Here is a 144179-nt window from a genome sequence, read left to right on the forward strand (position 1 = left end):
CCACGTACGGGCACGTCCTAGCTTATATATAGTACGGGCATGCCCTAGTACATTATAATCTTGTTAGTTGAAGTGCGTTTAGACTACAAACAGTTTCTTTAATGTCATTGGGACAAACTTAGTCGGTGTCACAATCGTCCACATCACTATCATTCAGCTCTATTTGTTGTCCCCCGTCGCACAGCGGAGCGAAAGGGGGACTATGGCTTTCCCCTCCGTCCGTGTGTCCGTCCGTGCGTGCGGGCGTGCGTGTGTGCGTGCGGGTGTGCGTGCGTGCGTAAGCGAAGGACCGCATTCGAATTTGGTGTGTGGGTGCAACCCACGTCAAAATCCAAGATGGCCGCCGCCATGTATGTCTGATGCCATGTATGTCTGAACTTTGTAACCTGCATATCTTGAAAAATAAGCGAAGTACCAACTTCTAATCTGGTGTGTGGGTGTATCTCCGCATAAGGAAGAACGCTATTGAAAATTGGGTCGCCACCTCAAAATCCAAGATGGCCGCCGCCATGTATGTCTGAACCTTGTGAGATGAATATCTTGAAAAATAAGCGAAGTACCAACGTCTAATCTGGTGTGTCGGTGTATCTCGGCACAAGCAAGAACGCTGTTTAAAATTGGGTCGCCACGTCAAAATCCAAGATGGCCGCCGCCATGTATGTCTGATGCCATGTATGTCTGAACCTTGTAACCTACATATCTTCAAAAATAAGAGAAGTACCAACTTCTAATCTGGTGTGTGGGTGTATCTAGGCATAAGGATGAACGCTATTGAAAATTGGGGCGCCACGTCAAAATCCAAGATGGCCGCCACCATATATATGTCTGAACCTTGTGAGCGAAATATCTCGAAAAATAAGCGAAGTACCAACTTCTAATCTGATGTGTGGGTGTATCTAGGCACACGGAAGAACGCTGTTTAAAATTGGGTCGCCACGTCAAAATCCAAGATGGCCGCCGCCATGTATGTCTGAATCTTGTGAGATGAATATCTTGAAAGATAAGCGAAGTACCAACTTCTAATTTGGTGTGTCGGTGTATCTCGGCATAAGGAAGACCGTTATTGTAAATTGGGTCGCTACGTCAAAATCCAAGATGGCCGCCACCATACATATGTCTGAACCTTGTGAGCGAAATATCTTGAAAAATAAGCGAAGTACCTTCTGGTGTGTGGGTGTCTCTAGGCATAAGGAAGAACGCTATTGAAAATTGGGTCGCCACGTCAAAATCCAAGATGGCTGCCTCCATGTATGTCTGAACCTTGTGAGTGAAATATCATATCATAGCATGTTTTCTGCGTGTTCCACTTTGTCAATTCACATCACTTCCCCGACGGGGGACCTAGGCGTAATTCTAGTTCATTTGCTTGGTTGCTGCAGGTTTGCAGCTTACACGTGTCTGTGCATTTCAGACCATTTCCAAGGCATGTGCAGATTGGTAATTTGCTTGATCGTACACATGAGCAGGATAGCAGGTCCAACACAGCCTCTGGTGCAGGTGTACCTCGCATCCACTCAATGGCCAGATCCCCATCATGAATCTTCCATCCATGAGCCATTGGATAGGGTACGCTAGGATTGCACTCCAAACACCTCTGCCAGATTGGAGCCTGATAGTTTGATCGTAAGGCATGCATGAAGAGACAATCTTCACAACGGGGAAGCTGACTGGAGTCAACTTCTCCACGCCTTGCACAAAACAGCTGGTAGCAAAGCTTGTTGACTTGAGTTGTGTTTGTGGAAGGGAAATACATCCGACATGTTACTTCCTGAAGCTTTCCAAATAGTTCATCAGAGACCTCCCAGGACCTTCCGAACTCTCTGAATGTGTCTTGACAGGTCTTGTTAGTCTTCAGTTGTTTGAACATGGCCGACTTTCCATGCCCAGTGAAAGCACTGACTGTATCACAGCCCGTAAATGAGTGCATTCCAATCAGAGCATCACAGACATTATCTCCTAGTGCATGACTTAGCTTGCTGATGTCAGTGAACCTTGTGCGGTTCTTGGTGCCACATTTCTGGAACATGGGACATGGAATTCTCTTGCTGACTCCAATGCTTATAATCATTACATCTGTGTCCTCTGCTGTGACTACTATACCCTTGTAGCCTGATTCAACTGCATGTAGAGCATGGAGTAGAAGACGGGTGTCTGCTTCTTCCTGGGTACTTGATAGCTCTGGAACCTCCTCCCATCGTTCCCTTGTGAGCTTGAAACAGACATCCTCACAGGTAACATACAGATCTTTGTCCTTGATCTTCTCAAGTTGACCTTTCCATTCTTCCACAAAGAACCTGATGAGGTGTGTTTTGTTTTTAGAGCTACACAAAAGCTTCCTCCACTGGTGTATATTGTGGCCAGGCGCAATGCTCCATAGCAAAATACCTGAATCTGCGCCTCTCTTTGCTCTCTCCAAATCTTTGATGGACATCTCTCTATATACATCAAAGATAACATCAATGCACTTGCTCTGACCACCTTCATGGATAACTTGAGCCAATACTGATTCTGCCAGTTGGGAGAACGTTTTGTCTTTCCCCTTCATCTTTTGGACCAGGCTCATTCCATCTATCAGAGTGGCTGAAGGTTGAGGGATTATTTCTGCTGGTGAGTCATGCTTCTCCAACACCCTGGCAAGAACAGCCTTGTTACCTTCGCAAAAGCGGAAGGTTATGTTTTGATCGCTGTGTATTTATTTGTATGTCTGTGTGTGTGTGTGTGTATGTTATTCGCATAACTCAAAAAGTATTCAACCGAATTGCATGAAATTTGGTGGGATGATTGGTTATTATACGGGACACATTTGATTAGATTTTGGGAGCAATCGGGTCAAAGGTCAAGGTCAAGGTCACGAAAAGGTCAAAATCGTACTTTTACCATAGCGCGGTCAATTTTTATCCAATTGGCATGCAACTAATGCCAAAATGTTCAGAATTCAATGCCCGATCTTGTGATATACGACATGACCCAGTGAAGACATTACCCTTGTTAGCGGTTGGGGGTGAAAGGTCAGGGGGGTCACGACCTTGCAAAATGTGCGTTTTTTGTCATAACTCGGTCAATTCTTATCCGATTTGCATGAAATCAGCACCAAACTGTTCACTGTTCTGTTCCCTACACTCCCATGCCAAGTACAGAACAGTAGCTGCGGCGAAGGTATGCGCTCTACCGAGTGCCCGTTCTAGTTGGTCTTACGAAGAGACCCATCAATGTTGGCTAGGGCCCAAGGCAAAGGTCCAAGCGGGTGGGCTTAAACTTCACCCATGCGCAGCTGCCTGCTTTCTGCAACAAGAATCATCTGCCCAAACAGCTTCCTATCAGCCTTGAGGATAACTTCCTTTCTGTTGCCAAGGGTACGTGATTTCTTGCCAATGTCTGAGAATGTTTTCGGCTTTTTCTTTGTAATCCTGTCATGAAACTTTATGGCTGGACTGTCTGACTCCATCCTCGCTTGTTTGAAATCTTCATAAGCATCTTTACCTATTTGGTGGGCTTCAATGAGGTTTTCAGCAACATCTGGATGTGCAGCAATGCCAGTCGACAAACTGACAATGTCTTCATGGTCAGGATCGAAAGGACTGATCCAGCTGGACTCCATCATTTCAACAAGTGACTGAATATAAGCTTCATCCTTCCTGATTCTTGGTAATTGTAGATCAGGATGACTAAAGTTGGAGTCATTCTCACCAATCATGTCCTGATCCTGCAAGATCCTGCAAGATCCTGCAAGGAAAGCAAGGCATAAGACATATTTCATTTAGCATTTACTAGTCACAATATTCTTTTAGTATCATAATGCTCTATTTAAAGCAGGTTTCACATTTGTACAGACAATGACAAAAATTTTCGGAAATCGAAGAAATAATGCTTGCATAAAAAGGGTTAACATAGGGTTAATTGTTGAAGTTTTGTGAATGATATGTTATTTTAAATCATCTACAATGTCTTATCTATACAGTATGAAATAATTTCAGCATCTACATATCACGAAATCGTAATCAGATCAGTTGAAAATAAATACACTCTTAATTTTCGATTTTGCAATTGAAACGTTACCTTTTGACCTCTGAGAAAGTCACCTGATAACTAAAGATGAAAATATAATACAGTTGTGTAGATATATGATGTAGCTTCACCATGAATTATGATTTGTTAAAGTATGTTCAGTGGAACTGAAGTTATTCAACAAAAATGCTACCCCTCTCTCCTAAAATTCAACTTCCAGATTATATGGGGGTGGGTTTGTTTACAGAGTGAAAACTATCATTAAGCTACTAGGTAGGCAGGGTTATCATACCAAAATATAAACTAGAGACATGTAGGAAGACAAAAATACCAAAATTGATTGCTGACCTTGGGAGATACCAAAATCTGTATTGCCCCCTGGACTCCAGATCTCCCGATGTCCCTGTCGCCTCCTCACCCCCAATGTTGCGATTGTGTGCTTCCCTTTCTCTCCCCATCTTGTCTACCACTCCCCTTATTATATGTTTTGTGTGTCTGTTTGATTTTTTGTGTGATAAATGTTTGCTCTTTCACGAGCCTCGATCTTGTACCCACGGAGGTATATAATATGGAGAGCCAATGACGGCTGTCGGCTGAAGCTAGCGGAAGTTGCTTGGCGGCCATATTGGGAAGCCGATTGTGTCTGCTGATCTCACAATTTCTGATTCATTTTGGATGCTTACCGACTGTAAGGAGTCTTATTTGTGAACGCGCTGTTTCAAAATGCCACAGTGTGTTGCATTTGACTGCACAAATACCTCAGGGAAGGCCTCCACATGCACATTTCACAAGTAAGTGACAAACCGCGATCGCGGGTGTCTGATGTCTGATGTCTGATTGACTCATTCATTGATTCAGATTGAAGTATCGAGATTGACTCGTCAGCTCGTGATCATTGTCAAGTGATTTAATTTGTGATGAGCTTAACTTAATTGTCCAGTCTACTACTGTCAGGGTTTCCATGCCCTCCTGTGTCACTCGTGAGCAGAAAGAGCAAATGGGGGTTACTTGTGGAAGGTACGAAAGTCCGACACATGGCAAACATTAGCAGATGAAGTTGTATTTAACTATACATATGAAACTCAAAATATTATTTTGATATGGAGTCGTTTTGACTCGGATGTTTTGACTGCCCTCTGAGGTTTTGACCCGCAACCACATTTTGTGACCACAATGTATTTTGTTTCAAGGTTTCCAAAGGATAAGGACTTGTGCTCTCGATGGACGTCTGCCCTGAGAAGGGAGTCCGTCTACCCCACCCCAGGCACCACAGTTCTGTGCAGTGATCACTTCAATGAGAGTGACTTCGACAGGACTGGTCAAACCGTCCGACTGAAGCCGAAGTCCGTCCCCAGCTGTTTCAACTTCCCAGCACATTTAAAGAAGGTAAACTATGTTATATTGGTATTCTACCTGTGTAATGTTAGTAATCCACCTATGCTATGTTGGTATTCCACCTATGTTAGGTTGGTATTCCCCATACAGTGGTGCCCACTTAAAGTCATACCGCTTATTGGAATATCCCGTCTATAGTGGAAGTGGGAATAACCCAACGGCCCGGCAGTTTTAATTTTCCTTCCTTTAATTTTCCATGGTTAATGGATAGTTGCCCTTTGTCTGATATGGCGAGTTCACCAACACTTCATGTAAATATTTAAACTGTAAAAGATGTGTTGCATGAGATGTCTATATCTCCGCTCCATTATTCATGTAACAATTACCATGTCCTGCTGAACGTTCCATTGCAACATGTAAGTCTTGTATGTTATGAATAGCAAAAACTTCCGAAACCCAAGAATTGTGTGGGTTAACTACATGACAGCGTTTCATGTCATTTATGTGACTGACTCACTGTTGATGTGTTGCTGACCCATGTCAGTGTAGAATAAACTCTGGTTATCATTATATCTGCGTGGTTTCTAACATCTCGGTAATAGAAACATACACATCTTAGTTACAATATAATGACTGAATTAAGTAACATCATATAACATGACAACACATCAGATCTTTATATTGAGGAATATTATAGAACAAGCCAAAGAATGGCAAACAACGATGTACCTCAATTTTATAGATTTCTAGAAAGCTTTCGACTCCTTGCCCAGAGAAAGTCTGGGTCATAATGAAGAAATACAGCATACCTGGAAAATTAGTGAACCTTGTAAAAGCCCTTTACCAAGACTTTCAATGTGCGGTCGTCGACCAAGGTGAAACAACAGAATGGTTCAAGGTGAAGACAGGAGTTAAACAGGGGTGTAACATGTCAGGATTCTTATTCCTACTAGTGGGTGATTGGGTCATGAGAAGAACGATAAAGAATCGTTCGATAAATAATTCCTGTTCAGGCTGGAGTTCCCCAAGGCAGTGTTCTGGGCCCTGTGCTTTTTCTGGTCTTCATCAATGATCTCTCTGACTCTCTCGAAAATCCTCTCTATCTCTTTGCTGATGACTCCACTCTCTGCCGCTCCATTCCTCTTCCCTCAGATCGGCAGTCTGCTGCCTCCTCACTCTCTGAAGACCTGGACAAAATCACAGACTGGTCAAACAAGTGGAACATGTCTTTCAATCCTGACAAATCTCACACTCTTACTATGTCTCTCCGAAAAGATCGACTGGACAACCCTCCCATCTACTTTCTCAACAATCCTCTCCAAGAAGTTCTGTCGCTCAAGATTTTGGGTCTCACTATCTGCCATGATCTTTCTTGGGAAAACCACATTTCCAAGCTGGCCTCCAAAGCCAGTCGCCGACTGGGCATCCTCCGTCGTGCGAAGTCCTTCCTCGGCACACCTGAGCTCCTCACCACATACAAGGCTTTCATCCGCAGCTCAATGGAATACTGTTCTCCCCTATGGGCCGGTGCTCCTGCCTCACACCTAGCTCGGCTTCACGCTGTTGAAACCAAAGCTTTCAGAATTATTGGAATCTCCCGCGATGAAGCTATCTCTGAGGGCCTTTCACTCACTCACCGCAGGCAGGTAGGTGGTCTTTCTGTCTTCTACCGACTCCTCTCCGGCCTTGCACCCCCAGCTCTCTCTGTGCTCTGTCCCCCAAATATTCCTACAGGTCGCACAAGATCTGCCAGCAACCCTCTGATGGTTAAACTGCCGAAATCTCGGCTCTCTGCTCACCTTCACTCTTTCATTCCTCTTTTCTCCCGCCTCTGGAACAAACTCCCTCACTCCCTTCAATCCCACTCCTCCCTCCAGGTCTTTAAAACAGCTGTTCACCACCATCTCTTATCTTCCCCCATCCAAAACCTTGATCTTTTCTACCCCCGCTAATTCACCCCAGATCCACCTTGTTTGAAATTCCAACTTCTTTCCTGGAAGTCCTGGCAGTGTCCATATGTTTTATACCTCTCCCACCCCCGCCCCCCTTCCCATGCCTCCCCCCCAAAGCCCTCTCCCTCCCACAGTTCTCTCGATGTCTCCATGTCTCTCGGTCCCTGCTCTCAAATGTTGTGTTTGTGTCCTTCCCCCTCTCTCCCCATCTTGTCTACCGCTCCCGATGTTATATGTTTTATGTGTCGGTTTGTCTTTCTGTGTGATTAATGTTCGCTCTTTCACGAGCCTCGATATTGTATACAAAAAAACCAAAAAAAAAAAAAAAGAACACCGAGCGGTAATTTTGGGCACTTTTTTTTCAAACAAGCTCTAAACCATTGGATTCCCCAGGAAAAATGCGTCTAGGATCAACTTCAAACTTAATGAACACCATTTCCTTAAAGAACGGGATTCTGAGCCCGAATATCAGTTCAAATATTAGTATTCTATATTAATTAAATAGTCGGCGGTCCTAAAATTCGCTCCAGCTGCATCATCAGTGCGCCACGCCTTTGCTTTGACAGGCTTTGTTTACAAAACGATCGGCTTCCCAATATGGCCGCCAGACTACTTCCGGTTGCTTCACGGCGGCTAATGCTGCGAGGTGGCCAATTGGCTCTCCATATTATATACCTCCGTGCTTGTACCGGTATACAAAAAAAAAAAAGAAGCTATTTGGGCGGTGTATAAGCTAACAGATCTCTGTCTCCATCGATCTTGCCAAGGCCGTAACACCTATCGGCTCAAAATCTTTTTAACTGTTGACTTGGTAGCTTTTACAATGAAGTAAACACGTATCGGGAGTACATACAACATAGTGATTGTGAATGTGACAGCTCTGAGGCGTCTTTCGCTTCGCATCGCAGTGACGTGACGGCGAGCACCAACATGGCGGCTGTAAGATTAAAATCTGGCTTCAAGCCCCCTCACCACCCAAAGCCTTCAACCAGACATATTAACATGCTCCTCCCCCTTCATTCCCGTTCTTGAAAGCAAAGCGGTAAAAATTGTTGTATCGCCATTATATATTACTAGCAACGGTACCCGCCCTAAGGGCAGGGCTTCAATTGGGGGGGCGGGGCTTCAATTGGGGGGCGGGGCTTCAATTGGGAGGTGCAAATGATTGGGTGACCATCGTTTTGGGTGACCTTAAGCTTGACCTTGGGCCTAGAGAGTTAAAAATTGGGCACAGTCTATTCCAGGGCAAGGCAAATATGTGTGTAAAGTATGGCGATGCTATGTGCAATGATGTAGACGTAGTACTGTGCACAAACAGAAAAACAGACAGACAAATCAACCAACCAACATCCTTGCAGGAATCTTTTCCGGCAAGTAACAAACAGACAAACAGACAAACGGACTCAAATGCAATACCCTCTCCTCAGGCGAGGGTAATAATAACACTCTTAAACAAAGTACAATGAAAATATCACTTGCATCAAATGAACACTACATATGGTACTACATCATCATCATCATCATAATGATGGTACCATCATTCCCCAATGCTCTCAAGGCAATAAACTCACAATACGCCAAATGTGAATGGAATGTAACATTCCCAAAGTCCGTGCACGAATCCCCACGCGGGGTGAAGGTGGAAGTCGTGCAGAACGACAAGAACATGCAGTTATCAACATGGCTGTGAACAAGGAGTTACGAGGCGTGAGGTTGATATGGGAATTGAGCCGACATGAACCAATGGCGCTCCACACAATGAGGTCGATATGGAAATCCCAACGACAAACACGATGCACCAGGCGGACGGTCACCTCGAGGAAAAATGGTGGATCGGCCTGTAATGGAGGTGCTTGCTTTCCCTCCAACAATAGCTCACACCTGGTGATAAAACCTGAGACGCAGGTTTAATTGCAATCACCATATGTGACAATGTCAAGGGCAATCCCTTTCCCGGGAAGCCTCAACTCATTCACGACCAATATCAACAAAGTCCGCTTGCAGCTTCGACGACTCACAGCTGTCTCCTCCTCATGGCCATCACCTCCTCTCCCCCCATCTCCTCCTCTCTCCTCTTCTGGTTTCTTTGCCACGTTTTCCTTTTCCCTTCACAAACATTTATTTTTACCTTTTACTAAAGTCATCTCCATTTCACACAGAAATCTTAACAACAATATTACCTGAAACTAAAAAAAATCCTACAAGTATATAATAACAACAAAGGCGGAAGTGACGGATCCGTAGCAATACACATGCACACACCCACACACAAACACATATATACACACACACACACACACACACACGCATACACACACATACACATACATGTCCACACACACACACACACACACACACACACACACACACATGCATACACACATAAATACACATACACATGCACATACTGTTACGCTTGTGGGGGTAGACAATACCTTAGTCCAGGTAGAATTGCATAGGTAGTGTGCTCCAACTGTCGTGAAGAAGAAGAAACCCCATGTAATAAGTGGGAAATTTGTGTAGACCGTATGTCCTGGAAGAGCGTGTCTTTGTTCCCATCACGAGGGGTGGGGTATGTTAATTAGCGAGGGATTTGGTGTAATTAATCCCCTGTATGTAATGGATTGGTGGAGACGTCGTAGGATGACGTCAGAGCCTTGACTATAAAGGAGCACTCTGGCCAACATTTTATTCCTCTTGAGCAAAGGACATTCCTTGAGACACCATGATTTTCTCTTCCCCTTGATTTCCTCGCATGTTCTGGGTTCGGTGGCAAGCGGTCGTCTCCCCGAAATTTTGCGCTCTTGGCATAATTCTTTCCTCTTGATTTTTGCTCTCCTCTTCTTCGTCCTCTCAAGTCCTGGCTTTGACGACGAGTGGTCGTGTCCCGACATCGCTCCTCTTCATCTTCTCATGGCTGGCTCGCATCGCTGGCTTTGGTGTTGGTGTTGGTGTTGGTGGGTAAGATCATGAGGACAAGTGCAGCTGGAAGAGCGAGCTGCACGCCAAGGCCTTTTCACTTCGCACGCGAGGCCAGGGGTGAGCGGACCGTGCGGCGAGGCCCAGTTCCCGCCCACCGGAGTGCATCCTGCGGTTTTCGCGTGCAAAGACGCAGGGCCCGGGACGATTCCTGACTAGGTTGAAGAGCCGATTAGAGCTAAGTGCCACAAATCACACATATTTATTTTCCAGTTATTTTTCCCATTGTTTGTATTTGAGTCTCTATGGGGGCGCTCCAGTTAGGACTTTATTTTATCGTGCATTCTTTGTTACCGGCATTTTCTTCAACTAGGGCATGCCCGTACTATATATATATCTAAAATTATATCCCCCCCCTCTATTTACATGAAATGGTTTGGTCCAAAGCGAACGGCCTGCGAGTACGGTGACAATCCCCCCCCTCTATTTACATGAAATGGTTTGGTCCAAAGCGAACGGCTTGCGAGTACGGTGACAATCCCCCCCTCTATTTACATGAAATGGTTTGGTCCAAAGCGAACGGCTTGCGAGTACGGTGACAATCCCCCCCCTCTATTTACATGCAATGGTTTGGTCCAAAGCGAACGGCTTGCGGAGTTTGGTAAAGAAATCGCCATAGCTCGGTAACTACTTGTCCGATTAATATGAAACCTTGAAAAGGCACATCCTCGGGTCCCCAGCAATATACCTGGCAAGTTTCAAGTATATCGGACCCGTGGTTGTCGAGAAACAGCGGTCACAGACAAACACACAGACACACACACAGACACACAGACACACAGAGATTACTGGAATTATAGATAGATAAAGCTGGTATTTTTGTACATTTTAAACCTGTGTCGGCTTGGAATTAATTTATCCAGGTGTGAAGAAGTCGGGTGGAAGCCGTCCAGGTAAGTTCATCATCCTCCTTTCCCTCGCGTGTAAAGAATACTGTCATTTTTGGATTGAACGCTTGGAGTAAAGCTCGTTTGGTCATCCGTGTCGCCCTGCGGTGTTCACTACAGGGTAGCCACACGACAATACACACACACAAACACAAACACACACCTCTCATATTTATTTTATGTGCTCTTTAACATGTAATAAAAATAAATGACAAGCATAAATTCGGCTTTGTTTTACAATTACAATGCTTTTGTGATAAGGAAATCACGAAACCAGAAACAAAATTACAGATATACGTATAACTGCACCAGTCCAATGAAACCCAACTTCTGGTGCTTATACGTAATAAGTCGATCTTATTTTATTGTCACTCCAAATAAATACCTAAAAACAGACTTATAAAATAAGATGAACATTTGTAAGAAATACAAATAAAATCTGGCAACTATTTGGAGGAGGAAAAGATGGAGACTACCTAAAGTCAGAGTCTCCTTAAGAGTAGGTCAGTAGACTTTGATATAATAAGAATGTACAACCTAAAGAGGAAGAGTAGGTCAGTAGACTATGATATAATAATAATAATGTACTAAAAAGCGATTGAGAAACTAAATCAGAGATGACGAACCATTTATATTATAAAATCTCATATGGTTGAGGGTGGAGTGACGTCACTTCCGCTTAGTAACAGCGTCATGTGCCCGAGAGCGATAAAAACAAACACGCCGCGCGCTTGCAGTGTGTGTGCTTTGTGTTTGCAGACTTGCGCAGGAAAGCGCTAGATTTTGTGTTGTTGCAACGGTTTAACTTACGACTTTCGTCACATACTACTGGCCACTTATATCAGCATGTCTTACAACTATTTTGACAATCTTCCAAGCGAAGCTAAAGAGAGATACAAGACCAAATTATCGGCAATTGGCCTTGCAATTTGTCCATACCGGTTACCGGCAAGTGCGTGGATCAACGACCCGGCGGCCTGGCCGGATGTTCAGTTCGCGGATGTGTACATGTACCTCACGAGCACACCAGGTATGAAAGTACATCCGGGTACTTTCACCCTCTGACACCTGACAACCGAACGGCCGATGAAAGCAAACACGCGTAGCAATGCGTGCGTACATGTGTATACATGCGCGATACACACAACAGTTACTGACTTATATTTTCAGTAGCTGTGATGTAATGAAAATACGAACTGAAGTTAAAAGTAATAGTTTTATATTTTAACTTACCCAGCCATGCAAGTGCAGTGGGCAGCTTGCACTACTCCTTCACTGTTTGTGGCTAGCCATGGGCGATGTAAAGGGTCATTAGCCCGCTGTGATGGACGTACATCAGCTTTCAAGATAATCAACCCTGTTGCAGACTTGACATGATGTACTGTCTGCACGAAGCCAGCAGTGAAGTACCGATGGGCCTCCAGTGACTTACAAGTCTATTGCGGTAAGCTATAAGTTGTTGCTGTATAGAAGTTGTATAGCTGTTGCTATAAGCTGCCCGCCCACTGCACTTGCATGGCTGGGTAAGTTTAAATATAAACTATAACTTTTAACTTCAGTTAGTATTGTCATTACATCACAGCTACTGAAAATATAAGTAAGTAACTGTTGTGTGTATCGCGCATGTATAAACATGTACGTGTGGCGGACACAAGCAAGAGGACACGAATTCAACGCACCAGCAGGTGGCGCGAACATCCAGGCGGGGAACTGGAAGGCATGCCCCGCCTATCGACCGATCGGCCACGCCCGGGGACTAGGCGTGCCCCGGCACATATATGCGGGCTCCAAGCTCGAGCCCGCCCAGTGCTACAGTTTGAGCTTTCCTAATAAAGACTCTCTTGGTTATCCAACGCGTTGTGGCCTACCTTTTTGGCAGGGCAAGTTGTGTGCGTAGCACCGCACTTCACTGGTGACCCCGATTGGTTCAGCCGTTGCTGTCCACCGAACGCGCCATGGCCAACAACGCCGTCACGGTAAAACTCCCGGAGTTTTGGGAAGCACAGGCCGATGTGTGGTTCGTGCAGGCCGAGGCACAATTTCAGCTTCGAGGCATAACGGCGTATGAGACCCGTTACTACCACGTGGTCGCCTCCCTCGGGCCCGGCACTGCCGCCCGAGTCATGTCCATCCTGCAGCACCCGCCGGTCGACCACAAGTACGGGGCGCTCAAACGTCTCCTCATCGCCACGTTCGGCCTCACGGAGATCGAACGGGCCGACCGCCTCCTGGACCTTCCCGAACTCGGCGACACACGACCATCCGTGCGGATGGATCATATGCTGTCGTTGCTGGGTGACCAAGCCCCGGATTTCTTATTTCGGGCGCTCTTCCTATGCCAGCTACCTGCACAGGTATGCCTCGCGCTGGATGGTTCCAAAATAAAAGAACCCTGCGCCCTGGCTACAGAGGCCGACAAGTTCTTTGCGGCTTGCGACACGCGGTCGGGTTACGGTGCGGCCGTCGTGGATCCCGAGGCTGATGCTGCTGCGTCCCTCGTGGCCACTGCCGCGCCCCACCCACCACCACCACCGCCGAGAAAACCGCGGCCGCCGAAGCCCCCGCCGCCGCAAGCCTGGTGCTCTTACCACGCCAGGTTCGGCCACAAGGCTAGGAAGTGTTGCCCGCCGTGCTCGTTTGACAAGTCGGGAAACTACCAAGCCGGCGATCGGTAGCGGCCGTGAGCGTCGGCCATTCCGGCAGCCTCCTCTTTATCACGGACACCTTGTCCGGGCGCCGTTTCCTCTGCGATACAGGAGCGCAGGTAAGCGTCATCCCAGCGTACACGTCCGACAAGCGAACCGCGGGCCGGGGCCCCGCATTGCTTGCCGCCAACGGTACACCCATCCGCACATTCGGGAAGCGCTGCCTCTCTCTGCGGTTCGGAGGGCAATGCTTTCAATGGTTGTTCGTGACTGCAGCGTGCCGATGGCATTGCTCGGTGCGGACTTCCTATGTGAGAATGGGTTGTTGGTCGACGTAAAGCACAAACGGCTCGTCCAGGCAGAAACCTTTAGCTCGCTCGCTTGTTCGCTGAGCAGCTCGTTGAGCGGCTCACCGAGCGGCTTGCCAAGCGGCTTGCTGGAGGGTTCCGTCCCGGCGAGTTTAGTTTGCACGCTTCCGGCAGCGGACGACATTACTCGCCTCCTCGCTAGTTTCCCGGCCCTCACGCGGCCCACCTTTTCAGCGGTGGCCATGAAACACGGGGTGGAGCATCACATCCCCACGGTCGGGCCGCCGGTCTATGCCCGGGCACGCCGACTTGAGCCCACGAAGCTCGCCGTGGCGAAAACGGAGTTCGCCATGCTGGAGCGGCTGGGGATCGTACGGCGCTCCAACAGCGCTTGGGCTTCCCCGCTGCACATCGTGCCGAAGCCCGGCGGGGGATGGCGGCCGTGCGGGGACTACCGCCAGCTCAACGATGCCACCACCCCCGACCGTTACCCGGTCCCGCACATTCAGGACTTTTCCGCCCGGTTGGCCAACACGACCGTGTTTTCGAAGGTGGACCTCATCCGGGGCTACCATCAGGTCCCCGTCCAACCGGTCGACGTCCCGAAGACGGCCGTCATCACTCCTTTCGGCCTCTTCAAATTTCTGAGGATGCCCTTCGGGTTGAAGAATGCGGCTCAGGCGTTCCAGCGGCTTATGGATAGCGTCTTGCGCGACTTACCTTTCCTGTTCGTCTACTTGGACGACATCCTAGTCGCGAGCGCGTCCCGGGAAGACCACCTGCTCCACCTCCGCATGCTGTTCGAATGCCTGGGCCAGCATGGCCTAATCATCAACCCTGCCAAGTGCCGTTTCGGTGTCACCACCATCGACTTCTTGGGGCACCGCATCACCAAGCACGGGGCCGTCCCGCTACCGGCCAAGGTGGAGGAGGTCAGGGATTTCCCGCGGCCCCGCACGGTCAAGGGGCTCCAGGAGTTCCTGGGCATGGTGAACTTTTACCACCGCTTCGTGCCCCACGTTGCCCAGCTCCTCCGCCCCTTGCACGAGGCCCTCCGGGGAAAGCCGGGCAAAGGTGACATCGCATGGTCGGAGCCGATGGCCGCGGCATTCGTCGGCGCAAAGCTGGCTCTGGCCGACGCCACCATGCTGGCGCACTCGGCGCCCGATGCACCGACCGCCCTCACCACCGACGCGTCGGATTACGCGGTGGGCGCGGTGCACGAGCAATGGGTGCGTGGTGCTTGGCAACCGCTGGCGTTTTTCAGCCGGCAGTTTCGCCCGCACGAACGCCGGTACAGCACCTTTGACCGTGAGTTGCTCGGACTCCACCTGGCGGTCCGACACTTCCGCCATCTGCTGGAGGGCCGCCCATTCACGGCCTTCGTTGACCACAAGCCCCTTGTGTTCGCGATGGCCAAGGTCGCCGAGCCATGGTTGGCACGGCAGCAGCGCCACCTCTCTGCCGTGTCCGAGTACACGACGGACATCCGTCACGTGGCGGGTAAGGACAACCCGGTGGCGGATTGCCTTTCCCGGTCCGCCGTGCACGCGGTCCACCTCGGGGTCGACTATGCCCGGATGGCGGAGGCCCAGACCGCCGACCCCGGCGTCCAGGCCTTGCGGACCGCCATCACGGGCCTCCGCGTCACCGAGGTGCCGTTCGACGTTGCGGGCACGGCCCTCCTATGCGACGTCTGCCTCGGCCGGCCTCGCCCCATCATGCCAGCTGGCTGGCAGCACCCGGTGTTCGACGCCATCCACGGCCTGTCCCACCCTGGCGCGAGGGCATCCCAGAAACTCGTCGGGGCAAATTTCGTCTGGCATGGCCTCCGGAAGGACATACGCGACTGGGCCAGGACGTGCCTCGCGTGCCAGCGCGCAAAGGTCCACCGCCACACCCAGGCACCGTTGGCCCTGTTCACGGTGCCCGAGCGGCGGTTCGACCACGTGCACGTCGACTTGGTGGGACCTCTGCCCCCCTCGCGAGGGTTCACCCACCTCCTCACCATGGTCGACCGCACCACACGGTGGCCGGAGGCTGTCCCATTGGCGGCGACGTCTGTGGCTGAGGTGGCGCAAGCCTTTATCGCCACTTGGGTTGCCCGGTTCGGTGCCCCCTCGGACATCTCGTCCGTCCGCGGCCCCCAGTTCACTTCGGAGCTCTGGGCCGCGGTGGCGCAAGGGCTCGGGGTGAAACTACACCGCACCACGGCCTACCACCCCCAGGCCAATGGCCTGTGCGAGCGCTTTCATCGCTCCATGAAGGCCGCGCTCCGGGCCAGCCTCTGCGACGGCGGCTGGGTCGACAGACTCCCCTGGGTCCTGCTGGGCCTCAGGACGGCGCCCAAGGACGACCTGCGCGCATCCTCGGCGGAGCTTGTCTTCGGGCAACCACTGCGGGTACCGGGTGAATTTATCCCCGACTCCACGGCTCCTTGGTCCGCGGCACAACAGCGCTCCGCCCTTCAGGAGACCGCCCGGAGGTTCGCCCAGGTGCCAACGGCACACCACGGTTGCCCGCCTTCCCACGTCGCCCCGGAGCTTCGCACGGCCAAGTATGTGTTCATCCGGCATGACGCCCACCGGGCACCGCTACGGCCCCCGTACGACGGGCCCTTCCGCGTGTTGGAGACCGGGGATAAATTTTTCACGGTCGACATCGGCGGTGCCCCGGATCGCATTTCCGTGGACCGCCTCAAGCCGGCCCACCTCGATCCGGACCACCCCCCGTCAGCGGCTCTGCCTCCGCGTTGAGGCCGCCCCCCGGCGGTCGGACCCCCGGCACCCCCGCCAGCAGCTCTTCCTTCGCGTCGAGGCCGCCCCCCGGCGGTCGGGCCCCCGGCACCCCCCAGCCCCGCCACCCCCCAGACCGGCACCCATCGCCAGGGGGCGTTTCGGCCGGGTCATCCGGCTTCCCCGCAAACTCACCCTTCAGGTGCGCGGGAATTCTGGGGGGGCGCGTGTGGCGGACACAAGCAAGAGGACACGAATTCAACGCACCAGCAGGTGGCGCGAACGTCCAGGCGGGGAACTGGAAGGCATGACCCGCCTATCGACCGATCGGCCACGCCCGGGGATTTGGTGTGGCCCCGGCACATATATGCGGGCTCCAAGCTCGAGCCCGCCCAGTGCTGCAGTTTGAGCTTACCTAATAAAGACTCTCTTGGTTATCCAACGCGTTGTGGCCTACCTTTTTGGCAAGCAAGTTGTGTGCGTAGCACCGCACTTCATACGCACGCATTGCTACGCGTGTTTGCTTTCATCGGCCGTTCGGTTGTCAGGTGTCAGAGGGTGAAAGTACCCGGATGTACTTTCATACCTGGTGTGCTCATGAGGTACATGTACACATCCGCGAACTGAACATCCGGCCAGGCCGTCGGGTCGTTGATCCACGCACTTGCCGCTAACCGGTATGGACAAATTGCAAGACCAATTACCGATAATTTGGTCTCGTATCTCTCTTTAGCTTCGCTTGGAAGATTGTCAAAATAGTTGTAAGACATGCTGATATAAGTGGCCAGTAGTATGTGACGAAAGTCGTAAGTTAAACCGTTGCAACAACACAAAATCTAGGACTTTCCTGCGCAAGTCTGTAAGCACAAAGCACACACACTGCAAGCGCGCGGCGTGATTGTTTTCATCGCTCTAGGGCACGTGACGCCGTTACTAAGCGGAAGTGACGTCAGTCCGCCCTCACCCATAAAGAACCAGCAAGAGAGAGGAGCTTTAGTAAAAGTAGTTGTGCAGGTCTGAAGAGGAAGAAGATATTTAATGCTAATTATTAATAATAATAATTTCTCGAATGGGTCGCGAGTGTTTGAGAGATGGGAAGCGACAGCTTGAGCCTAATGAATTATTGCAGTGGGAGAGAAGGAGGAGCTTTGACAGGGGTAGAAGGGCGGGGCGTTGTGAAAGAAGGAGGAGCTATGACATGAGTAGAAGGGCGGGGCGTTGTGAAAGAGAAGGAGCTTTGACATGAGTAGAGGGGCGGGGCGTTGTGAAAGAAGGAGGAGCTTTGACATGAGTAGAAGGGTGGAGCGTTGTGAGGGAGGAGGACGAGGGCCGAGGGGGCGGTCTCGGCGCTGCTGCTGCTGCTGCTGCTGCTAGACCAGGCCGCGGATCGGTTTGTTGAGTTCGAGGGCAGTGAGGAAGTGCAAGAGGGAAGTGCCAGCCAACGGGGTCGAGCGAAACGGCGACAACAGAGGGTGAGAGGCGATAAGCCCAAGGTAAGCCATATGGAATCCTTTTAGAATAGATCATCATCATCATCATCACCACCCGCTGTTTGGGTAAGAACGAGAGACAATGACAGATGGACAAACCGAACGGTTCTGTATGAAGTAGGACTGTTTGTTGTTTTGAGTTTCGACCCAAGAGTTATTTCTCTAAAGAACGTGGGACAGTCAGTGCTGGTTGTCGCCTTCATCGCAGGTCCAGTCGTTTCTCCATTGTAGATGAAGCATGTCCACCTTGTCTGGGTTTTCTGGCACCGTTACACCTTGGTTTGAGATCAATGGGTGCCTGATCTAACTATTGTGTTTACATGCTTGATGTTCCTGCTACTACGACTTGTACAATTGAAGTCATTTTTTAACTTCTTCGGACGAGTTTGGTGAGATATGAGATGGCTGGATCATGTTGTATTTGTTCAAGCCTCACTCTATTCTCTGAGTTTGTTGACTGCACATGATACCACCCTTCTTCTTCTTCAATTGGTCCTTGATCACCTGGATATCTATATATGATGGAGGGAATGTATGTGTGTATTTTTGTGTTTTTGTATACACAGTCGAGGCTCATGGAAGAGCTAGTACACAGAACGGATCAGGACATAACAGCCCGAAACATGCACGCACAGGAAACTCTAAGGAGGAAAAACTGGACATGTGGAAGGAAGAGGGATTTGAGTGCGGTTAATGAGGGTAGAAAAGATCATGGTTTTGGTTTGAGGACGATCTGAGATGTTGGTGAAAAGCTAGCTGTCTTGAAGACTTGGAGTGAAGAATGAGATTGAAGAAGAAGTGGAATTTAATTCTACAGGTGGGGGAAACAGGAACAAGTGAGTGGAGGTGAGCAGTGGTCCTGGATTTAGGTAGTTTCACCATAACGGAGTTGATGGTGAACTGTGTGAGCCTTGCAGAAACATGTGGAGGGGGAGGGACAATGCATGGAAATAGCAGAGGGTGCAAGACCAGAAAGGAGGCGGTAGAAGACAGAGAGACCACCGACCTTCTACAATGGAAAAATGATAAGGCCCATAGACTCCAACGATCCTGAAGGCCTCTACAGCGGCAAGCTGAGCAAGATGTGAGGTGGGGCAGCCAGCCCAGAGGAGAGACAGCAGTACTCCATCAAGCTGCGGATGAAGGCTCTGCAGGTGGTCAGGAGCCCAGGTTCGCCAAGGAAGGACCCTGCTTAACGGAGGATGTCCAGTCGGTAGCTGGCATTGGAGGTCAATGTTGAAATGGGGTTTGCCCAAGAAAGATCATGGCTGATAGTGAAACCCAGGAATGACTGAACCTCCTCAAGAGGATAAAATGGTTGTATGTTTCATCTACTCCTCCGAGAGGATTTGATCTCAGAAGCTTAAACATTCAGGGGTTATTCAGGACACCTCGAAAATGTGTTTCCTGAAGTTTCATTTGATTCCTTCAAGTTTTGAAAAAGAAAATTCCCCCCATTTTGGCATTTTCTTCCTTTGAAGTGAGAGAGGCGTGAAATTGGAATTTTTCGAGCGATATAACCACAATGTGCTATACCTGTATGTAACCTGGGTTATTGCTTTATTTTCGCGAGTCATCGACGCAGCAGTCTGTTGCCCATACACTGCCCAAACAAAGGGATGTGCCAGAAGAATATGTCGCACACTTGCAAAAAGATCGCCCGTAGAGCGGGTACTCCGTTAATATTAATAATCATAAAGATAGTAACATGACCCCCCTCCCACCATCCCTTCCTGCCCCGTCACCCTGAACTCTAAGGAAATAAAGTAATTCTAAGGTAATGCTGTATAATGAGATATAATGAGAACTGCTTTTGAAATACGTGTCATTAAAAAAGAAATGCATTCATACGTTTGCATTGGCCTAGATAAATCTGAAAATACTTCCTCTTGAAAACCATTAAAATACTTTCTGCTGAATTGCAGTCGAATGTTGTGACATTGCTGTTTAGCACCTATAGCTCCAAGTGCCTACTGTAATCCAGAATCTTGGCCTGGTATTTGTCCTGAATTATCTTTCCATGTATTGCATGCTGCATATGTCGGAAGATTGCCTGCGTTGGGAAAACATGACACTTGCATCAAAGAGCCATGGATTTGATGAAATGGTTGTTGAATGCTTTTATTTGTGTAATCATAGGAAGTTTGCAACTGTACCACCACAAATATTTATACTACTACTAATACTCGTACTATTTTCTTTTCACAGCCACAATTATTCACACCTTCTTATGGGGTCAGCTGGGGAATGTTTTTTTGGCACAATTCTTTCACGAACCAGCTGGCCAGGCCTGACGTTCAACTGAAGGGGGATCTCGGCAGCAATCTGTCGTTTGTTCAGGGTTCAGACAATAGCTCGCTTGCTCTTCGCGGAAGACATTGTGGGATATTTAACGTCCACCGACTAATAGTAGCATATGTGACGTCCGAGGGATGGCCAGTTTGTTGTCCGACACCCTGCCTACAAAGCACCAATCGGACGTTTTATAATCGGGTCAGGAGCCGAACCTGAAACTAGATGGCTCAAACGCAAGTACGCTGTCTTTGCACCATCCTTTCGGACAAAGCAGGGCTGCTACCAAAATGTATTCCACATTTGATTACTGCATTTCTGTTGGTTGGTTACTGAATCGTTCATTTGCATTGGACCTCACGTATTGAGAATTAGCAACGGGATTGGATTACTCTTGCAAAGCTTGAATTTGCATGATGGATATCATATATGTGTACTATGGTAATAAAATTGACGAATGCTGTATTTTGTACACCATGACAGTGTTAGCTTCCCTACACACAAAACTGTCAATGGCTAAACATATTCCACTACATATCCATGGCGTTGTGTATTTGAAACGGTGAAAATGCGCAGATAGTGGTCTAATAACATAACGTAACTTGATACTTCGAAGACAAAACTGGAGAAGCTTATTACGGTTGCGTTATTGTTGTTTGAGCACGACGTGGTACTAATTATGGCACACCCCAAACAAACCTGTGAACCCGAGACTTGATTCGCAACTGGCAGTGTAGCACAAGGTGCCTGTTTAGTGAATTATTCAAAGGTGTATCCTGATCGACCTTGATTTTAGATTTGGTGCAGGCAGAATACGAAGAGGACTTTCCTTGAATGTGCACATATGACATGTTCGCCGTCTCGTGTTGCAGGGCGTGCTAGATGCAAATTCGATGAGGAGCATATATATATACATTTCACTTTTGCAATGAGGGCCTATTTGTTTGTTGGTGTACACGTGTTGATTGAGAGACAAGAGGCCGAGATTTAATCATGTTGTTTTCTTTTTACAGAAGACGAGATAATCTTCATCCTCTGTTCGAGTGAGTATCCGTTTCTGTGCCTTGTATTCTCCTGCTCTTACCCTTTTGCCCTTGCTACATTATTCTTCCCCCCACTCCCTGCTCCAATGTATATTTTATCAACCGACTCTTCTCACTCTTTCATTTATCTCCCCACGCCTCCTCTTTACTTCATCCCTTCTTTTTAAAATCTTTATTGCCTTCCCTTGTCATCATTCTCTTCCACTTTGAGCATTCACCTCTCTGTGAGTCCTTTTTACAATGACTGAGGTGTGTGGGCTGCATTAGCTGTGTGAAAATGTGCAATGGTTTGAGGCTGAGGTGTTAAATGATCATTTATATTCAGTGTAGCTCGTGGGGGCTCATTATATCAGTTAACATTGATCAAAATGCTGTGTATGTGGGTGCAGGAACCATGGCGGCAGGAACAGTGCCAAGTGACAACTTGCCCACGTACAAGCTGGTAGTAGTGGGTGATGGTGGTGTGGGTAAAAGCGCGCTTACAATTCAGTTCTTCCAGAAGATCTTTGTGGCTGACTATGACCCCACCATTGAGGATTCTTATCTGAAGCACACTGAGATTGATGGACAATGGGCCATGCTTGATGGTGAGGCTTTTACGGAAGTCTAGACTCGTGGATGAGCTAAAATGCAGAGGGCAGTAGTTTATGGACCAGCACAGGGGAGCAAGCAGATAAAGCATATACACACGTGCACACACCACAGTATAAGAAGACATGCGGGGGTGGTAGCAATAGAATAGATTGAAAGTGGGTAGAGATGAAACTAGAACAGCACTCAGTAAAGCCCATACTCCCGCCAGGCTGAACAGTTTATGTTTTGTATCCCACTGATGGGCCGGATCTGGATCCGGACCTGAATCAAAATCTAATCGGCTTGTTCTTGTCGCCTAACCAACTCATCCACCAAGTTTCATCCGAATCTGTGCACAACTTTTTGAAATATCATGCGATATACAGTCACGTGAAATTATCTTCTCACTCTTTCATTTATCTCCCCACGCCTCCTCTTTACTTCATCCCTTCTTTTTTTAATCTTTATTGCCTTCCCTTGTCATCATTCTCTTCCACTTTGAGCATTCACCTCTCTGTGAGTCCTTTTTACAACCAGAACCCAGGAGAACCCAGGAGACCCAGGAACCAGGACCCAGACCCAGGAGGAACCCAGGAGACCCAGGAGAACCCAGGACATGGGGAGACCCAGGAGATAAAGAACCCAGGAGATTCGAACCCAGGATCCTAGGATCCTAAGCCGGCACCCTAGCCGCTAGCCCAACACCAGGGATGGGTTTTTATACAGTCACGTGAAAAAGTAAGTACACCCCATGTAAAGTTTTGACTTTTTCAACATATTTCAACATACAGCTATTTGATCTTCATTTCAACAATATTGAAAGATAAAGGTGATATAATATAACAAATATCATGAAACATTTACATTTTGTAGTCAATTGTATAATTTAAATAAACATAAATGCAAATTTCGCATGTGGACAAAGTAAGTACACCCTGACATTTATCACTACTTCAAATACCTAAAATTAGAATCAGGTGAACCAGCTCAGGTGCAAATGAATAGAACATCGTCAGAGAGGATCTTGGAGGAACCCATCTTATTTAAACCTCAGACATTTAGTTTGGTTTGCTCTTTGTTGTTGGAAGTGTGCGGCGTCACCATGCCTAGATCAAAAGAGCTCTCTGAGGCCTTCAGAAAGAAGGTTATAGATGCCTACGAGTCTGGGGAAGGGATTTAAAAAGATCTCCAAACAATTTGAAATCAATCATTCGACTGTCCGGAAGATCATCTACAACTGGAGAAGATTCCAAACAACTGCCAACTTGTTCAGGCCAGGACACCCGAGCAAGTTCAGCCCGAGAGCAGACCGCAAGATGCTGAAAGAAGTCTCTAAGAACCCCAGAATGTCATCACGGGACCTACAGGTAGCTTTTGCCACTATTGATGTCAAAGTGCACGAGTCTACCATTAGAATGAGGCTGCACAAATTTGATCTACATGGGACGTGTGCCAGGAGGAAACCTTTGCTGTCCAGAAAGAACATCAGGGCAAGACTAAAGTTTGCCAATGAACACCGAGGCAAAGACCAGCACTTCTGAAACAATGTGCTCTGGACAGATGAGTCAAAGGTAGAGCTATTTGGCCACAGTACCAGAAGACATGTTTGGCGAAAACCAAAGAAAGCATTTGACCACAAGAACCTGATACCAACTGTAAAGCATGGTGGTGGAAATATTATGGTTTGGGGCAGCTTTGCTGTCTCAGGGCCTGGGCAGCTCACCATCATAGAATCCACTATGAATTCTTCATTGTACCAGAGGGTGCTTGAGGATAATGTGAGGCCATCTGTCGGAAAGTTGAAGCTCAACCGAAGGTGGACCTTGCAACATGACAATGACCCTAAACATACCAGTAAATCTACCAAGGAATGGCTGAAAAGAAAGAAATGGAGGGTTCTGGAATGGCCAAGTCAAAGCCCGGATCTAAATCCAATCGAGATGTTGTGGGGGGATTTGAAACGAGCTGTGCATGCAAGAAACCCCTCAAACATCGCACAGCTGAAATAATTCTGCATGGAGGAGTGGGCAAAAATTTCTCCCAGTCGATGTCAGAGACTGGTAGACAGTTATAAGAAACGCCTACTTGAGGTTGTTTCTGCCAAAGGGGCCAATACCACCTATTAGAGCCAAGGGTGTACTTACTTTTTCCACATGCAAAATTTGCATTTATGTTTATTTAAATTATACAATGGACTACAAAATGTAAATGTTTCATGATATTTGTTATATTATATCACCTTTATCTATCAATATTGTTGAAATGAAGATCAAATAGCTGTATGTTGAAATATGTTGAAAAAGTCAAAACTTTACATGGGGTGTACTTACTTTTTCATGTGACTGTATCGTTTATGGCCCCAACTCTCAGTGGTGAAGAATCACTTTAAAAATTCTCATATCAGGATCCGGACTCGGATCTTCACTAAAATCGAATCGGTTTGTCCTTGTTGCACATCCAACCTGTCCACAAGGTTTTGCTCAAATCCATCCACCGCTTTTTGAAATATCCTACTCACAACTAAACAAACAAACAGACAGACAGGGATGAAAACATAACCTCCACCCACTTTTGGTGGTGGTGACTAGAAAGCATCTCAAAATGTAAAGCCTGTCTGAGTCTGCTTGGTACTCTCACTACACTTGACAAAAACAATAGCTAAAATATTGTTACAGACACGACTTTGGTGTTAAAGTGGGCCGAGCGGAATGGCCGTCGTGTCCGCACAAATTACCCGACTATACTCGACGTTGACGAAGTCGCGCGATGCTGGCTCAATAAGAAAAAGAAGACACCCGGCTGGATCACAATCACACAATACGACACCAACGTTTCGATTCTCAAGTATATTCGTACGGAAAAAGGTTAGATTACAGGGGCTAGAGGTATATTACAGGAAGACAGGCACTTAGACACACTCTTATATTAACCCCGGACAGACGACAGACACACGGGACAAAATGCTGACTCACACGGGGGTTGATGAAAAGGAAAGGCAGGTCGCGATGGCTCAAGGTGCACTCTTGGCTCAAAGCAGGGTACACGGTTCGGTCCAGAGATGCGGGGAGGTCTCGTCGCAGCGCTCAGAGGTGACGTTCTTTCTCAGGCCTCTCCAAACTCAGGCGCATCTGTTTCAGTGCTCGCAGGTCCGTCTTTCTCCAGCTGGGGGCGAATCTGACGTCACGTCCGGCAAGCGGCTGCGTATCTCCGGCGGGGAGTGACACGCCCTCGGCTCGTTAGCTCCGCCTCGTGGAATCGGCACGCTGCTTCTCATTGGGTGCGTGCGGGGGGGTTACTGGCTCCGCCCCCGACGAGGAGCTGACAGCCAGCCCCTTCGGGGTAACCCCGTGGAGCGCATGGTCTGGAGCTAATCGAGCCGGTGTGAGGACGCATCCTCCCCCGCTCCGCCGCCATCCCCTCTGTTGTTGTTTGGGGAAGAAGATGGGAGGAGGTATGGGAAAGGTCCTAAACTCACTACTGATGCCATATAATCACATTCTGGTGCAACGAAGAGTCATAATTAATGGAGACGAGGCCTTAACTGACATAGAATAAGAATAACTAGGAAGATGTCCGAAAGTTGTCTACCTGTGGTGCGGTGGACCTGGGCACGACATTTAATGGGGGAATAAGGGGAAGGTCGGCTCTACTGATTGTTATTTACATGCAATGGGACTAGGGAATGGGGGACTGGGGAAAGTTGGGGAGTATTAGAGAAAATAGGGGAATATTTACAAGCGGATATGGAGGCCAAATTCCATATTCGCAACATTGCACCCTTCTCTACCCTCGGGGCGTCCCGACCCGATAAATTTTTACCTACTTTAGTGTGGCACGCAATGTAGTTCCCTCTACTATTAACTCTACCCTGAGTGCGACAGTTTTACAGATATTCACAAATGAGTAAATATGTCCCCCTGCGACGTTGCACCCTTCTCCTCACAGAAACACACCCACAGGATAACCGAATCCGGAAAGAATTCTCAAACTAAACATACAGCCGGTAGGGAGCATTATTTACAAGACTACGCTGCTATTTACACTACGATCCAGGACCTGTTTTTGGAGGGACACATGCAGATGTTATGCATAGAGAGAGAGCGCGCTTGCCAACATCGATACACCAACCCACGAGTGCTCTGTGGCCGACGGCCTTTAATAACGTGCAGAGCACCCTTCCCGAGCATCAACAGCACCACCCCACCACCAATCGGTGCAGTCACCATTGTTCATTGGAATAAAAATAAATTCGACAACCCCTAACCCTGCAGGTGTCTCTTGCTCTTCTTGTGGTGCACTTGGTGGTGTTAACTATTAGTGGTTCACCTGTATGGCATAGGTGCCACGTTGATCCATAGGTCCATCCCCGGGTGGTGCTTGGCCGCAAACGAACTGCGGTCCATTGTGGGTGGCCACAAACATTGCGGTCCATATGGTGTATCGATCCCGGCAGCAAACAGCGAAAGTGCAGGCCCACAACTGCGCAGCCAGCACCTCTCTCTCCTCTCTCTCTACCCCAAAGCCAGATCCTCGGAGGTGGGAGACAAAAGAAGAAACAAGTGAGTAAGGTGGTAAGGGCGCAAAAGTGCACGCAATACAAGATGATGCACACTGGGGGCACATGGGAACCAGGTGAGACAGGTACGTTCCTATCGTATGCCCCCCCCCACCAGGTAACCTACATGGCCCCTCCCTTACCCCTTACTGTATCCACAAAACACAACACTACCCATAAACATCTACTTTACAAATCGACAAACATCCCTACTGTCTTCCCCGTTCCTCCCATAAACCAAATTCGTCTTCTCTCCCTCCTAACCAATCAAATTTGCCATTTTCAACTCTCATCAAAATTTGCCATTTTCAACTCAACATCAAAATTTGCCATTACCAATTCATCATCAGTCCCTCCTAGGGAGGGAGAGATGGAATCACCCCAATGTCTCATCCACGTCGTGATGCGTCTCACAAATCCTCACAGCAATTCTCATTTCTGCAACACAACCAAAGAAAACACAGGTGTGGAGTCATCATCATCACCACAGGTAAGTGGCTGCGTATGGTGCGACAGGTTCATCAATCCTAACTATTTCCTAAATGACTTTAACAACTTTACACTACCCGGGGTCTTTCTCCGGCCAAACCATTCGCCCTCTTACACTATGGGTTCTAAAAACCAATTCCCATTGGCCAAACTGTGGTGCTTTTCAATTTGGGGTCTCACTCCCCCGATTCATCTCCCGGTGCCCTCGTACAATTTCTGGGCTGTGGCGTGTACCTCTCCCAGTGGGTCTACCCACCTGCACACCTCCACCACTGCAGTTGCCTCCGAGCTTACCTGCTCCTTGCCCTAACCTAACTACCTGGGGAAGGCCCTCTGGCACTCTCCCCACTCGGTGCCCTCTCTGGCACTGGGCTACCCGGGTCCATCCTCCGGATCCTCGGGCCCCATCCACAACTCTACCGGCTCCCAGAGCCCACCTGCGGCCTCACCTGGCCGACATCCTCACAGTGGTGGAGTGCCCAACCAACTACACACACTAACAGGCTACACGCCCAGCCATTTCCACAACACTAATGCACCCATCCACAACACCATTCTGCAACCCCACCACAAATGCCAATATCCAACCACAATTTACCTGCACCCTCTACCTAACACTTACACTACCCGCCCCGGGTATCCGTGATGGGGGTCCACTCTTCCCCCATCCACACCTTCGCACCATGCACACCACTCCGTACCACTCACTCCAACTCTCTCCACACACCTGTACTTGCACACCTGTGCTCTCACACCTGGTGCCACCTGCACCCTTCTCTCCCCAAGCGCATTCGCGCTGATCCACACACTCACTACTCATACACTGCTCCACACACCTGTCCAGTTGCACACCTGTGCAATCACACCTGTTCAATTCTCACACACACAGCATCATCTCAGCTAACTACTCCCTTCTGAAACTTGCGCTTCCCAGTCGTCCCTTTAAACTATTGCGCTACCACGTCATTATCATCCACACTAATCTACCTGCGTCCCCACTACAGGTATCAGTCACTAACTAACCTTAACGTCACCTAATGTCAATCCTCGCTAGATCCCTACACACCATATCCTAACCCACCCGGGCTAGTTTTCACTGCCATACACCCCATAAGCTATTGCTCCTTTGCCCCCCCCCATGGGAAGGATGGTGGATTTGCCATCCCACCACATCGGGGGTCTCTCACTATCAATTTTGCACGTCAAATTTCAACAAATTAAAAATTTGCCAATCACTGCCCATCATCTGCCAATCACTACTGCCAATCCCTTGCCAATCATCAAATTTTGTTTTTCTCTAATTTTGGGTCCAAAACACTAACCTCATCACCCAGTCGACTCACTAATACCTCTCGGTGCGCCAATCCCTGTCCAAAGCCCGGCTTCGTAAAGCCAAGCAATGGGTGCTGGTTGTTTTGTGCCAGCGGCTGGATGCGTCCGGCACTCGGTGCAGGGACGGGGGCTTACCCGTGCCGAGATCCCACACACCACCTCGGCGTGGAGCCATCCAATGCCCCGATCTAGACCTGCCGGCACGTCTCACCAAAAAGTGGTCGCCATGACGACCCTTCCTATCCAGCTGCCCGCTCCACCTAGTGGAGCCTGGACGCGGCCGTTCAAAGCGAGGCCCGGCACGCACCGAGGGCCCGCTTCGGCTAAAAGTCGCTCTAACCTCTAACCCGTCTAACGTCGATGCTTCACCTGCATGCTTACACCCCGCAGCCCGTTCCTTGCTCACACACCCAGCCGTGCCCATGCTCCTCGTACCTTTCCTTACACACCCAGGTACACCCATTCCACTCACAGCCTTGGTCACACACCTGACCACCGAACACTTTGGCACACATTCGTTGCTCGCACACCTCACCAATACACCGCTTCGCGCCCCCTCCGCGGTCACCTCCTCTGTGACAATCACAGGTGTGCCCTCATTCGCACACCCAATCACGTGCCTCGCCACCAACTCCAGCGTGCATTCCCACTCACGCTCTACCATTCCAGGTGTGCATCCTTCCATCCCAGGTGTACATCCTCGCTCACCTGTCACAACTAACTCACTCTCCTTGTCACTCTCAATCCTCTCACCACCACTCTTGACAACGCACTCACCCTTACTCTTGACAGCACACTCTTTCCCCATGCACCTGTCCGTCACACACCTTTCTCGCGCACACTCTCCCGTTACACCCTCTGTAACACTCACCACAGGTGGACACTCTTCCTTACTTCTGACAGCGCACTCTTTCCTCATGCACCTGTCCGTCACACACCTTTCTCGCGCACACTCTCCCGTTACACCCTCTGTAACACTCACCACAGGTGGACACTCTTCCTTACTTCTGACAGCGCACTCTTTCCTCATGCACCTGTCCGTCACACACCTTTCTCGCGCACACTCTTGCGCACACTCTCCCGTCACACCCTCTGTAACACTCACCACAGGTGGACACTCTTCCTTACTTCTGACAGCGCACTCTTTCCTCATGCACCTGTCCGTCACACACCTTTCTCGCGCACACTCTTGCGCACACTCTCCCGTCACACCCTCTGCAACACTCACCACAGGCGTGCATTCTTCCTTGCCTTTGACAGCGCACTCTTTCCCCATGTACCTGTCCGTCACACACCTTCCTCGCGCACACTCTCCCGTCACACCCTCTGCAACACTCACCACACCGCGCTTCCATGTGCCCCCTCGCACACGCGCTACGACCGACTCATTCTCGCCAGCACCCTCACTACTCCTTGGCACGCACTTTTTCCTCACACACCCCAGAGTCGGACTTTCTCGCACACCTCCTCTTTCGCACACCAGACCTGTCGCACACTTCACCAACGGCCTCTCACGAACACCCGGGTCTATCTCGACCCCCAAGCCTCTTAAATCACCTGGCGCATCATACGCACGACCATATTGGTCACCACTTACACCGGGTCCTCTTCCTCTTCGCTTCTCCTCCATCACCTGCGAATCCCTCATCCGGTTAATGAGCACATCATCACGATCCAAACACAGACTTTGGACCAATTCTTTTATCTCCTCTTTTATCTCTTTCTTATCCCCTCTCCGTCGCTTCTTAATTTCGCTCATCCCTTCTTCCACTTCTTCTAATTTGTGCTTCACCTCTTTTATTCCCCGGTACGTCTCCTCAAGCTCATCCTCTAAGGCTACCTTGACCGTTTCCAGGTGCGTCCTCACCTGCCGGTCCTTCGTCTCCATTACCTCTATCACCTCGTCCAACCTCGTTGTCAGTCCCTCACGTACCATCTGACATTCCCTCTTTGTCGCTATCAAGTCGTTTTTTATGTCGTTTTGTGTCGCTTTCAACCCTCCTAATACCGCAGTGTTCCTTTGAACCTGCTCCACTAACTCCGTCTGTCCCACCGTCAGCTGCTCCACCTCCTGCGTCAGGTCCTCTATGCCCCCTTGTAACTTTACAGTCCCCTTTCTCACCTCCTTCTCCATGTGCTCCTTACAGTGCCTCACCTCCTCGCGCACTCCTCCGACCTCCTCACTCACTCCTCTTCTGATCTCCTCTCCCATCACTTGCATCTCCTGCCCAGATGCCACCCTCATCTGCTCCATTTCCTCCCTGTGAGCATCCAGTTTGGTTTCTACCCCCATTCTGACCCCCTCTATCTGCTGCTCCATTTGTTTAACTTCCCTTTCCGCTTGGTCCCTCATGTCCCTCAATTTGCCTTCCATACTGTTTTCTAACCCCTCTAACCCCTTTTGCATCCCTTCCATTTGATTCTCTTGAGCGGCCATTCTGTTTTCTACCCCCGTTAACCCATTTTTCACTTCTTTTATCCCGTTGTCTAACCCCTCAAAATTATTGTCTAACTTCCCAATTTTCTTGTCTAACTCCTCAAAATTATTGTCTAACTTCCCAATTTTCTTGTCTAACTCCTCAAAATTATTGTCTAACTTCTCACCGGTACCCCTCGCTTCGTCCCTCATTACCCCCATTTGGTTTCCCATTACCCCCATTTGGCCCTCTAATCGCTCACCCTGAGCCCTCATTCCCACAATTTGGTCTCCCATTCGTTCCATAAGGGCCCTCATTTGCAACATAAAAAGGTTCGGATCCACCAGGGGCGCTGCCACGGTCGCGGGCGCGGTGACCAGCGAGGCGCCATTTTGCGCGTCTGCTACCCTCGCTGCTTCGCTCTCCTCACGTCCCTCAATTTGGTCCTGGACCGACCCTGCCTCACTCTCCCCTACCGGACCCCAGCCGTCTTGATCCGCCATAGCGCGACTTGCAAAATTCGAGTTTCGTAAAACAAAACAAATTTCGGCCGCTCCAAATTTTGACCAAATTTTTTTTTTTTTCTATTCGTTTTTTTTTTTCTTCAAAATTTGGTCGGGCCTCGAATCTCACTCCCGACACCAATTGTTACAGACACGACTTTGGTGTTAAAGTGGGCCGAGCGGAATGGCCGTCGTGTCCGCACAAATTACCCGACTATACTCGACGTTGACGAAGTCGCGCGATGCTGGCTCAATAAGAAAAAGAAGACACCCGGCTGGATCACAATCACACAATACGACACCAACGTTTCGATTCTCAAGTATATTCGTACGGAAAAAGGTTAGATTACAGGGGCTAGAGGTATATTACAGGAAGACAGGCACTTAGACACACTCTTATATTAACCCCGGACAGACGACAGACACACGGGACAAAATGCTGACTCACACGGGGGTTGATGAAAAGGAAAGGCAGGTCGCGATGGCTCAAGGTGCACTCTTGGCTCAAAGCAGGGTACACGGTTCGGTCCAGAGATGCGGGGAGGTCTCGTCGCAGCGCTCAGAGGTGACGTTCTTTCTCAGGCCTCTCCAAACTCAGGCGCATCTGTTTCAGTGCTCGCAGGTCCGTCTTTCTCCAGCTGGGGGCGAATCTGACGTCACGTCCGGCAAGCGGCTGCGTATCTCCGGCGGGGAGTGACACGCCCTCGGCTCGTTAGCTCCGCCTCGTGGAATCGGCACGCTGCTTCTCATTGGGTGCGTGCGGGGGGGTTACTGGCTCCGCCCCCGACGAGGAGCTGACAGCCAGCCCCTTCGGGGTAACCCCGTGGAGCGCATGGTCTGGAGCTAATCGAGCCGGTGTGAGGACGCATCCTCCCCCGCTCCGCCGCCATCCCCTCTGTTGTTGTTTGGGGAAGAAGATGGGAGGAGGTATGGGAAAGGTCCTAAACTCACTACTGATGCCATATAATCACATTCTGGTGCAACGAAGAGTCATAATTAATGGAGACGAGGCCTTAACTGACATAGAATAAGAATAACTAGGAAGATGTCCGAAAGTTGTCTACCTGTGGTGCGGTGGACCTGGGCACGACATTTAATGGGGGAATAAGGGGAAGGTCGGCTCTACTGATTGTTATTTACATGCAATGGGACTAGGGAATGGGGGACTGGGGAAAGTTGGGGAGTATTAGAGAAAATAGGGGAATATTTACAAGCGGATATGGAGGCCAAATTCCATATTCGCAACAATATTTTTATTGCAATTTTTATTAACTAGTCTTCTCTCTAACCCAATATAATAATGGTGTGAGTCGTCGTTTCCGACGAATCTCTTCCATTTGTTGGCGTGCTCACTAAGCATGGTGCGTTGTGCGACGGCTGCATCGTCCAATGCGGGACCCACAGTATTTACAGCAAACATCACAGGTTTAGACTGGTCCTTGCGGAGATGGACATTGGCAGGTCTTCCTTTCTTGTCTCCACTGTCTCTCGATTTCTTGTCTCCACAAGTCTCCCACATTCAAAGTGTTCCAGGCCTTTGCAGCAAATGTTCCATCAAGCTGACCTGTCTGTGGCCTGATGTTGCCAGGTGACAACTGGAATGGCACAAGACGTGATTGTAGACTTAAGGACGTCCTTAGAGAGCTTTCTTTGTCCACCACGTGACCGTTTACCAAATTTAAGTTGTCCATGGAAAAGCGCTCTTGGGATTATATGGTCTTCCATGCGTGAGAGGTGTCATGACCAGCAAAGCTGAACTTGCATCAGGAATTACTCAATTCCTTGCATACGACAGCAGTCTAGGATTGAGGTGTTAGGTATTGCCAAAAACTAGAACACAGAGCAACATTTCTGTGATTCTGGACTAGGCCTTCAAACACTGCAAATTATAGACACTACCGTCAGTGCGAAGCTGGATCATCACTCCCCGGGTGCAATCTTCGAAGGCATCATGAAGCATAGAGGAAAACACAATGCTAAATAATAGGGGAGCTAGGACAGTCTTGCGTTGTGCCGTTGGTAACAGGAAATGACTCAGAAGTGCAACCACTGTCCCTCACACGAGAAAACATGCCATCATGGAAGGATCTGATGATGTTCATCAACTTAGTAGGATAGCCGACTTTGTACATTAGCTTCCACAGGCCTTCTCTACTGATCAGATCAAACACTTTCACAAGGCCAAGAAGACCATGTATATATCTTCGTGTTGGTCTCTGCTCTTTTCCTGAAGTTGATGAGCAGAGAACATCATATCGGTCGTGCCACATCCAACATGAAAGCTGCATTGGCTTTCTGTAGTGATGCTGTTGACAATTGTTGGTGACATGCGATTAAAAATGATGCAGGCAAGTGTTGTCGCAGCAATAGATAGGGCCACACCACAGTAGTTGTCGACACACGACCTATCACCTTTGCATTTGTACAGCGGAACAACCGTGACATCTTTGAAGACTTGGGTACTGACTTCTCATTCCAGATGGTATTGTAGGGTAACTTGAAAACTTCAGAGGGGATGCCATCGTCACCAGGGGCCTTTCCAGATGACATCGCTTTGATAACTGTGGTGGTTTCCATTAGTCGGTGGGTGTGCAAGTTCTTCTAATATAATCTACTCTAGGCCGCTGGGGAAGACAGTCAATAGCTGCATTCGAAATGGAGGAGGGGCAATTGAGGACACCCTTAAAGTGTTCAGCGTAGCACTCCAGGATCTTGTTTGGATCTGTGATAAGGTGCTGGCCATCTGAGCTACGGAGTACGGCGATATCGCGAGAAGGCAGTCCATAGACTGCCTGTAGACCAGCATAGAAGTGCTTGAAATTATTTGTATCAGCTTCCTCCTGAATTTCTTCCACTCTTGCTGCCTACCAGCTGTCTTTCATGGAACGTAGACTTGACTTTGCGAGTCTCCTAAGTTGCAGGTAAGATAGGTGTTTGGCAGCCTCTTTCATCAATCCAGCAAAGATGAGCTGCGTGCATGGAGTTAAGTAAACTGTTTATCTGGGAGGCGTTTTCGTCAAACCAGTCTTTGTGACTATGCTCAACGAAACCGAGACCGTCAGAAGCTGCCCGGAAGGTGATGTCTTTTAAAATGGCCAATCCCGCTTCAGTATTGCTAGTAAGATAGATCCAATTGTTGCAAGGTGGCATTGAGACAATGCTGAAACTGTGATTGCACATCACTGCATTTAAGCTGTTGATTGTTGAGTCCATGATGTACCGCTGACCTACAGGAGCGGTTTGATATCTGAGTGTTCTTCTCATAGACTTAGCTAAAAGAGGCTTCCCCCTTAAGGCAGTGGGGATCCATTACCTGGGCAAGGGGCCCATACCAGGTACTGTCAGCCAGAGCCAGCTGAGCCCAGGACTCGCATGGGGCAGAGACGTCACTCACTGAGGTAGCTGAAAAACAACTACCCTGCTATGTGTATGTATATATATATATATATATATATGTATGTATATATGTATATATATATATATATATATATATGTATGTATATATGTATGTATATATGTATGTATGTATATATATATATATGTATATATATGTATGTATGTATATATATGTATGTATATATATATATGTATGTATGTATATATATATGTATGTATATATATGTATGTATGTATGTATATATATATATATATATGTATGTATATATATATATATATATATATATATATGTATGTATATATATATATATATATATATATATATATATATATATATATATATATATATATATATATATATATATATATATATATATATATATATATGAAAAAGTAAGTACACCCCATGTAAAGTTTTGACTTTTTCAACATACAGCTATTTGATCTTCATTTCAACAATATTGATAGATAAAGGTGATATAATATAACAAATATCATGATATTTACATTTTGTAGTCCATTGTATGAACTTGCCTGAACAAGTTGGCGGTTATTTGGAATCTTCTCCACTTGTAGATGATCTTCCGGACAGTCAAATGATTGATTTCAAATTGTTTGGAGATCTTTTTAAATCCCTTCCCAGACTCGTAAGCATCTATAACCTTCTTTCTGAAGGCCTCAAAGAGCTCTTTTGATCTAGGAATGGTGACGCTGCACACTTCAACAACAAAGAGCAAACCAAATGAAATGTCTGATGTTTAAATAAGACAGGTTCCTCCAAGATCTTCTCTAACGATGTTCTAATCATTTGCACCTGAGCTGGTGCACCTGATTCTAATTTTAGGTATTTGAAGTAGTGATAAATGTAGGGGTGTACTTACTTTTTCCACATGCGAAATTTGCATTTATGTTTATTTAAATTATACAATGGACTACAAAATGTAAATGTTTCATGATATTTGTTATATTATATATCACCTTTATCTATCAATATTGCTGAAATGAAGGTCAAATAGCTGTATGTTGAAATATGTTGAAAAAGTCAAAACTTTACATGGGGTGTACTTACTTTTTCACGTGACTGTATATATATTGTTGCGGATCTCGGAGTACGGCACTCCCGTTAGCAAGGGGGGGGGTTAATCCCCTTGTCTTGTTAAGCTGGCCGTCTCTGGTCCTGGAACTATCCCGCTCCTTTGCGGGATGAGATTGGCCAGGTGATTGGTCAAAGGTTTCCAAAATACCTTCACCAATCTCTCCGCAAAGCAGGGAGATGAGTCCCTGCTCAAACCGCGGATGTGATGGTAATTGCCGAGCGGATTAGCAATCCACGATCCGAGCCGTTAGCAAAAAGACTAACCCGATTCTGAGCGGTTCCTATATCGTGCCACCGATATTCAATGGGGAAAAGACAAAGACGATCGGACGAGAGGAAACGAAAGAATAAGAAGGGTGAAGGAAGAACAAATATGGTTTATTGACTATCTAAAAGAGGAAATGAAAGAAGGGAATATACAAGAAGAAAGGAAATAAAAGGACATAGGGCAACCTTATACACTCTTATATAACACGCCCAGGACAAACAGACAGACTCACACGAAAGGTAGCTGGTAGGGGAGGAAGGTCCAGGCAGATGGTTCGACGATGGGATGGTCCAGGCTCCGGGTCCGCGGCGAAGAATGGCAGGCAGCTGGCGTCGTTGGCGCGCGACCGCACCTTACAAATGCGAGGGGTTGGAATGCGCGTACGTATAGCGTGCCGAACGCTCTCAAAACCACGGCAGTTCGTATCGAAAACGATCGTCCCAAACGATCCTCTGCGCAATGTTCTTATATTCGCCGCCTCTGCGCTGTTCTCTCGCATCTGCCGATCTCCCCCGCATCTGCTCTTCGCGTGAAAGGGCTTTGCGCTCGCGCTTTTATGACAAGCCTCGCATATCAAGCCGCGTCCGCTTTGCTCCGCCTACCGGTGAACACGCCTCGGCCCGGATTGGCCGTGAGGGTTCATTCGTACCTCCCCTCGTGACGCGTTGATGGGGCCACGCCTATGTTCCGGGCTGCTCCTCCCTTGTTCTCCCACTCTGACTGTGCATAATGGCGGCGGGCAGGAACAAACCAAAAGGCAACGAACACTGCTGGCAATGGCGGCTTGTGGCGAGCTTTAGCTCAACGGCAGCGAATGCTGCTGGCAAAAGCGCGCCATACAATTTGGAGAGGGTAAAGCCGCAAAATGAATAGGAATGGGAATTTGAGAAGGGGGCTAGGTTATTTGATGAATACAACGCAGAGTCAAACTATTGGAAACAGATCCTTAACTGAAACATAGACTAATGAAATAACTAAAGAAGATCCTATGGTGTCCTACGTGTTGTACATTGCCTAACTAGGGTGTGACCTTTGACCTTTACACCAAAAATGGGAATATTTACAGGGGATTATTTATAAGGGAACATTTACAAAAATTTACTAGTGAAGGTTTCTCAAAACCACAACAATATATATATATATATTTATATATATATATATATATATATATATATATATATATTGTCCTGTGTCCTGTCCGTAGCTAGTTAAGACTAACGTTGGATGAATAGCCGAACTGCTTTAACTCCTGAGGCGAGCAGCCGAATATATGGCGGTCATTTTACACATACGGGATGAAAGGATGTGAGACGTTTATCTTGTTGAAAAGACACGAGTTTTTTACCGAACCAAATACCGTGCAAACAAGACTGAAAATCCAACAATAAGGATTTAATAAAAAATAAAGCAAGGAATGAAAATGTTGAAATAAAAGGTTATGGTAAAAACTAATTCCTACAGAGGTACCTCATACAGACGGACTCAAAGACGGACACACAGGGGAAAGATAAAATAAAATGTCCTTTTTTTTTTCTTTTCTTTTTTAGTGCCGACTCGTAGCTCGTCCGTTGAGTTATTTTGGTGAAGGTTGAGTTATTTTGGTGAAGTCGGCAGTACAAGGTGACGACGACCGACGAAAGGCTCTCCCATCGAAGCTCCCCAAAATGGTGGTGGCACCGTGCATCAAACACCCAGGCGTGAGGCAAGGAGTCAAGACAGCCTCCTTTTGATTCCTTTGTTGCAATTGTTGCACCAGCTCTCCTCAAAAGCACACCAACACAACCAAAATAGCCAGTGTCTTGTCCTATCTCAGAGTTCGTGACCACCCATGCGCACTCTTCTTATTTTCTCTGGTCACCCAATCGGGCCGTTTCACTCCCAGTTCGCCCCGCCCACATCCTTGGTCCAATCACGTCCCTCAGGGCGTGGCCTGCTGGCTTTCTTGACAGCCCCCCTTATTCTCCGCCTCCCGTGGGCGGGGCTTTCGCTGACTTTGGTCCATTAGGGTTGGGGTGTAGTGTCCGGGAACCTGTTTTTTTGCATTGGACAGTTGTTATAGTTTAACGGCCTGCCTTGTTAGCAAAGACATAAAGGGAAAGATAACAGAGGGAAAGCATGCACTGGGGAAAATTATCCTTAATCCCTACCACTAATTAGCATGCCTACATCCCCCATTGTGAAGAACATATAAACAACCTTGAGCTACAGTTTCCCAACTCACTGTACATCGAGATTTCTCCTTTCGCGTCCGCGGTCCATGCTACAATTATACAGTGCCAGTTTCCTACGGTGTTCTTTCACCTACCCCCCACAAACATAACAATATATATATATATATATATATATACATATATATATATATATATATATATATATATATATATATATATATAAATATATATATAACAATATATATATATATATATAACAATATATATATATATATATATATATATATATATATATATAGATATATATATATATTATAATAGCCGTAGATGATTCTGTCCATCTGTTGGGTGTCTGTCCGGGGTGTGGCTTACTCGGTTTGCAGAGTAGCTCCACCCATTCTGGGAGAGGCTTCATATAATTATAAACAAATATCCACCATTTTATTAACTCGCAGAGCTGTGAGGCCTGTTTTGTAGGCCCGTGGTGTCTTGCTCTCTCTCTCCCAGTTTTATTTCAAATCAAATTCGATATATCATTTCATTTTTCACAGTCGCTAACATAGTTTTAGACTCAGTTGAAAAAAAACGGGAAGAAAATCCGATGAAAGTTGCCCTTTATAGAACGAAATGAATTCTCAAATGCCTGTAACTTCAAGGCCATTGAGTCTCTCTCACGCATTTATCTCCAATCTAACTCACCATATGATTTCATTTTTATCGATGGTTTTAGACTCGGTGTCAGCAATAATTGAGAACATTCCACACACGCGGGAAAATGCAGAGATATATTTTTAAAAATCGCGTCATGGTGTATCATACACCGCCCAACATGACACCGACGGCAACGTGTCGATATATATTAAAAATTCGCTTTTGCTTTTCCATTAAGATATATTACTTTTTCGTTTGATGACAGTCGTCACAAAAACGTCAACAATGTGACATATATTTCTTCGTTTTTATTTCATTCAACATTATTAGCCGGAAGTAAAATATGTTTCAGGAAATTACCGAGAGATATTTCTTCGTTTTTTAAAATTAGTTATGTGCGCATACACTTTAAATAGGTTTATTTGAAATCTTTAATTTTCCACAATATAATTTACTTGCCATTTATCATTTGATGATTACGAGACACTTCCTCTTGAGGATCGTGACAATTCATGCGCTGCGTGGAAACTTCTATTTCCAAAATGAATGAGACGATCGATGAAGAACGCAGACTTGAACAGGATGTAGCAAGAAAACGAATGAGACGGGCGAACGAGTCCATCGACGAACGTCAATGCAAACTTGCGGGGTCACCCGTGGGAATCCCACGGGCATGGATGTGTGTGACATTTCGACATATTGAGTTAGATGCTGCACATTCATTTTTACAAAATGGTTACTGGCAAGTCATCAGATCCAGAAATGGTGTAATGAACACAATTTATTTACGCGCAAGCAAGAAAGCAAGACGGCCCGATTTCTGATGCCGACGGGCGAGACGGGCCGATTTAGAGCAAGAAAAAGGACGAGACGGGAGAAAAACGAGAGAAACGAGACGGGGAAAGCCGATTGGAGAGGCGAGTGAGGAGCGATTGGAGAGGCGAGTGAGGAGCGATTGGAGAGGCGAGTGAGGAGCGATTGGAGAGGCGAGTGAGGAGCGATTGGAGAGGCGAGTGAGGAGCGATTGGAGAGGCGAGTGAGGAGCGATTGGAGAGGCGAGTGAGGGGCGATTGGAGAGGCGAGTGAGGAGCGATTGGAGGGGAGGGTGAGGCGCGATTGGAGAGTGTGAGGTGCGATTGGAGAGGAGTGTGAGGAGTGATTGGAGAGGAGTGTGAGGAGTGATTGGAGGGGAGTGTGAGGCGCGATTGGAGGGGAGTGTGAGGCGCGATTGGAGAGGAGTGAGGCGCGATTGGAGAGGAGTGTGAGGCGCGATTGGAGAGGAGTGTGAGGCGTGATTGGAGAGGCGTGTGAGGGATTGGAGAGGTGAGGGATTTGAAAGGAGAGGAATGTGAGGGATTGGTGGAGAGAGGAGTGCTACGTGGAGAGAGAGGAGAGTGTCAGGTGGAGAGAGGAGAGTGTCAGGTGGAGAGGAGTGAGGGGTCACATATTATGTGAAATAAATAAATTGTGTTCATTACACCATTTCTGGATCTGATGACTTGCCAGTAACCATTTTGTAAAAATGAATGTGCAGCATCTAACGCAATATGTCGAAATGTCACACACATCCATGCCCGTGGGATTCCCACGGGTGACCCCGCTATATATATATATATATATATATATATATATACAGTGGAACCTTGACTTACGAGTTTAATTCGTTCTGTGACCGAGCTCGTAACTCAATTTGCTCGTTTCTCAAATCAAATTTCCCCATTAAAATGCATTGAAATGCTATTAATCCGTTCCAGCCCGCCAAAAACCACACCAATTTTTTTTTAAATATGCAGTATATATAAAAATATCTCGCGCTTTATATTTCACCTGTATGCAGCATACAAGTTGGCAGGATGGCCTGGACTGGAGGTACGCACACTTGACTCTAAACTGTCCAGCCTGGGTTTGAATCCCGACCCAGCTATAACCTGTCATGTCGGTGTTTCACAGGCAGGGTGATTCATCAATGTGTGTACCGCTAAACTGGGCGCCCCGTTTGCGTCCCATTAGTTGTTGGATGTTAAGGATCTCACCGTGTCTTCCACAAAGAGAAGGCGAGCTATCGCCGGCACTCTGAACAAGTTGTGGCCTGGCATGCTCTTCTCCTCTGCCGTTATATACGTCCTCCTCGGCATCTTTTTCCAGAAGAGCCCTGTCTCGTCACAGTTGAAGATTTGCTGGGGGATGTATCGTTCGGCTTCTATCAGTTCGGCAAAAGTTATAATAAAATCTTCAGCTGCCTTCACATCTGCCTCACCAAGTCGACAACACGCACACCTCGCTCATGTTTTTCGACGATTGCGTGTTTTATATCCAAGCACATCATCCTCTTCTTCTTCTCAGTACTGCCCTTGGCACTCAATTACTTAGGACCCATGGTTAAAACTAAGAAATTTTCCAAAATAACCAACATGCGAAAACAAAACAGCAGCGATATACGGCAGATATGCTTGCACGGCAAGATAACCACGTGACCGGAACCCACCTGGTGGCGGGTGGCGTAAGCTCGTAACTCAGATCTCGGCTCGCATCTCAAAGCAATAAACCGCCCGAGCGACGGCTCGTATCTCGGAAAACTCGTAAGTTGGTGCACTCGTAAGTCAAGGTTCCACTGTATGTATGTATATATATATATATATATATATATATATATATATATATATATATATATATATATATATATATATATATATATATATATATATATAAATGTATATATATATAAATAAATGTATATATATATAAATATATTCATGTTCAGTTTATTTTATTTTATTTTTTTTGTATACTGATTCGAGGCTCGTGAAAGAGCTAACATTTATTTCACAAACAAATCAACCAGACAAACAAAATATACAAAAAGAGGGAGCGGAAGACAAGATGGGGAGAGAAGGGGAAGCACACAACCACAACATTTGAGAGCAGGGAGAAGTGTGGGAGGGAGAGGGCTTGGGGGCAGGAGGCGTGGGAAGGGGAGGGGGGAGGGGGGAGAGGTATAAAACACAAGGGGACCGAAATTAGCAGGGGTAGAAAAGATCAAGGTTTTGGATGGGGGAGGATAAGAGATGGTGGTGAACAGCTGTTTTAAAAACCTGGAGGGTGGAGTGGGATTGAAGAGAGTGAGGGAGTTTGTTCTAGAGTTGGGAGAAAAGAGGAATGAAGGAGTGAAGGTGAGCAGAAAGTCTTGATTTTGGCAGTTTAACCATAAGAGGGTTGCTGGCAGATCTTGTGCGACCTGTAGGAATATTTGGGGGACAGAGCCCAGAGAGGGCTGGGGGGGCAAGGCCAGAGAGGAGTCGGTAGAAGACGGAAAGACCACCAACCTGCCTGCGGTGAGTGAGTGAAAGGCCCTTGGAGTTAGCTTCATCGCGGGAGATTCCAATGATTCTGAACGCTTTGGTTTCAACAGCGTGAAGACGGGCTAGGTGTGAGGCAGGAGCACCAGACCAGAGGGGAGAGCAGTATTCCAAAGAGATGCGGATGAAACCCTTGTATGTGGTGAGGAGCTCAGGTGTGCCAAGGAAGGACTTCGCACGACGGAGGATGCCCAGTCGGCGACTGGCTTTGGAGGCCAGATTTGAAATGTGGTTTTCCCAGGAAAGATCATGGCAAATAGTGAGACCCAAAAGCTTGAGTGACAGAACTTCTTGGAGAGGATTATTCAGAAAGTGGATGGGAGGGTTTTCCAGTCGGTCTTTTCGGAGAGACATCGTAAGAGTGTGAGATTTATCAGGATTGAAAGACATGTTCCATTTGTTTGCCCAGTCTGTGATTTTGTCCAGGTCTGCAGAGAGTGAGGAGGCTGCAGACTGCCGATCTGAGGGATGAGGAATGGAGCGACAGAGAGTAGAGTCGTCAGCAAAGAGATAGAGAGGATTTTCAAGAGAGTCAGAGAGATCATTGATGAAGACCAGAAAAAGCACAGGGCCTAGAACACTACCTTGGGGAACTCCAGCCTGAACAGGAAGAGGAGATGAGAGAAACCCATTCAGGGCCACACGTTGACTACGACCAGAGAGGAAGTCCGCCAGCCATGCGTGGAGATTTCCATGGATACCAAAGGAGGAGAGTTTGGTGAGCAGAGCAGGGTGCCAGACCGTATCGAAGGCACGTGAAATGTCAAGGGAGACAGCTCTAATTTCCTGTTTGGCGTTGAGGACCTCCATCCATTGTTGAGAAAGCAGAAGCAGCAAGTCCAGAGTCGAGTGACCAGGTCTGAAACCAAATTGATGATCAGAGATCAAGCCATTGGAGAAGAGGAAAGATTTCATATCTGAAGCAATGATGGATTCCATGACTTTGCTGATAATTGGGAGAAGGCTGATTGGTCTGTAGTTGCTGGGATCTGTTTTTGCACCTTTTTTGTGCAAAGCGGTGATGTTGGCTGATTTCCAAGCAGATGGCAGATGACCTTGAGCAAAAGAGAGGGTGAAGAGAACAGAAAGAGGGAGTGAAAGAGCGGAAGAACATGATTTTAGGACCCGTGGGCTGATGCCGTCAGGACCAGTTGCAGAATCAGAGTCGAGGGTTGACAGAAACTTTTCCACCTTGTCAGGAGGAAAGGACACAGAGTCCAGGAGCAGCTGGGTACGACTGGGTACGGTGGGTACAGAGAGGGATGGGTTTGGGACACAAGATTTAGAGGCAAACACAGAGTTGAGGCATTCAGCTTTTTCACGTGCGGAGTCAGCCGTTAAGCCGTTTGAGGTGAGGGCGGGGATGGAGGGGGAACAAACACCAGAAACAGATTTGTCCAGACGCCACCAGGATTTGGAAGAGGGAGACAGATAAGAGAGTTCGGTCTTGAGTTCGGTCTTGAGAACGGTGAGATATTGTTTCCTGGCTCTCCTGAGGGTGGACACACACTTGTTTCGGGCTTTGTGAAAGGAAATGAGATTTCCTTCCGTTGGATTTGCTTTCCAGGAGACGAAAGCAAGTTGTTTCAGGGCAACAGCCTCACCACAAGAATCCGTGTACCATGGACGGGAGGAAGGGTATGACAACCGAAGACGAGATGGGATAAATCTGTGCATGAGAGAGAGAGCAATTTACTTTGAAATAATACCCAGGATGAGTTGATGTCAGAGGCGGTAGAGATGGGAGACCAGTCCAGGTGATTGATGGCTGCTTGAAGACCGTGCCAGTTGGCCTGAGTGAAATGCCAGACTCGTCGACGCTGAGGAGGCTCTCTGAGAATGGTCAGAGAGATGTCCACTTTGACAAGCACATGATCAGATGAGCCGATTGGAGCAGAAGAAGAGCAGCAGACATTTTCAGGGAAGTTTGTCATAACCAAATCCAGAAGAGAAGATGCTCCGTTGACTGAGATCCAGGTCGGGAAATTGACAGATTGTGTCAGTCCCAGTGAGTCGCAGAAGTCCTTTACTAAAGAGCCATGGCTGGTGAGAGGGGTACCCACACCCAGCCAACTGGCATGGTGACAATTGAAATCACCACATATGAGGAAGAGAGAGTTGGGATGGGTAGATAGAAGTTGGTCCATATTATCAGACAGCGAGATGTAGATGGAGTCATCGCTGTTTGGTGGACGGTACAACACACATCTATCTATAATTCCAGTAATCTCTGTCTGTCTGTACGTTTGTTTGTCTGTGACCGCTGTTTCTCGACAACCACGGGTCCGATATACTTTTAACTTGCCAGGTATATTGCTGGGGACCCGAGGATGTGCCTTTTCAAGGTTTCATATTAATCGGACAATTACTTACCGAGCTATGTCCAAAAAACGATTCAACCAATCAGAGAGCAGCGAACGATCGCGTGTGCCGAACGTGGCGGGCACACTCTGCCTCGGATGGCACATTTGAGAGCGTATTCATTTATTTCACGTTTGCAAACTATGTTGGCGTTAAACTATGTTTTACAACTAATAAAAACGAATTTGCGTTTCATTCGCTTTCCTGCGCGTTTGTGCACGCGATGGCGATTTCTTTACCAAACTCCGGAAGCCGTTCGCTTTGGACCAAACCATTGCATGTAAATAGAGGGGGGGGGATTGTCACCACTCGCAAGCCGTTCGCTTTGGACCAAACCATTTCATGTAAATAGAGGGGGCGGGGGGGGATATAATTTTAGATATAGATATAGTACGGGCATGCCCTAGTATGAACAAAAGGTGGGAGCGAAGGGGAAGCCGTAGCCAAAGGTATTCCTGGGGGTGAGGTGGAGAGAGGGCAGTGGAGGGCGAGTGAGGAAGAGAGTTTTTTATAAAGATAGCAACCCCACCTCCAGGACGAGGCTCAGGTCTATCATACCGGAGGAGGGAGTAACCTGGGAGAGATACCAAGGCATCAGAGACATCATGAAGGAGGAAAGTTTCTGTTAAGCAGATCACATCTGGTTTGTCAGAAGCAACCTGTATGGAGAGATCAGTCAAGTTTGAGCGAAGGCCCCGGATGTTTGAGGTCCATACCGTTAATGAAGAGGAAGGGGGAGCATCGGGTCCAGAACAGGGGGGGGAGGGGTAGGGTAAGATGTGGAAGAGGAGGAAGAGGTAGGGAGAGCTGTTGAAGGTGTATCAGAGATTTCAGACATTTCAGAATAGCTTGGAGAAAGGGAAGAATGGGGTGGACAAAAGGTTTGATAGAGATTGGGTGAGGCACAGTGAGGTGTTATTTGAGGAGGGGGCAGAGCGAGGCAGAAGGTTGGGGGAGATGAAGGTGAAAGTTGGAAGGGGGACGGAGGCAGGGAGGATGCTTTGAGGAGGAGGGGTGAGAGGGGAGTCTAGGAGGGGAGGAGCGAGGGAGAGTCTCAGAGGGGAGGGGTGTGGGGGGAGTTTAGGAGGGAGGGGATGGAAGGGGCAAGGGGGGAGATTTGAAAGGGATGGGTGATGGGGAGGATATGGAGGGGAGGGGTGAGATTGGATTTTGAAAAGTGTACGATTCATGGGAAACGAACATTTTTTGCAAAATGAGTTTGAGACCTTCGAGTCAAAAATACGTTTGAGGACACTGAAGGAGGGGTGGAGTTCTGGATAGTTTCGGGAATGTAGAAAGGAGGAACTGTAAGAGATGGTATTATATATATTTTTTGGAATGAATAGATTTGGTGAGCAAGACGAAAGCATCCTTTTGTAGGAAAAGAAGAAAAGGGTGTTATAATATATGAGAGAAAATAGTTGTTCAGGGGAGAGATTATACATTTCTAACCACGTGATCACATGATCGCGAACGAAGAACGAACGAACAAAAAAGAACAACAAATAAACGAATAAGACCTGGGAAGGAAAAAATTTTGGGTTTTTTTTTTTTTTTTTTTTTGAGTAGAGATATTAAACAAGGAGGTATGGGGTGAACGATTGGGACGATATATATATATATATATATATATATATATATATATATATATATATATATATATATATTTATATATATCAGTATATAGTATATATATATATATCAGTATATAGTATATATATATATATCAGTATATAGTATATATATATATATATCAGTATATATATATATATATATATATATATATCAGTATATATATATATATATATATATCAGTATATATATATACATATATATATATATATATATCAGTATATATATATATATATATATATATCAGTATATATATATATATATATATATATATCAGTATATATATACGTATATATATATATATATCAGTATATATATATATATATATATATATCAGTATATATATATATATATATATATATATATATATATATATATATATATATATATATATTGGTATATATATATATATATCAGTATATATATATATATCAGTGCGATCAACACCGCTGCTGAACGGATGGATTGAACTGGCTTTATTTCCTTCAGACTCTGTTCAATTTATGGCAGCCTGATGCTCTCGTGGAACTGAGGAGAAACACAAGAACCTTAAAGCTTTTCTAAAACCGAGAGTTTATTTCCAAACGAATAACAACCAGGGAAGATTGACCTGACAGGAATTCGACGGCAGGATGGGGGAAGGGAAAATGGGGAAACATGTAACATGTGATCAATATGTAACTATTTACAAAGATATATATCTTACTATAATTCACCAAATGTCCGTCCGTCCGTTCGAAGGTACCGCCAAAACAGCTGAACCGATCGCAACAATATTTTGGATGGGTAATCCTGGGACGCCCTGGAGTAAAATAGACTGTTGTTTTTCCAATGTTACGTGTTCCTCCCCGACCTCCTGGTCTTGGTATACCTCCGAACCCCGAGAGGAGCCACGGCAGAAAAATATGTTATTCCGTGTCAAAATCAATATTGAAACCACACCAATGGTTATCAACAAACCAATAATATATTAAAAATCACACAGGAATAACAATACAACAATGATAGCAATCAACAATACAATCAATATTTTAAGATGGTACCATCTGTTTAGGTAACGTAACTCACTGCACTCCCAGTGAATGGACCAGAACACTCCTCAATGTCTCTATAACTCAAAGGCGATCCCGGCGAAGAGGCGATGAGGCGAGTAATGAGGTGAAGGCAGAGCAAACCCACAGCAAACTGGCGGCGAAAAGGGAAATCCCTGAAGGCGCGAACCAGACGTGCACATTCACAGTTCAATCAGCGAACTGCAGCGTAATCTTCGAACGCCGCTTTGTGCACACACATCCCCGGCGAACGGCCGGAGGGTGAGACAAGCTGACGCGGCAAAACCTTTGACAGTGAACGACTCGCGAGGTTCAAAATGGCCGACGGCTCTTACGCGAGTCGAAGCGACCTGGCGGGGAATTCTTCGAAACCTCAATGCCTATACCTGGCTAAGCAGGTTTTTAATCCTACAGCGATAACATCGATCGCAGGAAATCCCTTTCAAGGACTCAAAGTTCACTCGCGACGTTCGCTCGACCACGCTCGCTACGGAGCTTCATGCCACGCGTCTCCCTCCACCTTTTTTGTCACGCCCTCTTCTTCCTCTTCTCTCCTCGTCTTCCGGTTCTCGATCCGGTTTCCTGTTTCATTTAATATATTAACCCTTTTCGCCTTTTAACAACAATAACCTTACCTTTTAACAACAATAATCGCCGTTACCTTCAAACCCCAATAATAATAATAATAATAATACATAACCAGAAATGTTTCAAGTAGATGAAAACCACAACCACGGAAGTGTCAAATCCGTAACACTTCCCCCCCTCAAGAAAGAAAGTTTGAACACCGCAAAAACTTTCTTTACAGGCCAACTCCTTGAACAAACAAAAGTAAACTCAACCCAAATCATCAATTCCCGTGAGCAACAATAATCGATCTCCCAAAATAAAGCGACAAAATTTCACACAACCCCCAGAGATTTCCAAAGTTAATGCACTCTGGACAAAGCATCAGCAACGACAGTGTCCCTGCCCTTTACATGTTCAATTTCCCAGTTAAACCCCTGCAAAGCCAAACTCCATCTCAGCACCCTCTGATTTTTTTTACTTTTAGTTTCTTTTGAATGAAGGTTAAGGGGAGGTGATCAAAAATCCAAAGTCAAGCAAATCTACAGCACTTTTCCCGGGAGGCCGAGCTGAGAGCCAGGTTCCATGGTGGTTGGGTGGTGAGGCCTGGAAGTATTCACTACATAGACGCCTTTAGGAACGTGGAGTTCACGGTTAATCCGTGTAGGAAAGTTCACTACATGGACGCCTTTAGGAACGTGGAGTTCACGGTTAATCCGTGAAGGAAAGTTCACTACATGGACGCCTTTAGGAACGTGAAGTTCATGGTTAATCCGTGTAGGAATCTTGGCTCGGCTGCTCCGCAGCATTCAGTGCTTCAACTCCTCCGAAGTTTCCTAACAATCACGGTTGGACCGCTTGTCACTGTAGTCACATGAATAGCGGCCTCCTTCTTGGCCACTACTCTGATAATCCTTCCTTCGGGAGCTGCCGTAACTCTGGGAGCCTCCATAATAATATCGATTGCGGCCACCACCAAAACTACTACTCCGTTGTCCTCCTCTGTGGCCCCCTCGACACCTATGAAATGCCTTCCCTAGCGTTATGGTCCGATCCTCCAACTCCTTGCTATTCAGATCCTTTTCTGCATCTCTGGCGTCCTTTGAGTTTTCAAACGTGACAAAGCCAAACCCTCTTGACTTTTGTGTCTCCCGGTCTTTTATCAGCAGCACTTCCAAAAGCGGTCCATATTTGCTGAAGGCAGACTCCAGAACATCTTCCTTTGTTTTGAAGTTCAGTCCCCCTACAAAGAGCTTGCCAATATTGCCTCCATCCCTGACTTGCGTGTGCTAACACTTAGTTTCAGGGTACTTCCTCTTCTCTTCAGGGCGCTTCCTACTAGGCTTTTCAACAAACATCGGGTTACCAGAAACTTGACCACCGGCCAAATCATTCCCGATAAAAAAAGACACTCCCTCTACAGGAAGAGTGGCTTGTAAACCTACGGTGACCGGTCCTGACACCAAATCAGACTCCAAATGGATGACATGAAGTGGAGCTCTAACACAGCCACCAATCCCCTGTAACCGAACACTATCACCAGTTGCCGTCTCCTCTGACAATGGCAAAATGCCTTCAAGCATTAAAGATTGATGTGCTCCTGTGTCCCTCAATACCCTAACAGGTCTCGGGTTAGTCGAGTCTCCATCCAGTGACACAAACCCCTCTGAAATAAATGGTTGGTAACCCTTTTGAGGGCGATTTCTCACATTTGCCATTGCATTCGGAGTGGTACTAGTCTGACTCCGCTCCTGATTTTGCCTTCCCATAGCATAACATCAGGACATCAAGTGTCCAGGTTTATTGCAAAAAGCGCAAGTAGGCCCGGAGGAGAAAGTCGTGGTTTGTCTCGTGCCCCCCGGAGGATACGTCTGCCTTGGAACTGTTGTCTTCTGATTTCTAGAAGTCGTGGTATCAGAGTGTTCCTCTCGAGGCCGCCCCCATGAATTTTCGTTCTCCGCCCCTGATGTACCATAGCTCCCCTGGCTAAGTCTAGGCGAAAAGTTAGGTTTGTGGAACCGCATCCTGTGTGTTAAGGCATAGTCATCTGCCATGGTTGCTGCCTCATACAACTTTGGTACTTTCCTTTCCTCCAGATGTACTTTAATGTCCTCATGAATTCCTCCACCAGGATCAATTGTCGCAATAGTTCGAAGTCTTTCCCAACCCCTTTTGAATCACACCACCGATCAAACATGGTTTCTTTCATTCTGGCAAACTCCACATGGGTCTCACTCTCCCTCTTCCTGGCATTCCGGAATTTTTGCCGGTAAGCTTCAGGGACCAATTCATAGGCTTTGAGAATGTTTTTCTTCACTATCTCATAATGTGCACATTGGTCAATCGGTAAAGCCGAATAAATATCTTGAGCTTTACCCACCAGAACACTTTGCACTAACATGGTCCACTGGTCCAGGACTCCTCAGGCCATTTTAGCAGTTGAGCCACTTTCTCAAAGTGTGAAAAAAATTTGGCTACCTCCTTTTCATTGAAGGGTGGAACCAGCCTCACATGTCTGCCAACATCCCAGGTGTTCCGACTAGGTGTCGAACCAGTCGGCATGGATGGTACCTCTCCCCGTTCTTTCATTAAATCCAGCTCCTTGAGTTTAATTTCCTGCTGAAGCGCCATTTCACGTTGCTTTAACTCCCTTTCGGCTTTTCTCTCCTCTGCTTTTTTCTCTTCTAACCTTTCCTGGAGTTCTCGTTCCTGTGCTGCTCTTCTTTCTTCGAGTTCTCTTGCAACTCTCCTTTCCTCTGCTTTTCTTTCCTCGAGTTGTCGTTCCTGTGCTGCTCTGCTTTTTTCGAGTTCTCTTGCAACTCTCCTTTGCTTTTTTCTCTTCTTCGCTCGGACCTCCAAGCTAAAATGTCTGGCCAATACCATGAGTTCCGATTTTAATAACGCTCGGAACTGTGCCTCACTAGGGGTCACTGCAAACTTCTCTGCATCAAACTCCATGGTTACTATCCGTTAGCACCTGTTAACCTTCACACAAGAAATTTCCCCAAAAAAAAAATATTTTTTTTGGGGGTTTTTTTGAAAAATTTGGGAATGTTGGAAAATATTCCAAAATTGAAAAATTTGGGAATGCAAGGGAATTCTTTCCCGGACGAAATTTAGGGATTTTTTTATTTATCCCGGACGAGCCCCCAATTTCTGTTACATGTTCCTCCCCGACCTGGTCTCGGTATACCTCCGAACCCCGAGAGGAGCCACGGCAGAAAAATATGTTATTCCGTGTCAAAATAAATATTGAAACCACACCAATGGTTATCAACAAACCAATAATATATTAAAAATCACACAGGAATAACCTTACAACAATGATAGCAATCAACAATACAATTGATATCTTAAGATGGTACCATCTGTTAAGGTAACGTAACTCACTGCACTCCCAGTGAATGGAACAGAACACTCCTCAATGTCTCTATAACTCAAAGGTGATCCCGGCGAAGAGGCGATGAGGTGAAGAGGCGATGAGGCGAGTAATGAGGTGAAGGCAGAGCAAATCCACAGCAAACTGGTGGCGAAAAGGGAAATCCCCGAAGGCGCGAACCAGACGTGCACATTCACAGTTCAATCAGCGAACTGCAGCGTAATCTTCGAATTGCCGCTTTGTGCACACACATCCCTGACGAACGACCGGAGGGTGAGACAAGCTGACGCCGCAAAACCTTTGTCAGTGAACGACGCGCGAGGTTTAAAATGGCCGACGGCTCTTACGTGAGTCGAAGCGACCTGGCGGGGAATTTTTCGAAACCTCAACGCCTATACCTGGCTACGCAGGTTTTTAATCCTACAGCGATAACACCGATCGCAGGAAATCCCTTTCAAGGACTCAAAGTTCACTCGCGACGTTCGCTCGACCATGCTCGCTACGGAGCTTCAAGCCACGTGTCTCCCTCCACCTTTTTTGTCACGCCCTCTTCTTCCTCTTCTCTCCTCATCTTCCGGTTCTCGATCCGGTTTCCTGTTTCATTTAATATATTAACCCTTTTCGCCTTTTAACAACAATAACCTTACCTTTTAACAACAATAATCGCTGTTTCCTTCAAACCCCAATAATAATAATAATACATAACCAGAAATGTTTCAAGTGGATGAAAACCACAACCACGGAAGTGCCGAATCCGTAACACCAAACACGATGGAATAATATTTACTGATTATGAACAGTGATGTGGCTTTTGTTGAAATTATACGTACCAGGAAAGAGTAGATCAAATCCTGACAAACTCTTCCTATATAAACGTGCGGCTCCGAAGGAACACGGCAACATGTGCAAAGCGACTGAGAAACAGGTGTATTGGCCGCTTCCGTGTTACAGATTTGGCGCGCACTCTTCACACATAAACGTGCGCCTGAGAGAGACGTGTAGCGGCCGCTTCCGTTTTGCAGAATTCAATCTTTTTTCAAAATGGGTGCCATGTACTGTTTAGATTTTGATGATTTGCATGTGATATGATTTAACGGATGTTTATATGAATTGTTTAAAATAAAAGTCTTCAATTTCTGATATTTTGCATTTTCATTTGGGCCTCCCAATTGAAGCCTCGCCCATAGGGCGGGTACCGTTGCTAGTAAAAAATAAATCTAAAGGAATCTAAGGCACTTCACTCCAGACACAATGACAGATGGGGAAAGGGACTAAATACCGGGTGACTTATTTGGGTGGTGGGGACGTTGATTTTAAATGAGGGGTTGGTGGTGCTGAAGCTGCCACAAACAGGTGGGATGAGTAGTCGATGTGGAGGTGATAAGGAGGATGAGGCAGGACAAGGAACAGATAAACAGATGACTAAAATAGGCACAGGGTGAAGGCAGGCAGGCAGGACGACCTCCATAAAGCTTAGAGTGCGCTCCAGAAAACCACCACTCCTCAGGCTCGACTACAGCACACTTGACTCTCCTCAGAGTGCGCTGCAATTTCCTCAGATCCCCTAGTTCTTTTCACAATGCCCTCTGGTACACTGCCGATTCTCCTCAGAATAGTGATCTCCTTGCTAACCTCTCCCCTCCAAAAGCCTCTCCTCACACCACCCTCCCATTTGCAGGGTGTTTCCAAAAGATTGATACAACTTTGACTTCCTGCCGTTTCTTTGTTTTTTGACCTTTACCGTTTTCCTTTTCACGGTTTTTTGTTTTTTTGTATACAGAATCGAGGCTCGTGTAAGAGCTAACACATTGAACATGAAAACATGCACAGACACATAAAACATACAATGAAGGGAGCGGGAGACAAGAGGGGGGAGAGAGAGGGAAGCACACAAGCACAACAACAGAAGAGAACAAGGATGTCGGTAGATCTGTGGAAGGTGGAGGGATGGGGGAGGAGGGAGGGGTACACGGTATAAAGCAAATGAACACTTCTAGGAATTTCATGAAAGAAGTTGGGGATTGAAAGAGGCGGATTTGGGGTGTTTTAGCGGGGGTAGAAAATATCAAGGTTTTGGATGGGGGAAGATAAGAAATGTTGGTGAACAGCTGTTTTAAAGACCTGGAGGGAGGAGAGGGATTGAAGAGAGTGTGGGAGTTTGTTACAGAGGAGGGAGAAAAGAGGAATGAAGGAGTGAAGGTGAGCAGAGAGTCTTGATTTTGGCCGTTTCACCAGAAGAGGGTTGCTGGCAGATCTTGTGTGTCCTGCAGGAATATTTGGGGGACAGAGCACAGACAGAGCAAGGGGAGCAAGGCCGGAGAGGAGTGGGTAGAAGACAGAAAGACCACCTACCTGCCTGCGGTGAGAGAGAGAAAGGCCTTCAGAATCGGCTTCATCGCGGGAGATTCCAATGATTCTGGATGCTTTGGTTTCAACCACGTGATGCCGAGCTTGGTGTGAGGCAGGAGCACCAGCCCAGAGAGGAGAGCAGTATTCCATTTAGCTAAGGATGAAAGCTTTGTATGTGGTGAGGAGCTCAGAAGTGCCAAGAAAGGACTTCACACGACAGAGGATGCCCAGTCGGCGACTGGCTTTGGAGGCCTGCTTGGAAATGTGGTTTTCCCAGGAAAGATCATGGCAGATAGTGAGAACCAAAAGCTTGAGTGGCAGAACCTCTTCAAGAGGATTGTTCAGAAAGTAGATGGGAGGGTTGTCCAGACGGCCTTTTTGGAGAGACAAAGTGAGAGTGTGAGATTAGTCAGGATTGAAAGACTTGTTCCATTTGTTTGACCAGTTTGTGATATTGTCCAGGTCTGCAGAGAGTGAAGAGGCTGCTGCCTGCCGATCTGAGGGTTGAGATATGGAGCGGCAGAGAGTGGAGTCATCAGCAAAGAGATAGAGAGGATTTTCCAGAGAGTCGGAGAGATCAGTAATGAAGACCAGAAAAAGCACAGGGCCCAGAACACTGCCTTGAGGAACTCCAGCCTGAACAGGAAGCGGAGATGAGAGAATTCCATTCAGGGCCACACGTTGACTGCGAGCAGAAAGAAAGTCTGCAAGCCATGCCAGGAGGTTTCCATGGATACCATACGAGGAGAGTTTGGTGAGCAGGGCGGGGTGCCAGACCGTATCGAATGCATGAGATATGGGAGCAGGCTGACTGGTCTGTAGTTGCAAGGATCTGTTTTGGCACCTTTCTTGTGTAAAGCTGGAATGTTGGCTGATTTCCAAGCAGATGGCAGATGACCTTGAGCAAAAGAGAGGGTGACGAGTATTGAGAGAGGGTGTGAAGGAGCGGCAGAGCAGGATTTTAGGACCCGTGGGCTGATGCCGTCTGGTCCAGTTGCACAATCAGAGTCGAGTTTTGACAGAAACTTCTCCTGCTTGTCAGAAGAAAAGGACACAGAGTCCAGGAGCAGCTGGGTTCGACTGGGTAAGTTGGGTACAGAGAGAGATGGGTTTGGGACCCAAGATTTTGAGGCAAACACAGAGTTGAGGCATTCGGCTTTGTCACGTGCGGTGTCAGCTGTGTAGCCATTTGAGGTAAGGGAGGGGATGGAGGGGGGAACAAACACCAGAAACAGATTTGAAGAGACGCCACCAGGATTTGAAGGAAGGAGACAGGTTTGAGAGTTCAGTCTTGAGAGTAGAGAGATAGCGTTTCCTGGCTCTCCTGAGGGTAGACTAGACACGCACTTGTTCCGAGCTTTGTGAAAGGAACTGAGATTTCATTCAGTTGGATTAGCCTTCCAAGAGGCAAAGCAAGTTGTTTCAGGCCAACTGCCTCACCACAAGATTCATTGTACCATGGACGGGAGGAAGGGTATGACAACTGAAGACAAGATGGGATAAATCTGTGTATGAGAGAGAGATGTTTACTTTGGTAGAATTCCCAGGAAGAGTTGATGTCAGAGGCAGTAGAGATGGGAAACCAGTCGAGATGATTGATGGCTGCTTGAAGACCATGCCAGTCGGCCTGATTGAAATGCGAGACTCATCGCTGATGAGGAGGCTCTTTGAGAATGGCCAGAGAGATGTCCACTTCAACAAGCAAATGATCAGAATAACCGATTGGAGCAGAAGAAGAGCAGCAGACATTTGCAGGGAAGTTTGTCATAAGCAAGTCTAGAAGAGAAGATGCTCCGTTGACTGAGATCCGGGTCGGGAAATTCACAGATTGTGTCAGTCCCAATGAGTTGCAGAAGTCCTTTGCTGAGGTGCCATGGCTGGTGAGAGAGGTACCCACAACCAGCCAGCTGGCATGATGACAGTTGAAGTCACCACCGATGAGGAAGAGAGAGTTGGGATGAGTGGATATAAGTTGGTCCATGTTGTCAGACAGCGATATGTAAATGGAGTCATCACTGTTTGGAGGACGGTACAGAACACATATGAACAAAAGGTGGGAGCGGAGAGGAAGCCATAGCCAGAGGTACTCCTGGGGGTGGGGGAAGAGAGGGCAGTGCAAGGAGAGTGAGAAAGAGTTTTTGATAAAGATCACAACCGCACCTCCAGGACAAGGCTCAGGTCTATCATACCGGAGGAGGGAGTAACCAGGAAGAGATATTAAGGAATCGGAGACATCTTGAAGGAGAAAGTTTCTGTGAAGCAGATTACATCTGGTTTGTCAGAAGCAACCTGTTTGGAGAGATCAAACAGGTTTGAGTGAAGTCCCCAGATGTTTAAGGTCCATACCGTTAAGGAAGAGGGAGGGGAGCATTGGGTGCAGGACATGGGAGGGGAGGTGTAGAGTAAGATGAGGGGTGAGAGAGGGAGGTAGGGAGAGCTGTTGATGGTGTGTCAGAGATTGCAGAAGAGCTTGGAGAAAGGGAAAGATGAGGAGGACAAAAGGTTTGATGGTGTTGAGACGAGGCACAGTGAGGGGTTGTTTGAGGGGGGAGGGGGCTGAGCAAAGTATAAGGTTGCAGGAGGTGGGGATATGAGATGGAAGGGAGAGGAAGTGGGGAGGAGGCAGCTTTGAGGAGGAGGGGGGAGAATTGGAGAAAGATGGTAAGGGGGGGGAGATTTAAAGGGGAGGAGCGGGGGGTAGTTTTGAAGGGGAGGGGTGAGGGGGGAGTTTTGAAGGGGAGGCGGGAGATTTGAAGGAGAGGGGCAAGGCTGGAGTGTTGAACAGGAGGGGCAAGGTGGGAGGAGTGATGGGGGAGTTTTGGGGGGGAGAGGTGAAGGGGGAGTTTAGGAGGGGAGGTGTGAATGGAAGTTTAGGAGAGGAGGGGTGAGGGGGGAGTTTAGAAAGTGGACAATTTATGACAAACGAACATTTATTACAAACTGGGTTTGTTGTGATTTTTCAAGTTAGAGATCCGTTTGAAAATGATAGAGGAGGGGTGGAATGAAGGTGAGTTTGAGAGAATGTCGAGAGAAAGAACTAAGAGATTGAATTTTTTTTTGAAGGAGAATGAATTGAAGAGGAAATTGAAAAAAGCCTTTTAAGGGGCCAAGTGGGATAAAATGCAGGGTTTTACACGCCATCAAACAAATGCACAAATCTACACTCACAGACAAGGTACCCCCTACAAACCATATATCACTGGAAAGCTGACATTCTGGAGAATACAAAAATTGAAGAATTGAGACAATACACCTTCAAATAAGGAAATTACATTTATTTTCCTCAACACAATTGAAAATTTACATTTTTGCATTTTGTCAGCAAAATTGTAACCCTATACAACTAACTCAGGCAATCTACTTTTTTTTCCCTCAGTTTTACATATTATAGGGATGTCCTAATATTTCAATGATGGCTTTTCTTCAAATCAGTTTATTTCAGCTGCACATTGATTATTTTTTGTAGAAACAGAAAAAGGTGACATTTTACTTCATAAATTTTTTTAAAGTAGGGGTATCTCTAAAAGCTATCATTAATTCACTCAACACCTCAAACCTGACATTCTGACCAAATTTGAAGAAATTCTGATTAGTTTTTGAGTTATAGCAAGTTTATGAATATTCATGAGAGCACAGATGTTTCTGAAAGAACATACATCATAGAGTATTTTGACATGAAAAAATGAAAAAAATATTTTACTCAAATTTTACCACACTCGGCCCCTTAAGTGGGAAGAAAAACAGCGTGTTGTAATATACCACTGAATAAAACACTGCAGGGGAAAGTTTAAACATATTTAAATAATATTTAAACAAAACCATGAAAAACCATCTGGGAAAAGTCCCTGAAGTGAGGGCATGCGTGGATCTGAGAAAGAAGGAGAAAGGGTTGAATGATTATGGGGGAAACTAGAGTTGGAAAGGTGAGTGTCAGCTGGAGAGGTAGAAGAAAAAGGAGATAAAGGGGGCGGGGCGAGACAACAAGCACGTGGGTGGGGACCACGGACCGTGAGAAGAGGAGATAATAAAGTAATTTTTTTTTTTTTTTGTATTTAAAAGGTTAGACAAAGGGTAAGATGTTCGGGGGAGGTAGGGGGAGAAAGGAAAATCAAAGAAAACAGCAATAAAGGAAAGAAATTAAATTTACAAAATACCGACGGGGGGAGGGAAGCCTCAAGGTACCAGGCCGCGTACACGGTACGAACACAAAACGACTACACACATGTTTGTGCGAATTACAAACCAAAACTAACTAGAAACACACAGTAACACATACACAGTAAATTAACAAGTGGAAATTTGACAGACACGAATGGGAAAATACTTAAACTTTGATGACGTGGAGAGCTTGGAGGACGCTTCCTCGCTGGAGGAATCGGAAGAGGAAGTCCCGGTTTGGTGGTGTTATTGTGGTATTTGTTCCCTTGGATTGCTAGCTCCATAGCTCAACTATGCCATTGACAGTGGAGCAGAAGACAAAAGTGGTGGCTCTGTGGTATGAGACTAAATCATATGTAGACACCCGCAAGAGGTTCTACCTGAGGAGATCACTGAGAGGTACCTGAAAGGGCCTAAGGTCACATGCTTCTGCACCTTCAATGTCAGATGGAGAATGCTAGGACCTTACTGGTTTGAGAATGACAACAGCAGGATGGTGACAATAAACGGTGAGCGCTACTGGGCCGTGCTCCCGAAGTTCCATAATGATCTAGCCCAAAATGTCACCCCAGACCAGCTCAGCATGACCTGGTTTATGCAGAATGGTGCACCCCCGCATACAGCTGGTGACACCATCACTTTCCTGCAGGAGCTTTTCAGAAACTGCCTCGTTGCCCTGGGTACCGTTCAAGACTGGGCACCCCATAGCCCAGATTTGAACCCTCTGGACTACTGGTTCTGGGGGGCTGCCAAGGGCTCTGTCTACGTCAACCACCCTGTCACACGATGATCTGAAGCGGGTGGTGTCAGACTACCTCCAGGCAGTGCCACATGAGACATACAGGAAAGTTGGACAGAAATTTGGAGTCAGGATAAATGCCTGTCTGAACGATGGAGGGGCACACATCGAGAACGTCAATTACAAGGATTTTGCGTAAATGACAATTTCAGACCTTGGGCTCTCACTCACTCCAGCAGTGACTTACTGCAATAGCAATCAGTGATAGAAAATACCATGTCATAAGCTTTCAAGAAATGTTTGGTTCACGTTCCTGAAGTTTCTGTTTCTTTTTAAATAAATGTTTAAAGTTGTATCGCTCTTTTTGAAACACCCTGTGTGTATCCTCAGAGAGAGAACATTCACGGAAATCCCGTCCCCTGCAAACTGCTTGTACTTGCGAGAGAGTTTTATAGCCAGTAGTAACCGGGAAATCTCTCAAACTCTGGCGTTCTTTCTACATAGGTTAACGGCTAATTCCGACATAAAATGTTACCCTTTTATACAAATCAACGTTAATAATAAATATTTCACCATAACAAAAATTACATGGTCATGTATAACAAGCAATACATTAGTATCAAATGTGAGGCATACAAGCATTAACCTTCAAGGGCTGTATAAATACTCCACCTAATCCAGACACAAGTAAGGCATTTTTGATGTACAGTGCTGTATATATTGTCGTGTCAAGAGGTCCGTTGACGGACCGCTTTCAGCCGAAGGTCTAGGATCTGCGGTCTTACTACTTACGATTGATTCCCTAAGGATCACCCAAATGACAACCAAAATGTTTATTCACAAATTGACTGACACTGGGATAACGAGACAACAGTACTCAGACGGATCTGGTGCACAAAGACAGACAATTAGGGAAAGTAAGACATGAAAAACTGAACTTACACACAAAAATAAAGAAATAAATATCCTACTAATAGTGCCAAATTATTTGAACATAGAAGTACAAAGGGGAACACAGAGTCGAGTCGGGCTTGAGACAGGGTTAGTAAAAGACCACTGTGCTAGTTGGTGGCATGCGGGTCTTCATGGTGTGATGAGCGATGACAGGATACGAGGGGATGGCGATGAGAGGTGATGTTGTGCAAAACTCTCCACAAGGTCCTTCTAATCAGGGTGACAAAAACAGAGGGGAGAGAGATGTTGTCTCTCCAAAGGTCCAACTCTGTACTGCCTTGCAGACATGTCCTTTCTCACAGGGGGAGCCTTTCCAGCATGCGACTGGTCCTATCATTGATGGCCCGCTGATGTGGGCAGCGCTTTCGTAGTTCGGGTCATCCCTTACTGTGGGACGGACCCTCAAAAAAGTGTTCTACCCCTCTCCAGGACTCCACAGCCAACTATGCCACCATGCCCTGCGATCTGCAGTCCAAAGAGTTTGTGATGGTTTCTTTTTGAAGTGCCGGGTGCCACAAATCCTCCACCTGGCTTCGCCTGTTACAGGAGGTTTTACATAACAATCTTGCGCTAATCTGCTTTGTGGTTTACCTCGTTACACGTTTAACCTTACGACTTACCTCTACAGATATCTAATACAATCTGAGTAATTCTACCCTATTTGATCACACGGTCCTTACTATTCTTAACACTATATATCTATGGAACCCCCCCCCCCTTACCCCATCCCCCCTTCCATGTAAGAATATATATGGAAAATAAATAGGTTGCCATGTCTTCGACGATGCTGTGTACCCTAAATCAACACTTTATTCTATGGAACATTTTGTACAGCCCTCGTATTAATGAGTTGGTCTTTTCAAGAGTTAACATTCTTATTTATAGGAAGCAAGCTCTTGTGTAAACACAAGTTTGACCTGAACAGTGTTTTCCAAATTAGGCTGTAGTGTTTGAAGCTAAACTGTTTGCTATGAAAGGAAACTTTTGTGATCTTGTGAGCAAACGTTTGTGAAAACAAACTGCCTATTTGGTCTAGAATTTAACACAGGCAAGCTTTCTTAAAAACATGTTTTTTTTGGTCATAGTGGCAGCTCATAGGCTATTGAATCCAATGTATAATTTGCAGCTATTTTTTGGGGGTGGGTGGGATTGTGGACCATATTAATGGTACAGACTAGTATTGTGTTGCTCTGCTTCGTAATTGTGATGTGAATAATTATGAGCATGACAGTTGGGGGAGCTTTGGGAGGGGAAGAGGGGGTGGGTGAGAAATCTTGTTGATTTGTTTCATTATCATCAACATGGACAAAACATTCTCATTCTGGAGAGGAACGACAATTTGTATGAGACTATCCTAACTAAGCCAATGGTATCCATTATCAATGAAACCAACAGGTTGAATATGTAGTAGGATTTGATGTGAACCGAGTTTTCAATTTGAAAAACCACAAATTATCCTTGAATACAGATTGACTTTAAAACGTCAACAACCTGGAACAAGGCTATATTTTACGTAGCATATCATTGCTCCAACATGGCTCTGCTCAGTGGTCTTTAAATTTTGCTCATCTATGCATAAAAATAGGACCATGGGTCCTGAAGCTCACCTGGATCAGGAGCAACAGCCACTCAAACCTCCCACAAGACCCCCTCAGACCCTGATATTTTAATGCCGTGAACAAACTTTGGTACATCATGGGCGATGAAAGTTGTGATCAAGTTTCATCAATACCTATTTTTTTTGAGGGGGATGGAGGGGGGGGGGGTAAAACCCCATCCCCACCAACCCCCTTCTGTAGACCCCCTCAATTAGCACATATTTTGATACGGTCAATACACCTTTGTTAGGCATCAGATATGCAGCTTGTAGCCAAGCTTCATTGAAACCGTGTGTGTAGTTTCGGAGAAGAGAGCAAATACCTATTTTGAAGGGGGTCATCCCTCCCCGCCCCCCCCCCCCCCCCTCGACGTAGACCCCCTCAATGAGCACAGATTTTTATGCAGTTAATACACCTGCGTTAGGCATCAGATATGAAGCTTGTGGCCAAGTTTCATCAAAATTATGTATTTGGTTCAAGCGATAATGACTGAAGTGTTTACAGACTCACTCACTCACTAACTTACCTACGGACACTGCTTGATCGCACACGTTCACTGGACTAAAGTCCAGTTGAGCTAAACACCGAATAACACGGTCCGTCCACAAAGCTGTCCTTGAAGCCTTCAGTGCAGCCATGTGATTATTGTACACCACACCTTTCCTTTGCCATCTCCAGGCGCTGCATAACGTCATTGCCGGGCACCGAACGGGGCTCGGCAATGACGCACGCTGAAAGGGAGTACTCAGTTTTTTGTTTGTTTCCTTTCTTGTTTTCTTTCTTGTTTGTTTGTCTGGGCGATATCTCAGCCATCCTTTGAGCTGGGAAGCTGAAATTTCGGCACAATAGTGAGCAAGTACTTTGTCAAAAAACGGTATTTTTTGTTTTTTGATTAATCAATTAATTGATGAGTTATTTAATTATTAGCGATTATTTAAGTACTTAAACATTTCCTTTCTCTTTTAGCCATTATCTCAGGCACCTTTTGAGTTAGGAAAATGATACTTAGACATGCCAATGACCAAGTGATTTGGCTGTAAAATATATTTTTGATTTATTGATTAATCAATTAATTGATTCGTTATTTAATTATTAGCAATTAATTAAGTGCTTATATATTTCCTTTCTCTTCTGGGCATTATTTCAGGCACCTTTTGAGCTAGGAAGCTGATATTTGGCCATGACAATGACGAAGTGATTTGGCTGTCAAGGCTATTTTTGATTTATTGATTAATCGATTAATTATTTGATTAATGACGAAAAAAAATTTTTTAAAGTTACAGATTCGGATGTAATGGTGGTGGTTTATGTGTTCTGTTAGGCAATTGATTAATTATTTAATTTTTTATGATTATTATTTATTTATTTATTTCCATTATTAATCATTTATTTATTTTCTTTCTCATCTGGCCAATATCTCAGGCACCTTTTGAGCTAGGAAGCTGATATTTGGACATGACAATGACCAAGTGATTTGGCTGTAAAGGGTATTTTTGATTTATTGATTAATTCATTAATCGATTAATTATTTAATTATTCGATGAATGACTTCATTAATTTAAAAAATTTAAGTTACAGATTCGGATGAAATGGTGGTGGTTTATGTATTATATTAGCCAATTGATTCACTATTTAATTTTTTTATGATTATTATTTATTTATTTTCATTAATAATCATTTATTTATTTTCTTTCTCATCTGGGCAATATCTCAGGCACCTTTTGAGCTAGGAAGCTAATATTTGGACATGGCAGTGACCAAGTGATGTGGCTATAAAGGATATTTTAGATTTATTGATTAATCATTTAATCGATTAATTATTTATTGATTAATTATGTATTGATTAATGAATTAATTATTTAATTTTTTATTAATGACTTTTTTAAATTACATTTCTAAAAGATACATCTTCGGATGAAGCACTAGTGGTTTAGTTATGCTATCAGCCAATTGATTAAGAAAATATTTTATGACAATCTTTTATTGATTTTAATTTTGCAATTAATAAATCAATTATTGTACACCTTTCCCTCCCAATGCAGTCTCTTTGAGCTGCACCACTGTATTGCTGGGCGCCAAAGGCACCCCGGCAATGCCGCGCTGTAGGATATTTAATTATTTGGCATGGGGGCGGTGTACTTTGAATGTATGTGTACTTGTATTTCTTTTAATCATGTACTGCTTGAAAGTCAGTTGCATCCTGTTTATTAATGACGTACATCTATTAATTACGTACTTCTAATAATTACTGTTTGAACATCGGTTGCATCCTGTCTATTAATTGCATGCGTCTATTAATTATGTACTGTTGGACTATACCTTTTGACCCTTTAGAATGCTGAGACCTCTTCGACCTTTGGAGAGCCTTTAAGTCCCCCAAGACCCTTAAGACCACGAAGACCTAAAAGATCCCAAAGACCCTGAAGACCCAAAATACCCTGAAGACCCCAAATATCCAAAAGACCCAAAAATCCTTAGTTAAGACCCCAAAGGCCCATAAACCTTTTCGACCTATTCGACCAACCTGGACCCGAGACCATTTAGAGCTTTAGACCACTGGGACCTTTTTAGATTACAAATAAGTTACAAATAAATATCACTAATATTACAAATAAATCTGTACAAAAGAAATGTTTGTATTATGATTGGTGTAAATCATGACAACACAGCTACTCAAATTCAGTCAGGCCATTATCCTTTGGGCGACGTGTGGTGTGGTGAGGTGAGCGTAGCGAGCTGATCCATCCAAGTGCAACTTAAACAATGAGCTTGTGTGCATACTAGCAAAGCCGAAAATGCACTTGTGCAGAAAAACACCAGAAAATGCATTTATGAGAAAATAGGTCAAGAACCTCATGTTGCTGCTCATTGAACATGCAGTTGCTTGTTGATTATGGGCTTAAAGTTTGATTGTGTTACCAGGTGGCACGCTTGACTCTAACTACATTCCTGCCTGTGTGTTTTCATGGTAGTACTGGATACAGCTGGTCAAGAGGAGTTCAGCGCCATGCGTGAGCAGTACATGCGCACCGGTGATGGGTTTCTCATCGTCTTCTCAGTCACAGACAAGACGAGCTTTGAACACGTGGACAAATTCCACCAACTCATCCTGCGTGTTAAAGACAAGTGTGTTCTTTGCCAATGACACGGCGTATTTTGGACAGCAATCAAATACGTTCCAGTTTTCCATGTATTTAGTGGTTAAAACCTGAATTGCAATTGACCTAGACTGTCATTTCCTCCAAAGTGCATCTTTAGCCATTGTACTGCAGTTGGAATACACATGGACAACTCACACCACAGTGATGCATTTAACCAAAGCATACCTATTGAGGGGTGATTTTATTATTGCACCCTAATTCTGATCCATGCTCTTTATTACCCCCAGTAACATTTCTTCACCCAATGATCTTACCTGCTCGGTTCAGTGTTTCCTCCTCTCCTCACTCTCCTCTTTTCCCATACGTTAATTCCATGGATGTTTTCCCACTAAAAATTCTATCTTGCTCTTCCATGAGCCTCACTTCTGTAAAGAACAAAAATGGGGAGACGTTTGAATTGTTAAACGGAGAGGGAAAGGTGTGCACATTTGTGGAATAAGGAAGTGGGCAGTTCTCACCATGCTGTGCATCCTAAAATAATTGCAACTTCGTGAAATGTGAGTAACCATTTCCAATTGTGTGTCATGAGGCAGAGTTGTAAACAAAGTTGAAAAAACATTGTTCTTGGTTTAATATTACGTGTGGAATGACTCATTTGCAGTTTGGTTTATATTGCGGTTTTGGTGAAGGGCATGAAATTCCTTTTTCAACTCCCTTTTAATTTTTGAAGAGCCAATTACTAAGACGGGTGGCTTCGAGGATTTGCACACATTTGACGGAAATATTCATAGCAAACAAGTCAAATTACCTTGTGTTTGAAAAAATGCAATACAATTTAGTACAAATAATTTGTTTCTTTTTCTGTACCTCATGACTCCAGACTTTGAGGCAGAATCTATATTATAATAGGCGAAGGTGATTCTGTCTGTCTGTCTGTCCGGGGGTGTGGCTTACTCCGTTTACAGAGTAGCTCCACCCATTCTTGGAGAGGCTTCGTGTAAACAAATATCCACCATTTTATTAACTCGAATAGCTTTGAGGCCTGTTTAGTTAGGCCCATGCTGTCTTTCTCTCTCACACAGGTTTATTTCAATTCAAATTCGATATATCATTTCATTTTTAACAGTCGCTAACATCGTTTTAGACAGTTGAAAAAAAACGGGAAGAAAATCCGATGAAAGTTTCCGTTTATAGAACGAAATGATTTCTCAAAGGCCTGTAAAATAAAGCCCATTCATTGAGTCACCCTCACGATTTTATATCGAATTCACCATCTGATTTAATTTTTATCGATGGTTTTAGACTCGGTGTCAGAAATAATTGAGAACATTCACACACACACGGGAAAATGCAGAGATATATATTTAAAAATCGCGCCACGATGATACACGAAAATACACCGCCTAAAATAACAGTCGGGGAAAATGTCGACATATATTAAAAATTCGCTTTTTCTTTTCCGTTAAGATATATTACTTTTCCGTTTGATGACAGTCGTCACAAAAACGTCAACAATGATGCCGACATATATTTCTTCGTTCTTATTTCATTCAACATTATTATCCGGAAGTAAAGGTTCACGTGTTCATTTCACGTGTGAAAAAACAAACTCCATTTCACGTGTGCATGGACGTGTCATTCACATTTGTAAAATATATAAATTAACAGACGGGAAATTGCTGAGAGATATTTCTTCGTTTTTATTTTATTAGTTATGAGCAGAAGTACCCGGCGGGGGAGGGAGGAGGGAGGGGCACGTACACTTTATACATGTGGGATATATACATGTGCTGTAGGACGTGTGTGTGTGTGTGTGTGTGTGTGTGTGTGTGTGTGTGTGTGTGTGTGTGTGTGTGTGTGTGTGTGTGTGTGTGTGTGTGTGTGTGTGTATATATGTGTGTGTGTGTGTGTATATATGTATGTGTGTGTGTGTGTGTATATATGTGTGTGTGTGTGTGTGTGTATATATATATGTGTGTGTGTGTGTGTGTGTGTGTGTGTGTGTGTGTGTGTGTGTGTATATATATATGTGTGTGTGTGTGTGTGTGTGTGTGTGTGTGTGTATATATATATGTGTGTGTGTGTATGTGTGTGTGTGTGTGTGTGTGTGTGTGTGTGTGTGTGTGTGTGTGTGTGTGTGTGTGTGTATATGTGTGTGTGTGTATATATATGTGTGTGTGTGTGTGTGTGTGTGTGTGTGTGAATAAGAGAGAGACAAAATTGTGAGGAACAGAAATGAAAAAAACGAGATGTGTTTGTGTGTACATGTGTGTGTATGCGTGTGTATATATGTGTGTGGGTGTATGTGTGTTTGTGTGTGCATATGTGGGTGTGCACGCACATGCATTCACATGTTATCAGAAGTAAATACATTGTGTAGATTACATCATTTGTGCATCTGATAAATTGCCAGTAACCATTTTGTGAAACTGCATGTGCAGGTGCAGCATCTAACTCAATATGTCGAAATGTCACACACGTCCATGCCCGTGGGATTCCCACGGGTGACCCCACTAGTACAAAATAATAGGGTTATTTGGGTTTTAAATAGGTATTCTATTCTATCACGTTACCTTCCTTATAACTGCATGTTTGCACTGTTCCACCAAATAACATGGATGGAAGGATGGCTCAATTGGGAACATGCTCACCACTGATCTGTCTCCTCTGGATTTGATCCCCCTGAGATCAAAGTTCAATAAAACTACAGTTCTGATGCACTGCTGACAGGTGGTGGTATATCTAGATTCTAGAAGCATGATATCCTCGAAATGGGAACAAAAAAGCTGGCTGTCTTATTGAGGCCCTTTCTCTTTTCTCATCTCTCTTCTCCAACCCTTATTTTCTCCCCACTTTGTTTCACGCTCCCAAACCCTTCTTCCCCCACCCCCCCATCATTCTCTTGTTTTAGTTTGTAGAAAATGAAATCCTCCCTATGATCTATCTTGGTAATTAATCACACCTTATAAAGTTCAGACTACCAATGTAGCCCATTCGTGCTGGGCTTTTCTTTTTCCTTTCCTTCTTTGAACAAGTTTGCACGACCTCAAGTGCACACTGCATAATTACTTCATGTCGTTGCAATGTCGGGGAGATAATACTTTGGACTTGCTGAAAGTAATACGTTACTTCGTAAGTGAAGTTCCATGGCACGACTGGCACGTGTCACTGTGTGGAAGACTTCTTCACTTCGCTGCACTTTTTGATTGCAGAGACTCGTTTCCAATGGTGCTGGTGGCAAACAAGGTGGACCTTCTCCATCAGCGCAAGATCTCTGCAGAGCAGGGACGGGAGATGGCCACCAAGCACAAGGTACGTTTGCAATTCTCATACCTAAACGTGTTGTGTAATATTTTCTGGCTGGCTTGGTGACCAGTGCGTCATTCGTTACGGTTCATGCGGTCTGACATGAGCCTGGATTTGTACACTCCAACCTGAATAGATGACTGTGATAGTAGCTGAGAGGCAGGTAAAGGGATGCATCACTCACCTTTGAGCTAGTTTGGATTTTATTCTCGACCCAACCACAATCGGTGCTTTTCAGGTTGGGCATTGCATCATTGGGTGTGCTGTCCTTTGGAGGAAGGTCACATCTAGCTAGCTTTGGTTAGTTGACATTAAAAAATAATCCACGAGGCCTTTGGAAAAGTAGACCAATGTGTGCCTGTACCCTGGCCAAATTCCAAATTCCTACCTTATCTTGCAGCAAGAGTGACAACCTTTCTTGGATTGGTTCTTGGCCATGCACACCTTTAGATTAGTGCTGGGCGATAATCGTGCTTTACATTTACCACCGCGATGACGATCATCCATATTTGTAATCACGATATGTGCTGCGCGGTTTTACGCACCTTGAACCCGGATATTGATGGTGTATTGACTGCTTTGAATGGTTAGGTTGTTTAGTTTCTCTCAAAAGATATTCCCGTATTAAATGCAGCTCTATAAAATAAAGCAGATGATATGATATGCAATGTATATTCTCCAAGATGTAATTTAAACGGTACATCATTAAACAATAAACATTTAAACCAACAACCAATTAATGAATGCGCCGAAAGTGCCGCCGATGTTGAAATGGTCGATCCGTTCGAGTTCGCTTTGTCTGTGTAATCAGGTCAAAATACAGTTTAACCCCCAAAAAATTGCTACAAAAGGTTTCTCAACTGATTCTGGTAGGGTTTAGCGTACGTTATAACATACTAAAAGTTTACCAAAGTAGGACCCCCGGAAAAGTGTTTTTTTCAAGATGGCGTCCAAGATGGCCGCCGAAACCTCTTAATGATCATAACTATGTAACTATCAACTCAAATTTGATGATCTTGGTGTCTATTCCTTTGGGGGCAAGGAACACATTAAGACCATTAAAAATGAAAGTGGGCCATTATATGTAACACAAAAATCCAATATGGCGTCAATAATGGCCGCCAACACCTCCAAATGACCGCAAGTCCATAACTATTGACTCAAATTTAATGATCTTGATGTCTATCCCCAGGTTTTTGGGGGCAAGGAACACATTAAGACAACTTTGGATATTACTGAGCTGTTGAATCATTATGAAATTGAACTCATGACCTTCAGCTGTCACCTAATGCACAAACACCTTTGTCCATAGAATAAGTTTCAGAGCGTTCAGTTTTGAGTGTCATCCTCCTGCTCAGTATCGACCTCTTGAGTGTTGTTTGGATTGTCACAGTTTTCAGTTTGGCAAGGGCCACATGCAGCAGTGCAGCGGAGTCCATAGCGTCTGCAGCTGCATCGAGAGGATTTGCATCCCCCCAAACAGTTGCAATGGATAATTTTCAAGAGTTCGTCAGGCACAGCATTGTTTTGGGTCATAATTGGAATTAACTGATCATTTTCCTGTTTCCATCCCCATTCAGTTGGGTTCATTTCATTTGCCATCCCCATCCATACCATAATTTGAAAGTACACACGTTGGCTATGGAATATTGTTGCAGGTGATGTTGGGGGGAGCCGTTCAGAAGTGACAAATGCTTGAGCAGTTGCCACTTTTTTGGTGAAAATGATATGGCGCAGTGATGATAGCGTATCATTAGACTTGCCACCAAAGAGATCAACCATCAGGTCTTTGCCAAGATCTGATATGTCCTCTTGAGATTTGTTTTGAAGGATGAATGCACTAGCACAGGACTTCATGACAGGATCAGATTTCACTAATTTCCGGAAGGCTGACTTTTTTCCGATGCCGAAAATCCTTGAAGTAGAATCACATCCTGAGTAGGCATGTACAAAGAGCAACTCATTGCACACATCATCTCCTGAAGTTTCTTTCAACAGGGTAATGTTATACACTCTGTGTTCTTTTGACTGCTTGTTTGCATCAGAACGGAAGTAGATGATCTCATTGTCTGTTCTGGAGTAATGAAGGAGCAAGATCAGCAAATCTGTATCCTCACCGACCAACGTTGTGGTGCAATGACGGGATCGTTCAACAGTTGCCTTAACGATATCAACGTCTGCATCCCCTGGTGACTGAATGACATGGCATCCCCTTTTAGTTAGTGCTGTGCTGATGAGAGCAATCATGTCTGCTTTGTTTTTGTCACGAGACAAAAAGTCGTCCTTTTTGCCTGCAAACTCTGTTTCTGCAGTGAAACTAACAATAGGGTGCAGGTTTTTTCCTCGTCTCTGATGTGTGTTGTCTTTTATGGAGGGACCTTCACCATAGCCATCGAACACCACTGTCGCTTGTCCGTAATGTCTCACAGTGAAGTCTGCATAAGACTCAGCTATTGCATTATATGAGTCGCCTTTGTTCCACGGTAAACGATGGAGCAAAGAGCCACCATCAAGCACGTAACAATCTGTTTTGGGAATAGAGTTCATCACAGCCTCACTTGATAAGTCCGCAGCATGGTCTCGAATTGCCTGAGCAAGCTGAGGTTTGTCTGCTGTTCGAAGAATGTTCCTGGTCTCAAAGAGGGCTGGAGGGTAGGGGCTTAGTTCATACGTCAAAACCTCTTCAAGGGAAAGATCTCCTGACCTTGACACCAGAAGGAAACGCTGGAACAGAAGGGCAGGATCAATGGTACGATCAGGAGCAATCTTCACAGCAGAGATATTCCCAAGGGTTTTGGCTCTGTCTTTCCGCTTGAATTTGTAAGTAAATGCCGACTTTCCGATTATATCTTCAATGATCTTGTTTCCAACCGATTCAAAGTCATGTACATTCACATCTGGCCCAGCCACTATCCCGTTGACAATGTTTCTCAGAGTAGGATCAGATGTGAAGGGTGAGCAGGCTGCAAGCTTTATCCGAATTTTCTCGAGATCAGATGCATCTCTTTTGATGCGCGCCTCAGTTGAGTCTTTGTGTTGCGGACTTGTAGTATAGGTTAAGTTTGTGAAATCCTGCATCGCAATGTTGTACTCGGATGTTACAGGTGCAGATAAGGTCCAAAGGTTTCGCATGTCCTCGGTCATCCCACTGCCGCGAGTTAGACCACCAGTGCTCTTCAGAGACCTCATCAACGTTTGTTCGATGACAAGATCACTACTATGACAGCTCGTGGGCAATGACAGCTCGTGGGCGAACTTCCTTGAATTATGGCATGACCAACTACCGCAACCTTGCGTCTTGTGTCTTTCCCAACGAACAATGTTTCCAGTGCTGTCCGCAGACTAGTCGGAATGAATGATAGGGCTGAATCAAGTTTTAAATCATCACTACTTGGATACTGATTCGTCACGGTAGAAACCTGAGATTTTATATCACTTCTGATTAACCTAGCAGCAGTTTCAATAATAGCGCGTTTTTGGGACTCTTCATCGCCTTCCTGACACGTTTGCTTGTAGTATGATCTCAGAATCTGCGACGTTTGTTCTCTCATCGTAACAATATCGTCCAAGCCTTCTCTTTCACCAAAAAAAATTGAGTCCTTAAAGCGTTCTTTAAGACGCTTTTTCAAACTGTAATTGTCATACGGTTCCGAATCAGGATTACAAAGATACCCTTTCATTATGAGGCTCAAAGATGTAACAGTTAGTTGTTCCTCACTGTTCAGTTCTAGGTAAGCACACATTTTCTGAAATGCTTCATACTTATCTTCATCTTTAGGACGACCACACTTTCTGCGCTTGGCTTCGGGGGCTTTCTGGAACTCTAAAGGCACAGACTTGAAGGACCGGAAATTTCCACTACACGAATGATGATAAAGTCCGTCTGCTGCATGTAAATCTCGTAAATAGTATTCAATCCGACCCTTTACAGTATGTCCCCAATCATCTGAACGGGATTCACAGACCTCCACAATTGTCTCCACAAATTTGTCAGTCCGTACCCAGCCAAAGTGTCCCTTGTCCAAATCAATTGTACATCCACAGAATACGTAATCCTTTTCACTGTCAAAACCTCCACTTGATTGTCTTGTGGTTATCTTTGGTGGCACAGAACCACTACTTTTCTTTGCAACATGGCTTTTAATGTTTTTATCATTTATGTACTGTTGACGACAGCTTTTATGCACTTTAGTACTGGCTTCAACTACAAGATCGTCCTTCTGCTTTACACTGGCTTCATTTATTCCCTTCGCCCCCTTCCACTGAATTGCAACCCAGTTATCACTGGAATCCTCGATCTCCTCCTTGCAGATTGGACAAAAAGCTTGACTGGCTGTGCTTGCACTCATTGTTGAATCATGTCTGAAAAAGAGAAAGATGAGAATTAGTTATTCAGTTAGATCCAATTCGACACATTCTTCAGGTCAATATATGGAAAATGCCCCCTCAACCTGTTAGATAATGGCCCACTTTCATTTTTAATGGTCTTAATGTGTTCCTTGCCCCCAAAAACCTAGGGATATACACCAAGATCATCAAATTTGAGTTGATAGTTACATAGTTATGATCATTAAGAGGTTTCGGCGGCCATCTTGGACGCCATCTTGAAAAAAACACTTTTCCGGGGGTCCTACTTTGGTAAACTTTTAGTATGTTATAAAGTACACTAAACCCTATAGTGGGGCGGCTTAGCCCAAATATTCAAAAGAATTGTGCATTTTGTGATACAAGCACCAAATTTGGCACAAATGTACAGTAATATGTTGCGAACATTTTCAGATATTGGGCCACTTGAAATTCTCTCTTTATGTCCGCCATATTGGATTTCAAAATGGCCGCCACTTGAAATCTACATTTGCTATTATCTCTGGACGTAATGCAGCTATTGACTTGATTCTGGTATCTAAATGTATGTTTTTGGGGGCAAGGAATCCAATGGTACCAATTTCAACTTAATATTATCTATCACAGTCTGTTATATAATTTTATTTGGAAATTATCTAGGCAAATATTGGATTCAACACAATACTTTGAAAAGAATGTCTTAGTTCTGTACTTCACTTCCCACTTCCACTTCCCCACTTCCAATATACATAGGGATGATGCTGCATGCTCATACACGCAAGAAGGAATTGGTCGACAGACTGTCACACCTTGGCCTGAGCATCTCCTATGATAGAGTGCTCCAGCTCTCAGCACAGATGGGCAACAGTGTCTGCCAACAGTTTCACAGAGAACGAGTGGTCTGCCCTCCGAAGATGCATGGCAAAGTGTTTACAACTGCCGCTGTAGACAACATAGATCACAACCCCAGTGCAACAACATCAAAGGACTCCTTCCATGGTACCGCTATCTCCCTCATACAACATCCTTCTTGCACTGGTGAAGGAGTGGATCGGAGTATCGTCATTGTTGGAGGATCTGGGGATGCACGGTCCAAGACAATCGCCCCCTTGCCGCACTACTACACTGATGTACCCCCTGTCACTAGCAGCATCAAGAAGTCGCCTGTCCCAGCTGCTAAAGTGGCGTCATTGACCAGAGGAGACTTCAAACAGCAGACTGATGAAGAATACCAATGGCTAGGCAATGCAAAGCGAGTCCTGGAAGACAACACTGGTACAGTGGACAATGACAACACATCTTGGGCTGCATTTCATGCCAGCCGACAGCCACCAGATGCTCGAGTCATCTGCCCCACGTCGCTGCTTCCACTCTTCCTGGAGAGTGCCCACACAGTGGCCATGATCCGGCACTCAATGGACGTCGTGAAGAATGCTGTGGAACACCTGAATCCTGGACAGACACCAGTGGTCACCGTTGATCAGCCACTGTTTGCTTTGGCCAAGCAGATACAGTGGAAGTGGCCAGAGAGCTATGGTGAAGACCAGATAGTGGTGATGTTTGGTGGCCTCCACATAGAGATGGCGGCACTGAGGACACTGGGGGACTGGCTGAAAGGGAGTGGTTGGGTGCAAGCACTTGTGCAAGCCGAGATTGCGACAGCAGGGACAGCAGACTCATTCCTGCGAGCATCCCATGTCTTGCGCACAAGAAGAGCACATCAAGTGACTGCAGCAGCACTGTACATCCTGCAACACCGTGCCTACAACCACTACTGTCTGGGAGAAACCAGGGATGCAGAGGACCTTCCGGAGTTTGAAGACTGGTGTTGCCAGAGAGGAGAAGACATCCCCCAGTTTCACTACTGGGCAACCGTGCTGGAACTAGAACTGTTGGTTCTAGTGTATGTGCGTTCTCTCAGGCAGGGATCGTTAATGATGTACCTCGATGCTCTGACAGAGCTGGTCCCCTGGTTCCATGCACTGGATCACACCCACTATGCTAGGTGGATACCAGTGCACCTGAAGGACATGGCCGAACTCACCATCAAACACCCAGATGTAGCCAGGAAATTCAGGGAAAGCCACTTCACCGTTCAGAAAACACAGAGGGTGTTCTCTTCAATCCCGATTGACCAGGCACATGAGCAGAATAATGCCTGCATCAAAGGAGACGGTGGAGCAGTTGGGCTCACTGACAACCCTAGTGCCCTACGTCGCTGGATGGTTGCGGGACCAGAAGTTTCCAGGGTGATCGAAGAATTCCAGGATGGGAACCAACACTGGAGACGGCAAACAGCAGACACACGTCATCATGATCAGACGCCAAGTGTACAGGCCTCATTTGTGAAAGATGTTCGCTCTCTCGTCGGTGTCATAGAGGAGATGGGCAACCCATTCGAGGAGGAGAGTCAGGATGTAGTCAAACTGGACACAAAGGAGATCGCAGATCCTGCTGCTGTGGAGACTGTGATGAATGCCAAGAGGATTGGCCAAGAGCAGTTCGAGGCTTTCACCAGAGAGTGTCTGTTGGACAGAACAAAGGCAGTGGACGCACCCATTCCTCGTAACAAGCTGAAGGTGTTCAGCACTTCCACTCCAAGAAGCCAGAGCAAAGGTCAGCAACAGCTCGCCTCCATCAAGAATGACCGTGAACTCTTCGCACGCCTGTACATTGGCTGCCAGACGAGGGATGGAAACCTTGAGGAGTTCTTTTGTCACGAGAATCAGGCATGTCCTCCTGCATTGTCTGATGGTGGAAGCCTCTGCACTGGTACCAAGAGTGATCTCCTCACATGCTTGGAAGAAGTCTCCGACGCAAAGACAGAGACTCCTGTCACGACCTGTATTGTGCTTGATGGAGCAGCCATCGTCCAGATGCTGAAGCCGGCTGCATCAAAGACCTTTGAAGAGTATGCACAACAGATCTTCATCCCATATATGTCCACGAAGCTGCAAACAGTGTCACGCCTGGATCTGGTCTGGGATACTTACCTTGCTGATTCACTGAAAGGTAGTACACGTGCAAAGCGGGGACAAGGTGTGCGGAGACGTGTGGTGGCTGCCGCAGCCATACCAGGAAACTGGCAGAACTTCCTATGAGTGGACAGCAATAAGACCGAGCTGTTCAGGTTCCTCTCAGCAGCTCTCATGGAATGGTTTGACCAGGAGGACAAGCAACTCGTCATTACTGATGGAGAGGCAGTGCTCAGCAAGCCACTACTGCCAGATCTGACCTCACTCGCCCCATGTAACCATGAAGAGGCTGACAGTCGGATGTTGCTGCATGCATCTCACGCAGTCCAGCATGGACACCATGCAATACTCATCCGGACTGTAGACACCGATGTTGTGGTGCTGGCAGTGTCCCTGGCACAGGAGTTGCAACCAGAAGACAAACTGTGGCTGGCATTCGGAACAGGCCAGAGTTTCCGATACCTAGCAGCACACGAAATAGCAGCTGGATTGGGACGAGAGAAGGCTCGTGCACTGCCAATGTTCCACGCTCTAACTGGATGCGACACTGTGTCTAGTTTTCATAGACATGGCAAGAACTCTGCGTGGGCAGTCTGGACGGTACTGCCAGAACTCACTGAGGCGCTGCTGCTGCTGTCCTCTGCACCTCGTGACATACCAGACGATGCAATGCGCATCATCGAGAGGTTCGTGATCCTGTTGTATGATCGAACCAGCAAATGCACAGACATTGACAAGGCCAGGAGGAAACTCTTCGCAAGGAAGAACAATGTGCAGCTCATCCCTCCAACGAAGGCAGCTCTGGAGGAACATGTCAAGAGGGCAGTGTATCAAGGTGGACATGTGTGGGGTCAGATACTGCTGCCAGCACCAGAGCTCCCTCCACCAACCAACTGGGGTTGGTCAAGGACTGGAGAAGGACAGTACACACCTTACTGGACCAGGCTAACTGAGGCAGCTCACAGCTGCATTGAGCTGGTTTCTTGCAAGTGCAAGAAAGGGTGTGTGAGGCGCTGCAAGTGCAAAAAGGCTGCCCTTCAGTGCACAGCCCTCTGTGTGTGTGAAGGGGACTGCACATGACGATGAGTCAACAACATACATGTACTTGTGGCAATGCTGAACTTGTTAACATGACACTGTTTATGTACACGTATCTTCAGTACCAGTATATACCTAGCCTCAGATACCAGTACACCTAGCCTCAAATACTAGACCATGTAGCATGTCAGTATTATACCTAAGACATTTACAGAACTAAGACATTCTTTTCAAAGTATTGTGTTGAATCCAATATTTGCCTAGATAATTTCCAAATAAAATTATATAACAGACTGTGATAGATAATATTAAGTTGAAATTGGTACCATTGGATTCCTTGCCCCCAAAAACATACATTTAGATACCAGAATCAAGTCAATAGCTGCATTACGTCCAGAGATAATAGCAAATGTAGATTTCAAGTGGCGGCCATTTTGAAATCCAATATGGCGGACATAAAGAGAGAATTTCAAGTGGCCCAATATCTGAAAATGTTCGCAACATATTAATGTACATTTGTGCCAAATTTGGTGCTTGTATCACAAAATGCACAACAGGTTTGCTATGCTGCTACACTACTACCAGAATCGGTTGAGAAACCTTTTGTAGCAATTTTTTGGGGGTTGAGGGGGTATTTTCCATATATCGACCTTACTAGTGCGTGAATTTGAGCACTAAAGGCAACATCTTGTTAACGATCGAGAAGCTAAGCGTACTCGGTGTGTGGAGTTTTGGCTTTGAAGACGACGAGCTCTCACCGTTTGCGATGGACCAAACGAGCGGTAAACATGGCGACGTTGTTTCGTTCATTACCCTGCCTGAGGAGAGGGTATTGCATTTGAGTTTGTCTGTCTGTATGTCTGTTTGTCTGTCTGTCTGTCTGTCTGTTTGTCTGTCTCTGTATGTCTGTTTGTCTGTCTGTTTGTTTGTCTGTTTGTCTTTGTTTGTTTGTCTGTTTGTTTGTTTGTTTGTCTGTTTATCTGTTTGTTTGTCTGTTTAACTGTTTGTTTCTCTGTTTGTCTGTTTGTTTGTCTGTTTGTCTGTTTGTCTGTTTGTTTGTCTGTTTATCTGTTTGTTTGTCTGTTTATTTGTTTGTTTATCTGTTTATCTGTTTGTTTGTCTGTTTATCTGTTTGTTTGTCTGTTTATCTGTTTGTTTGTCTGTTTATCTGTTTGTTTGTCTGTTTATCTGTGTTTGTCTGTTTATCTGTTTGTTTGTCTGTTTATCTGTTTGTTTGTCAGTTTATCTGTTTGTTTGTCTGTTTATCTGTTTGTTTGTCTGTTTATCTGTTTGTTTGTCTGTTTATCTGTTTGTTTGTCTGTTTATCTGTTTGTTTGTCTGTTTATCTGTTTGTCTGTTTATCTGTTTGTTTGTCTGTTTATCTGTTTGTTTGTCTGTTTATCTGTTTGTTTGTCTGTTTATCTGTGTTTGTCTGTTTATCTGTTTGTTTGTCTGTTTATCTGTTTGTTTGTCTGTTTATCTGTTTGTTTGTCTGTTTATCTGTTTGTTTGTCTGTTTATCTGTTTGTTTGTCTGTTTGTCTGTTTATCTGTTTGTTTGTCTGTTTATCTGTTTATCTGTTTGTTTGTGTCTGTTTATCCGCACAGACTAAATATGATTTTCTGCAACCGTTGGTCCGATTGACAGGAAATTTTCACCATCGGTGCAACTCCACCTGTAGAATTTTTTAAAATGATGATTATGACGTCATAGGTCACGTGGTTTGGCCGCCATCTTGGAAAAACTGCAAAACTTTGTACCTCTATGTCTCCGACAGCGCTGAATAGAAAAAATTGAGACATGGCTCATTGTAAAGAACTCTCCATGGGGAATAAAATGTTAATGATGATGTCATCGGTGCCTCCATTATGATGTCATAATTTGGCAAGTACAAAACGTCATCTGATCAAGATTAAATTTCTTGAGCATAATCTAGGAATAAATTAGTGTAGGAAAAAAAAATGATGACGTCATTGGTCACGTGGTTCGGCCGCCATATTTGTTTCAACACAAAAGCCTTAAAAACCACTGAAAATACATCCTGGCGAGGGTTTGCAATCTCTGATTGCTCTTTTTTTTCTTTTTCTTTTTTCTTTTTTTTTTTTTTACATTTTTGCACACCATGGGATTGCTTGGCAATTATTATTTGTGAAGTTCAACATCAAAGTTGGTCTTTAATGGCCACTATTATCCCACCTTGTGGGGTCGGCCGCGAGAAGCTTAGCCCAAGTCATTCAAGGGCCGGCTGGCGAGGCCTGACATTCACCTAGTTAGTTCGCCTCACCATGGTACTGCCATACTCGCCTATTCTTTGCGAAGGACACCATAGGATCTTTAACGTTCACCAACCCATGCTGGCAGACAGGACCCCCAGTTTAACGTCCATCCGAGGAACGGCACATACATTGATGAATCACCCTGCCTGAAACACCAGGATGACCGTTTATAGCTGGGTCGGTATTCGAACCCAGGCTGGACAGCTTAGAGGCGAGTGTGTGTACCTCTAGACCATCTTGTCAGCCCGTGAAGTTCAACATCAAAGGAGTAATTTTAAATGCACAAAGAGTGAAGATCGTCATATATGACTTTCATTCACAAATGGTGTGTTCCGTTAGCGAGCAGCTTGTTTAGTGTGTTCCGTTAGCAATCAGCTTGCTATCGCTTGCCAAGCCAGACGTTCCGTATCAACTGCTTTGCAAACTGCTCATCCAGTTACTCGGCAAAGGAGCAAAGTGATTTCGTCCAGGTAAAATAAGGTTTGACTTCAAACAACTTGCAACAGAATTATGAAATAAAGAGTACGAACACACGTGTAACTCTATGGCTATTCCGTTTGTTTTTATGTGGATTGTTATTGCATGCTACTTGGTTCTCAAGGCACAAATTACATTAGTTACCCCCATTATTAACCCCTTGCAACTACAGACGAATCAGCCTGCTCCCAATAATCAGCAAGGTCATGAAATCGATCATCGCTTCTGACATCAAATCCTTCCTCTTCTCCAATGGCTTGATCTCGGATCATCAATTTGTATTCAGACCAGGTCATTCTACTCTGGAAATGCTGCTTCTGCTGTCTCAACAAAGGTTGGAGGTCCTCAATGCCAAACAGGAAATCAGAGCTGTCTCCCTTGACATATCTTGTGTATTCGATACGGTCTGGCACCCTGCCCTGCTCACCAAACTCTCCTCGTATGGTATCCATGGAAACCTCCACGCAGACTTCCTTTCTGGTCGTAGTCAACTTGTGGACCTTAATGGAATTCTCTCATCTCCCTTTCCTGTTTAGGCTGGAGTTCCCCAAGGTAGTGTTCTGGGCCCTGTGCTTTTTCTGATCTTCATAAATGATCTCTCCGACTTTCTGGAAAATCCTCTATCTCTTTGCTGATGACTCCACTCTCTGCCGCTCCATATCTCAACCCTAAAATTGGCAGGAAGCTGCCTCTTCACTCTCTGCAGACCTGGACAATATCACAAACTGGTCAAACAAGTGGAACATGTCTTTCAATCCTGACAAATCTCACACTCACTTTTTCTCTCAGAAAAGATCATATGGACAACCCTCCCATCTACTTTCTGAACAATCCTCTTGAAGAAGTTCTGTCACTCAAGCTTTTAGGTCTCTATCTGCCATGATCTTTCTTGGGAAAACCACATTTCCAAGCTTGCCTCCAAAGCCAGTCGCCGACTGGGCATCCTCCGTTGTGCGAAGTCCTTTCTGGGCACTTCTGAGCTCCTCACCACATACAAAGCTTTCACCCACAACTCAATGGAGTACTGCTCTGGGCTGGTGCCCTGCCTCACACCTAGCTCGGCTTCACGCGGTTGAAACCAAAGCATTTGGAATCTCCAGCGAAGAAGCTGATTCTGATGGCCTTTCTCTTTCTCACAGCAGGCAGGTAGGTGGTCTTTCTGTCTTCTACCGACTCCTCTCTGGCCTTGCCCTCCCTGCTCTGTCTGTGCACTGTCCCTCAAATATTCCTGCAGGACGCACACGATCTGCCAGTAACCTTCTTCTGGTGAAACTGTCAAAATCAAGACACTCTGCTCACCTTCACTCCTTCATTCCTCTTTTCTCCCGCCTCCGGAACAAACTCCCACACTCTCTTCAATCCCTCTCCTCCTTCCAAGTCTTTAAAACAGCTGTTCACCACCATCTCTTATCTTCCCCCATCCAAAACCTTGATCTTTTCTACCCCCGTTAAAACACCCCAAATCCACCTCTTTCAATCCCCAACTTCTTTCGTGAAATTCCTAGAAGTGTTCATTTGCTTTATACCGTGTACCCCTCCCTCCTCCCCCATCCCTCCCCCTTCCACAGATCTACCGACGTCCCTGTTCCCTTCTGTTGTTGTGCTTGTGTGCTTCCCTCTCTCTCGCCCTCTTGTCTCCCGCTCCCTTCATTGCATGTTTTGTGTGTCTGTGCATGTTTTCATGTTCAATGTGTTAGCTCTTACACGAACGAGCCTTGATTCTGTATACAAAAAAAAAAAAATTGTACTTGGTCCGAAACGGGGCTTATGGATTTTGTCTCATGCATCCGTGTGTCCTCAACCATATCTCGGAGATCATGTATGGCCAATTTTGTTCATACTTGGCACGCAGACAATACATGACGGTATACATATGCACATCATTTTGTTTCGCGATGTGATCAAAGATGGCCGACTGGTGGCCATTTTAGTTGTAAAAAAAACCCCGATGTTAAACACATCCTCAACCATTTCTCAGACATGCATTTACCGATGTTGTTCAAACTTGACACACAGATAAAATGAATTATGTGTTACATATGCTGTATGCAAGATGGTCATTTTTATCGAGATCAGATCCAGGATGGCTGACTGGCAGCCATTTTGTTGCTTAAATGTGTGTCCAACAATTTATCGGTCATGCATGATCCGATTTTCTTCAAACCTGGCAAAAAACACAATACATGAGTAATACATATGCAGAAGATTTTGTTTTGCAATTCGACCAAATACGGCTGAATGATGGCCTTTAACTCCATACAGCAAAATTACTAAAACCATGGCGGGGGCTATGACATTTTATGTCTTTTTCCTCTTTTTTTATATTATCATGATATCGTGATAATCGTGATAATAAGGTCCATTATCGTGATATAGGTTTTTCCATTATCGCCCAGGCCTACTTTAGACACAACCAGTTCTCTGAAAACTATATGATCATGGATGATGAAAAAACCTAAATGACCGGCCAGAGTTCAATATGTCACTGCATCATGCTTTCAATCTGTTTTGCAGATTCTCTACATTGAGACCAGTGCCAAAGACCCCCCTCTCAATGTTGATAAAGCCTTTCATGATTTGGTGCGTGTCATCAGGTATGGATGTTGGCAGCTGATCTTCACTATGCTTAGATCCTTAGAGTTCTCCTTTTCCTCTTCGATTATTTCGTATTTTCTTTATTGGTTCTCACTTGCTTTTAAGCTGTATGAAATTGGCATTGTGACCGAAATAATTTTTCCAAAGCACCCTTCTTTGAGCAAAATTGCTGTGGCATTGTCAAGAGAAAAGCAATATTCACTGAACAAAACCCTTAAAACAAACTATCATCTCACCCAACTCTGCCATGCTGTTCAGCTTTTTAATGATCGTAGAGATGGTGGAATTTGTGCTGAGCTCTCTCATGGCCACTAGGTGGTAACTATGTATCAACTGTTGGTGGCAGGTGGTGAGGGAGGGTGGACACAAAATTGAGAGTATTGATAAAAAGTGGGATGACAGAGAGAGGAGGTTGGGGGAAGTGTGTGAGGAATGAGGAAATGAGATTTGCAGAAGATGGGAATAAAGGGAAAGAATGAAGGGACATAAGTGGTACATTATGGGTAGTGGGACAGTCGGAAGTATGCCATATTTGCAAATGTAATAAATGGAGGATGTTTCATCAAGAGTGTCGTTTTGTGTTTGAAAGTGGTCCATGCAGTGGAATGTTGACGAGCCCCTTTCACTGTATATTATAGAATGCCTGTCAACATCAAATCATGTGACTTACGATTGTTTTATATAAGATGTGGTCAAAAGGTTATTTGCTGGTGAGGAAGGGGGATGGATGACAGGGATGGAATGATGACAAGGTTGAAGGGATGGGATGGGCGAGGGGGCGCAGTGGGTTGAAATGGCCTAAACTAGAGGATATGTAAAAAAAATAAATAATTGCGTCTTGTATTTACCTCAAAATTATTCTATTTTTAAAAAAACGATTTTTCTACTCGAGGGTAATTGAAAGAATGTCTCAAAACCTGATTTGGTGATAGATTTCAACATAGTCCGAAGAAATCATAAAATATCGTAGGCTTGTGGATAATCTGGAATTTTGAACTTGCTGCTCGGCAATCCTGTTCTTGATCAACTTGTGATGTCAGGTTAGGTAAACATCTCTCACGAGGTTAATGTATTTCTCCTTAGTTTTTGTTTTTGTGGAACACCTTACCATTGGTAATGATTACATCCTACATTCAGTTGTACATTTGGCTGTAGAAATGCTGAAGGGTATTGTTGGTCAACTATATTTGAAAGTTGTCCAACTACATTTTAAAGCACCTATTTGATCTCTCACCTCCACCTTTCAAGTTTTTTTTTTAATTGAAATACTTTTTGCATAATATCTCACGAAAAAGAAATTCTGCTTGAGGATCACATTGAAACACCAATTGAACTGATAACCAAAGTATTATGGTTCAGTCTACTGTGGGATCTGAAACTGTGAACATGAAAACAACAACTTCCCATAGTCAGTGGAACTATTCGGTTTTCATTTTAACTTAGTTTTTTGGGAACAACTCGCAGTCCATTTAAATTGTGGCATACAGAACCAGCTTTCAGGAAATGTGCAGTTCCAGCAGTTCCTGGTTCTGGCATACAACGGTGAACCAGCAAAGCATTTGGTGCACAGCAGCACACAATGTACTCCATTTACTAACCTTGGATGATGTAATATTGCTGCATGATGTCATGGCATTGTTGTTGTTCTGTGGCCCTACCACCCGCTCATATCCCACATTATCCTATCACCTGTCCTCGATTGGTATATCAGCTAGATGAGTGGCTCTTCCAGCACCATTCTATCATGAGATTATTGATATATGACCCTCCCAGCTCCCATCCTGTCAAATGATATCCCTCGTCCTTGATGGGTACATCTGCTAGTTCTACATCAAATTGTCTTTACAGCTTGTGCTGGGGTACTGAATATGGCCATTTTATTGTATACAGTCAAAGGTCCTGGAAGAGTTAGAATACAAAAACAGAACATAGTTAACACAGTTGAAGGGGAGCACATCAACACAGGGTATAGTGACACAGCAGAGGGTAACTTGGAGGAAGAATGGGTGGGTGAGGGGAATTATGACGGCAAGGGGAGGGGATAGAAGACACTGGGTGAAAAAACTAGATACAAGTTCAACCATAGCAAAAAAAGGCAACTTAAAGAAGAAGAAGAAGAAGAAGAAGAAGAAGGAACGACTGGGGATTAAATGGCAATACAACAAATAACGAAAAATTGGGTGGTGGAAAAAAGGAGAAACCGATATGCAGAATGAGTGTGTGAGATTTGTTGGGGTTGAAAGATATTTGAAGTGTTGGACCAGCTTCTGATACTACCAAGATCTGTAGAGAGGGAAGAGACTGCTGCTTAATCTATCGGAAAGATGAGATGCAACAGCAGAGGGTGGAGTATTTTGCAAAAAGATAAGGAGGGTTGTCCAGAGATTCAGAAAGATTGTTGATGAAGAACAGGACTGGGCCTCTTATGCAGAGATGGGGCGAGGGAATGTGGGTATGTGTTAAAGGGGAACGTGAGGTGGGGGTGGGGAGGAGGTATTTGGGGACCCCGGGCATGCAGGAAATTGTGGTGAGGGGCAATGGCATCAAGCCAGTTACCACTATAACCCCACTTGCACTCATTACAAAACGGGTTTGTTTTGAGAATTCCAAAGTCAGAAAGAGGAAGACTGACATCAGACATGGTGAAAAGGATGATTGAGGGCACAAAGAAAGACAGAATGTGTATTTGTATGAACACAATTTGTATGAAAGACAGTGTATGAACATGATGGGAGTCGGGGTGTGCATTTGCAAGGGATCCAAGGATGAAACAAAGGAAGGGATGAAGAGGAAACAGTATGGGAGAAAGGAAATGGGACTCTAGGAAGATTAAGCATAAAAGTTCAATATAAAATATTTGAATTGACATACTGATGGGAGGAGGAAGAACAAAATAAATAGTTTCGAGACTGAATGACATTGGGGTTAAGCTCTTAATGAGTGAGCCTGAATAACAATTAAAAGTGAAGTGTGAAAAAAGTGACATAACGAGTGAAATTGGTAAGCAAGGAGTCTGAGGAAGCAGACGTGCCAAATACATGGACAACCAAGAATGAAACGGACAAACTGTTGTAGAGGGTATAAGGAAGGAGTGAGAGTAAAGGTAGGAATAGAGATGAGAGAGAGACGAATTGGTTTGTGAGTCAGGGGAAAAATATTGTTGCGTTGCCCAGCGATTAAGACCACTGGGTGACGAATGACCGGTCGTTTTTACTCCTGAGGCGGCAGCCCAAAAATTGGTGGTACTTTTTGGTGCACGCAGGACGGAAGGCAGCGAGGTGCTTGCCTGAACAGAACACACGGGTTTATTCCCGAACCCACAAAACATGCAAACATGACCAGGAAATTCAACAAATAAGATTTAATGACAATAAATCAAGAAAGGAAAAGATCGAAGTAAATGTTGGGATAAAACCTATAATTCCTACTGTGAGACGTCTCCACTCAATCACAAATTCAGCACACGGGGGAAAGATAATGAAAATAAAGTAAAATCCCTTTAGCTGGCCGGCACCCAGCTTTGGTCCAAAATGCCTTTAGGGGCTTGATGGTCGCAGCAGCCGGTGTAGCCACTGGCACGGGAAGCGCTCCAACAATGGCGCCGGCGCCATGCATCGAAGATGCCCAGGCGTGAGCCAGCAGTCAAAACGGCCCTTACTCGCTTCCATCACCAAGCGCAACGCGGTTCCCAGCTCCCCCGAAGAGCACCACAGTCCAACAACACCTCCTCCTCCGACTTCACAAAAGCTCCGAAAGCTTTCCTCACAAGCGCACACGAGCCAGAAGCAGCCGAGCCACCCGAGAGAGACAAAAGACGTGCTGTTCTTCTTCCCTCCCTTACCTCCAAAGCACACAACTCCATGACCCAGCCAAACAAACAATGGCTAACATCCTGTTCAAGCACACAAGCAAAATCGGACCAGCACGAACAAAGAAAAATGGCGCAGCTTTGTTGTTCGTACCAAGAGACAAAAGCGACCAATAGAGTGACTCTTCTTCTTCCTGCTCGAAGCTTCGTGATGACGTCATACAGTCAAATGGTCGAGCTCTGTCGAATCACCCCACGGTCTTGCTTGACCAATGACAAACTTTGAGGCGTGGCCTGCGGGTTTTGCTCTTCCACGCCCCCCCCCCCCCCCCGTACCACTCTGGGGGCTTGGCCTTTTTCCTCACTCGATTAGTGGGGGGAGGGGGGAGGGAGGGGTTGCCGAAACGCTCTGCCTGCCTGCAGGGTATGATTGTTGTTTAATGGATGGTTTTATGGCTGGCCTTGTTGTAATTGTAATAACACAGGGAAAAACCACCGGAGGCAATCAAATACTGGGGGGAAACGAATCTTAACCCCTATCTAATTACCATAGCTTCACCCCTCGTATGAGCACATGTAAACAACTTAAGCTCCAGTTTCCCTGTTTCATACAATTGAGATGTCTCCTACTCGTCCACAGTCCATGATATACCTATACAATCCTATCTGTACTATGGTATTTCATCATCTACTCCCACAAACGTAACAATATGTAGGCGTAACCTGCCGAGGCAGACACATAAGATCAAAGTAACTAAACAGGCATGCAAAAGACACGATCATTAGCACACGTTACAAACAACAATTAATGGCAACAGAGACAAATCTGGAATGGTTTACTTTGCTTTGGAAGCAGGTCACTCTGAGAAGAGAACAAAAGTTACCACCACCAGAAACTGGAAGTCATGAGATTCGTACATTGTTAAATGTCTCGTGTCTATTTCTGTCCATTTGTTTGTTCTTGGTTTATTTATGTGTTGCAACATGGAGTCTGTAGAGTGTAGATGCTTCTGATAATTTCCTCGCATTATGTGATCTCAGGAACCCAAATTAATATCCCTGAAATATGACTTTATATTTATCACCAATGAAGATTTGTAATTCTCTTCAGATGAAGGCTTTGACTTATTTTGAGTAAAAATGAAATACTGTATGTAAACCTATAGGGTTCTCCTCTCCATGTTTATTTTTCATTGCATCATACGATGCTCCACCCAGCGGCAGCTCCACCTTGGAATTTTCTATTCATTCCAGATCAAGTGGCTAACATTTCTCACTATGTGTACATTGCTAAACATAATAACATTATAAAACATATATAAATGTTGTAATAAGATGAACTTGAAGAAGATTGAGGTAATATGGGTCAGACATCAAAGGAACTGAACATCAGTTTAGAGAGGAAGAATATCTGACCAGAAAGAAGATTTTTGTAGGTAGAACGAAATCAGGATGGTAGTTGAGAGGCTGATGGTAGTTGGAGGATACAGGAAGGTGCATCTGTATGGAGGAAAGTGGAGGGGACTTGTGCATGGTAGACAGGAAAATATTGAGGAAATTGAAAGGAAAAGTTCTGGGGTCTTGTGTAATAGAGTCTTATACAGTTCATACTTCTGGGAAAAGTTCTGTGGCCAGCCTTCCTATATGGTCTGGAGACAGTGGCACTGACAGAGAAACAACAGAGGCTGCAGGTCTGTAAGAACAACTGGGTCAGGAGGATTGCAGGAGTGAAGATGGTGGATAGAAGGATGGACGAACTGAGGGAGATAATCAATGTGAGGATGAGCTTGAAAGGGAGATTGATATAGGCTGAGGTGAGCTGGCTGGCTGAGGTGGGCTAGGTACCGGGTGCTGATGGAGGAAGAGAGATTGCCAAAGAAAGCAAAGTGGTTGAGGGAGCAAGGTGGAAGGAAAAGAGGTAAACCTTGACAGAGATGGGAAGATTGTGTGAGGAGGGATGTCGGTGAGGTGGGTGAAGCAGGTTGGTACCATTCGCCCTCACCCCATTTGGTGGAGAAGGAGGAGGACATCATATAGAAATGAGATTTTTGAGGACAGACAGACAGATATGGTGAGGCAGTTTTGTGTCTGTCCGTCACGCTACGTCATTACGTCTATGATGTCATTACGGGGTACGACGCTTGAACAGCTGGTTCAGTCAATGACGTAATTCGATCATGAAGACATACCAGAGCAAGATGACCAGGAAACATTGATAGGTTACGAGATGTGTTCACAAGGAGCCCAAATAAGTCGATCAGACAAGCAGTAAGGGAGTGGAATCGGTTGTCGTGCAATTCAGGCAATTTTGAAGAAGGACTTGGTATGGAAAGCACACAATCCTCATTGTGTTCAGCAGATGTTTTCAGATCATTGTGACAATAGAATGGGGTTTTGTGAACATTTCCTTCAGTGTATCCAGGTGTGTTCTGTCCAGGTGTGTTCCATAACAATGTCTGATGTGGCTGTTTTCCATATTGGTGATTTTGTCAACAGGCAAGGCTGCCATTACTGGTCAGGGCATGCTCCAAAAACGAGAGTTGAATGCAGCTAAAGTCAGCCAAAATGGCTTGTAGTCAGGGCCCTTTTGGTTCAAATTCTTCCAAAAGCATCAAATTTGGCGCAGATGTTGCCCATGCCATACTCTTTCGATTTTTGACGGGCGCCAAGGGCGGTATGATCCGGGGACCATACCGGTCCATCCCGCCATGTCACCTGACCTATGACGTCATAATTAGGATATGCATCCAATCACATGGCGTACTATAAGTGGTCAAAGTTCAAAATGAATCGATCGAAAAATGAAGGCAGGGATCCATTTTTAAGGTTTTCATAAAATCCAATATGGCCGCCAGGTCACATGACCTATGACGTCATATTTATGACATGTATACAATCGTGTATACATGAACCCGGATCATGATCGCACAAAAATTAAACACAAGGATATGGCATACAGTTCATAAAACATCAAAATCCGTACCTTTGTAATTAGACTGATGAACTGCATATGCCTGAAAATTTGGAAATAGACATGTAAATATTTCCTCTAATTGTCAAAAATAAGGTCAGAGTTCGATTCCCCAACCCAGAAACATAAAATGGTGAACCTCGCGTAAATCTTGACAAAAAACTCAAAAACCGACATGTTTGACTCAAAAATGACCTTTAAGATGACCTTGAGGGTTGACCTTGACCTCGAATCATCAAAATAACATCATAATTGGATTCCTCGACCTCGAAAACCCCTGAAAAGTGGTATCATACATGATTCCAACCCTTTTGGTTATTTAACTGATTTTCCTTTAATCCGGGTGGCGGCCATTTAGTATTTCGCCAATATGGGGCCCCCGGGGGGGGGGGGGGCGCCGGTCTTGGCGCCCGTCAAAAATCGAAAGAGTATGGCATGGGCAACATCTGGGCCAAATTTGGTGCTTTTGGAAGAATTTGAACCAAACGGCCCCAAAATATCCCTAAGGGCCCTGACTATTGTTTGATGTGGTATGACTTCAACCCACCTCATTGGACCTCACATCCTCTGTGATTCAATTAACAGACAGAGATACTTTGAAATGCTTCAAATCTTTCCTCTTCCAAAAATCCAGCAATGGGACAACACAGATGAAACGATTTTTTTTTTCGAAATTTAAGATGGTGCCCCTCTGCACGTTCTGATTTAAGTTCACAATTGATTGGTTACCCACTTTCCACACAGATGATGTTTGGCAATGAGGACAGGTGGAGTGACCATCTGGGAGTGCAAATTTAACCCTGTGTGATTCTATACAGTGCCTTCAGAAAGTATTCACACCCCTTGACTTTTTTCACATTTTGTGGTGTTACAGTCCGAATTTAAAATGGATTAAATTGAGATTTTTTTGTCACTGGTCTACACGTAATACTCCATAATGACAAAGTGGAAATTTCTTTTTAGAATTTATTACAAAATAATTTAAAATGAAATACAGAAATATCTAATTTACATAAATATTCAACCCCCTGGGTCAATACTTCGTAGAGGCGCCTTTGGCAGTGCTTACAGCTTCGAGTCTTCTTGGGTATGTCTGTATCAGCTTTGCACATTTGGATTTGGGGAGCTTCTCTCATTCTTCCTTGCAGATTTGCTCAAGCACTGTCAAGTTGGATGGAGAGTGTTGGTAAACATCTTGGTCTTTCCACAGATTCTCAAGTCTGGGCTCTGGCTGGGCCACTCAAGGGCTTTGGCATTCTTGGTCTGAAACCATTCCAGTGTTGCTTTGGCTGTATGTTCGGGGTCATTGTCCTGTTGGAACATAAATCTTTGCTGCAGTCGAAGGACGTTTGCACTCTGAAGCAGGTTCTCCTCAAGGATTTGCCTGTATTTGGCTCCATTCATTGTTCCCTCTATCCTCACAAGTCTCCCAGTCCCTGCCACTGAAAAGCATCCCCATAACATGATGCTTTCATCACCATGCTTCATGATAGGGATGGTGTTAGATGGGTGCTGAGTTGTGCTCGGTTTCTGCCAGAAGTAGCGCTTTGCATTCAGGCCAAAGAGTTCAGTTTTTATCTCATCAGACCACAGAATATTTTGCCTCATGCTCTTTTGCCTTTTGCCTCAGAGTCTTTCACATGCCTTTTTCTCAGAAGTGGCTTCCGTCTGGCCACTCTCCCTTAAAGCCTAGAATTGTGAAGTGCTGCAGAGACTATTGGCTTTCCGGTAGGTTCTCCCATTTCAGCCAAGGAATTCTGTAGTTCTGTCAGAGTGGTCATTGAGTTATTAGTCACCTCCCTGACCAAGGTCTTTCTTGCAAGGTTGCTCATTTTGATTGGATGGCTAGCTCTAGGAAGAGTCTGGGTAGTTCCATATTCTTTCCATTTCATAATGATAGAGCTTACTGTGCTCTTTGGAACTTTGGAACATTCGAGAAATCTTTGGAAGGAACACTCTATAAATGGTTTTATACCATTCCCAGATCGATGACTCCTCACAATTATATCTCGTAGTTCTACATACAGTTCCTTGGACTTCATGGTGGAGTTTCTACTCTGACATGCACTGTTAACTGTGGGACCTTATATAGAAAGGTGTTTTTCTTTTTAAATCATGTCCAATCAGTTGAATTGGCCACAGGTGGACTCCAATCAAGTTGTAGAGACATCTCAAGGATGATCAAATAAAATTGCATGCACCTCAACTCAATTTGGAGTGTCAGAGCAAAGGGGTTGAATACTTATTGACTCGATACATTTCAGCTTTTAATTTGCAATTATTTTGTAAGTTATTCTAAAAAAAAAAATCCACTTTGACATTATGGGCTATTATGTGTAGATCAGTAACAATAATGGTATAAAACAAATGGACTTTCAGGAAAGAAAAGCGAAATTTGAAAAGGTGGATTTGGAGTTTTTTTTAACGGGGGTAGAAAAGATCAAGGTTTTGGATGGGGGAAGATAAGAGATGGTGGTGAACAGCTGTTTTGAAGACCTGGAGGGAGGAGTGTGATTGAAGAGAATGTGGGAGTTTGTTCCAGAGGCAGGAAAAAAGAGGAATGAAAGAGTGAAGGTGAGCAGAGAGTCTTGATTTTGGCAGTTTAACCAGAAGAGGGTTGCTCGCAGATCTTGTGCGTCGTGATGCAATATCTGGGGGACAGAGCAGAGACAGAGCTTAGGGAGCTAGGCCAGAGAGGAGTCGGTAGAAGACAGAAAGACCACCAATTTGCCTGCAATTTTGTTTTGTAGAAGTGGAAACTCAAAATCATAATTGTATTGAGGAATTTATGAAACCTCCCACCCACCTTAGGATAACAACTGGGACCCCAAAATGTTCCACAGAAGATGGCAGCGCTAGCCCTTAAACTGAGGGAGTAGCTCGGGGATGGACGGATACTCCTGCTTTGATATATATATATATATATATATATATATATATATATATATATATATATATATATATATATATATATATATATATATATATATATATACTGTATATATTGTTGCGGACGCGGTTAAGATGTTATTTTGACCGAGCGGTGGTGTATTACCGCGACCGAACAGTTATTCCCCGATGAGAACCCGATTCCACCCAAACGTTGGCCGGATCGCACCGCGGCTGCTCAATGAGGGAAAAGACTAAAACGACGAATGCAAAGAGGAAGACGAAGGCAAAGGAAGGTTTGGAAATACTACTAAATTTATTTACTATTTACACACATAAGCAAAAAGAAAGCAGTCACGTTTATTTACAAGCACATAAGACGCAGGTGACACAGTGAAAATACTAGCTTACCTACAGTCTTAATTAACCCAGGACAGAACAAACAAAAGACAGACTCACGCGGGGAATGACAGGAATGGCAGGAGGTGGATGGCTGGAGGTGAACGCTTGGTGGAGCCAACGCGGAGCTTGGTGGAGCCTTGGTGGAGGTGAATGCTTGGTGGAGCCAACGCGGAGCTTGGTGGAGCCTTGGTGGAGGTGAACGCTTGGTGGAGCCAACGCGGAGCTTGGTGGAGCCTTGGTGGAGGTGAACGCTTGGTGGAGCCAACGTGGAGCTTGGAGGAGCCTTGGTGGAGGTGAACGCTTGGTGGAGCCAACGCGGCTGGTGGGGGGGTGGTGTGACGGGTTCTCTCTCCTTCCCTCACAAGCTTCAGGACTCTTTCTCTCGCTTTCTTAGTCCCACCCAGTCCAACAACTTCCTCTCTTGCCTAGTCCAACTCAAGGCCTTTCTGTCTTCTGATCTCCTCCCTCCTCTACTCTCTCCGGGGGCCTCTGCCTCGGGTTATATAAGCCCCACCCTTGACCCTTTGCGAACCTCCCCAAAACGTTCTCTCTCCGCCCTCTAAATCCAACCCCTCGTTCTGGGTTGGTCGGCAAGGGCTGGTTCACTCCTCCCCTCTATGACGAGGTGGGGACCCGCCTTTCTTCCCCAACCCTGCCTCGTGGTCAATGGCGGATGAAGGGAAAACCGCCCAAAATGCAGTTGGCAATTGGAAGGGAGGTAATTGGCAATGGCACTCGAGGCCTGGCAAAGACGAAAGGGGAAATGGAAGTTTTGGGAGTGGGAATGAAGGGAATCTATCTCTTTCACTGGTGCAATGGAGTACTTCAATTAATGGGAGACACAGCCTTACCCTAAAACACAGAATAAGATATAACTATCGAACAGGGGTATTTTATGATTGGCTGACGTGTATGCTTGTGGACTAATTATGGGACGCCCTTTTGACCTTTACACAGCTCCGGAGGCAGGAGGCGCAGAATAACAATAATAATAATAATAAAGCACACAATCAAAAAAAAATACAGTCCTCATATCCGCAACACTGCACCCTCCTCCTCTTAGGCACGTCCCGGGCCGACAACTTTTTATTTAGTGTGACACGTAGGTGTAGTTCCCTCTACTTTTAACCTGACCCTGAGTGCGACAGTTTTTAAAACATAAATAAATGTGTCCCGCTGCTCCATTGCACCCTGCCTAACAGACACGCCCACAGTTAACCGAATTGCGGAATGGTCTTCAAACTACACACTGACGGTGGGGAGCATTATTTACAATGACTCTGCTTTTATTTACAAGACTAACCCAGGACCTGTAATTGTTCTTTCTGGGGGGGAGACAGTCTGCTCTGCATCGACGCACCATGAAAGCACCCAAAAACGCACCAATACACACCCAAGCACCAATCGGTGCAGTCACCATTGTTCAAGAAAATAAAACCAACAACCCCTAACCCTGCAGGTGATCTCTTGCTCTTCGGCTCCCTCTGCTGGCTATTATTATGTCTTCCAGTTGTTGTCATTCTCTCTCATTTTCTTACTGGCGGCCTATTTGCAATAAAGTGTGCCTAACGTGTCCATTTTATTTTCTTTATTTATGGCCCACAGGGCCGACTACGTGTGGTTCACCTGTGGGGCATCGGTGCCCTGTGGCCAAGGTCCGCCAGCAAGATTTCGGGCCCTCATGGCCAGTTCCAGCAGAGGGGCCATGCCCCAACCCATGGGCTCCATAAGTGGTGCTCGGACACAGACATGTGGTCCATAATGTGGTGCATCAATGCAGACAGCTGGTTCTGAGAGTGCCGGGCGCACAATGGCCGCCTCACGCACGCTCCCCTTGGCGCCCAATGGCGCACAGGTCATGTGGGAGACAAAAGAGACAAATGAGCGAGGGGTAAGGTCACAAGGGTACACATCAATAAGGCAATGCAAGGCGAAATGCGTACGGAGAGCGAAGTGAGAAAGCTCGTCCCTACCGTACGTCACCCCCCTGTCACCCACACTACCCTTGCCCTTACCCCATATGTACAAAATCTACACATTACCAATCCGTCGCTACTGTCACGTCTCCCCATATTTCCTCTATACCAAATTCGTCACCACACTCCCTCTAACCAGAATTTGCCATCACCCAATTCATCATCAATCCTCATAAGGAGGAAGAGATGGAACATCAAGCACAATGTCACACTCACGTCATGATGCGTCTCACATTCCAAACATTTGCACAGTAAAAAATAATCAAAACATGGCATGGTGTGGAGTACCTGTCACCTCAGGTGAGTGGATGCAGATGGTGCGAGGAGATCCTTCTTCCTAACTATCCTCTAAATGATTTTAACACACTTTACACTACCCGGGGTCTTTCCCTGCCAATCCATTGGCCAACTTACACTATGGGTTCTAAAAACCAATTCCCATTGACCAAACTGTGGTGCTTCTCAATTTGGGGTCTCACTCCCCCGATTAATCTCCCGGTGCCCTTGCACAATTTCTGGGCTGCGACGTGTAGCTCTCCCAGCAGGTCTACCCACCTGCACACCTCCACCACTGCAGTTGCCACCCGAGCTTACCTAGCTCCTCACCCTAACCTATCTAACTGGGGAAGGCCCCTCCTGGCTCTGTCACCCCTTGGTGCCCTCTGGCACTGGGCTACCCGGGTCCGTCCTCCGGATCCTCAGGCCCCATCCACAACAACTACCGGCTCCCAGAGCCCACCTGCGGCCTCACCTGGCCGACATCCTCACAGTGGTGGAGTGCTCAAACCAACTACACACACTAACAGGCTACACGCCCAGCCATTTCCACAACACTAATGCACCCATCCAAATACCATTCTTCCACCCGCACCACAGATGCCAATATCCAACCACAATTTACCTATACCCTCTACCTAACACTTACACTACCCGCCCCGGGTATTCGTGATGGGGGTCCACTCTTCCCCCATTCACACCTTCGCACCATCCACTCCACTCCATAGTTTCCACCATACTCACTCCATGACCATCCATTCCAATCCTCCATATACTCCACACTCCATGTATTGCATACACCTGTTCCTCATACCTGTTGTTGCACACCTGTGCACTCACACCTGGTGCCACCTGCACCCTCCTCCTCTTCCTGGACCATTGGGTCAGCACAATACACAATCACCTTCACTCACTCATACACTGCTCCACACACCTGTTCAGTTGCACACCTGTGCAATCCTCACCTGTTCAATCACACCTGTTCCTCACACACTTTCAATCCTCACACGGCATCATCTAACTACCTGTTGCCCTGCTAACTTAGTGCTCCCCGTCTTCCCTTTAAACTAAGCACATACCACGTCATTATAATCCACTCTAACCTACCTGCGTCCCCACTACAGGTATCCTTGTCACTAACTAATCTTAACGTCACCTAATGTCATCTTCGCTAGATCCCTACACACGATATCCTAACCCACCCGGGGCTAGTTTTCACTGCCATCAACCCCATAAGCTAGTGCTCCTTTGCCCCCCCCCCCCCCTGTGAGGGATGACAGAGTTGCCATCCCACCACATCGGGGAGGTCCCACTATCAATTTTGCTCACCAAATTTCAGCCAATCAAAAATTTGCCAATCATCTGCCAATCACCGTACCAATCATCAAATTTTGCCTTTTTCTAATTTTGGGTCCAAAACACCAACCTCATCACCCGTCTACTTATTAGATCCTCTCGGTGCGCCAATTCACGTCTACAGCCCGGCTTCGTACAGCCGAGCAATGAACGCGGGTTCTTTGGTGCCGGCGGCTGGATGCGTCCGGCACTCGGTGCAGGGACGGGGGCTTACCCGTGCCGAGATCCCATGCACCACCTCGGCGCGGAGCCATCCAATCGCCCGATCTCGACCTGCCGGCACGTCTCAACAAAAAGTGGTCGCCATGACGACCCTTCCTATCGGGCTGCCCGTTCCGCCTAGCGGAGCACGGACGCGGCCGTTCGAAACGCGGCCCAGCGTGGATCACGTACGGCGGTCCTTTCGAACCCGCCGTGGCTCGGATCCCCGCTGGTTCTCGCGGCACGCGAAGCTGCCCGACGCGCACCGAGGGCCCGATTCGGCTATAAGTCGCTCTAACCGCTAACCCGGTTACCGTCGATGCCTCACCTGCATGCTTACACGCATACGCTACCCCTTTCTTGCTCATACATCCAGCCGTCTCCCTGCTCTTGGTCGTACCTTCTCTAACACACCCAGGTACACTCATTCCACTCACAGACTTGGTCACACACCTGACCACCGAACACCTTTGCACACACTCGTCGCTCGCACACCTCACCAACACACCTCTTCGCGCCCCCTCCTCGGTCACCTCCTCTGTGACAATCACAGGTGTGCTCTCACTCGCACACCCAACCACGTGCCTCACGACCAACTCAAGTGTGCATTCCCACACACGCTCTACCATTCCAGGTGTGCATCCTTCCATTCCAGGTGTACATCCTCGCTCACCTGTCACAACCAACTCACGCTCCGTGTCACTCTCACTACTTTCACCTCCACTCTTGACAACGCACTCACCCTTACTCTCGACAGCGCACTCTTTTCTCATGCACCTGTCCATTACACACCTTTCTCGCGCATCCTCTTGCGCACACTCTCCCGTTACCTCCGCCGTAACACTCACCACAGGCGTACACTCTTTCGTTACATCCTCTGTAACACTCCTCACTACGCGCTTCCATGTGCTCCCTCGCACACGCGATACAACCAACTCACTCTCGACAGCGCACTCACTCCTTGGCGCGCACTTTTTCCTCACACACCCCATGGTCGGACATTCTCGCACGCCTCGTTTTTCGCACACCAGTCCTGTCGCACACTTCACCAACGGCCTTTCACGAACACCCGGATCCAAACCAATCCCCAAGCCGACTGAAGCTTTCCTCACATCATATACATTGCCGAATATTTCGCCACTCACCTTGGCACCTCGTCTCCGCACCTCTTTCAAAAAAAACCACCTTTAGAGGCCATTTTTCCCCGCAAGCGGGGGTTGGCCTTTTTCGGGAACTGTGGTTGTTGTTGTTTTTCGGTCCCCTTTTTGAAGCAATGTTTTACGGCCGGATGCCCTTCCTGACGCCAACCCTTTTTGCCGCCTTTAACGACAAACAGGGAATTACCAGTGAACTGGTACTCAATGAACTACCAGTGAACTGGTCTCCGCACCTCTTTCGCCACCTGCAAACTCTTTATTTGGTTAGTGAGCATCACATTATGAGTTGAGCACCGACCTTGTACCAATTCCATCACCTCCTCCTGGATTTCTCTTTTAGTTTCTGTCCGTCTTTTCTTAATTTCACTCACCTCTTCTTCCACTTCCTCTAATTTTTGCTTCACCTCTTTTATTTCCCGGTGCGTCTCCTCAAGTTCGTCCTCTAAGGCTACCGTGACCGTCTCTATGTGCATCCTCACCTGCCGGTCCTTCGTCTCCATTACCTCTGTCACCTCGTCCAACCTCATTGTCAGTCCCTCACGTACCATCTGACATTGCCTCTGTGTCGCTATTAAGTCATTTTTAATTTCTTTTTGTGTCGCTTTTAACCCCCCGATTATTGCCGTGTTCTTTTCCACTTGGTCCACTAATTCCTTTTGTCCCACTGTCAGCTGTTCTACTCCCCTCGTCAGACCCTCTATTCCCCCTTGTAACCTCGCCGTATTATTCCTCACCTCTTTCTCTATACGCTTTTCGCCTCGCTTTACCTCCTCGCGTACCCCCGAGACCTCCTCACTTACACCTCGTCGTATCTCCTCTTTCATCTCCTCCCTCTCTTTTGTAGATGCTACCCTCATCTGTCCCAATTCATCCCTCTGAGCATCCAATTTACTTTCTAACCCGATTTTCACCTCCTCTATCTGGTTCCCCATCTGTTCGATTTCCCGGGCGGATTGCTCCCCTATTTCCCGCAATTTGTCTTCCATCCTATTTTCTAACCCCATTAACCCATTTTTCACCCCCTCTAACTGATTCTCCTGGGCAGCCATTCTATTTTCCACCCCCGTTAACCCATTCTTTACCTCTTTTATCCCGTTGTCTAACCCCTCAAATTTAGCTTCTAGCCGTTCCCCCATTTCTCCCATTTTGCCCCCCATTTCGCCCATTTTGCCCCCCATTTTGCCCCCCAATCGCTCACTATCAGCCCTCGCTTCGTCCCTCATTGCCCCCATTTGCCCCATAAGGGCCCCCATCATTCTGCTTTCCATTTTCTCACTATCGTTTTTTTTCTGCATTTCCACCATGAATTGGGTCATGAAGGCTTGCATTTGGGCCGCGCTCATTGGTTCCGCGGCCGTGGCCCCCTCAACCACGTGCGCGAGAGCGCCATTTTGTGCGTCTGATACCCCCTCAGCCTCATTGCCAATGTTCTCCTCCTCTCTTTCATCCACATACATTTCCCCTAGGTCCTGGGTCGATTCCACCCCGTCTATCTCTCCCACCGGCATCCGATCGCCTTGACCAGCCATGGCGCGATTTCAAAATTCGGGTTTTTCTTTTAAAACACAATTCTTTAGCAGCTCGTAATTTTGAGCGCGTTAAGCGCGCTTCGGGTCCGTATCCCACTCCTCGACACCAATTGTTGTGGTAATAACACAATTGGTGTCCACAATTTGGGCTAAATAAATTTAGTCCCAGGTTCGAATCCCAACTCCTGACTACCAATTGTTGCGGACGCGGTTAAGATGTTATTTTGACCGAGCGGTGGTGTTTTACCGCGACCGAACAGTTATTCCCCGATGAGAACCCGATTCCACCCAAACGTTGGCCGGATCGCACCGCGGCTGCTCAATGAGGGAAAAGACTAAAACGACGAATGCAAAGAGGAAGACGAAGGCAAAGGAAGGTTTGGAAATACTACTAAATTTATTTACTATTTACACACATAAGCAAAAAGAAAGCAGTCACGTTTATTTACAAGCACATAAGACGCAGGTGACACAGTGAAAATACTAGCTTACCTACAGTCTTAATTAACCCAGGACAGAACAAACAAAAGACAGACTCACGCGGGGAATGACAGGAATGGCAGGAGGTGGATGGCTGGAGGTGAACGCTTGGTGGAGCCAACGCGGAGCTTGGTGGAGCCTTGGTGGAGGTGAACGCTTGGTGGAGCCAACGCGGAGCTTGGTGGAGCCTTGGTGGAGGTGAACGCTTGGTGGAGCCTTGGTGGAGGTGAACGCTTGGTGGAGCCAACGCGGCTGGTGGGGGGGTGGTGTGACGGGTTCTCTCTCCTTCCCTCACAAGCTTCAGGACTCTTTCTCTCTCTTTCTTAGTCCCACCCAGTCCAACAACTTCCTCTCTTGCCTAGTCCAACTCAAGGCCTTTCTGTCTTCTGATCTCCTCCCTCCTCTACTCTCTCCGGGGGCCTCTGCCTCGGGTTATATAAGCCCCACCCTTGACCCTTTGCGAACCTCCCCAAAACGTTCTCTCTCTGCCCTCTAAAGCCAACCCCTCGTTCTGGGTTGGTCGGCAAGGGCTGGTTCACTCCTCCCCTCTATGACGAGGTGGGGACCCGCCTTTCTTCCCCAACCCTGCCTCGTGGTCAATGGCGGATGAAGGGAAAACCGCCCAAAATGCAGTTGGCAATTGGAAGGGAGGTAATTGGCAATGGCACTCGAGGCCTGGCAAAGACGAAAGGGGAAATGGAAGTTTTGGGAGTGGGAATGAAGGGAATCTATCTCTTTCACTGGTGCAATGGAGTATTTCTATTAATGGGAGACACAGCCTTACCCTAAAACACAGAATAAAATATAACTATCGAACAGGGGTATTCTATGATTGGCTGACGTGTATGCTTGTGGACTAATTAATGGGACGCCCTTTTGACCTTTACACAGCTCCGGAGGCAGGAGGCGCAGAATAACAATAATAATAATAATAAAGCACACAATCAAAAAAAAATACAGTCCTCATATCCGCAACAATATATATATATATATTTTTTTGTTGAGAATTGGCCAATGAAAAGGTGTATGCCAGCAAATCTACTAATTTGGACTAATTAGAAAGTTATATCTGCAATGTTTTTGCTGATGTTTTTTGCCAATGTTTTGCCAATGTTTTTTTAACCAGAGGAGTGTATTTGGCATTGAGTGAAAAATGTTGAAGGAATGAAAGAATGTGCTGAGAACTCAGAAGCTTATGTTGAAATTTCATTTTCACAAATGAAAACGGCAATAAATGGACTTTCAGAAAAAGAAAAAAAAACATTTTCATGTTTTATTTACACTAACAACGTGGTATTTTTTTCTGCCTTCACATTTCTTGCTGCACCATCGTTGAACTGCAATTACAGACTACCAAACATCATACTGTGCAACAATTAATGCTCTTTGAGCAACTGTTAATCTCAGCCATAATGGATCTATCTGAAAGCAAAGAAAAAAAATATATTAATGGGAATGAACAAGCTTGCAAAAGAAATGAATGGTCTATCTAAATTCTAAAACAACAGGGTATTTCTGTATTTAAAATAAGCAAATAATAATTATAGATCACCCATAATGATTGATTTGCACTTCGTGTCCCATCCACTGCACAAACACACACGTTGCTACAATAATAGTCTTCGTCTTGATGAATTGGGAAAACATTGCTACTTTACAATTGGTAACACCTCAACCTTTGCAAGTGAAATGGTGGTTTAATCCAATGCATTGTTTCGACTGAATCTCTGTTCCTTCATCAGGGAGCAGGTACCCGAGAAGAGCAAGAAGAGACGGAAAGAGAAATGGCGAAGCGACCGGCATCAGAGCGTGCAGTGTCGTTGCACTCTAATGTAGCTCCGCACCTGAGAACAAACCCCCAGATAAGAAGATTTCATCTATCATCTGCCTCAAAATTCTCATTTTTTAAAAACCCCTTTGTCCTTCTGCTTCATCATATTTTAGTTTTTGTGTGTCCACCTGAATGCTTTTGTTTTGTTTTGTTCTTTTACTATTTCTGTATATATGTAGAAGCAATTGTTGAACACCTCTTCCATCCTGCAATTTTGCCGTTTTAGTTTTCCTTTTCCCATCCTTCCTTTGCAGCATCAAAATTTTGTTTATACCACTTTCGATTATTATTGCTTTTTTGCATCTTCCTTTGCTATTCATCCTTGGATGAGTCGGTTTCCAAAGTCGAGTTGCTCCCTGGAAGCCCAAAAGCACCAGGATGAGAGAGAAATGGCTGATATTCCTGCACTTTGTGTTTTATTATTATTTTTTATTTTATTCACGACAGCTGTCATGACATGCCAAGGTTGAGGCTGACATGGCAATAACACAGATGTGTGTTTACCATTGGCATCGACACAGTGTAAGCAATTTGTAGATTTGAAATATCTTGATTAATTATAAGGCGCCGCACATGGCCGAGCCCATGATTTGTCAGTTTAAAGACTGTTGTCGTAGTGAGAGCGATGTGGGACCTGTATTTTTTTTTTTTATACACTACAAGTAATTTTGTAACTATCTAAAAATATAATCTCAGTAAGGGAAAATGTGTGCATCGAATGGGTCGTTCATTGTTGAACTTTGTTTGTTTTGAAGGCCTGCCGGTGGGATTTGTAAAGACAGGTCTCATTTTTGAAACCTGCAGCAATGGTTTGTTGCTTATTTTTCTTTTTTTAAATTGTAATATGAATGAGCATACCAACCAAGAATTTCCAAGCATGACGATATAAATATATATTTAAGCAGAATGAAGATCCTTTCTGGTAACTGTACGTGAGCGCAAAAAGCTTGCGGCGAGTGGGAACAGAACGACAGAGAAAGTGTAAAATGTAACAAGGGGAAAATATTGGCAATTTCCTTTGCCGAGTGTGAGTTTGCTCGGTTCAAGGTTCAAGGACTTGTGCAATAGTTGTGGAAACCGGTGGTGCACAAAGTTATGCACCACATGACGCAGAGTATGCCCGCGCACTCGCGTGGCACTCGCTGCGTTCATTGGCGGCACCTTTTATTCGGCCATTGCGAGCCCAATTGGGTTCGAAGCTTCAGCAAAGTATTTTATCCTTGCTTCGACTTGGTTAGTAGGAATCGTTTCCACAAGTTTCATAAAAAGCTCTTCCGTTAGTGGTTTTGTGTACAAAAATAATTTTCACGTAATTCGTCCCCCTTCCTTACCCCTCCCCACCTTTCTTTCCTTTATACCTTGTCCTGTTTGCAATGATAATGTCTTTGATTGAAAGTTTCATAAGATATAGACTATTTACTTTGATCGTCTCTTTGTGCAAGTTTATTCTAGATGGCAGAAAAGAACCCTATTTTGGTAATAAAATGTGATGCCTCAACTTTTCTGCAGGTTTGCGCAGGCCGTGCTAAATTAGCGATTTATTGTACAACTTGTGCCTATTTGTAAGGGGGGGAAAAGTATCTCATGGCCTTTGCTACTTCTTACGAGTAATAACCCAGGTGACATGTTTCCTGTGATCTAAACACTTTAATTGTTAAAAAAAAGCCTTTTGACTCCATTTTGAAGTGAATGTCATCTCTGGTTTTATTGCTCCTTGCTCACACCATGTGCCTGCTTTATTATACTTTTTGCATGGCTGTTGTGAAATAACTTTGAAATTCAAAACGGTTTACGTTCTACGCCTGTGGCTCATTCCTTGTGCTAAATGTGTTAAAGTGGCGTGTTTTGCTTTGCTCCGTGGCATTGTGCAAGAGTCGCCCGTGGCCAGTTTCACATTGCTGCTGCGCCCCAACATTTTGTGCAGATAGAAGTTTGAATCAAATGGTGGTCGACTATTGACGGTTGGTTTGAAGGGAGGGACGGGGAGTTTGATGCCTCGGTTTTTGAAGAATGGGTGGGCCAGTTGTTGTTTTATTACTTTTTTAACGCTTTGTTAGGTTGTGTCATTCTTCCAGACGTGATTACGTTTAACGCGGTTTTAATAAATGCGTGATGAAGAGGAGCCGGTCCTGTGTGGAATCGCTTTATTTGGACAGCGGTCATGTTAGGATAAAGCATGGGTGGTCGTGGAGCAGAAATGAAGCCTTTGGTATACCACGAATGTTCCCCTGTATTTGTGGGGTCGGTTTTGGAGTAGTGTGACCACAATGTAGTAACTGAAGTTCAGGATAGTGGTGTAAGAATGGATTTTAGGAAGGCAAACTTTGAGTGTATGAGAGGTTATTTTGGGAGCTTTAGATTAGGTAAAACGAATTGCATGAATGTGCAGTTTGCATGGGAGAAATTGGTAACCTTCAAGGAGCAAATGTGTAGGGTGCAGTGTCGGCATATTCCAGTAAGGTGTATAAAGATAGATGCAGAGATACTAGCAATGTAACTGAGCAGGGAGATACACAGTGTAATAAGCAGATGGCATACATTCAATAAAAAAGAACAGGACTGGAGTGTGACTCATCAGTATAGGAGTAAACAGAGGCAAGTTAAGAAAATAACACGGCAGGCCAAAAGGTAATATGAAAAGGACATAGCCAAAAATATTAAACATAACAGCAAGACATTCTTTAAGGATATTAGGGGTAAGGAAAGGGTTGCGAAATAGCAAAAGAGAATTGGTGGAGGATGAGGGTGAGATGGCAGGGTTAGTAAATGTGTTTTTTGCTTCTACATTTACACGGGAGCTTTCAATAGAGGAAAGTATCTGTCACGGGGGTGAGCAACAGCTTTTGGAAGAGATCCATGTAGGAGAGGAGGAAGTGAAGAAACAGATAGAAAAATTAAGGAATGACAAATCTCCAGGGCCAGATAATATACATCCTAGAGACCTAGACCAAGAGTATTGATGGAGGTGGCAGAGCAGATAAGCATGGTGTTAGTGGATATCTTTAGAGGTTCGTTGGAATTGGGACAGGTAACAGAGGATTTGGAAAGAAGAAATAAAATACAGCTATTTAATAAAGGATCCAGACTTGAATTGGGGAACTATAGACTTGTTTTTGTCCATGAGCCAGACCAGATATTGGTACCACCTGGGGTGGCAAAATCTCACTGTGTTTTCTTGAAAGGCATATACCCATAGATGAAAAAAAAACTTTGAAGCCAAGCTTGGAATGGTAGCTTAGTGCTAGTAATCACCGCTTAAAGATGGAGGACTGGGCCCGATCCGGGACCCGAAATTATGGGGTAGGGGAAATATAAATTGCGATATCGTTTGAACCAATGGTCCAATCGCTACAAATAACCACTCAAAATGTTGGAAATTTTATGTTTTACATAAATACCGTGAAATGGGGTGAATAGGGACAGCAGGTGACTCGGGACACAAACTGAAAAAAGTACGGAAACTTTTTTCGCTGAAAATTGATAACCATACTGATTTGTTGATATTTGGGTTGAAAGTGTTCCCTTGTTTTTTTAAAAAGCAAATTATAGTCCCTATTAACCCCATATATGAGTTAAATAGGAATAAATAGGATTTTTATGGCTGTCCCTATTCACCCCGTTTTACGGGTGAATAAGGACAGTCACTAATACAAAAAAAGAATAATCAAGAAATAGGGACAGTTTGGAGAAACTTTTTATCCCATATTTTTTTTCATTGGCACCGTGGTTTATATTATGGGTGCATATTATGTGCATCCATCTGAGCTATCAATTTAGCAATAAGTTGGAAACTCAGGATTGTTTCTTGATTATTTTTTTTTTTGTATTAGTGACTGTCCCTATTGATGATTTGGATACCGTGACTGTGGGGTTCAGGCAGATTTCTAAATTTTCAGATGGCACAAAGCCTGGAGTTAAGGTAGATCATAGAGATGGTGGTGATCAGATTCAGGAAAGTTTAGATACTTTAATAGATTGGCAAATACAGTTCAACATAAAGAAATATTAAGTGCTGGAGATTGATAAGAATAATGAAAATAAGGATTATATGATGCAAAGTGCAGTCACACAGGAGAAGGATCTGGGGTTGGTAATAGATAAGCCTACAGGGGTAAGCAGACGCCGCAGTGCCAGGCAACTGTGGGTAAAGTAAACAGGGTTTTAGGTTGTATTTGGATGGGGATAAATTATAAATCAAAACAGTTAGTGTTAACACTATAGTGTAAAGGAATTCAGTGAGGCCTAAAATAGAATATATAATGTTCAGTTTTGGTCACCACATCCGAAGGAGGTTGGACATACGGTTTACCTGCCATAGAGCGGGTCCAACATTGGTCTGTTGGATTGATTCTGGAGCTAGCTAGACTAAACTTAGGAATGTTTGAAGGAGACAGGACTTTATACATGAGAAAAGAGGTGATGACAAGAGGATCTGACAGAGATGCTTAAAATAATGAAGGGTGTGGACAAGATAGATGAAGTGGAATTTTTCAGTTGAGTGGACTTGGCTACAGTGTTAGGACCAGGGGCCATAGCTTGAGGGTAAATATGATGAGAGTTAGGACAGTTGCTTTAATGCAGGAGTGTTTCAGTGAGAGTGGTTAATGCATGGACTGGTCTCTCTGGAAGGTGGTGGCAGTAGAGGGGGTAGATGGGTTTAAATTAGAATTAGATATGTACCAGAGAGGTACAGGGATATTGGCAGTAGGTATGTAGATTGTATGGATACTGGGGTAGGTGCAGTGCAGGCATGATGGGTCGAATGGCCTCCTCCTGCACCAAAGTTCCTTGTGTGTGAAGTGAACCTGTTTGGTGAAAAGACCCGTTTACGCCAACGTCTCTCTTGCGTGCCATGGTTGCCTGGAGCACCTGGTATCTATGCACGAGAAAGCATCCCACGAACACACTGACTTCATTCCATTTCCTAGCAACTTGGCTTCCCACGTGCACCCACTTCTCATTATTTATGCGGCAAGCTGCACCCTCTCTGGCCCACGCTCGGGAGCTCATTGTTCAACTTACAAATGTCCTCTTCCACAAACACAGTCTGAGTAATGGCAGTGTCAGCAGGTAAACGCCTCGCTCTACGATTCTCAACTTTTGCCACTACCGTATACAGAGAGATCAACACAATGTCGGCATAATGTGATACACTTGGTGACCAAATACCTAACGAAGCACCAGGCAGAGTAATGCGACCCGCATGGTGTACTCGATGATCTGCCCAATAAATGGTGTTCAACCCACCACCTACCCCCGCTTCCTGAAAATTCATCAGCATTTACTTTTCCAAAAGTTTCTTTCCTCTTTAGCGAGCAAGTTCTCTGAACAAACTTGCGCAACACCTGGTCGTGCTGTTCCCATATTATTCTCGGTGTCGTCGACGATTGGTAATGTTTTTTTACTTTCAACCAATGATCATTTAACTTTCCGTGATCAATCAAATGAAATAAGACTTGAAACTGTGTGGAGTTTATTCATTGACCTTGTGGGAATTTTACATGACCATGTCTCATAAGACTAGTCTGTGTGTTTATTAATATTTTATGTTGTGGGTTCCACAAAACTGCAGAGAAGGCACACCTAACTTTGTTGTCTAATCTGGGTTCGATTCACGACCCAACTATAAACTGTCAGATTAGGTTTCTCAGGCAGATGCATGCTCTATCACAAATTAGTGTGCCGTTTCTGAGATAGACTTTAACCTGGGTGTCTATAGTCTGCTAGCATTAGGTGGTGGATGTTAAGTCCTGTATCTTTCGCGGAGATTATGCATGCTATTGCTGACACCCTCAACAAATGAAAAATTCCTTCCACCTCCAGTCATACGTCGTGCCCGGCCAACAGGCCATGAACGTTTGCCGGCCAACTCAGGTGGGAGTAATTGGGGCCAACAAAGTAGTAAGTAATCTTATCTTCACATCTGTCTCTAAAGTACATACGAAGCAGCACGGTTTGTTATTGCTTACAATGTGTAAGCATACCCCCACTAGTATGTATATATATTGTGATGGATGTCAGCTCTGTATAACCCAAAGAGGACGGCGTGTATTTAAGAGACCACGATCGTCATTCGCCCCAGAACTTCCTGCGGGATCTCACGCCCAGAGTCGTGTTACCATAGGCAAAAGCCCGAGTGCGAGCAGGTACCGTGCCAGCGATCACACAACAGACCTTCGTCGTCCTTGGTAGTGGGGCATACTTCCAGACTGCAAGGAGATACCTATGTATAGACATATAAAATATAAGCTTTATATATTTGATGACGTTAAGCTACATAAATCTAGTAAATCAGGAACAAATGACCAGAATGAGCTCTTTATTTACAGTAACAGTTCAAAGGTTATTGTATATTTGAAAGATCAAAAGTTATAAAATAACAATGTAAAAAGGTCAAAAGTTATAAAATAACAAAAATGACTGCACTGTGGTCACAACCTGCAACAAAATGTGGGAACGGGCAGATTTGGAAACGCGCATTTAAAGCAGACTTAAAAGATGAACAGCACAATTGGGGAACTCTTTTAATGCGCTGCTAAATAATTTGCGGAACGTAACATTTGATTAATACTGCGTGTTCTGACGGGTTTGAATAAACCTTACTATTATTCGACATGATTCTCTGTTTCGGGGTCCTTCAGCGACATAATTTTGCCTTTCATGTTATAACATGTAAATATGCTTGAGCCCTGATTGATCAAGGGTTTCCCGGTACAGGGTGCAAACGGAAGTGAGACAAGCAGATTTGGATGGTCGCGGTTGGAATAAAGGATCGACTCGGAATCACCGAACGCCTCAGACATCTTTTCCTTCCATGCTAAGGACCCTCATCATCAATAACACTCTGAACTTAGATAATAGAGATAATAGTTAGATGTCTCCCTTGACATATCACGTGCGTTTGGTACGGTCTGGCACCCCGCTCTGCTCACCAAACTCTCCTCCTATGGTATCCAGAGAAATCTCCACGCATGGCTTGTGGTCTTCCTCTCTAGTCATAGTCAACATGTGGCCCTGAATGGGTTTCTCTAATCTCCCCTTCCTGTTCAGGCTGGAGTTCCCCAAGGCAGTGTTCTGGGACCTGTGCTTTTTCTGGTCTTCATCAATGATCTCTCTGACTCTCTTGAAAATCCTCTCTATCTCTTTGCTGATGACTCCACTCTCTGCCGCTCCATTCCTCATCCCTCAGATCAGTAATCTGCAGCCTCCTCACTCTCTGCAGACATGGACAAAATCACAGACTGGTCAAACAAGTGGAACATGTCTTTCAATCCTGACAAATCCCACACTCTTACTATGTCTCTCTGAAAAGACCGACTGGACAACCCTCCCATCTACTTTCTGAACAATCCTCTCCAATAAGTTCTGTCACTCAAGCTTTTGGGTCTCACTATCTGCCATGATCTTTCCTGGGAAAACCAGATTTCCAATATGGCCTCCAAAGCCAGTCGCCGACTGGGCATCCTCCGTCGTACAAAGTCCTTCCTTGGCACACCTGAGCTCCTCACCACATACAAGGCTTTCATCCGCAGCTCAATGGAATACTGTTCTCCCCTCTGGGCCGGTGCTCCTGCCTCACACCTAGCTCGGCTTCACACTGTTGAAACCAAAGCTTTCAGAATCATTGGAATCTCCCGTGATGAAGCTAACTCCGAGGGCCTTTCACTTACTCACCACAGGCAGGTTAGTGGTCTTTCTGTCTTTCACTGACTCCTCTCCGGCCTTGCTCCCACAGCTCTCTCTGGGCGCTGTCCTCCAAATATTCCTACAGGTCGCACAAGATGTGCCGACAACCCTCTTATGGTTAAACTGCCAAAATCAAGACTCTCTGCTCACCTTCACGCCTTACGCCTTCATTCCTCTTTTCTCCCGCCTCTGGAACAAACTCCCTCACTCTCTTCAATCCCACTCCTCCCTCCAGGTCTTTAAAACAGCTGTTCACCACTATCTCTTATCTTCCCCCATCCAAAACCTTCATCTTTTCTACCCCCGCTAATTTCACCCCAGATCCACTTTTTTGAAATATCATCTTCTTTCCTGGAAGTCCTTGCATGTCTTTGTGTTTTGTACTTCAACCCCCCTTCCCACGCCTCCTCCCCCCAAGCCCTCTCCCTCTCACAGATCTCCCGATGTCCCTGCTCTCAAATGTTGTGTTTGTGCTTCCCCTTCTCTCCCCATCTTGTCTGCCGCTACCCTTATTATATGTTTTGTGTGTCTGTTTGATTTTTTTTGTGTGATTAAATGTTAGCTCTTTCACGAGACCGGATCCTGTATACTAAAAAACCCAAAAAAAAAACACAACCCAAACAAAGCCAATGGTTTTTAGTAATTTGCTTAACATCATGCTCGATTACATACCATAAATTGGGGTGACCTTGAACACTTGTTACAAGGTTCATTCGGATGATTTTTTTTCAGCAGAAATCGCAGAAACTCCTAAACAGTTCAAAACCCTCCAAATTAGGGTAAGACTTAATATCATCACTTGGTAGGTGTTCAAACACACCCAAGCATGAGGCGACTTTGAACGCCTGAATATCAATAAAAATAACCATCAACCCCAAATCTGATGATCACCAAATTGGGGTGATGAAGCGGTCACATTCTGGAGGGGATTTTAAGTCAGTAATACCACACATTTATTACCGTGCACTCGTGAAGCGAAAACAGGGTTAAGCGATCAGGTGCGTCTGTACGTGTCTGTATTTTTAAAATTCTTTTTCTCAGCAAGCGTTAGTCTGATTGACACGAAATTTTGCATCATAGGAGCACCTTCCTCTGTATATTTTTTAGTGATAATTATGACGCCATAGGTCACGTTGTACAGATGCCATCTTGGATAAACATTGCACCTCTATATCTCTGAAACCGCTCAATGGAAAAAATTGACACATGATTCATTTGTCAAGTACTCCCCATGGGGAATAAGATATGTTAATGTTGTCATTGGTGCATTCATTATGACGTCATAATTCGACAAGTACAACGCTTGATCTGCTTAGTATATAACTTACTAAGCGCTGTTGTGTAAGTTATATACGCCTCTGAGTATATAGGGTTAGATTTCCCTCTGGGTCGGTGCTCCTGCCTCACACCTAGCTCGGCTTCACACTGTTGAAACCAAAGCTTTCAGAATCATTGGAATCTCCCGTGATGAAGCTAACTCCGAGGGCCTTTCACTTACTCACCACAGGCAGGTTAGTGGTCTTTCTGTCTTTCACGCCCGACGGTTACAATAATCTGTTTTTTGGCCTCGGGGATGTTGGATGCTTCCATTGTGATGACTGCAACTTGGTTTCTGGCTCGTACCCATAACCCATAAACCCACCCATAAACCCAGGACCCATAAACCCATAAACCCAGGCCAGTGATCACTGTGTTGAGGAAGCTGGGATCGCTGTTCACAGTCTCCAGCATGTCCTGTGCGATCTCCAAACGGAGTTGCTTCTGCTCAATCGTTAGCAGCTTTGGTACGAACTTCGCTGAGATTCTCCTGAAGCCCAAATCCTCCTTCATAATGGAATGAACGGTGTTGAATCTTGCGGATCGTTTCCACTTGGGAATCGCCAAGCTTTACACAAAATTTGATGCAGTAGCGTTGTTCAAGTTTTTCCGTCATTTTGTCAAAATCCGACGGCGCTCACTTACATGTCCTCGCTCATCGGCGGTCTGCCGTCGAATGACAGCTTCTGCAGGTGGGAAAAAATTCACGCGTGTGCATTAGGATCGCCTACATACGTGCACCAGTCAACGCCTCCCTAGCTTCTTTTTTTTTACGCACGAAAAATAAAGGTCGGATACTTTTTGAACACAGTAGTATTTTATGCCATGGCTAATAATCCTCACTGTCTGCAGCATGGGTCAGTAAACCACTTGCACTGTGGCACGTGTACAGGCGAAAATAGTAAGTCGTTGTCCTCCCTTCACACTGTGACCTGACACTAGGTACTACCAACATGTATGCAATATTTGGTGGAGATTGGCCAGTCCTATTTCTTTTCTATGATTTTCGAATGTACACACACTCAAATGTGCATACGTACACACATACACATGATGACGGCACGACAGGGACACTTAGTTTCTCCCTCCCCATCTCCTGACGATTGCACTGCCTGAACCCACCTGTGACGATTCACGTGCCTCCATTTTGAATAGCAACCACTGTTGTGTGTGTGTTTGCGTGTGTGTGCACATGCGTGTGTGTGTATGTGTATGTTTGTGTGTGTGCGTGCATGTGTGCATGCATGTGTATGTGTGTATGTGTGTGTGGGTGTGTGTCTGGGTGTGTGCGTGCATGTTTGGATGTGCGTGCATGTTTGTGTGTGTGTGTGTGTGTGTGTGTGTTTGTGTGTGTGCATTTGTGTATGTGTGCGTGTATGGGTGTGTGTGTTTGGGTGTGCATTTGCGTGTGTGTGTGTGTATGCATTTGTTTGTGTGTGTTTGGGTGTGCACATGTGTGTGTGTGTGTGCACATGTTTGGGTGTGTGTGTGCATTTGCATATGTGTGCATGTTTGGGTGTGTGCATTTGCATATGTGTGCATGTTTGGGTGTGTACATTTGCATGTGTGTTTGGGTGTGTTTGCATGTTTGTGTGTGTGCATTTGCATGTGTGTGTATGTATGCGTGTGCGTGTTTGCCTGTGTGCATTTGTGTGTGTATTTGCGTGTTGGCATTTGTATGTGTTTTGGTGTGCGTGTATTTGTGTGCGTGTGCTTGTTTGTGTGCGTGTTTGGGTATGCCTGTGTATGCATGTGTGTTCGTGTGTATGTATGTGTGTGTGTTTGGGTGTGCTTATGTGTGCGTGTATATGTGTTTGGGTGTGCTTATGTGTGCGTGTATGTGTGTGTGTTTGGGTGTGCTTGTCTTGGGTGTGCGTATGTGTGTGTGTTGGGTGTATGTGTGTGCTTGGGTGTGCGTGTATGTGTGTGTGTTTGGGTGTGCTTATGTGTGCGATTGTGTTTGGGTGTGTTTATGTGTGCGTGTATGTGCATGCGTTTTCCTCTGCTATTAATTTTTGTCTTTTATTATAGTTGTTTCGTTAATAAATGAATTAACATAGTGTTACGGACACGACTTAGTAAGATGTTATGCTGGGCCGAGCGGAATGGCCGCCGTGTTCGCACAAGTTACCCGATTACACTCGAACGTTGGCCGAATCGCGCGATGCTAAATCAATGAAGGAAAGGACACAACGGCTGGGTTAAATGACACGACACCAGGGGTACAGTTCTCAAGACCTCCGGCGGAGGATATAATATGGGTATGCAGAACGTTTAGATTACACGGCACAAGAGGTACAGCACAGAAAGGTGGGCACTTATACACGGTCTTATCTTATTCCCGACAGACCACAGACAAACGGGACAAGACTGACTCACACAGGGATTGATGGCAAGGAAGGGCAGAATCGATGGCTCAAGGTGCACCTTGGCTCAGGGGCAGAATCGACCCGGTCCGGTCCAAAGATGCGGGTAGGTATCGTCGCGCTGGAGGTGGCGTCCGTTCTTCTTCGTAGCTGAGGCGCATCTGACGTCACCTCCGTCTTCCTGCGCTTGTCCAGCGGGGAGTGACACGCCCTCGGCTCGTAAGCTCCGCCCCAGATGGAATCGGTCCGCCGCTTCTTATTGGGTGCGGGGGGTTACCAGGCTCCGCCCTTGATGAGGAGCTGACAGTGAGCCCCTTCGTGGTAACCCCGTCGGAGCACATGGTCAATGGCGGCTAACCAAGCCGGAGTGAGGACGCGCACTCCCCGTGCCGCTGTTGTTGTTGTTGGTGTTGTTGTTTCATGAGGAAGAGATGCGGGGAGGTATTGGGAGGTCCTAAACTTACTACTGGTGCCATACAATCACATTCTGGTGCAACGAAGAGTCAGAATTAATGGAAACGAGTCCTTAACTGACATAGACTAAGAATAACTAGCAAGATGTCCTATAGTTGGCTACGTGAGATGCGGTGAACCTGGGCACGACATTTAATGGGGGAAAAAGGGGAAGGTCGGGGCTACAGAGTGTTGTTTACAGACAATGGGACTAGGGAATGGGGGATTGGGGATAGTTGGGGAGTATTGGGGAAATAGGGGAATATTTACAAGCGGATATGGATGGAGGCCAAATCGCATATCCGCAACATTGCACCCTTCTCTACCTCGGGGCGTCCCGACCCGATAAATTTTTTTAAGGTAAGGTGGTAAGGGCGCACAAGTGCACGCAATATAAGGTAATGCACACTGGGGGCACATGGGAACCAGGTGAGACAGGTACGTTCCTACCGTACGCCCCCCCCCCCCACCAGGTAACCTACATTGCCCCTCCCTTACCCCTTACTGTATCCACAAAACACAACCTACCCATAAACATCTACTTTACAAATCAACAAACGTCCCTACTGTCTTCCCCGTTCCTCCCATAAACCAAATTCGTCTTCTCTCCCTCCGAACCAATCAAATTTGCCATTTCCAACTCTCATCACAATTTGCCATCTCCAATTCATCATCAGTCCCTCCTAAGGAGGGAGAGATGGAATCACCCCAATGTCTCATCCACGTCGTGATGCGTCTCACCAATCCACACAGCAATTCTCATTTCCTGCACACAGAACAAAGAAAACACAGGTGTGGAGTCATCATCACCACAGGTAAGTGGCTGCGTATGGTGCGACAGGTTCATCAATCCTAACTATTTCCTAAATGACTTTAACAACTTTACATTACCCGGGGTCTTTCCCTGCCAATCCATTGGCCAACTTACACTATGGGTTCTAAAAACCAATTCCCATTGACCAAACTGTGGTGCCTCTCAATTTGGGGTCTCACTCCCCCGATTCATCTCCCGGTGCCTCGCACAATTTCTGGGCCGCGACGTGTAGCTCTCCCAGCAGGTCTACCCACCTGCACACCACCACCACTGCAGTTGCCTCCGAGCTTACCTGCTCCTTACCCTAACCTAACTACCTGGGGAAGGCCCTCTGGCGCTCTCCCCACTCGGTGCCCTCTCTGGCACTGGGCTACCCGGGTCCGTCCTCCGGATCCTCGGGCCCCACTGACACTAACGGCTCCCAGAGCCCACCTGCAGCCTCACCTGGCCGACATCCTCACAGTGGTGGAGTGCCTAACCAACTACACACACTAACAGGCTACACGCCCAGCCATTTCCACAACACTAATGCACCCATCCACAATACCATTCTGCAACCGCACCACAAATGCCAATATCCAACCACAATTTACCTATACCCTCTACCTAACACTTACACTACCCGCCCCGGGTACTCGTGAAAGGGGTCCACTCTTCCCCATCCACACCTTCGCACCATGCACACCACTCCGTACCACTTACTCCAACTCTCTCCACACCACCTTTACTTGCACACCTGTGCTCTCACACCTGGTGCCACCTGCACCCTTCTCTCCCCAAGCACATTCGCGCTGATCCACACACTCACTACTCATACGACCCTGCTACCCTCACTGCTTCGCTCTCCTCATGTCCCTCAATTTGGTCCTGGATCGACCCTGCCTCACTCTCCTCTACCGGAACCCAGCCGTCTTGGTCTGCCATAGCGCGACTTTCAAAATTCGGGTTTTTATTTTTTTTTGTAAAACACAATTAAATTTCGCCGTTATAATTTCGAGCGCGTTAAAAGCGCTCCGGGACCGATCCCACTCCTGACACCAATTGTTACGGACACGACTTAGTAAGATGTTATGCTGGGCCGAGCGGAATGGCCGCCGTGTTCGCACAAGTTACCCGATTACACTCGAACGTTGGCCGAATCGCGCTATGCTAAATCAAGGAAGGAAAGGACACAACGGCTGGGTTAAATGACACGACACCAGGGGTACAGTTCTCAAGACCTCCGGAGGAGGATATAATATGGGTATGCAGAACGTTTAGATTACACGGCACAAGAGGTACAGCACAGAAAGGTGGGCACTTATACACGGTCTTATCTAATTCCCGACAGACCACAGACAAACGGGACAAGACTGACTCACACAGGGATTGATGGCAAGGAAGGGCAGAATCGATGGCTCAAGGTGCACCTTGGCTCAGGGGCAGAATCGACCCGGTCCGGTCCAAAGATGCGGGTAGGTATCGTCGCGCTGGAGGTGGCGTCCGTTCTTCTTCGTAGCTGAGGCGCATCTGACGTCACCTCCGTCTTCCTGCGCTTGTCCAGTGGGGAGTGACACGCCCTCGGCTCGTTAGCTCCGCCCCAGATGGAATCGGTCCGCCGCTTCTTATTGGGTGCGGGGGGTTACCGGGCTCCGCCCTTGACGAGGAGCTGACAGTGAGCCCCTTCGTGGTAACCCCGTCGGAGCACATGGTCAATGGCGGCTAACCAAGCCGGAGTGAGGACGCGCACTCCCCGCGCCGCTGTTGTTGTTGTTGGTGTTGTTGTTTCATGAGGAAGAGATGCGGGGAGGTATTGGGAGGTCCTAAACTTACTACTGGTGCCATACAATCACATTCTGGTGCAACGAAGAGTCAGAATTAATGGAAACGAGTCCTTAACTGACATAGACTAAGAATAACTAGCAAGATGTCCTATAGTTGTCTACGTGAGATGCGGTGAACCTCGGCACGACATTTAATGGGGGAAAAAGGGGAAGGTCGGGGCTACAGAGTGTTGTTTACAGACAATGGGACTAGGGAATGGGGGATTGGGGATAGTTGGGGAGTATTGGGGAAATAGGGGAATATTTACAAGCGGATATGGATGGAGGCCAAATCCCATATCCGCAACAATAGGAAACACTAATATGTGCCTGCATATGATGATTGCCTTTATCTCACGTTCTGAGCAACATAATTTTCAATCGTTTTTTTTTATTTAATTTTTTTTGTTATACAGAATCGGGGCTCGTGAAAGAGCTAAAAACCAATAAACGATAAAGGCAATGTTTTTTTTTCGCAATAAACGATAAAGGCTCCACCCAAATGTTTTTTCAAACCAATAAACATCACATTACAGGAAGGTATGTGTAGTCCTGTGATCAACCCAATCGACACATCTGGGCTGTATACAACTTACTCGATCATGACCTTGACAAAACCAATTTCCAACACCAGCAAAACCCTATAGCTTGTCTTGTACTCCATACAATTGCTATACAAGTGATCGACAGATCGTGAAGACAAGAATCCTATCTCTCATATCTCGAGCGGCAGACAGAGCACAGTATATAAAATAAGGTTACAATAATCTGGCCTCTTTCCTGACAAACGTCACATGAAAAACAAACACTTCACCGTTACAATGATTCTCCACCCAAGGATGGACATGTTATTCGTTTGTTTACCATTCCACCGGAAGCATGGCTTCGAGGCCTAACGTTAAAGGAACCTGCCAACGTCACGTGGGTCGGCGTCACTTCCTGGGCCGGGCCAAAGCCCGCGCTCGACTTGTCGGGCCGCGTCGGGGCCCACTGAGGCCCACGGAAGACCGTTGTTGCTATCGGTTTGTGGATCGTGGCCTCCCCCGCCCCCACCCCCACTGGGTGCAGCCCCACCCGGCCGGCTGCAGGTACGAGGTAAAGAAAGCCCGACGGCGGCTCGGTGTGAATGGTGGACGGAGGAATGCGTTTGAGGTTGTGTGGTTTTTTTAACTGGACGTGGAGGAATGAGACGTGTGGGACATGAAGCGAATGAGGAATTGTAACGGTTTGCGGGACACAGGTAAAAAAAACGTTTCCTTCACCGAGTGTGGTGTTATTCGCCGCATGGGTTTTATTACATTACCGGCACCTTTCGGTGTTCCGAGCGAGCTGCTTTCTGCACCCACCTGTCCGTCAACAAACTCGGTTTCCGCGCAGGTGTCGTGAATGGGCCTTGATGGGGGGGCCTCGCGGGGCCAATGACGTTTGTCCGACGTTGGTCCGACGACGATGTTGGTGCGAATGAGTCCGACTCGGTGCGTCTGCTCTCTGGATCCATGTTCGACCAATAGTTCGGGGCATGTCGTTGCCGTTATCGATTGTGTTGACGGTTCCATTGATGCTTTTGTCATTGTAATGTCGCAGTTCTAATGGGAGGGTCCAAGCAGACCCCCCCATCTCACCTTTTAGAACCACCAAGGGACGACAATCCACCAAAACTCGACCCACATGGTCGTGATTTTACAAGTTTCCACCCGGTGTCTCATTTTCACCAGACGTTGCTTCGCGGTTTTCATCTCGTATTCATGACTCTTGAAACTTTTTGAAAATGGAAACTTTTCCTTTTTTTATTTATTTTTTAAACTCACGCATGATTGCAATACATACCTGTGGAGTAAACGTACTTATTACCTCCGCCACCAAAGGTGGATGGAGGTCATGTTTTCACCCCTGTCTGTCCGTTTGTTCGTTTGTGAACAAAATATCTCAAAAAGTTGTGTACGGATTTGGACGAAATTTGGCAGAGGTGTAGCGTATGGGACAAGGACGAATTGATTAGATTTTGGTGAAGATGCAGATTCGGATCCGGCTACTGGAATTTTTAAAGTGATTCGTCACCATTGTGAGATAGGGACAAAAACTACATAGCGGGATATCTCAAAAAACTGTCGACAGAATTTGACGAAACTTGGTGGACCGATTGGGTGTCTGACAAGGACAAACATATTCGATTTTGGTGAAGATCTGAATATGGATTCGGATATGAGTTATTTAATTTTTTAAGTGATTCTTCACCATTGGGAGATGGGGCCAAAACTATACATTGTGGGATATGTCAAAAAGTTATAAATATATTTGGACGAGACTTGGTGGACTGATTGTGTGTGTGACAAGGAAGAATCGATTCGATTTTGGTGAAGATCTGAATACGGATTCGGATATGAGAATTATTTAATTCTTTAAGTGATTCTTCACCATTAAGTGATAGGGCTAAAATCGATATAAAGCAGGATATCTCAAAAAGTTGTGGACGGATTTGGACGAAACTTGGTGGACTGGTTGTGTGTGTGACGAGGAAGAATCTATTCGATTTTGGTGAATATGTGAATACGGATTCGGATATTTTGAATTATTTAATTTTTTTAAGTGATTCTTCACCATTAAGTGATGGGGCTAAAATCGATATAAAGCAGGATATCTCAAAAGGTTGTGGACGGATTTGGACGAAACTTGGTGGACTGGTTGTGTGTGAGACAAGGAAGAATCTATTCGATTTTGGTGAAGATCTGAATACGGATTCGGATATGAGAATTATTTAATTTTTTAAAGTGATTCTTCACCATTAAGTGATGGGGCTAAAATCGATATAAAGCAGGATATCTCAAAAAGTTGTGGACGGATTTGGACGAAACTTGGTGGACTGGTTGTGTGTGTGACGAGGAAGAATCTATTCGATTTTGGTGAAGATCTGAATACGGATTCGGATATTTTGAATTATTTAATTTTTTTAAGTGATTCTTCACCATTAAGTGATGGGGCTAAAATCGATATAAAGCAGGATATCTCAAAAAGTTGTGGACGGATGATTTTGATGAAATGTGATTGTGTATAGTGATTTTCTGGGATACAAAACGTAAACTGTTCACCTGGCGGAGGTATTCTCTCTACCGAGTGCCGTTCTAGTAGACTTATTTTTTGATGGATATCACTTTTAAATTTATTTATTTTTGGAAAACTAATGGCATACTTTTTGCAGTCACCACGTAAAAACGAACTTGTGGGCCGACTGCCGAGATTGTTTCCATGTCACATGAGAAGGACCGACTTTGGTGACAAAGAGCAACCATGAGCTTTGGTGAAGTGGCTCGAAGCAAGTCAATGATTTCTTCTCCTATGGTAGTGGGGGTCGGCTGATGGACGTGCATGGTATCGGTGGTAGATTTGATGCAACGATGACCTTTGGATAAGGGAATGTATCTCGAGTAGTTTGAATTGTTGTGCAAATGTTAGCTGAGCTTGTGTGACGGCTACTGTTTGGGTTGTTTACAAGTGTATATCATCCATTACGATTTTTGACAACATGGATACAGAAGGGAAAACTGGAAATTTGGAATGAGGAGGGACTGGGGTGGGTTAACAAAGGTAGAGAAGATCATCGTTTTGCATGGCAGATGATCTGAGATGGTGGTTAACAGCTGCCTTGAAGACCTGGAGGAAAGAATGCGATTGCAGAGAATGTGTGAAGTTGGTTCCACAAGTGGAGGTGTGCAGTGATCTTGGACTTAGGTAGTTTACCGGAAGGGAGTTGGTGGTGGACTGTGTGAGCCCTGCAGCAACCTCGGAGGGCGAGGGGGGAGGGGCGGCAAAGCATGGAAAGAGAAGAGGGTGCAAGACCAGAAAGGAGGTGGTGGAAGACAGAGAGACCACCGACTTGTCTGCAATCACAAAGTGATAGACTATGCTTCATCGTGGGAGATTGCAATAACCTTGAAGGACTTGGTTTCCACGGCGTCAAACTGAACGAGATGTGAGTCACGGGAGCCAGACCAGAGGGGAGAGCAGTACTCGATCAAACTACAGATGAAAGCCTTGTAGGTGGATAAGAGGTCAGGTGTACAACGGAGGATGCCCAGTCGGCGGTTGGCTCTGGAGGCCAACGTTGAAATGTGGTTTGCCCATGAAAGATCATGGCTGATAGTGAGACCCAGGAGTTTGAATAACTGTACTTCCCCAAGAGGATTGTTAAGAAAGTATATTTGGGGGAGAGGGGGTGTGGTGGGTGGATTGCCAGACTGTCGTGTGTGTGTGTGTGTGTGTGTGTGTGTGTGTGTGTGTGTGTGTGTGTGTGTGTGTGTGTGTGTGTGTGTGTGTGTGTGTGTGTGTGTGTGTGTGTGTGTGTGTGTGTGTGTGTGTGTGTGTGTGTGTGTGTGATTTGTGTGTGTGTGTGATTTGTGTGTGTGTGTGATTTGTGTGTGTGTGTGATTTGTGTGTGTGTGTGATTTGTGTGTGTGTGTGATTTGTGTGTGTGTGTGATTTGTGTGTGTGTGTGATTTGTGTGTGTGTGTGATTTGTGTGTGTGTGTGTGTGATTTGTGTGTGTGTGTGTGTGATTTGTGTGTGTGTGTGTGTGATTTGTGTGTTTGTGTGTGTGTGTATGTGTGATTTGTGTGTATGTGTGATTTGTGTGTGTGTGTGATTTGTGTGTGTGATTTGTTAGGCTTGAAAGACATATTCCAAGACACGCTTGTGGTTTTTGTCCAGATCTGAAGAGAGGGAAGAGGCTGCAGACTGCCTATCTGAAGGATGAGGGATGTCACGGCACAGGGTGGAGTCATCAGAAAATAGATAAAGGGAGATTTTCCAGTGAGATGGAGGCAAACAAAAACGATATATAGTATGATATCTCAAAAGGTTGTGGACTGATTATGACAAACTTTGGTGGATGAGTTGGTTAAGTGGCCCTGAATGGATTTCTCAACCCAACCCATCCTTTTCAGGCTGGAGTTCCCCAAGGTAGTGTTCTGGGCCCTGTGCTTTTTCTGGTCTTCATTAATGATCTCTCTGACTCTCTTGAAAATCCTCTCTATCTCTTTGCTGATGACTCCACTCTCTGCCGCTCCATTCCTCATCCCTCAGATCGGCAGTCTGCAGCCTCCTCACTCTCTGCAGACCTGGACAAAATCACAGACTGGTCAAACAAGTGGAACATGTCTTTCAATCCTGACAAATCTCACTCTCTTACGATGTCTCTCTGAAAAGACCGACTGGACAACCCTCCCATCCACTTTCTGAATAATCCTCTTGAAGAAGTTCTGTCACACAAGCTTTTGGGTCTCACAATCTGCCATGATCTTTCCTGGGAAACCCCCATTTCCAGGGTGGCCTCCAAAGCCAGTCACCGACTGGGCATCCTCTGTCGTGCGAAGTCCTTCCTTGGCACACCTGAGCTCCTCACCACATACAAGGCTTTCATCCACAGCTCAATGGAATATTGCTCTCCCCTCTGGGCTGGTGCTCTTGCCTCACTCCGAGCTCGGATTCACACTGTTGAAACCAAAGCTTTCGGAATCATTGGAATCTCCCGCAATGAAGCTAACTCCGAGAGCCTTTCACTCACTCACCGCAGGCAGGTTGGTGGTCTTTCTGTCTTCTACCGACTCCTATCTGGCCTAGCTCCCCCAGCTCTATCTGTGCTCTGTCCCCCAAATATTCCTTCAGATCGCACAAGATCTGCCAGCAACCCTCTTCTGGTGAAATTGCCAAAATCAAGACTCTCTGCTCACCTTCACTCCTTCATTCCTCTTTTCTCCCGCCTCTGGAACAAACTCCCTCACTCTCTTCAATCCCACTCCTCCCTCCAGGTCTTTAAAACAGCTGTTCACCACCATCTCTTATCTTCCACCATCCAAAACCTTGATCTTTTACATTCTACCCCCGTTGATTCACCCCAGATCCACTTTTTTTGAAATACCGACTTCTTTCCTGGAAGTCATAAGTGTCCATGTGTTTTATACCTCTCCAACCTCCCCCCCCCCCTTGTGAGTCCGCCCCCACCCCTTTCCCATGTTTCCTCCCCCCAAGCCACTCCCTCCCACAGATCTCCTGATGTCCTTGTTCTCTGCTGTTGTGCTTGTGTGCTTCCCTCTCTCTCCCCATCTTGTCTCCCGCTCCCTTCATTGTATGTTTTGTGTGTCCGTTTTTTTTTGTTTTGTGAATAATGTTAGCTCTTACACGAGTGCGAAGATCATAGTTTTATTATTATATATTATATTATAATTATATATATTATATATATTATATTATAATCGAAATATATCAGCCTGGTGTTGGCTTAGCGGTTAGGGTGCAGGCTTGGGATCCTGGATTCGAATCCCGGTCGATCGCTGAATTAACGCCAGGGGGTTGACTCAGCCTGTCATCCTTCCGAGGTCGGCAAATTGAGTACCAGCTTGCTGGGATGAATGATCCCGGTGTGTACCCCGGCTTAGAATAGGTACACCGTATCCCTGCGCATCGTAAGAGGCGACCAAGGGTTGGCGTCAGGAAGGACATCCGGCCATAAAAACATTGCTTCAAACAGGGAACCATGATTGTCATGGGGCCCGCAAGGCTAACCTGACACCGCTGGAGCAAGGCTAAGCCCCGCTGCAGCGGGGAAAATGGCCTTAAAACGATCATTCATATCTATATTATAATAGCCGTAGAAAATTATTCGATCTTGTATACAAAAAAAAAGAAAAAAAAGTGACGAACCAAAATCTATTCGGCTTGTTAAGTCTGGATGCAAATCCGGCCTGTCGGTGGTATACAAAATGCATACTCTTAAGCCCGGCGGAGCTATGCGCCCTTGCGGGTGCTGTTCTAGTTATTTTTGTATCGGTTTAGGTGCTGAACAAAAGCATCTTCTTGGCTGCAATTTTTTATTGCATAACAAACGTGTTTGCAGCTCAGGTGGTCATGATGCTTTTGTAACTGGTCTCGCTTATTCATGAAGGCCGTGCGAGGTGCTGGTGTAATCGGTCTGTCAGTGAGTGTGTGAGTCCGCATGCAAATTTACTTTATTGCAGATCATTATGTGACCCTTTCTTCCTCGCGAGGCTATGCATTAAACGCTCAGTCTTGTTACTAAACCAACTGTGTTGCTTTTGTTTCATTCAGCGAAGGATTCGGTATTTGGGTTTGTTGAGCCAGTTGAAGGATTGTGGTGTTTGGTTATTTAATTATGAGGCTCTAGGCTTGACTACATTCCATTTTCACTTTATTCCCATAAGAGCACTTGGTTCATGAAGCTGAGATCCCAGGTTAAAATCCCATTTACTGTATCGATTTGTCCATTGCTGTATACACGTACCTGGTTCATGTTAAAGGCCATGAATGTCACCCAGTCCTTGTAATTTTTTTTTCTCACCTGAAACGAAGTTCTTATTATTCCTTATTCGGAGTCCTCATGCGGAGTCCTTATGCGGAGTCCTTATGCGGAGTCCTCATGCGGAGTCCTCATGCGGAGTCCTTATGCGGAGTCCTCATGCGGTGTCCTCATGCGGAGTCCTCATGCGGAGTCCTCATGCGGAGTCCTCATGCGGAGTCCTCATGCGGAGTCCTCATGCGGAGTCCTCATGCGGAGTCCTCATGCGGAGTCCTCATGCGGAGTCCTCATGCGGAGTCCTCATGCGGAGTCCTCATGCGGAGTCCTCATGCGGAGTCCTCATGCGGAGTCCTCATGCGGAGTCCTCATGCGGAGTCCTCATGCGGAGTCCTCATTCGGAGTCCTCATTCGGAGTCCTCATTCGGAGTCCTCATTCGGAGTCCTCATTCGGAGTCCTCATTCGGAGTCCTCATTCGGAGTCCTCATTCGGAGTCCTCATTCGGAGTCCTCATTCGGAGTCCTCATTCGGAGTCCTCATTCGGAGTCCTCATTCGGAGTCCTCATTCGGAGTCCTCATTCGGAGTCCTCATTCGGAGTCCTCATTCGGAGTCCTCATTCGGAGTCCTCATTCGGAGTCCTCATGCGGAGTCCTCAGACAACATGCATTTTAAAGGCCATTTTCCCTGCTAGAGCGGGGGTTAGCCTTGCGGTCCCCATGACAATCTTCTCCATTTTGCCCTATTTTCTGCATCTCTCCTTGTTAACCCCCTTGCCCGCATTTCTTCTTCCACCATCTTTAGCCAAGTCTTTCTCGGTCTTCCCCGTCTTCTACTTCCTTCTACATTCATTTCCATCACTCTTCTCAACCAGTCACTTTCATCCTTCCTCAACACATGACCAAACCATCTCAACCTGTTCCTCTTCACAGCATCAATCACAGGCTCTATTCCCATCATCTTTCGCAATTCATCATTTGTCTTCCTCTCTCTCAATGATACTCCGCACATCCGTCGAACCATTCGCATTTCCACCCTTTCCAACCTTCGTTGCTGCTCTACGTTCATTACCCATGTCTCGCTCCCATAAATCATAACACTTCTCACACATGCAGCATACACCTTTCCCTTCAGCTTCAACGACACTCCCCTCATAATCAGCACGCCACTCAATTCACGAAACTTCTTCCATGCACATCTCACTCGAGCAACCGTTGCCGAGTCTGATCCACCTTCTCCATTCAGCATGTCTCCGAGGTAGCAAAATGTTTTCACACCTTCCAGCTTCACGCCGTCTCCAAGATCCAACTCAACATTTCCTCCATCTGCAGCTCCCTCTGTGCACACCTTACATTTGAATGTAGCTGCCACACTGGTTAATGACCCTCTCAGACCACTACATTTTTGATGAACCCACTCAGCGCACATTGTACACTGAATGGAGTTCACTCCGACACCCTTCCTACACACAGCACAGGGCCACTTCCCAGTTCTTTCCACCTCACCACATGCTTTACCACTTGCCATCACCTTCGTCTTTCCGATATTCACCTTCAGACCTTTTGTCTCCATACATTCCTTCCACGTGTTCATCTTTTCCTTCAGTCCATCCATACTTTCCGCAATCAACACCAGATAATCTGCATACAACAACTCCCACGGTAAACCCTCCTTTACGTTCTGAGCCAGCACCTCCATCACAGCTACAAATAGTAGTGGACTTAGTACCGACCCCTGATGCACTCCCACCTTCACCTCAAACTCACCACTGTTCCCGTCCTTCGTCCTTACAGCTGTGCGCGCTCTTTTGTACATTGCCATCACTACTCTGATCAACCATTCCTCCACTCCTAACTTCCTCAATGCCCATGTCAATACTTTGCGTGGAACCCGATCGAATGCTTTCTCCAGATCAACAAACCCAAGAAACAACTTCTTCCTCTTCTCCATGTACTTCTCCTGCAACTGCCTCACAATGAAAAGCGCGTCTGTCGTTCCTCTTCCTGGCATGAATCCAAACTGCATTTCGTCGATCTTCACTTTCTTCCTTATCCTTCTCTCCAACACCCTTTCCAATACCTTCATTCCATGCTCCAATAACTTTATCGCTCGGTACGAGCCACACTCCAGAGGGTCACCTTTCCCCTTGTATAGAGGGACGAGGGTACTCAGTTCCCAATCCACTGGAATGCGGCCTTCTTTCACCACCAGATTACAGATCTCTGTCATTCTCTTCACACCCCAACTTCCTGCTGCCTTCAACATATCTCCCACAACTCCCGTCGGCCCTCCCGCCTTTCTACCCTTCATTGCTTTTATCGCTTCCTCAACTTCCTTCTCAGTTATCTTCTCTGCCGGTCCTAAAACTGGGTTACTCTCTATGTTGCCATCCCATTCATTCTCTGTATTCAACAGCATTTCCATATATCTTTTCCATCTTCCTTTAATTCCATCTGGGTCGACAACGATTTGTCCCACTTCATCCTTCAAGCAACTCACCCCCATCACATCACACCTCTCTTTCGCTATCTGCTTTGCAATCCTGAATACTGCTTACTGACCCTCTTCCGAATCCAAGCGTTCTCCGAACATTTTCCTACATGCCTCCTGCGCCTTTGCTACCTCTTTCTTTGCAGACTTCCTGGCTGCCTTATAACTTTCCTGCTCTGCTGTTTCTGCTCCCGTACCCTTCGCCTTCTGCCACTCCTTGAACTTCTTCCTCTTCTCGTCAATCCTCTTTCCAACTTCATCATCCCACCACCCTATTTCCGAGTGCCTCGGTGGTCCTTTTGTCCATCCACATACCTCACCAACGGCTCCCAGCAGACTAGCTTTCATTGACATCCAACCACTTTCAAGCTCAACCACATCATCCTCGACCCTACTCAGCCTCTCTTTTAATGCCTCCCTTACTGTCACCTCTTTCAACCTCCACACCTTCATTCTCGGTTGGTACTTCACCCGCCGAACTCTCCTCGCACCTTTCACCCTTACGTCACAGACAACCAAGTGGTGCTGTGAAACAGCCTCCTCCCCCGGGATCACCTTTGTGTTCCGGAGGTGCCCCCTATCTCGCCTACGCACAATCATGTAGTCAACGGTTGTCGTTGACCCACCTGACGTGTATGTAACAAGCTTATTATCCTCTTTCTGGAACTGAGTATTACAAATCAACAAATCAGCTCCATCAGCAAACTCCAAAATCCTTTCACCTTCTCCATTTCTCACACCATATCCATAACCCCCATGAACTCCGTCAAAACCATCCATACTCCTTCCCACATGTCCATTTAGGTCTCCTCCTACCACAACAACTTCCTCATCTTTCATGTTTTCCATCAGCTTCTCTATCGCACACCAGAACTTGTCCTTCTCTTCATCCCTTCGACCAACCTGCGGAGCATATCCCGAGATGACGTTCACCAAGAGCTTTCCAATCATCATTTTCACCATCATCAACCTATCACTCACTCTAGTCACACTCACCACACTGTCTACAAACTCCTCAGAAAACAGGACACCAACACCATTCACGCCCTCCAGGCACCCTGCCACACAAACTTGTATTTCTGTCCCTGCCTACCCTTCACCATTCTCACACCACTTCCCTTCCATCTCGTCTCTTCCACACAACATATGTCCACTCTTCTTCTGACCAATACTTCCACCACTTCTCCTGATCTCCCTGTCATTGTCCCTACATTCCATGTCCCAAACCTCAGAAACCGATCTCCACTTCGGGCTGTACCCTGCCCACATGTCGTTGTAATTGTCATGGTTCTCTTTTTGAGGCAATGTTTTTATGGCCGGATGCCCTTCCTGACGCCAACCCTCTTCGTCGCCTCTTACGACACGCAGGGATATGGCGTACCTATTCTTATCCAGGGTACACACTGGGAATGCGGAGTCCTTATGCGGAGTCCTTATGCGGAGTCCTTATGCGGAGTCCTTATGCGGAGTCCTTATGCGGAGTCCTTATGCGGAGTCCTTATGCGGAGTCCTTATGCGGAGTCCTTATGCGGAGTCCTTATGCGGAGTCCTTTTGCGGAGTCCTTATGCGGAGTCCTTTTGCGGAGTCCTTTTGCGGAGTCCTTTTGCGGAGTCCTTTTGCGGAGTCCTTTTGCGGAGTCCTTTTGCGGAGTCCTTTTGCGGAGTCCTTTTGCGGAGTCCTTTTGCGGAGTCCTTTTGCGGAGTCCTTTTGCGGAGTCCTTTTGCGGAGTCCTTTTGCGGAGTCCTTTTGCGGAGTCCTTATGCGGAGTCCTTATGCGGAGTCCTTATGCGGAGTCCTTATTCGATCATTATTCCTTATTTATTAGCATTATTCCCAAATCCTTATTCTTATTCTTATTAGTCTTATTCTTATTCCCAGATCCTTAGTCCCAAACGAAGTCCTTATTCGATAGCGCGTGGTCTGTCAGTCTGTCCGTAAACACTTGCAACTTCTTCTCCGAAAACCTCTGAAGGGATTGTGACCAAATTTGACACAAATGATATTTGTTATGTTGTGACAAAAGTTTGTTCACGGCAGTAATAAAATCGGGGTCTAGGCGGGTTTACCGGGGGTCAAAGTGGATCCAGGTTTGACCCCCCCCCCCCGACCCCCCTCCCCTGACCCCCCTCCCCCAAAAAATAGGAATTTGCTTTCTTCTCTGAAACTACACACACGATTTCGATGAAACTTTATTACCACAACCGTCACCACCCGTGAGCACCCAGGGGTATTGCCCGTATGTTTATTTTATCAATGTACACGAATATCTGCATCCTACATGCGATACATTGGGTACTTGCTCCTCCTTAGAGTATTACAATTCACATTGTATAAAGAGGCTGTTTCCACATTTAATCCACCCATCGTTTCCCATACATGCTAAAATTGTGAGAACCCCAGAGTAGATAATGCAATCGCACAATCGACTTCCTCTCCTTTTTAAAACGACTGATGTGCAAGTCTGAACCAAGTACTTTGTTGTGTTTTTGCATTCTCTGCCTTGTGGTTTTTGCAGTTTTTGGTGATTTATCGGTTTTCCCCAAGTTATACAAACTGTTAGACTATGACTGTATTGGTAGAGGTTTATCACAGAATTGATCTAGATTGTGCACACATTTTGTGCCGATATGAAAATATAATGAGTAAATTTTTTTTTTATATTATTCTCTTTTGTGCTGTTTCTGCTAATTGCTTTCACAATACTTTTCTTCCCATTTGAAGTTTCTCTGATAAGGTGGTGATGGTGATGGGTGCTAACTCACCATTATACTTCAAGCAGAGATCAGTAAATTGTGGCACGTTTTTTAATTTTTATTTTAACTATATTCCCAAGAAAGAGAAATAACTGGAACGCATACCTCTGCCAGGTGAATAGTTTAATACGTTTTGTATCCCACTGAAAGGCCGGATCTGCATCCAGACCTTAGCCACATTCTAAATGGCTTGTAATTATCACCGAACCAACTCATCCACCTTGTTTCGTCTGAATCCATCCATAACGTTTTGTGATATCAGGCTATATATAGTTTTTGGCCCTTTCTCTCAATTGTGAAGAATTACTTTTATGGTGAAGATGACTGAATGGTGAAGAAGTTCATATATATATATATATATATATATATATATATATATATATATATATATATATATATATATATATATATATATATATATATATATATATATATACACACACAGTGCATTCAGAAAGTATTCAGACCCCTTCACTTTTTTCACATTTTGTTATGTTGCAGCCTTATGCTGAAATCGTTTAAATTCATTTTTTCCCCCATCAATCTGCACTCAATACCCCATAATGACAAACAGAAAACATGATTTTAGAAAGTTTTGCAAATTTATTAAAAAGAAAAAACTGAAATATCACATTGACATAAGTATTCAGACCCTTAACTCGGTACTTAGTTGAAGCACCTTTGGCAGCAATTACAGCCTCGAGTCTTCTTAGGTATGATGCGACAAGCTTTGCACACCTGGATTTGGGGATTTTCTGCCATTCTTCTCCGGAGATCCTCTCAAGCTCTGTCAGGTTGGATGGGGACCGTCGGTGGACAGCCATTTTCAGTTCTCTCCAGAGATGTTCGATTGGGTTCAAGTCAGGGCTCTGGCTGGACCACTCAATGTCCTTCACAGAGTTGTCCCTAAGCCACTCATGCGTTGTCTTGGCTGTGTGCTTCGGGTCATTGTCCTGTTGGAAGGTGAACCTTCGGCCCAGTCTGAGGTCCTGAGCGCTCTGTTTCAGGTTTTCATTAAGGATATCTCTGTACTTTGCTCCGTTCATTGTTCCCTCAACCCTGACTAGTCCCCCAGTCCCTGCTGCTGAAAAACACCCCCACAGCATAATGCTGCCACCACCATGCTTCACCGTTGGGATGGTATTGGGCAGGTGATGAGCGGTGCCTGGTTTCCTCCAGACATGACGCTTAGAATTTAGGCCAAACAGTTCAATCTTGGTTTCATCAGAAACCACAGAATCAAAAGCATCAGACTGTTTCTCACAGTCTGAGTCCTTTAGGTGCTTTTTTGCAAACTCCAAGCGGGCTTTCATGTGTCTTTCACTGAGAAGAGGCTTCCGTCTGGCCACTCTGCCATAAAGCCCAGATCCGTGGAGTATTGCAGTGATGGTTGTCCTTCTGGAAGTTTCTCCCATCTCCACACAGGATCTCTGGAGCTCAGCCACAGTGACCATCGGGTTCTTGGTCACCTCTTTTACCAAGGCCCTTCTCCCCCGATTGCTCAGTTTGGCCGGGCGGCCAGCTCGAGGAAGAGTCCTGGTTGTTCCAAACTTCTTCCATTTAAGAATTATGGAGGCCACTGTGCTCTTGGGAACCTTCAATGGAGCAGAGATTATTTTATTGTAGGCTTCCCCAGATCTGTGCCACGGCACAATCCTGTCTCTGAGCTCTGCAGGCAGTTCCTTTCTACCTCATGGCTTGATTTTTGCTCTGATATGCATTATCCGCTGTGAGACCTTATATAGACAGGTGTGTGCCTTTCCAAATCATGTCCAATCAATTGAATTTACCACAGGTGGACTCCAATCAAGGTTTATAAACATCTCAAAGATGATCAAGAGAAATGGGAGGCACCTGAGCTAAATTTCAAGTGTCATAGCCAAGGGTCTGAATACTTGTCAATGTGATATTTCAGTTTTTTATTTTTAATAAATTTGCAAACCTTTCTAAAATCCTGTTTTCTCTTTGTCATTATGGGGTATTGAGTGTAGATTGATGAGGGAAAAAATGAATTTAAACGATTTCAGCATTAGGCTGCAACAAAATGTGAAAAAAGTGAAGGGGTCTGAATACTTTCTGAATGCACTATGTATGTATATATATATATATATATATATATATATATATATATATATATATATATATATATATATATATATATATATATATATATATATATAATGGTATCTGTAATCTGGTTCTCCAACCTAATGAGCGGACAACATGACGTCATCGCCATGCACGTCCACCTTGCCTGCAAAGTTGCTGCAAAGCAAAAGTATATATATATATATATATATATATATATATATATATATATATATATATATATATATATATATATATATATATATATACACACACACACACATTTTAGTATCAACTCTTTTATTTAGCTTATCTGGACATATTTTTCTAATTGATCAAGGTTCATTACAATTGGTGATTCCCCAGGATGCTTTGCAACAGACCATCCAGGGCTCAACATTAATTTTTTCCAGCATGTTCATGGGACAGGTAGGTTTTAAAATTTTACCTGTCCCATCAACCACGTCCAACTATTGGTATTGAGAGCAAGTTGGGTGATTACCTTGTGGTTGCGTACATTTGGCGTGCGTGTCGGCATTTTTATGCCTCCGTAGACGAAGTCGCCGGAGGCATTATGTTTTCAGGTTGTCCGTCAGTCCGTCCGTGATATGTTTTCATTACCGCAATAACCTGAGAACGGCTGAAGGGATCTTAGTCAAACTTGGTGCAGGTATGTATAATGAGGTAAAGATGAACTGATTAGATTTTGGGGTCACAAGGTCAAAGGTCAGAGGTCACGTCACGTAAAAATGTGATAACTTGAGAACAGCTGTATGGATTTAAAGCAAACTTGGTACAAGTATTATAATGATGTAATGTGGGTGGAGGCATATTGGTCGACATAGTGACGTCGAAGAGTGCCGTTTTAGTTAAAACTCATTTTCTTGGCAACCGTTTGTCCGATTGACACAAAATTTTACCATAGGAGCGCCTCCGCCTGTAGAATTTTCTTTATTAATATTTATGACGTCGTAGGTCACTTGGTACAGACGCCATCTTGGAAAAACGTTGCACCTCTATATCTCCGAAACTGCTCAATGGGAAAAATTGAAACATGGCTCATTGTCAAGTACTCCCCATGCTGAATATTCCATGTATCGGCCTCTAAATCGCCACAGTTTGAGCAAGAACGTCCCGGCGTATTTGGTTTCATGCTGAACTTGGTTCGGCCGCCATATTTGTTTTGACACAAAAGCCTTAAAAACCACCGACAACATGTCTTGGCGAGGGTCTGCAATCTCTGATTGCTCTTTCTAGTTCCATTATGTTTCTTTCAAGTTTTCGCCGGTGTTGACGTGATCAGATCTAAAAAGATCGTCTTGTTCACTGCTGATTACTGTGGCTTTACACTGAAGGTGTGCGTACTCACCTCCATGTTGTCTAGCTTTGGTTCAAATCCCAACGCAGCTATAAACTGTCATCCTTGTGATTACTTGGCAGTGTTATGCATCATTGTGTGTGCCATCCCTCAGATGGACGTTGAACTGGGTATCACATCTGCGGGCATTAGTTGGTAGATGTTGAAGATTTCACGGTGTCCTTCGCAAGAGTAGACGAATTATCGCCGGCATCCTGGTCAAATTAAATATTACGGCTGTAACCAGAAGAGGGCATTTTGCATCATCCGCACATTCGCGCTCTCAGCCAATGATGCTACCCCGCAGCCTTGTCCTGCATTGGGAAGCAGAGGCTGCTGCTCCTTAAATTGATATATAGGATCCTGGGTTCGAATCCCGGTCGATCGCTAAATTAACACCAGGAGGGTTGACTCAGCCTGTCATCTTTCCGAGGTCGGCAAATTGAGTACCAGCTTGCTGGGATGAATGATCGCGGTGTGTACCCCGATTTAGAATAGGCACACCGTATCCCTGCGCATCGTAAGAGGCGACTAAGGGTTGGTGCCAGGAAGGGCATCCGGCTATAAAAACATTGCCTCAAACAGGGAACCATGATTGTCATGGGGCCCGCAAGGCTAACCCCTGCTCTAGCGGGGAAAATGGCCTTAAAATGATCATTCATTCATTCATTCATTCACTCGTATTCATTCATTCATTCTCTCTGCATTCGAAGCTGATTAATTGTTTCTGCAAACAGAAGTTTCTTGCCTTGTGCATGGTTTATTTTTAGGTGCCTGTTAACTAGGCTGTTAGCCAGAAAAAAATTTTGGTGCCTTAATTTTGTCAGCAGGTGAGCCACTCTTCATTCCTCCATTCACTCTCCATCCACCCCCATTTGTTTGTGACATTCAGCTACGAGCAAACAAGCCTCATGAACGGTGCCAAATAAATGTCCATGTTACTTTTTTGTTGAGGGTCTAAGGCTTGTGGAGCTGAAACACAAATCTCACACGCAGTGAGAGAATACTGGACTTTGACTTGAGACAAGCACCACCACTGAGCTCCGGGGTAGTGATGCCATTTCTCTCTCCGCACTTGGCAGGGTAATTAAGGAGTGTGTGTGTGTGTGTGTGTGTGTGTGTGTGTGTGTGTGTGTGTGTGTGTGTGTGTGTGTGTGTGTGTGTGTGTGTGTGTGTGTGTGTGTGTGTGTGTGTGTGTGTGTGTGTGTGTGTGTGTGTGTGTGTGTGTGTGTGTGTGTGTGTGTGTCGGTTGGTTGGTTGGTTGTGCTACTCCTGCAGTTCTTTGCTGATTACATCTCGACTTCCTATATAGGATCAGCATGACTACAATTGGTGCATAGAGGTGCTTTTTGTCTTTGCTGGTTGTCTTGGGGGAGGCGGGTGCAAATTCTCCATGTACATGTACATGTGTATCGTGTAGCGCCGCCTCCAGGTGGGAGACATATTGCAAGTCTCCACCTTTTACAGTACAGTATTCCTGTCCTAACGTTTTCCAGTGCAGTGAGGTATTTTGAATAAAGTTAATAACATAACCCCCCTGGCTACTCCTGTATGGAGCGGGTGGTTATAGTACACTAAATGGCCAAAAGTATGTGGATACCCGAACATCACACCCATATGTGCTCGTCGAACATCTCATTCCAAAATCATGGGCATTAATATGGAGTTGGTCCCACCATTGCTACTATATATAACAGCCTTCACTCTTCTGGGAAGGCTTTCCACTGGATGTTGGAACATTGCTGTGGGGATTTGCTTCCATTCAGCATCTTCCCGACTACGGGCCGACACTGTTGCGGCTGCATATCGACTACAGAAGAACTGTCACGTCTCCCCTGCGGCTATGGGAGACTGACGACGACAGCAGTAGGACGAGTGGCGGCCGAGTTACGGCCATTGGCGACAGAGATACGACTGCCTGGCGACTGCATTACGACATACCACGATTTTCTGGCCAGGTATACATAGGGGTGGACATTTCAGCTCACTGCAGTATGTTCTATGGTCAAGGTCTACCAAGGGTCTCTCTACCAACATCTATCATGGATGATGAACATAGGATGAAGCTGGTCCTTCTGAATGACTTGGCAGCACTGGACCAAGATATTGCTGCGAATGACCTACTGCTGGCTCACGCTGAGGAGCAGCATCAAGAAAGAGGACAACGGAGGGAGAGAAGACATTGGGTGAGGCCGTGGCTCCTGCGACGACCAGCTCTAGGGCAGTATGAGCAGCTCATGGTAGAGCTCAGGGGCGAAGACGTGCAGGGCTACAAGAACTTCACCAGGATGGAGCCAGCTCCCCTGCCTGGATGGACTCCCCTGCCGGCTCCATTCCATGGCAAGACAGGATGGTGTGAGGGTCTCCGTGGAGTGAGGTCCTGTGGTGCCGACAAGGATATGGTTTTATTGTTTGGACTTGGGACTTTTGGGAACCTTATTTTTGGGACTTTGGTCCTTTGGAAACTTTATTTATGGGACTTGGGACCAGTGGAAATAATTTGTTGGACTTTATTTCCATTCTCTCTCCCTGCAGAAAAGTTTGATTATTATATTACAATGATACATCTTTATTAACTTTCTTATTGTACATCAAACATCTTTATGCTTCATGTCATACATCATTGAAATGAATAAAGTGAAATGTAAAATAGAGAAATAAAGAAAAAAAATAAAAAATTGCAAAATAGAAACACTGTAACGGTAGCTTTAGCTGTCTGATGAGTGCCTATAGCGAGGACGAAACAGTGATTTTTGAAATTTATATTTAATACAAACAAATTTATTTGTTCATATTAAATACAAATTTGTTCATAGCACAAGTATCCAATAAATGAATCACAATGTTCATAGCACAAGTATCCAATAGCACAGCACAAGTATCCAATAGCATGATGACATGATGACTACAGCTTCAAATACACAAAACTGTACCCTGTCTACGAGCAAAGAGCGTTGTGTGAATCGTCTCCAATCGCCGGCGGTCTTATTGCAGTCTTGCGGACGTCGGAGTAAACCGCCATCCGGGCCCAGTGCAGTCGCCGCGATCCGCCATCAGTCGTAATCTAGCCGCCAGACTGTCGCACGCTGCCGCCGTGCATCCGCAATGCAGTCGTCGTCGATCTTCAACAGTCGCCATCCCACTCGGGGTGAGGTCAGTGCTTTGTCGCAATGCAGTCGCAATGGGCCGCCTGCAGTCGCCATACTGCCGCCTGACCATATTTGACTGCCCAAAATCGCCAGTAGTCGCCGAAAAATCTTGATCGCCAGTAGTCGCCAAAATATCCGCCGATGTGTGACAGGGGCTTTAGGTCTTGGACTTGTCGATGCAAAGGGTACATTAAAAAAAATGACTACCAATAAACCTGTTTGGGAGGTGGGGTGGGGTGAATGGGCTGTGAGTATCATGAGGATATATTTTCTGTTAAGTTCCACGACCACAAGATAAACTGGAACGGCACTCGGTAGAGCGCATACCTCCCCAAGGCTGAACATTTTATGTTTTGTATCCCACTGATAGGCCGGATCTGGATTCGGACCAGAACCAAAATCGAATAGGCTTGTTCTTGTCACATAACCAACTCATCCACTTGGTTTCTGTCCACAACTCTTTTGGCCCCATTTCTCAATGGTGAAAAGTCACTTTTAAAATAAATTGTAAAATTCTTGTATCCAGATCCAGATACGTATCTTCACTGAAATCGAATAAATTTGTCCTTGTCACACACCCAACCTGTCCACCAAGTTTTGTCCAAATTTGTCCACAATGTTTTGAGATATCTTGCTACATATTTTGGCCATAATTAAAAATTCCATAATCCTGATTCGCATCCGGATCGTGACCAAAATTACGTGTTGCTGTCCTTGTCCCGGTTACATACATAAACAAATAATTCAGAACAATTGCTTCAAAACTGGCCAAAAATCGTGCAACAAACAGACAAACAGATTCTGCAGACCAACATACTTGGCGAAATACTTTTGCCAAATAACAAACACAGACCGGAGTGAAAACATAACCTCCATCCAGCTTTGGTGGCAGAGGTAACTTTCCTCAATTTTTGCATCTATTGGTGAAAGGAGAAGTCTGTTCGTGTTTGTGTGTGATATAAAAACGGCCGCCACTGGAATGTACTATCGTTAACAGTAAATGGTAAGAACCCGACTCTTCTCATCCACGGATATATCTCATATTCTTTTATTTCCTTGAATATGATTTGCATTTCGGAACAGAACAATTATTATTAGTGTTGCAGGTTATTGCAGGTTTAAAATCGACATTGTCAAAAAGCTTCAAAATCGACATTGTCAGAAAGTGGTGAGCGAGCACATCCCTCCAAAATGGTGAGCACATCCCTCCAATGATGGTGGCTACCTCTTATCGTTCATCCAGAGCATGCTTTGACCATGTGGGCAGTGAGAGCAGCCACGTGTGTGTGGAACCCCAGGGTGCTTTGAGAGCTGGAGCTCAACCCAGTGCAGCTCACCACTCCCGGCGCATCCCCACTTTCTCTCAACCACCCACGGCACTTCGATGCCCAGTAGTGTCTCACGGGAGTACTTGCATTCCCTCTCTTAAAGGCTTAATCCGGAGCACACCTACTTGCGAACTGTACTGTACTGCTCTGCTGCCTGAGGGAAGTGCTGTCTGGCTCTCATAGGGAGTCGGACAATACGGGAATAACGGGAGGAGTAAGTTGGTGGGAATGGGGATTGAGGGGGGAACAGGGAACCTGTGGGACACATAACCTTCTCCACTTTTCTAACTGCATTATTCGACCCAAAGCTTTTGTTTTGAGACAAAAAATGTCCATGAAGGTCATACACATGTATGTAGTATGGTAATTTATACAAGTCATGAAAACATGAGGGGGTGCCGATCTATCCCTTTCCAGTTTCCATTTACTTTTCAATTTTTTTGTTGGAATTTTGATTTGATATTATATATATATATATATATATATATATATATATATATATATATATATATATATATATATATATATATATATATATATATATTATGTCGAGTAGCATATATATATATTTACTATCGGGTGGAGCACCATGCTAAAGTGTCATATGTTTGCTGGCTCCTTAAACACGTCATAAGCTGGCTAACTGCAAAGTTGAGAAACAGAATGGGGATTCTTTGCTCAACTTGTATTGGCTTGACAAAGGGAAACTGAGGTATAGCACAAGTTTATTGATATAAAAATATCGAGTTAAACACTTGATACTCTTGGGAGTCATAAAAAAAAATACAATCTGAAAGTTGTCTTAAACTTTATGGTCTGTTAGGGCTTTGTGATGTGTATTATTGCCCTTGCCAGAGGAGAGGGTATTGCATTTGAGTCGGTTTGTCTGTCTTTGTCTGTCTGTCCTTGCAGAATAAATATGATTTTCTCTGCAACCGTAGGTCCAGTTGACAGGAAATTTTCACCATAGGTGTGCCTCCTCCTGTATAATTTTAATGATTATGGCGTCATAGGTCACGTGGTACGATCGCCATATTGGAAAAACCGAAAAACCTTGCACATCTATATCTCGGAAAACATTGCATAGAAAAAATTGAGACATGGCTCGTTGTTCAAAAAAAAAAAAAAAAAAACTCCATGGGGAATAACATGTTAAGGATGATGTCATAGGTGCCTCCATTATGACGTCATAATTGGACAAGAACGAAACTTCATCTGATAATTTCTTGAGCGTCATCTATAATGATGACGTCATTGGTGACGTGGTTCAGCAGCCATATTTGTTTTAACACAAAAGCCTTAAAAACAAACTAAAAACATTCTGGCGAGGGTCGGCAATCTCTGATTTCGCTTTCTTGTTCCGTTCTGTGTAACCCACCGGGTTGTGATTTTGATGTCATATGATATAAACCTGGTTTATCATCAGGAACATTGTAATGTTTGCTGTTGTACTATCCTTGGTATTTGTTTGATGACACTTTATAGAGATCTCGTCTCACCATGGGATCATTATTGTGACTCATTTATGCAAACTAGCTGTCATTTTGCCAAAGGAGAGTATCGACATTATTTATAACTCGTGATGGATTAAATACAAGGGATATGAGCATATATGGATGCATATAAGAAAACCTTTTTTTATGCAGTTGTCCCAAGCTGCCAAGCTAAGGTAACTTGTGAGGCAGGTGGCTGAGTGAGCTTAACTTTAAATAGAGAAGTAGAGGGCGTGTGCGTGCGTGCGTACGTGAGGCAAAGTATGGTTTTGAAAAACCTTTTTGACTTCAAAAAGCTGATCTGTGTGGCATTCCCATCTAGAAACTGACGTCATGATCTGAGGGTGAAATTGCATCTGTTTGTCACCCCCTCCTCCCGCCCCCATTGTTTGGAAGAATACCTGATTCTTCTTTTTCTCCTACGTGTAATGCTACTCGACATAACAGGAAACCTTTTGTCCGACACAACAACCCCGTCAACAACAACCTTGACATCACGAGAAAATGTCCTTGCCACCAACTCCTTTGGTAATCTCCATCACAGGTTTGTAGATTGTGCACCGATGACGTTGTTCTCATCCGTACTTCTGGTTGATGCATAACAAGTTTACGTTTATTCTTTTTTAAAGGAAAGAGAATGTGCTCCTGTCTGTCGCAGACTCGGTAGTTGTGCTCCATTTGTTGGCGCATTTTTCTCTTTTGGGTGTGTTTTTTTTTTATTTTATTTTTTTTCCTCCCAAGTGTGTTCTTGGGCAAGGCGTACTGAAGTAGCTCTGCTTGAAAGGGTGGAGGGAGGGGCGTGGTGGATGGGGTGGAGTTAAAGTTTAGGAAGAGCTTGGGTTGTGCTGGTTTTGGCATCACAAAGCTGGAATGTAAGTTTCCGCGAAAAAGCTATAACTAGTATGCCTTATACAGGGTTGACGGCCCAGACGAGCATCCTCTAACCGTGTTACCTGTGCAACAACAAGACCTGGCTGAATAAGTATCCCAGTCCTAATTCTCCACGGTGGATGCGCATGATGCCAAGGTGTTCGCTTCCTCTTCGAGTGCGTGGGCCTTTATCTTGAAAAGGCCAAACTGCAAGAATGTGCAGCGGACTCTCTGGACATGTAATCCTCGTAGTTATTGTTTGAATTTATTTTTTTTGTCGATGTGAGCGTTTGCATACATGCTCAGTCGATCTTTTATTATAACTGTTTCTGTCCTTGACGGACAAGAGGTTATCAAGCAAAAACGTGGATGGTATTTGATTGCATCTGATGATTCTGCCATGAAATCTTCTCTGCTTGGGAAAGGTCAGTACTTGGATGGGAATACTCATGTTGTCGGGATGCATAGGCAAGGTAAATTAATTTAGGTTTGCTTGATTAATATGTTTGTTACTTCTGAATTTAATATAAAACGGTGATCATCGACCGTACCTCCAGTCCACTGTCAACCCTATTCCTAAATAGATGCACTGATAATTGATATTCATCATCAGTAATTATCACCTCTGCATACCGAAGGTGGGCGGAGGTTATGTTTTCACCCCTGTCTGTTTGGCTGTGAGGCGTGAGCAGGATATCTCAAAAAGTTATTGACGGATTCATACGAAACTTGGTGGACAGGTTGCGTGTGTGACGAGGACGATTTGATTTTGATGAAGATCCGTATCCGGCATATCTGTACGATACATAATATATTGTTGTGGATATGAGGATTGTATTTTTTTTATTGTGTGTTGTATTAATATTGCTTTAGTCTGGACCCTCCTGCCTCCAGTGTTGTATAAAGGTCAAAGGGCGTTCCCGTAGTTAATTCCATAAAGCATACACGTTAGCCAATCATAGATTTCCCCCCTGGTTGATAGATATATCTTTATTATGTGTATTAGGGTAAGGCCTTGTTTTCCATTAAGATGACACTCCATTGCACTGCATTAAATAAGAGTAGATCCCCTTCCTTTCACTTTCCCCTTTCATCATTGCCAAGCCTCGATTGCAAATTACATCCCCTCCAAAACCACCATTGAACATGTGCTCGGATCGGGGAAGAAAGGCGGGTCCCCACCTCGTCATAGAGGGGAGGAGTGAGTCAGCCCCACTCAACCAACCACGAACAAGGGGTTGGACTTGGAGAGGGTGTGGAGAGAAACATCAAGGAGGTTTGCGAAGGTTGAGGGGCGGGGCCTATATAACCTGCCGCGGGATGCTCCCCAAGCAGATGAGCTTTGACAAGAGTACATGAGATCACCCAAGGAAGCTTTGTACACAGCAACGGCTGATCAAGTGGGCCGATGGTTGTTCCGGAGCTGGTGCTTTTCCGAGCAGAGTCCGAGGCTGGCATTTGAGCAAAAGAACATAGAGAACATTAAGGAGATCATCATCCAGGGAAGCACAAAGCCTGTTGTAGTCCTGGCAAAGCACGCGACGTCCACAGCAGCAGCAGCAGCAGCAGCGGCGGCCACAGCAGCAACAACACTCAACAGCCGCTTGGGGCCTGGACGGCGGTTTTGAGCAGGGCCGCGAAGGAACTGCGGCTGCTAAACGCGCCGATCGTGCTGCAGGACCCCTAGGACCTTCCTTTCCCTCCAGCCATCCCATCCACCTCCTGCCTTTCCATCCTTTTGGTGTACGTGAGTTTGTTCTGTTTGTTTTGTCCCTGGGTAGTTAATTAAGCTCGTATAAGCTAGCGTTGCACTGTGTCTCTAAAATCTTCTGTATATTATTTTCTTATCTTTCCTTCTCCTTGGTTATTTTTGGGTGTAAATAGAAATAAATTATATTCGTATTTCCAACCTTTTTTTTCGCCTTCTTCTTCTTCTTCTTCTTCACATCCGTGTCGCTTTTGTCTTTTCCATATTGAATAGCTGTGGCGCGATCCGGCCAACGTTCGGGAATCGGGTTAATCGGGGTAACTGTTAGGCCGCGGTGCCATCCGCTCGGCAAACCAACATCCTTATCCGCGGGCCGTAACAATTGGTGTCAGGAGTGGGATACGAGGCCCGAACCAAATTTTTAAAACATCTAAAAGAAAAAATTGGGTCAAAATTTGGAGCGGCCGAAATTTGTTTTGTTTTACAAAACCCGAATTTTGAAATCGCGCCATGGCTGGTCAAGGCGACGGGATGTCGGTGGGAGAGATAGACGGGGTAGAATCGACCCAGGACCTGGGGGAAATGTATGTGGAGGAGGGCAATGAGGAGGTGGTTGAGGAGGTTTCAGGCGCGCAAGATGGCGCTCTCACGCACGAGGTTACGGGCGCGCAAAATTGCGCCTCGCACATGGCTACGGCGGCCGCGCCCGCCGCACAAGTGGGAGGGATTGACATGCAGGCCCTCATTGCGCAGCTACAGGCAGCTGTACAGATGAGTATGGGGAGCCAAATTGAGCGATTGGGAGACCAAATTGGAGGTTTGAAAAACAGTATGGGGGCAATGAGGGACGAAGCGAGGGGTACCGGTGAGGGGTTAGACAAGAAATTTGAGGGGTTAGACAAGAAATTTGAGGGGTTAGACAATGGGATAGAAGGGGTGAAACATGGGTTAACGGGGGTGGAAAATAGAATGGCTGCCCAGGAGAATCAGATAGAGGGGGTGAAAAATGGGTTGGAGGGGTTAGAAAACAAGATGGGAAATAGGGGAGCAATCCGCCCGAGAAATTAAACAAATGGGAGAGCAGATAGAGGAGGTGAAAATCGGGGTAGAAACCAAATTGGATGCTCAGAGGGATGAATTGGGACAGATGAGGGTGGAATCTACAAAAGAGAGGGAGGAGATACGACGAGGTGTAAGTGAGGAGGTCTCGGGGGTATGCAAGGAAGTAAAGCGAGGTGAAAAGCGTATGGAGAAAGAGGTGAGAAATGGGACGGCAAAGTTACAAGGGGGCATAGAGGACCTGACGGAGGAGGTGGAACAGCTGACGGTGGGACAGACAGACGGAGTTAGTGGAGCAGGTTCAAAGGAACACTGCGGTACTAGGAGGGTTAAAAGCGAGACAAAACGACATAAAAAATGACTTAATAGCGACACAGAGGCAATGTCAGATGGTACGTGAGGGACTGACAACGAGGTTGGACGAGGTGACAGAAGTAATGGAGACGAAGGACCGGGAGGTGAGGACGCACATAGAAACGGTCAAGGTAGCCTTGGAGGACGAGATAGAGGAGACGCACCGGGAAATAAAAGAGGTGAAGCAAAAGTTAAAGGAGGTGGAAGAGGGGGTGAGTGAAATTAAGAAGAGACGGACGGAAACTAAGAGAGAAATACAGGAGGAGGTGATGGAATATGTACAAGGTCGGTGCTCAACTCATAATGGTGTGCTCACTAACCAAATAAAGAGGTTGCAGGTGGTGAAGGAGGTGCGGAGACGAGGTGCTAAGGTGAGTGGCGATATATTCGGAAATGTAGATGATGTGAGGGGAGCTTGTCGGCTTGGGGGTTGGTGTGGACCCGGGTGTTCGTGAGAGGCCGCTGGTGAAGTGTGTGACAGGTACGGTGTGCGAAGGAGGAGGTGTGCGAGAATGTCCGACTCTGGGGTGTGTGTGAGGAAAAAGTGCGCGCCAAGGAGTGAGTGTGCTGTCGAGAGTGAGTCGGTCGTAGCGCGTGTGCGAGGGAGCACATAGAAGCGCGTAGTGAGGAGTGTTACAGAGGATGTAACCAGACAGTGTACACCTGTGGTGAGTGTTACGGAGGGAGTAACGAGAGAGTGTGCGAAAGAGGATGCGTGAGAAAGGTGTATAACGGACGGGTGCATGGGGAAAGAGTGCGCTGTCAAGAGTAAGGGAGAATGCACGCCTGTGGTGAGTGTTACAGAGGATGTAACGGGAGAGTGTGCGCAAGAGGATGCGCGAGAAAGGTGTGTAACGGACGGGTGCATGAGTAAAGAGTGCGCTGGCGAGAGTAAGGGTGAGTGCGCGACCGAGTGTGGTCATAAAAGTAGTGAGTGACACGGAGCGTGAGATGGTTGTGGCAGGTGAGAGATGATGTACACCTGGAATGGAAGGATGCACACCTGGAATGGTAGAGCGTGTGTGGGAATGCACACGAGTTAGTAGTGAGGCACGTGGTTGGGTGTGCGAGTGAGAGCACACCTGTGATTGTCACAGAGGAGGTGACCGAGAAGGAGGCGCGAAGAGGTGTGTTGGTGAGGTGTGCGAACGACGAGTGTGTGCAAAGGTGTGCGGTGGTCAGGTGTGTGACCAAGTCTGTGAGCGAAAGAACGAGTGCAATGACGAAGTATGCGGGGTGTACGGGCGGCATTGGAGCACCGAGCTCGGTGAGGGTGAAAGGGGTAGCGTATGCGTGTGAGCATGCAGGTGAAGCATCGACGGTAACCGGGTTAGCGGTTAGAACGACATTTAGCCGAATCGGGCCCTCGGTGCGCGCCGAGCAGCTTCTCGTGCCGCGAGGACCAGCGGGGATCCGAACCACGGCGGTTTCGAAAGAACCGCCGTACGCGATCCACGCCGGGCCGCGCGTTGAACGACCGCGTCCGTGCTCCACTAAGCGGAGCGGGCAGCCCGATAGGAAGGGTCGTCATGGTGACCCCTTTTTGTTGAGGCGTTCCGGCAGGTCGAGATCGGGCCATTGGACGGCTCTGTGCCGAGATGGTGCGTGGGATCTCGGCCCGGGTAAGCGTCCTTCCCTGCACCGAATGCCGGACGCATTCAACCGCTGGCACCAAACAACCCGCATTCATTGCTCGGCTTTACGAAGCCGAGCTTTAGAAGTGAATTGGCGCACCGAGAGGCACTAGTGAGAAGACTGATGACGAGGATAGTGGTTTGGACCCAAAATTGCAAAGCAAAATTTGAGGATTGGCAGTGATGATTGGCAGAGGATTGGCAGATTGGCGAATTTTTGATTGGTTGAAATTTGGTGTGCAAAATTGATAGTGGGAGATGCCCGATGTGGTGGGATGGCAACTCTGTCATCCCTCACAGCGGGGGCAAAGGAGCACTAGATTTATGGGGTTTGGCAGTGAAAACTAGCCCGGGAGGGTTTGGATAATGACAGGGACCTAGAAGATGACAATAGGTAACGTTAAGATTTGTTAGTGACAATGATACCTGTAGTGGGGACGCAGGTAGATTAGTGTGGATGATAACGACGAGGGAGCGCAATAGTTTAAAGGGACGACTGGGAAGCGCAAGTTCCAGAGGGAAGTAGTAGATTAGATGATGCCGTGTGTATGGTTAAAAGGTGTGATTGCACAGGTGTGCAACTGGACAGGTGAATGGAGCAGTGTATGAGTGAGTGATAGTGATGTGAGTTGTATTGACCGAATGGTCCAGGAAGGAAGGAGGGTGCAGGTGGCACCAGGTGTGATTGCACAGGTGTGCAACAACAGGTGTATGGAGAATGGTTGAGTGGAATAAATGGTAGTATGGAGTATATGGAGTATTGGAATGGATGGTCGTGGAGTGAGTATGGTGGAAACTATGGAGTGGAGTGGATGGTGCGAAGGTGTGAGTGGGGGAAGGATGGACCCCTATCACGAATACCCGGGGCAGGTAGTGTAAGTGTTAGGTAGAGGGTATAGGTAAATTGTGGTTGGATATTGGCATCTGTGGTGCGGGTAGTTGCACAGGAGTGTAATGATGGGTGCATTAGTGTTGTGGAAATGGCTGGGCATGTGGCCTGTTAGTGTGTGTAGTTGGTTTGGGCACTCCACCACTGTGAGGATGTCGGCCAGGTGAGGCCGCAGGTGGGCTCTGGGAGCCGGTAGAGTTGTGGATGGGGCCCGAGGATCCGGAGGATGGACCCGGGTAGCCCAGTGCCAGAGGGCACCGAGGGGTGACAGAGCCAGGAGGGGCCTTCCCAAGTTAGATAGGTTAGGTAAGGAGTAGGTACGCTCGGGTGGCAACTGCAGTGGTGGAGGTGTGCAGGTGGGTAGACCTGCTGGGAGAGCTACACGACCCAGCCCGGAAATTGTGCAAGGGCACAGGGAGATGAATCGGGGGAGTGAGACCCCAAATTGAGAAGCACCACAGTTTGGTCAATGGGAATTGGTTTTTAGAACCCATAGTGTAAGTTGGCCAATGGATTGGCAGGTAAAGACCCCGGGTAGTGTAAAGTGTGTTAATGTCATTGAGAGGATAGTTAGGATTGAAGTCTCCTCGCACCATCTGCATCCACTCACCTGGGATGACGTACCTCCACACCATGCCAGGTTGTTTTTATTATTTTTATGATGCAAATGTTTGGATTGTGAGACGCATCATGACGTGGGTGTGACATTGTGCTTTGTGTTCCATCTCTGCCTCCTTATGAGGATTGATGATGGATTGGGTGATGGCAAATTTTGGATAGAGGGATTGTGGGAACGAATTTGGAATAGAAGAAATATGGGGAAGATGTGACGGTAGCGACGGATTTGTAAATGTGTAGATTGTTGTACATATGGGGTAAGGGCAAGGGTAGTGTAGGTGACAAGGGGGGGTGACGTACGGTAGGGACGAGTTTTTCTCACTTCGCTCTCCGTACGCATTTCGCCTTGCATTGCCTTATTGATGTGTACCCTTGTGACCTTACCCCTCGCTCAT

At 45.8% G+C, this 144179-nt stretch overlaps 2 protein-coding genes across 8 annotated transcripts in view; both read left to right on the forward strand.

Moving 5' to 3' along the window:
* Nucleotides 1-18104: 18104 nt before the first annotated feature.
* MRAS (muscle RAS oncogene homolog) lies at nucleotides 18105-102376 on the forward strand. Its single transcript, XM_068126421.2, has 7 exons — nucleotides 18105-18339; nucleotides 21642-21671; nucleotides 22061-22258; nucleotides 64240-64393; nucleotides 67581-67680; nucleotides 81298-81377; nucleotides 100166-102376. The coding sequence occupies exons 3-7, from the start codon at nucleotides 22066-22068 to the stop codon at nucleotides 100257-100259; spliced, it is 621 nt and encodes a 206-aa protein (XP_067982522.1). The 5' UTR covers nucleotides 18105-18339; nucleotides 21642-21671; nucleotides 22061-22065; the 3' UTR covers nucleotides 100260-102376.
* A 13250-nt stretch (nucleotides 102377-115626) lies between these two features.
* The window catches only part of PTPN4 (protein tyrosine phosphatase non-receptor type 4), a 146266-nt gene continuing 117713 nt past the window's right edge, over nucleotides 115627-144179 (forward strand). For 2 of the 7 annotated variants that reach the window (XM_068126465.2, XM_078783561.1), the window contains exon 1: nucleotides 137479-137524. The gene's annotated coding sequence lies outside the window, so the exon portion shown is untranslated. Of the gene's footprint in view, nucleotides 115933-137465; nucleotides 137948-144179 lie in introns of those variants that run through there. The other 5 variants (XM_068126473.2, XM_068126433.2, XM_068126451.2 and 2 more) reach the window with 5 other exon arrangements.

Source organism: Myxine glutinosa, chromosome 1 (assembly GCF_964187855.1).
Source record: "Myxine glutinosa chromosome 1, kmMyxGlut1.1, whole genome shotgun sequence".
NCBI classification, from domain to species: Eukaryota; Metazoa; Chordata; class Myxini; order Myxiniformes; family Myxinidae; genus Myxine; species Myxine glutinosa.

Coding starts and splice junctions, on each gene's coding strand:
- MRAS (XM_068126421.2), top strand. CDS start 22,066: ATGGCGGCAGGAACAGTGCCAAGTGACAACTTGCCCACGTACAAGCTG. Junction 67,681..81,297: donor AGATGGCCACCAAGCACAAG/GTACGTTTGCAA, acceptor TCTGTTTTGCAG/ATTCTCTACATTGAGACCAG. Junction 81,378..100,165: donor GATTTGGTGCGTGTCATCAG/GTATGGATGTTG, acceptor TTCCTTCATCAG/GGAGCAGGTACCCGAGAAGA.